This window comes from Macaca nemestrina, chromosome X, assembly GCF_043159975.1.
Source record: "Macaca nemestrina isolate mMacNem1 chromosome X, mMacNem.hap1, whole genome shotgun sequence".
Lineage (NCBI taxonomy): Eukaryota > Metazoa > Chordata > Mammalia > Primates > Cercopithecidae > Macaca > Macaca nemestrina.
In genome coordinates, this window is record NC_092145.1 from 48,332,121 (window position 1) to 48,460,905 (window position 128,785).

General features: G+C 41.4%; 3 protein-coding genes across 8 annotated transcripts; 2 read left to right on the forward strand and 1 right to left on the reverse strand.

Moving 5' to 3' along the window:
- The first annotated feature begins 3,829 nt into the window (after window positions 1–3,829).
- Window positions 3,830–64,674, forward strand: LOC105490435 (MORC family CW-type zinc finger 4). 5 transcript variants are annotated; one of them, XM_011756037.3, is made up of 17 exons: window positions 3,830–4,178; window positions 4,297–4,369; window positions 11,627–11,759; window positions 18,796–19,013; window positions 19,752–19,899; window positions 23,800–23,992; window positions 24,314–24,442; window positions 27,161–27,280; window positions 28,674–28,774; window positions 43,055–43,153; window positions 48,320–48,448; window positions 49,783–49,851; window positions 50,262–50,316; window positions 51,699–51,874; window positions 62,229–62,919; window positions 63,211–63,494; window positions 63,800–64,674. In XM_011756037.3, exons 1-17 carry the CDS (start codon window positions 4,077–4,079, stop codon window positions 63,951–63,953), a joined length of 2,874 nt encoding a protein of 957 aa, XP_011754339.1. In that variant the 5' UTR covers window positions 3,830–4,076; the 3' UTR covers window positions 63,954–64,674. The 5 variants fall into 5 exon arrangements, with proteins under 5 accessions (XP_011754339.1, XP_011754341.1, XP_011754340.1 ...); XM_011756039.3 differs by having other exon boundaries at window positions 63,211–63,456; XM_011756038.3 differs by having other exon boundaries at window positions 3,831–4,178; window positions 23,860–23,992.
- Window positions 64,675–71,062: 6,388 nt separating this feature from the next.
- On the reverse strand, window positions 71,063–77,479 carry LOC105490437 (claudin 2). Of its 2 annotated transcripts, none has more exons than XM_011756043.3 (2): window positions 76,620–77,479; window positions 71,063–71,630 (listed from the first exon to the last, which is right to left on the reverse strand). In XM_011756043.3, exons 1-2 carry the CDS (start codon window positions 77,300–77,302, stop codon window positions 71,576–71,578), a joined length of 738 nt encoding a protein of 245 aa, XP_011754345.1. In that variant the 5' UTR covers window positions 77,303–77,479; the 3' UTR covers window positions 71,063–71,575. The 2 variants fall into 2 exon arrangements, with proteins under 2 accessions (XP_011754345.1, XP_011754346.1); XM_011756044.2 differs by lacking the exon at window positions 71,063–71,630 and adding an exon at window positions 74,618–74,958 and having other exon boundaries at window positions 76,620–77,477.
- A 20,743-nt stretch (window positions 77,480–98,222) lies between these two features.
- LOC105490438 (ripply transcriptional repressor 1) lies at window positions 98,223–105,826 on the forward strand. The gene is made up of 4 exons (XM_011756047.2): window positions 98,223–102,768; window positions 103,689–103,764; window positions 104,362–104,426; window positions 105,001–105,826. The coding sequence occupies exons 1-4, from the start codon at window positions 102,614–102,616 to the stop codon at window positions 105,158–105,160; spliced, it is 456 nt and encodes a 151-aa protein (XP_011754349.1). The 5' UTR covers window positions 98,223–102,613; the 3' UTR covers window positions 105,161–105,826.
- Window positions 105,827–128,785: the final 22,959 nt, after the last annotated feature.

Sequence of the window (128,785 nt, forward strand, 5' to 3'; positions counted from 1 at the left end):
CTCAAACACTTGAAACATCACAAAAGATTATACGTTCCCTTTAACCATTCCAATTCACCACCTGGTGGAAGTTTTAACAATAATAGGACTGCTGCCTTGTGGCAGGGGGCTATCTGTACTCCATCCACTCTGTGATATGGTCCTTATTGCCAACAGGGCAGTAAGTGATTTAGCTCCCAAATATCATCCAAATGCTCTGGTTTCTCTTCAGATCATATAAATCTTTCACCTTTTACCAAATATCATCATAGTCCCAAATTTCTTGGATCACTCCCAATTTCAAGTGTTACAGTTTGAGTTCCCCAGGAGGCAGATTCCAAGAAAGAGCTTTCTGTGCAGGGTGCTTATTAAGAGGTATTCTTAGATTAGGATCTGTGCAATGAAGTAGGTGTAGGCAGAGGGGAACACTGAGCTACAATGCAGGTTCAACAGCAGAGAGCCAACCCCACAGAGAGATTTGGAGTTAGAATGACCCTTCCCAGTTGTCCCAAATTGGGTTGAGACAGTCAGGTCTTTATACCCCCTCTTTGATCAGTTACTGCAGGCTGCCCCAGAAAAGTTTGTGACCTTGGGTAAACAGAGATTACCTGAAGCAATCCCTGAAGGGCTAACAGCTGAAGGCAGTCTGTCAACATTTCTCCTAGCAGCTCAGTCAACAAGTCTTTTATTGAAATGAGAGGTGGGCTGACACATCACAGTATCCATCACAGACGTCATCTCTTTACATTAAAAATTGCCAATTAAATGTAAAGAGTTAAGCATTTATCATGTCCTTCCTATATAAATTGTATTTCAGATGAACCAAATAGCCATGGTTGATGAGGGTAAGTTCTATACAGAATGATCCAGTTAATAAATTAGAAGAAATTATGAGATTGACTATCATAATTTTACAGTCCTAATAACATATGTTTTTCAGACAATGAAACCATAAAGTAAAAGGTTGGTGGAGAAATTTATAGTGGAAGCTTCAGGCTGCCTCTCCCTGAAGTCAATGATGAATCTGAACATGTCTAAGTGTTGCACAGTATGTATTTCCTGATGTGATGCAATGGGAACTATATAGCACCATCTATGAGCATTCCTATTTAGAAAACATTGTACTAGACTCTAAGACTCTAGAGACAATTTATGGTTTATAGTTAAGTTACACTTTTTCCTGTAACAAGAGGAGCAAGTTAAGTAACATGAAGAAGCAAGACAAATGAAAACGTAGGGCATTCAACAGTCCAACTGTCTCGGTTTGTTTAACAACTCAAGGGGTTGGGCACGATGGCTCACACGTGTAATCCCAGCACTTTGGGAGGCCGAGGTGGGAGGATCATTTGAGCCCAGGAGTCCAAGAGCAGCCTGGGCAACGTGGGGAGAACCCATCTCTACCAAAAAAAAAAAAAAAAAAAAAAAAAAAAAATCAATAGCATGAATAAAAAAAAAAAGAGAGGGGAGACTTTTAGATTAAAATGGATTTAAGACACATAACCATGTGCAATGTGTGCACTTGGAGTCTAGATTTCAACAAACCAACTGTAAGTAGACATTTCTGAGACAATTGGGGGAAATCAGAATATGGACTGCGCCAAGCAAAGTGGCTTGCGCCTGTAATCCCAGCATGTTGGGAGGCCAAATCAGGTGGATTGCATGAGCCCAGGAGCTTGAGACCAGCCTGGGCAACGTGGCAAAACCCCATCTCTAGAAAATATAAAAAGTAAAAAAATGACCTGGGTGTGATGGTGTATGCCTGTAGTCCCAGCTACTAAGGAGGCTGAGTTGGGAGAATTGCTTGATCCCAGGAGGTCAAGGCTGCAGTGAGCCAAGATCGTACCACTGCACTAAAGCCTGGGTGACAGAGCGAGACCCTGTCTCAAAAATAAGACTGGGTATTAGAAGATAACAAAGAATTAGTATAAATTTTGTTTGGTATAAAAGTGGCATGGTGGTTATGTTTGTTAGAAAATGTACATGTTTTTAAAGAACACTGAAGTATATAAAATAAAATGGCATGATGTTTGAGATTTGCCCTGAAATGCTCACAGCTTACAGAAATGAAAAAGAAGAAGAAAAGGGATATAGAAAACAAGTGCCTTAGTCAGATCTGGCTGCTGTTAACAAAGTACCATAGACTAGGTTGCGTATTAACAGCAGATGGTCAGGTTCTGGTAGGGTCCCTCTTCTGGGTTGCAGAATTCAGACCCTTTCTTGAGTCCTCGTGGAAGAGGGTGAGAGAGCTCTCTGGGGTCCTTTTTATGAGGCACTAATCCCATCATGAGGGTTCCACCCTCATGACCTAATTACTTGGCAAAGGCCCCAACTCCTAATCCTAATACCTAATACCATCATATTGGGAGTTAGGATTTCAACATACGAATTTTGGGGAGCACAAATGTTCAGTCCATTGCAGCAGGTGTGGCAGTCTTGATAATTACTGCATCTGAGTAATAAATACATGGGATTCATTATATTGTTTTCTGTACTTTTGTGTATTTTAAAAATTTGAAGAAAAGATAACTAAAAAATAGACAGATGTAAAGCACCCAGTGGGGGTAAAAAATGATGCTCCAAGGCATAAACAGGCATTTATAGAAGAGGAGATGCAAATGTATACTAAACATTTGAAAAGATATTCAACCTTACTGGTAGTCAGGAAAATGCAAATTAAAACAATGAGGAGATACTATTTTTTATTGAAAAGACTGTCAAAAAGTTAAAAGATTGGGACCATCTAGTGCTATGAACATGGCAAAATAGCGCCAATTGTTGCTGGGAGGGCAAATTGCCTATCTTACAGCATTTATTAAGATTAAACCATGCACATGCTATTAGATGCAGCAATCTCATCTTTTGGAATTCATTCTGTGGAGATAACAGTATCAGAAATTAATGACCTGTACATGAGTGTGTGAAGGAGCATTTTTTGTATTGTCAAAATTAAAAAAAGAGGACAACCTAAATTACCATAAAGGAATAGTCAAATAAATTATAGTTCATTCATGCCATAGAATGTTACATATATTTTTAACGAATCTATTTTTCTATTATCAGGGTATATTTATAGTACATTAGAAAATACAGGTAAGAAAAAAGGAAAAAGTGTCTAGTTCAAGACCCAGAGATATCATCTTGCTGTATATCAAGTGGTTTTTGTTGTGTGTATGTGTGTATATGTGTGTATGTATGCATTTATATGTATATATGCATACACATATACTTGTTTTTGCAATAGAAAAGGCATCATGCATTCCACAATATGTTGTAACTCCTTGTTTTCTTCATTCCTTCATGAATATTTTTCTACATAAACACATACTTATCTACAAACATGGCCTTTAAGAACTGCACGGCATTTCATTTTATGCATACTTCATAACTCGACCAATCCCCTACTTGGCGGTATTTAAGTGAATCAAATTTCTCCTTTTAGAAACACCGTCCCTGCATTCTAGCAAGACTTTGGAGATAATTTGCTAAGTGCCTTCCAGAAAGTTCTGGGTGCTTCTGGAGGCATTTGAGGCAGAGTAGGTAGAATGTTTTCCCATCAGGCGAGCTTGCTATCTTCCCAGATAGCAACACTGTAGTCTTTAGAACTTGAAAGACTTGTCTTATCTTGTCTGTTAGTCATGCAGCTTAAGCGGGACTAGGTTCCAGAAATCCCATACATGCTCTCCCTCCTCTTGCTTCATTCACGCCCCTCCCCACGCGCCCTCCCCTCGGCCCCCGCGCTTTCCCGCTCGGCGGCCTGGCCTATGGCAAACGCCAAGAATTAATTAGGGGCGGGGATCAAGGAGCGGCTGTCAGGAGGTCGCCATATTTCTGTACGGCCCAGAGGCAGCCCGAGCAGTCGCCGGGTCGGTAGAGGTGCTGACAGGGCGGAGCCGCCGCTTGGCTCAGCCGGCCTCACCCCTCCCGCCCGGGACAGGTGGCTGGAGCGCGCCCCGCCTCCGCCAGCTGCGAGTGGGAGCCAGGGAGGGCCGGTCCCGGACGGTCGCCGCCAGCTGCGAGTGGGAGTGAGCAAGGGCTAGTCCCGGACCGCCGGGCCAGGGGTCCGGCGGCAGCAGACGGGTACCCTGGCGGCCAAAAAAATGCTCCTGTACCGAGGGGCCCCCGCCGGTCCTGGCGCGCCGGGCTGCGGGCTGGCCCGGCCCGGCGGCGGCCCGCAGGCCTTCGGGATCCGCCTGAGCACGGTAGGTCCGGGGCCCGAGGGGGCGGACGCGCGCGCGGGCCCCTGGGCTGCGGGGGGCGCGCGGGGAGGGCCCGGCGGGCCGAGGCCTCACGCGGGACGGGACCTTCTCTCGCCCCCAGATGAGCCCCCGCTACCTCCAGAGCAACTCCAGCAGCCACACGCGACCCTTCAGTGCCATCGCGGAGCTGCTAGGTGAGTGGCGAGGGCGGGCTCGGCAGTGTTCGCCCGAGGCAGTGGTGCCAGCGTGGTGCCGCGGACGCGAGAGGAATGCGCAGAGCCGCGCGGGGCGGGCCGGGGCTGGGGTGGGGGCCTCGGAACCGGCCCCGGCTCGGCAGGCAGAGGAGGGGGATGTCTCTCTCGCCAGGAACTGGGTTCCGCTCATAAAACGGAGGAAACGAGGTGTGTCCGAAGCGTTAAAGATACCAGTATGTTTTTTCTCTCGCGCTCGTGATGTTCGGGCACTTTAGGATAGCTTAGTTAGGAATCAAAAGGAGATGCATAAAAACCTCAGGCCCCGAGGCAGCTGGGCTCAGCAGGGGCTGGCGACCGACGGAAGATGCCCAGCTAGCAAAGGGGCGTTGTAGAGGACCGAGGCGGGTCCTGGGGAAAGGTCTGGAAAGGGGAGTTCCTTAACTTTTGAGACAAGAAAGTTAGGAATGATGGGACATCTCTTAAGAGATGACACGAGTGCATTTGGCTCCCTGCTACTGCGGAGGGCTGGGTCCGTGGTCCACGAGCGCCCTCACACCGCTGGAATGAATATTGAGTACTTAACCTCTCGCTCCACCGGTGTTTGCTTTTCAAGTGTTTTCAGTTGATCCCTTCAAGCTAAGTACACCAATTTTTGCAGTAGTGTGCTACTGTGTGGAAAGCAAAGAAGAACTACAGTCTTGTACAAAATGCAGCAGCATACAGGGCGCATTATACATGCTTTGAAAATCGAAAGAAGGAAGAAGTATTTATGGACAAGGTTGCACAGAACAAACTCTTGAAAATGTTTTCAAAGCTCCCCAAATGAACCCCAGTCTCTACTTAAGCAATCCCTGTGGCCTTGTCATGAGAGTTATCTTGGGTAAGAAGTCAATGGGTAGCAGGAGACTTAGTTGGAAGGTTGATAAGAATGATAGAGACCTTTGATGATTAACCTTAACACGGAATGCTTTACAATATGTATAATTTAATTAGAAGGTGAAAGGCAAAAAGTGGAATTGATACGTTTGGAACCCTAGAGCAGAGGGACTGTATCTTTGAGGTTTGGTACTGTGCCTTGGGGCTGTGCACTGAACCTCTGCAGAATGGAATACAATCCAAGTTAAGTATGTAATTTGCAAGAAAGACTACAAGGGAGCAAAAAATAATGATTTACATAGTGGGGAGTTCTATGTAAACTCCCCATATGTTTACATAGGGAACCGAATGTAAACGGTTACATAGGGAACCGAATGGGAAACCAAAATGTATTGTTCTCTCATGGTTGGCACCGTGTAGAATGTGATATACCTGTGCTATGCTTACTGTACTTTCCAGGTGATTTAATGAGTTTTAAATTTGTAATTTTGAATATTTGTGATTTTGGCCATAAGCATTACCTTAAAGAACCTAAGTCAGATCTAAGATGTCCAGTATGAGAACAAATATGTGTATGTATTATGCACACACATGCATGCATACATGTATACAAACACAGATTTTAAGACCAAATAACAACTATTTGTGAAAATATTAATAATACGGAAAAGAGAGAGCAAAGTGTTAACTGGCAATCCAAAGCTTTCATTTTGGGTTTTCCTTCAATCATTTTATCCACTTAGGCATTAATTTTCTAGTGAATCATTCATTTGGTAAATATTTATTGAGCACCCACTGTGTGCAAGGCCACTGTGGTAGGCACAAAAATGAATATAACACAGATTCACTCTTCTAGTAGGGGAGATAAAACATGTACAGAAGGTTTATGCTTTGTATAACAACAAAATAGAAATCGATATATAAACAAAGATAAAAACAAGTGCTGTGGGAGTTCAGAGGAAGGAGGAATGGCTTCCAGTTTATCAGGAAGAGGAAGGTTAGGAAATGCTTTGTAGAGGAGGTGACATTTAAACTGAGATTTGAAAGATTGGGACATGTGGATATGGGTGGGGAGGAATTCCAGGCAAAAGGAACAACTGCTTGAACAAAGGCATGAAGAATATTGAGTGGAGTTTAATTAGAGCATGGGGTTCACAAATAGTAAAAATGATAGGTACTTAAAAAGTTTACAAACAGCTTTCACAAATAACTTTTTAACATTACCCTTTGAGGTAAACATTTACTTTCATCCTGCAGATGAAGAAAAAGAGGTTCAGAAAATTTAATTGACTTTTCCAAGGTTACGTGTATACTAAATAGCAGATCCAGGACTCAAACACAGGCCTTTTTACTCCAGATACTAAGTAAGGATGAGGTTATAAAGGTCATCTGGAATCAGGATGTGACTGGGAGGCTTCAGTATTTTGCTTTTTAGCCTGAAGTTTTCTGAGCAGGGGAATGTCATGATCAGAGCTGTGTATCAGGAAAGTCAATCTTGCAGCAGTGTATAAAATTGAAGGAGAGAGAGATACAGATTTATATGACTAGTTAGGAGGTTATTGCAATAATCCAGATGAGGGGAAATAAACTTTGTAAGAGACTGACAATGGAAATAGAGTAAATAGGATATGAGAGAGTCTAGGGATGTATAGGGTAAAGGAGAGGGAGGGATAAGAAAAGTACTTAAATTTCAAATTTGTGGTCACTTCAGTGCTAACCTTGTGTGTGTTTGTAACAAAGGAAGAATAGGCTTGTGACAAAAGGTGATGACTTTACCTTTAGGCAGGAATACTTTTAGATACCTGCAGGATTTCTGTAGGACAGTAGCTCCACCCTTGGTAATCTTTCATATAGCCACCTATAGGCCATTCTTCTGGAACAGGGGAGGATGGGAGCCTTGTGATGCTATGAAACAGAAAAGGATGAGAGGCTTGTGAAGCACTACCTCAAAGCCATCTCCCACTTGCCATCTTATCTCTCCTGGGAGGCCGTCATGGAATAGTTTCTCATTGCCTCCTAGATTCTGATGAGATAGAGAGCAAGGGGAAGGTAGAGATGGGGTCCTCCCACCAAGGGATAGCATGAGCTAAGTTAGCAGAGAGAAAACTCCTTGTGATTTGGTAGCACATGGGATTGTGTGGCCAGGTTAGGGAATGAAGACACTCCAGCATCTGATAGCACAATTCTCACCTAACTGGTGGGCAGGGAGAGAGGAGTAAGGGTTCTTTCATTGCGCTACCTGTTCATTGGCTGGATGGGCCGGGTTAGGAGAGAAGATAGATTTTCTGGGATCCAATAGCATTTGCCATGTATTAGTAAATGTTTGGAGGGTTAAGCAGCAAGAAGTAGGATTGAAACCAGCCTCCAGATCGGTGCCTTGTTATCATAAGTTCATTTATTGAGGCCAGCCTTGTTATTATTGTAATTTCATTTGCTGAGACCGAATGAAAGGCCATGTAAAACTGAAAGTAAGTACAAAACCGTGCTTGCTGGTGCCTCTTTACTGATCTCTCTTTCCCTACTGCTCCAGCTGACCCTGGCCTCTTGCATGCCCCCTCCCCCTTGTATTCCATGAGCTTCCAGCCAAGGAGATAAAATGTTGAGCTGCTCCTGGCAGCTACCTTGTAACTCCTGAAGTGCCTGTGTTAAAACTATTTGGTGTGTTCCTGTAAAAAAAAAAAAAAAAAAAAAAAAAAGTACCTAGTAAAGTTTGGGCAAAATTGCAGTAAAGAGGAAAAGAATTGAGGTGATATTGTGAGAGGCCTTTGAGCTGATTCGTTGAATGCACCATTGGGTAAACATGTAGTTGCAGTAGATAGGTGTTATGTGTTTGAATCGTGAATGTTCACAAATTGTTAGAAAAAAATTCCTCTATGTCCAGAGTTTTCAGTGTATAAATGATGTCCAGTTGATTGGCAAGTTATATCATCAGTCACAGTGCCTTTGGTTGTCTGCCAGCAGGAGTGTCTGATCAGTCCCAACACAATTCATGGCCTGATTGCCGAGTAAAGGTTCTTGAAACAGTGTAGGCAGCTAAGTAATGCTGAATCCTTTAGTCAGTTAAAGAAAAATACTGCTGCCTCTTACAAAGTAAAGAACTACATTTCTGGCCGGGCGCGGTGGCTCAAGCCTGTAATCCCAGCACTTTGGGAGGCTGAGACGGGTGGATCACGAGGTCAGGAGATCGAGACCATCCTGGTGAACACAGTGAAACCCCGTCTCTACTAAAACTACAAAAAAACTAGCCGGGCGAGGTGGCGGGCGCCTGTAGTCCCAGCTACTCGGGAGGCTGAGGCAGGAGAATGGCGTGAACCCGGGAGGCGGAGCTTGCAGTGAGCTGAGATCCGGCCACTGCACGCCAGCCTGGGCGACAGAGCGAGACTCCGTCTCAAAAAAAAAAGAACTACATTTCTGATAAAGCCGCCATTACATGACAGACTTGTAACTCCTGCCAAAACTTAGCCCACCTGTCTTGCCACATTATATGGGCCCTAGGCCCCCCACCTGGTCCTTAAAGCTTGACTATATCATCCATCAACAGAAGAATGGATAAAGAAAATGTGGTATATAGACACAATGGAATACTGCTTAGCCATAAAAAGAAGGAAATATTGTCATTTGCAGCAACATGGATAAACTTGAAGGACATTATGTTAAATGAAATAAGCCAGGCACAGAAGGCAAACTATGTGGAATGTTCTAACTTCTATGTGGAAACTAAAAAAGTACTAAGTAGCAGATCCAGGATGCAAACACAGGTCTTTTTACTGGAAATACCCAGTAGGGAATGAGGTTAAAAAGGTCATCTGGGATCAGGTTTTGACTGGAAGGCTCCGGTGTTTGGCTTTTTAGCCTGAAGTTTTCTGAGCAGAGGAATGTCATGATCAGAGCTGTGCTTCAGGAAAGTTAATCTTCAGCAGTGTATAAAATTGAAAGGGAGATATATGGATTTATAATAGTAGTTAGGGCTGGGCGCGGTGGCTCACGTCTGTAATCCCAGCACTTTGGGAGGCCGAGGCAGGCGGATCACGGAGTCAGGAGATCAAGACCATCCTGGCTAACATGGTGAAACTCCATCTCTACTGAAAATACAAAATATTAGCCAGGCTGAGGCAGGAGAATGGCAGGAACCCGGGACGTGGAGCTTGCAGTGAGCCGAGATTGCACCACTGCACTCCAGCCTGGGCGACAGAGCCAGATTCCACCTCAAAAAAAAAAAAAAAAAAAAAGTAGTTAGGAGGTTATTGCAATAAGCTTAGAAGTAGAGAGTGGAATAGTAGTTAATAAAGGCTGGGAAGGGTGGGAGGGGTTATAGCTAGAGGTTGGTTAATGACTACAGAATTACAACTAAGATAAAATAAATAAGTTCTAGTGTTTTATAGCACTGTAGAATGGCTATAATTAATAATAATTAACTGTATATTTTCAAATAGCTAGAAGAATAGATTTTGAATATTCCCAACAAAAGAAGTGATAAATGTTTGAGGTAATGAATATGCTAATTATCCTGATTTGATCATTACACATTGTATTCTATAAATATGTACAACTATTATGTGAATTAAAAAAATAAAAACAAAAAAAGTGGCTGCTACTCATATGAAATAAACTTTCCCTTAGGGCCTTGTGAATAAAAAAAAAAAAAAAAAAGATTGACTATACCAGGCCTCTTAATCCCCTTCTGGGACTATTGGTGATGCCCTACTGCTATTAAGACTTTTTCCACTTACAGTCAGTGACAGTTTTATCAGTGACTCTGGCAATACCATTGTGGCCCTTGAAATTAATCTGTATTTTGTTTTATTTAATGAACATTCCACATATCCAAGTGGCTGTAACTGATATTGTTAATTGTATTATTTAAAAAATGGGTGTTTTGCATATTTGTAATACTTCTCTTGATTGTAAGGGGTGTTCCCGGGAAAAAAATGACATGATTTGATCAGTGGTAATGGAACAAGTATATGGCCAGGACTTGACCTGGCTGTCTCAGCTTAGCTTTTTGGTATCACTAAAGCAGTATAGGATACCAGGGAAAGGGAAGAGAGTGGAAGGCAAGGACTCTGTCTTGCTCAAAGAGCTTAGTAGAGACGGGGAACGATTAAGGAACCTATCCAACAGATTGTATAAACTGCCCCTCAGTTGTGGCCAGTGAGCCACATTTGTCGGTGATTGACAATTATGTAAACTGGTACCTGTGGTAAAAACATGTGGCAACTAGACAGTGGCACCCCTGGGGTTGTGAATGTGACACAATTGTTAGACTATGGCAATTTTTGATGTCTTTGGAGTCTTTTTTTTTGTTGTTTGTTTGTTTGTTTGAGATGAAGTCTCGCTCTGTTGCCCAGGTTAGAGTGCCGTGGCGCGATCTCGGCTCACTGCCAGCTCCACCTCCCAGGTTCACGCCGTTCTCCTGCCTCAGCCTCCCGAGTAGCTGGGACTACAGGTTCCTGCCACCATGCCTGGCTAAATTTTTGTATTTTTAGTAGAGACGGGGTTTCACCATGTTAGCCAGGATGGTCTTGATCTCTTGACCTTGTGATCCGCCCGCCTTGGCCTCCCAAAGTGCTGGGATTACAGGCGTGAGCCACCACGCCTGGCCTGGAGTCTTAAATAATTAACTCATTGTGAAGACATAAATCAGGAGGAATCGTGAACCTATGTATTTTTTCTACTTTGATTCTATGTTCTCCATTTCCTGAGAGGATGGACAGCCTTGCCTTTAAAACTATTACAAAATACCTAAGCAAAAATCACTCCTTTTAAGTATGCTTGCTACCATCACTGAGATCTAGGCAGGCAATTAAGGCTTTTGGTTTTAAACTCTAACCCTTTCAGTGCCTCTTAGGCTATAAACAGGAATGGCAGTACTATCTGTGTTCTTTAACAGAGGAGGTGATGTAAGAAAGAAGAAAATAAAATGATCACAAATAAACTGTAATGTGTGTAATATGCATCATCTTTTACCAAAATTGCTCATTCAGCTTTTCTCCGTAACCACTCTTTACTGTATGTGTATATAAACAGTAAAGGGGCTAAAAGGCAAGAAGAAGTAATAAGACAAAAATGGAGCAAAATGCTTTTTATATGGGAGTAGTTATTAATACTTTTTTCCAAAGACCCTGCAGTTTGAAGTGGAAAGGCAGATTGCAGATCGCTCATGTGAAATCTGGAAATCAGCTTTAGAACTCAATCTGCCATCATCTCTTTTGTTCTCTGTAATTTAGTGAGTGCACTACCATTAATGCTCCCTGATACCTTCTCGAACATCCAAATGAGGGAAAGAAAGGACATTTTCTATGTCTTGGAGTCACTGAACTAGAGATTTTGATACAATATTGGAAAAGGGGATCTAATATCACAGATTTTTACCTTTTGCAGATAATGCTGTAGATCCAGATGTATCTGCCAGGACGGTCTTTATAGATGTTGAGGAGGTCAAGAATAAATCTTGTTTGACCTTTACCGATGATGGATGTGGGATGACACCTCATAAACTACACCGAATGCTCAGGTAAAAATGTCTTCATTGGCTTTTTCTTGTCTTAAGCTCATGAACCCTATTTAAGGCTTCATAATTTTCATTAATATTTTGCTTTCCTTTTGTTTATTCAACAAATATTTATTAAGCATCTCTTATGTGCCAGGACACTGATTATGAAACAAATACTGTCCTGTCCTCACAGAGCTTTCAGCCTAGCTGGCAATTTAGACAATTAAGTAATAAACAGCTATAAGCATAATGATAAGAAGGTACAGAATGCTTGAGATGAGTCATCAGGGGAACCCAATCTGATCCCAGAGGTTAGGAAAAGTATCCTAGACAAAATGATATTTAAGCTGAGATCTAAGGGTGAGTACAGTTTAACCAGGTAAAGGGGCAGGGAGCAAGGGATGACAGTTCATGCAAAGAGAACAGCAAATAAAAAGACCCAGAGGCCTTCAATGGTCCGAGACCTCCAATTTATATTAGCCTAAACTCACTCTTAAATCAGAAGTATTGGAGTTGGAATGATTTATTGATTGGAACCATGAAGGTGCCTGGGTATAATCAAACCCCATGCAAGATAAATAGAAGGCATTCAGACACATATTCTTTAAAGGTTTTGCAGTAGAATCACAAACTTAGGAAATTCTCCTTTCTAACTGTTGAAGCTGGTGCTAGATTTCTGTTGCCACTCTCAGTTCATTTAATCACTTTAAAACATTTGTAGTTGAGAACGTAAATTTATACTATATCATCTTCGCGTATCACTCAGTGGAAGATGAGTGTTCCTTCAACTCCTTCCTTCTCTTTTCCTTTTTAGCAGATGAGGTTGATTACTCTCCCTGTGGCTTCCTGAACTAGAGTGTGTGAAGCACGAGTAACAATGGAGGAGTGCTGTGGAGGAGGGAAAGGGCTCCAAACTATAAAAATGGAAAATAAATTCATGTGGTTGTAGTTACCCTTGTAGGTATTCTAAATGAATTACTCTGTTTGTAGGGAAATCCCTTTGATCCATCAAAGAAACAGACATGAAATTTGGGCAAAGTAAGTGGTTGCGTTTTACCACTCAGCAGTCTGTATACCTTGTGTCTCAGACCCTCCTAATTAGAAGACTATTTGAGGAAAACCTCTAAAAGTGAAACAAGAATTGTGACCAGTATGTTAGTGAAGGTAGAGAGTTGGCTCAATCCTTCAACTTATAATACCAGTTTTATATCCTGAAGCTAATATTATATATTAAGAATATATATATTTTCTTATTATTATTAACATATATATATTTTCTTATTATATATTAAGGAAAATACAATTTTAGATGGGATGGAACCAAAGCATTTATATATTCAGTTCTGTATGTACTAGTTGTTTTTTTCCCCCCTAAAATTACTTGTCTTCTTATTTTTTGAGACAGTCTCACTCCATCACCCAGGCTGGAGTGCTGTGGCGTGATCTCAGCTCACTGCAACCCCAGCCTCCTGGGTTCAAATGATTCTCATACGTCAGCCTCCCGAGTAGCTGGGATTATAGGTGTGTGCCACCATGCCCGGCTAATAATTTTGTATTTTTAGTAGAGACAGGGTTTTGCCATGTTGTCCAGGCTGGTCTTGAGCTCCTGACCTCAAGTGATTCACCCGCCTCAGCCTCCCAAAGTGCTGGGATCACAGGCGTGAACCACCGCACCCATCCAAAATTGCTTATCTTATTAATGATTCCGTCCCATCATACCTTATCCCATTGACATGGGTGTTGAGTAGTGGGCCCAGCAAATCTGATCTTCTTCCATTTTGTCTGTGGGACTACATCTGTGAAACTTGGTTAGAGTTATAAGGTAGAAAGGAGGAGAAGAATGGTTTCAAAATAATTGCCACAATTTTTGTTCCAGATTCATTCATTTATTCATTCAACAAATTTTTATTGAGCACCTGTGTGCAAGGCACTGGAGATAAAGTGGTGAACCAGACAGACATGATTCTTGGCTGACAGCTTAGTGAGAAAGAACAACATTGACTAGTAATATAACTAAATAGGCTATTCCACCCAGTGGTAAGTGCTATGAAGGTAGAGCACAGTTTCTTTGAGAGCATATAACAGGGATCTAATCTAGTCTAGAGAGTTAAAAAAGGCTCCCCTGAAGAAATGACATTTGAATTGATATATGAAGGATGAGTATCACCCATTCAAATTTTTTGTTCCCTCCCCAAGGAGCAAAATAGGCAGAAACTTTCTTAGCTGTAGAATTTTCCCTATCATACCAAATATGTTTCCCACCAATTTGAGCTGGGCAATTGTTCCTCCTATTTAAAAAATAATCTCAGGTATCTTCTAGCTGATTCAAGTTTGTTTATTTGTGATTGTATCTTGAAACAAACTTGAATCAGCTAGAAGATACCTTTTTTTTAATTAAAAAAAATTTTTTTTGAGACGGAGTTTCACTCTTGTCCCCCAGTCTGGAGTGCAATGGCATGATCTTAGCTCACTGCAACCTCCACCTCCTGGGTTCACACACCTCTCCTGCCTCAGCCTCCCGAGTAGCTGGGATTATAGGCAGGTACAACCACGCCCAGCTAATTTTTGCATTTTTAGTAGAGACAGTGTTTCACCATGTTGGCCAGGCTGGTCTCGAACTCCTGACCCGAAGTGATCAGCCCGCCTTGGCCTCCCAAAGGGCTGAGATTACAGGCATGAGCCTCCACGCCTGGTGAAGATACCATTTATTTAAAAGAGATCATTTAAGTCCAAGCATGGTGGATCATGTCTATAATTCTAGCACTTCCAAAGGCCAAGGCAGGCAGATCGCCTGAGTCCAGGAGTTTGATACCTGCCTGGGCAACACAGGGGGACCCCCATCTTACAAAAAAAATACAAAAATTAGCTGAACATTTTGGCATGCATCTGCAGTCCCTGCTACTCAGAAGGCTGAGGTGGGAAGATCACTTGAACCCAGGATGCGGAGGTTGCAGTGAGCTGAGACTGTGCCATTGTAATCCAGCTTGGGCAACAGAGGGAGACCTTGTCTCAAAAATAAATAAATAAATAAAAAATAAAAGATTATTTAGTCCAATCCTAACTTCTAGCGAAGGATTCTACATTTTTTTTTTTGGATGGAGTTTTGCTCTGTCGCCAGGCTGGAGTACAGTGGCGTGATCTCGGCTCACTGCAACCTCCACCTCCTGGGTTCAAGCAATTCTGCCTCAGCCTCCCGAGTAGCTGGGATTACAGGTGCGTGCCACCACGCCCAGCTAATTTTTGCATTTTTAGTAGAGACGGGGTTTTACCATGTTGGCAGCTAGAATGGTCCCACCTCGGCCTCCCAAAATGCTGGGATTACAGACATGAGCCACCATGCCTAGCCAGAAGGATTCTGTTTTTTGTTTGTTTGTTTGTTTTTAAAGGAGTTTCATTCTTGTTGCCCAGGCTGAAGTGCAATGGTGCGATCTTGGCTCACTGCAACCTCTGCCTCCCGGATTCAAGTGATTCTCCTGCTTCAGCCTCCCAAGTAGCTGGGATTATAGGCATGCGCCACCATGCCCGGCTAATTTTGTATATTTAGTAGAGACAGGGTTTCACCATGTTGGTCAGCTGGTCTCAAACTCCTGACCTGAAGTGTTCCACCTGCCTCGGCCTCCCAAAGTGCTGGGATTACAGGTGTGAGCCACCGCGCCTGGCGCTGTTTTTTATTTGAAGACATATTACTTTTGTATTAGGAAAAAATAATAGAAGTAATTATGCAAATTTATTAAGCCTGCAGAAGTTCTATTTGACCTCTAACATTTGTTGTTACCCTGTCCACACTTTCCAACTCTTTATGCAATTCTGTTTTCAGACTGATAAAATAGTTGTGTAACTGTAGCAACAGTTTCTTCCATAAACATAGAATTTCATGAAAATCAAATTAAAAAGGAAAAACCTATTATTAAATTCCTTTAAGGTCCACAACTAATTATCTTTACCTTCTGGGGCTAGTGTGTGGATCAGTTAGTCTGTATATTCAGCTGCCTTTTTCAAGCAAGGTGAGAAACCGCTTTCAAAGTTCAAAGACTAAAAACAGCCACAGAACCACAGAGGGTATTTGCTACCTGTGCTCAGAAGTGCACTTCCTAGCAGGTGTATTCTTCTAAAACAATAGCTGGAGAATAACAGTCTGCTTAGCACGCTTTCATTCTTTTATGTTACATATTAAATCACAAAAATACCTAGGAAATAGCAGTGCCTGCCTTTGTGCGCCCATGGATTTTGCCAAGGTTTGTTTCATTGGTCAGAGTCCTTATTTATTTATTTATTTATCTATTATTTTTCTTAACTTTTGTATTTGGTTTGGAGGTACACGTGAGGATTCATTACATAGGTAAACACGTGTCACTGCAGAGTCCCAATTTAAATTTACCTCTCTGGATTCTGGATTCTTGACATTTTAAGATACTCCAGAGCAAGCTACTGTAGTTTTGAATTCCACTAAAAGTGCTGGTATCCAAGCCACCTTGATGTGTAAACAGTGTTGTCTCTTACATGAGAGGATACAGCAGGACTGACTTAGCAAATAGAAACCACCTGAGCCAAGTTAGCTCTGTGGAAAATATTACTGAGCTATAGCAAACTATCATATTCATTCCTACAATTCTATTATGTGTGGTGAGGGCTTTTGTATTAGGTAGTTATTTGATTGGTACCTGGCATTCATTCTGCCAGTTTGCATTTAAATGGAATGCCTAACATGAGAACTTAGGTGGAATAAAAGAGCACACAGGAAGAGTTAAGTGAAACACAGTAACAACAACAAAAATCCAGAGTTTACAGCTCCTCTCTTCTCATTTTTCTTATCCTTTTCCATTCTGGTTCTAGCCTCACGCTACTGGTTATCTTCTCAACCTTGTATCATCATTTGGTCTCCCCAAATGAACACAGTGAGGGTTTATACTTTCAAAGGGAAAAAGAGGTGATAGATGGTGGAAGAGGCTAAAAAATTAAGGGAGTTGTAATCTCCCTACTTTCACCACTTCCCCTTGATCACCTAATTGAAGCTTTTGTGGTATAAGAGAAAGTTAAAGTCCGGTTAACCATACAAATTCATTTGAAGTGGTGTGTAAGATTACTATTTATGGAGAGCCCTGAGTTTTAGATGTGATCTTAGGTCTGAAGTAGGAGTAGGGGATAGCACATGACAACTATCAGAATGACTTCTAGAGTTAGTTTAAAATTAATGTTTGAATACTACTTTATACTTAATGTATTTTGCATACAGTATATAATTTAATCCTCATAACAAACTCTTTTTTTTTTTTTAAAAAGCCAATTCTTCCACAAGAAGAATGGGAATGCCTGAATCTTACTATTACAAGTCTATATCCTGGAATACTAAGGCCCATAGGCAACACAGACTGAATATTCTTTTTTTTTCCAACAGACTGCTGCCGTGGAAATTACCTTTTTCTGTCACTAGATTTATTTGTGCGATACACACAGCTCCTATAAAGTGTTTACTCTAGGAGGACATATGGTATTACTGTATAATGCTTTGAAATAGCAAATTAAAAGGTGGTTCCCTTTCCTAGTGAGTAAACACAAAACCATAGCCTTCAGGAAGTAGAAATCAGATACCTCAGCTCTCCATGCTCAAAAGAGTAAAATTGTTAAAGATCAGCCTGCTCAGTCATGGTCTGCTCAGAGTATCTATTTTATTGATGTTGAGAAGCACCTAATCTGTAATATATGAAGTCCTTCCTTAGATTATAAACTCTGAGGGCAAAAATCATGTCTCTTTTATTAACAATTGTCTCTAGTGCTTAGCCCAATGCATGGCACATCGTAGGTGCTTAGTTTAAATATTTATTGAATGAATGGTAGTGCACAACATTGTAAAATTAGTCAGTCTGGAGAGAAACAATCCTTTTTAGTATGATTTTTTTTTCTTTCATTGATACCTAATATTTTACATATTTATGGGGTACATGTGAATACTTTATACATGCATAGAATGTGCAGTGATCAAGTGAGGGTGTTTGGGGTTTCCATCACCTTGAGAATTTATATGTTGGTGACATTGGAAGTCCTCTTTTCTAGCTACTTTGAAATATATGATGTATTATTGCTAATTATAGTCACCCTGGGCTATGGAACATTAGAACTTTTTTATTCTATCTAACTATAAGTTTTGTACTCATTCACCAAACTCTATTCATTTCTCCTTCTCATCCTGAGAAACAATCCTTACAATTAGTTTTATTGATGATGAGGGAAGATATGTAATCATTTAATTTTTAGTTTTTAAAGTTCTGTTATTTTGGTGTGTACCTGAATGAAAAATACAAGAAAAGAGAAAGGTTCTGGCTTCCAGATTAAGCTGATCAAAATGGACTACAGAGATTGTTGAGGTGCCTAAGTGAAAGGTCCTTAATAGAGCAAGAGAGACTTTATACTGCAGCTGTTTGCTGATATTCAGAGGCAGAACTACCTATTTTTATCCTTTGGCCACATTCCAATGAACTGTCCCAGCAGATGGAACAGAGACTAAGAATTGGAAGGATTATCCTTTGAGTGGAGAGTTGAAATTGTCAAGATATATGATCCCTGACTTTCAGATTTCTAGAGGATGATATAAACAGGTTAGGAGATGCCTAATCTAGTACCTCTGACCAATGACAATATCTGAAACTTTTGTTACCCTCTCTAGATAACTACCCTTTTCACCTTACCCTAACTTTGCTTCTACAGCAATCAGAGCTGTTTTATCTAGACAGGAAAGGCAGCTTCCCAAGCCTTTTCCAGCTATGTTAGCTGGTGGAAAGGGGCCCTTTTTTACTTTTATAAAGTGTGACTCTAACGTAATGGAACTATTTATGTACACACAAACCACACAGAAAAATTAATCCCATTACCCCATAGTAATTTCCTGTGTTTTTAACCTAATAGTTTTGCCCATAAATACCAAAAGGAATAAAAAAGGAGGGACTTTTTACAAGTGTTATTTATTTGTAGGCCAAATATTCTGCCTGTCACCTATCTTAGGATGCTTTTTACCATTCTGATTTCTTTTTTTTCTGATTTGTTTTTTCTTCTGTAATTGCAGCTTTGGCTTTACAGATAAAGTAATAAAGAAGAGCCAGTGTCCCATTGGGGTCTTTGGTAATGGTTTCAAGTCAGGCTCCATGCGGCTAGGAAAGGACGCCCTTGTCTTCACCAAGAATGGGGGTACTCTCACTGTTGGACTTCTATCACAGACCTATCTGGAATGTGTCCAGGCCCAGGCAGTTATTGTACCAATTGTTCCATTCAACCAGCAAAACAATATCCTTTCTGGAAATGGAGAATGTTGGTTAAAAATTAGTCTAATCTGAGTGTTTTGATAGGAACCTCTTCAGGTCAAATCCAACTATCAGAAGTTTTAAAAGAGGTATTCAAATGTCTTAAATTTAACTGGGATTTTTCTGTATTAAATATTTAAAAAATAAGACCATTGACAGAAGCTTAGAAATGTTTTTGCTGTATTGAAATTTTCATTGTTACACAGTTTGATCTATATAGTATGTGTCTGCTCTACCACCACCCCATGGTAAAGCTCCCGGGGCCTGCCTTTTTTCCCCCCTCCAAAGGATAGCTACATTTGTATTGATACGCCTAGAAATATACTGTTTATCAGCTTATATAATAGCAGAATAGTCATTTCCCTATATCTGCACAGCTGTTACTTCTGTTAGACACCTGGTTGTCTTGACTGGAACAGTATAGCAATAAGGTTTTAACTTATTGCTTCCAAAGAAGTTAAAAATTTAAGCCTTTGATCTTTGCTTTTAAATATAAGACTTTGTTTACATTATATCTTTGAAGCTATATTCTGCATGGGCAACTGATTTTGGAGCTTGTCTCTATAACTTTTCTCCATTTTTCACCTTTCTTCTTTCTATAGCAGTAATATGCATGCTTTATGTCTATAGTTTTGTCTAAATATGCAACCCAAAGGGCAGATCTTCCTTCTCAATAGCATCCTAAGATATTATTTTTTTCTTTGACTATATTTGATTTTACAAAAAATGATTATTACCGAGGATTCATTGCCCAGCCTAGAAGCCATCTTGAACTATTCCATTTTCAACAGTGAAAATGACCTGCTGGCCCAGTTTGATGCCATCCCAGGCAAAAAAGGCACTCGTGTTCTCATTTGGAACATCCGCAGGTATAGTATTACGAAGGTGATAGCTTCTAATAAACAAAGGTAGTATGATGAAACACATTTTTATTTAATTTTAACTTTCAAAATTTTTATAGAAAGACAGGGTCTCATTTATGTTGCCCAGGCTAGTCTCGAACACCTGGCTTCAAGCGATATTCCCTCCTTAGCCTCCCAAATTATTGGGATTACAAGTGTGAGCCACTGCACTTGGCCTAGCATATTTTAATAACTCTTTTTAGAGAAGCAAAATAGATAAATTTTGATACATATTTATATCTCATTGCATACTTTTATGTAACTTCGTCTTAGAAAAACAAGAGTTCTGGCTGGGTGCAGTGGCTCATGCTTGTAATCCCAGCACTTTGGGAGGCTGAGGTGGGCAGATCACGAGGTTGAGAGACTGAGACCATCCTGGCCAACATGGTGATACCCCGTCTCTATTAAAAAAAGAAAAAAGTACAAAAATTACCTGGGCGTGGTGGTGCACCCCTGTAGTCCCAGCTACTTGGGAGGTTGAGGCAGGAGAATCACTTGAACCCAGGAGTTGGAAGTTGCAGTGAGCCGAGATCACGCCACTGCACTCCAGCTTGGCAACAGAGTGAGACTCCGTCTCAAAAAAAAAAAAAAAAGGAAAAGGAAAACAGTTCTGTTTGAGATAGTGGTTCTTGTTGGTAGAATGTGGTATGTTTAAGGTGGAAACACACATATCCTGAGGCTATTGCCACAGATAATTAGGACAGTTTAGCATATTCTAAGCTCCTCAGAATCCTTTATAAATATCTATTTCATATTCATGGGCACTTTTTTTTTTTTTTTTTTTTTTTTAATGAGACAGAGTCTCTCTTGCCCAGGCTGGAGTGCAGTGGTGGAAACTTGGTTCACTGTAACCTTCACCTTCTGGGTTCAAGTGATTCTTGTGCCTCAGCCTCTCGAGTAGCTGGGATTACAGGTGTGTGCCACCACGTCTGGCTAATTTTTATATTTTTTGTAGAGACGGGGTTTTGCCATGTTGTCCAGGCTGATCTTGTACTCCTGACCTCAAGTGATCCACCCACCCCAGCCTCTATTACTGGAGTGAGACACCATGCCTGGCCAATAGGCATTTTTTTATGTTTGGTAATTGATAGTTATTTTACTTATTAGACAATGACAATGAAGCATGAGAAAGAAAAATTAGAGCAAACAAAATACAGTAAGATCTTTAAAAAAATAACAACTTCTATATTAGTGCTTTCACAGTAGCTGGATTAGAAGTAGAAAAATCTGGCCAGGCATGGTGGCTCACACCTGTAATTCCAGTACTTTGGGAGGCCAAGGCAGGAGGATCACTTGAGGCCAGGAATTTGAAACCAGCCTGGGCAACAAAGTGAGACCCTGTCTCTTAAAAAAAAAAAAAAAAAAAAAAGAGAGAAGTAGAAAAAAATCTTTGAAGCAGATAAATATGAACTATAATGAGACTAGGTTAAGATCATGTCTTCAAAACTAATAAAACAATCTAGAAATACTTTATGGTATTTCATTTTTTTAATCTTAGCATGTCTAATGGAATACATTTAAGAATGGATTATGGCTCAAGCCTGTAATCCCAGCACTTTGGGAGGCTGAGATGGGCAGATCACAAGGTCAGGAGATCGAGACCATCCTGGCTAACATGGTGAAACACCATCTCTACTAAAAAAATACAAAGAACTAGCCGGGCGTGGTGGCGGGCGCCTGTAGTCCCAGCTACTCGGGAGGCTGAGGCAGGAGAATGGCATAAACCCGGGAGGCAGAGCTTGCAGTGAGTGGAGATGGCGCCACTGCACTCCAGCCTGGGCAACAGAGCAAGACTCCATCTCAAAAAAAAAAAGAAAAAAGAAAAAAGAATGGATTAACACCTAAACACTAAAAAATAACCCTAAAAACCTTTAATATAAAATAGAGGTATTACTGATATGCCTAATAGAAAAGATTATCAGATACATTTCTTCATCCTTTTCTCCTTAGGTGAAGTATTTTGTCTCATTTACCTGGGTAAAACAAATAAAAACAATGCTGGTTTATATAGAGAGTACTGTACTTAACAATTAAAAGAAGTGTGACTCACACATTGGTAATTTAGATCCTCACTGTGTCCTACTGAGAAAACCTCAAGTAATATAGTTGGTATTACAAAGAATTTTTTGAGGTATTACAGTGATTTACATATCTTAAACAGAACTTTTTCTTTTTATGTCATTTCCCAGTTATGTATATGGTACTAGGTGCTATACAGGTTGACTTTCCCTAATCCAAAAATCTAAAATCTGAAATGCTGCAAAATCTAAAACATTTTGAGCACAGACATGACAACTCAAAGGAAATGATCATTGGAACATTTCGGATTTTGGATTTTTAGATTAGGAGTGCTCAACCAGTAAGTATAATGCAAATATTTCAAAATCCAAAAGGATCCAAAACACTTCTGGTCCCAAACATTTCAGTTAAGGGATACTCAACCTGTATAAATAAAGGATTACATGGTCAAATAAATTTGGGAAAAGCTGACTTAAGGTTTACTGTGTTGCTTTATTGTAGGACTTCTGAGAGTCCTGGAGTACTTTAATATACTAATGTATGTTGAAAATATGTAAAAGAGCTATACACTATGCAGCGTTTCCCAATCAATTTTGAAAAAGTGTTTCTTTAGGTTGGGTGGTGGCTCACACCTCTAAACCCAGACCTTTGGGAGAACAACATGGGAGAATTGCTTGAACCCAGAAGTTGGAGGCCATGGTGAGCTATGATCATGCCACTGCACTCCAGCCTGGGCAACAGAGCAAGACCCTGTCTCTAACGAAAATGTTTCTACAGACCTTTTTTCCTTAGATGGGGAAGGTGAGGGACAAGGAAGACAGAGCATCTCCTCAGGGCATATGCCTTGGGGTCGGGTGGAGTAGTGAGAATCAGAATTATCCTGGAAAATCCATAATATGCTATCATACATTGACATGGACATGATGCAGACAGACCATAATGGCTCTGGTGCAGCCCTATAAAAGGAGCTACAATTTCAACACAGCAGCTCTGAGCTTACAGAGCCTGAAGTATGAAGCAGAGTTATCACTAGAGCTCAAGGTGACTCTGAGGGCTAAGAATTATTTCTCAATTTTATTTGATCTTAGAACTTTTATGTATTTTATGTATTTTATTTTATGTACTTTTTAAGAGTATCTTATGAGATTACTGTTGCACAGAATAAATTTTGGGAACTACTGTTCTGATATATATGTTTTCTCTAAAACCTGTCATTTGAGTTTTTTTCAAGGATTAAGATGGGTCTTAACCTTTTTTCCCTGGCAGTGGTTAGTCATATAGCTCAGGGTCTTGGAATGGATCAAAACCAAGTGGCCCAAAAAGATTATGGGAAGAAGAAAGTTCCTTATGAAAGGAATGTTAGTACCATTATGTTTAAATGATAATTCTATAAATGGTATCCTAGAGGACTAGTAAATATATGCTGGTTTTATAACAATCTTTTTTCCTTTTAAGAAATAGGATTAGATCTGGGGAGATGTTAGTATCTTTTTTGTTTGAAGTTGGTAGAAGTGGGTTTTGATTCATCTGTTCATTCAGTTGGGGAAAATGATGTTGAGTGACTTACTAACAATACCTAGAAAGCTTGTGTCTATTTTAAGATCCCACTTTGAAGATAGCTGACATCCATTTGATTTATCAGATCATAGACATTCCACGTTCTTTTTTTCTTAGGAATGTGGCATCATCACCTCTATGAAAAAGTAGATTTGTTTAGAATGGGAATACCCTTAAGTATCATATGATCCTCCACCCAAGTGGTTTGTAGTTCCTTTGCACTGGTAGTCAGGGAAAGAAGCAGATACCTGAGTTTTGGCTCATATTGTTTTTTTTCTTTTGGGTTCCTAGTGCATTTTTTGTCCTTTGGAGCCAGTTTTTGTTAGATTGGTACTTGTCTGTTTTCCCCAGAAATAAAAATGGAAAATCTGAGTTGGACTTTGATACAGATCAATATGACATCCTGGTATCAGACTTTGACACAGAAGAAAAAATGACTGGCAGTGTTACCTCTGAGCTGCCAGAAACAGAATATTCTTTAAGGGTAAGTAAGAATGGTTTTTCAACAATGAGAGGTAAGATTTCCTATAACCTGAAAATATTATAGAACAAGATCTTCTTTTAGTTATTCAAAGATGACAACCCTCCAGCCATGTGCTAGTATTCCTTTTTATTGTCTCAGGTGAGACAGTTTAGATAATATAGTCAACAGTACTTTAGTGTGGTAGTTTACATAGTGTAAGAAGGTATAGAAATGGAGCCAAATCTTTGCCCAGCATAGAATCAGGTGATAGCAGTGTTTTATGGGGATGTCAGCAGAATTGGCAATATCACATAACTTTCCCTTCACCATTCTATTCCACAGGCATTTTGTGGTATTCTATACATGAAGCCACGGATGAAAATTTTTCTGCGTCAAAAGAAGGTGACTACCCAGATGATTGCCAAGAGCCTGGCCAATGTAGAATATGATACATATAAACCTACCTTCACAGTATCCTTACAACTATACCACTACATGAAGTTGACCTCTTTATTTCAGAATTAAGTTTTCAGGTTGACACAGAAAAACAAAAACTTTTCCTTTCCAATTCAAAAACATATGTCATAGTACACATTCTATTATAGTGTACTCTGAGGAAGTCTTTCTTAAATTCTATTATAGTGTACTCTGAGGAAGTCTTTCTTAAATGCCAATCTATGTACCATTTTTATCAGAAATCACCTGGAAACTGTTGAAATAATAGAATCTTGAGACTGGAGATTCTGGTTCAGTAGTGTCTGAAACCTTTTTTTAAAAAAATAAGAAATATTTATTATTTTAAAATCCTCAGCTGATTCTATTGAGCAGCCAGGTTTGAGAATCTCTACTGTAAGGAATAATACACATCATTTGGTTTGTACTGGGATTTTGATATATATTAAATTTACTGAAATAAGCAAAATACTGACTAGAACTTCTTAATCTTGTAGATACACTGCAATTTTTTATTGTAACAGGTCCAGACTTACATTGATTGAAGTTAGGAAAGTGGAAATTAAAAGTTGATTTTCTAGAGTGAAATAAATCTTCTTAGGGTTTGACATAAATTCCTGGTACTTCTCATAATGGTAGCCACTCAGAGGAGCCATTGCTTTTTACTTCTACCTCTCCCCCGCATTGCATCGAGAATGGATTTCAGAGACTAGAAAAAAATCTTCAGATGAACTGTGGATATTAGGTACAACTTCGTTGATGGCTTTTGGGGCAGAAAATGTTTTTGAAAGGCTGAAAACTTGCAAGGTTATGAAAAATTGTCCTTTTAATTTATTTTCTAGTAACTAAGCACAACTCTTGGCCTGAGAAACATGCTCACACTCTATTTGCTTTATCAAAGGCATTATGTAGCATGCTTTGTCCTTCCCTGACCAAAAATGAGAAATTGTTGGTCTCTTTTTTCTCCTTTTTGGAAACACATATCTTGGCTACTAGGAATGTTTTCTTAAAGCACTAAACAAATCAATTTAATAAAGCCAGAGCTAGCATTGTTTGCTTCTATAGGTGAATTAGTTATAATCTCACCATATGTAGACTAGGATATTGGTACCATAGGTTTAACAGAGCCAGTCTAAAGAAGTGCTTTCCAACTACTGTTTTAGGATATAACACATACCTGTCTCTAGCTTTTTTCTTTTGTGGGTTTCTATCCGGGAAACTTTTATGCATGCATTCTATATGTTACCTCAGCTCTTCTCAGACTCCCTTCTCATTAAACCAAATTACCTTCCAATATTATAGTTTGGACTAAACAGATTTACTTTAGGCATGGGTAAAATGAAAGTCCTAATAAAATTTCCCCCAAGGTCACTGAGGAACAAGATCATTGATACTAACTTACTTACTTCTCAATTATCAAAGTCCACTTCTTTCATCTTTGTTCTGTCTCCTTGCACTAATTTGGCAAGTCTCCTACCCCAGTGTACCCTCACTCCATAATTTGGAATTTTAAAAGTGCACAACAGAAAGAAAAATTTGACAATCTTTATCTTTACAAAGTTAATTTTATGGCATAGGATTTTGGTTTGTTTGCTTGCAGGAGTTTTGTCTTGTTTTGTTTTTGCATTAGAATAGGTCTTATTTGAGGTTTTATGTGAACTGCTAGAGTCCAGAACATTATATATTCTGAGCCAAACATTACTGTGTTATGCACCCACTTGAGTCATGTCTTTGTGTCATATGTGACCCATTTGTTATAGGGTTTTGATGCAAGTAGCTTGTCTTTTAAAGGGGGCATGGAGATCATTTTTTGAATAAGTGACAAAAATAAATTTTCATTTGACTCATTTAGACATGAAGGTTTCTTAGAATTTGTTTTAATGAAAATCTCAGTTTCTCTGTCTCCCCTTTATCTTTCTCACTTACTTACCTCGGTTTTTAAATTAAGTAGGACCTGTTAAAAACTCATCATTATTCATATTTTACTTGTAATAATCAGTTGTCTTCATTTCATTTATCCAAGCTTGTTAACTTCTTCCCATGAGATGTATCACTACAGGACTATTCATTGTTCTTTACCTTTGCTTTTGCTTTCATTGTGTTTGGTATGGTAAGAAGATTTACTTTATTGGATATAATTTTACAGATTCGTATTGGCCCATTTACAGCTCTTATCAGAACCTATGAGCCCTAGCAGCAAATTGAGCAACTAGCAAGGGCTAAAAAATGTTTTGTGATTATTTGTCAATTTTATAATCACTGATGGTATTTAGGTATCTTTTCTTACAGTCTTTCTATGCATGTGTGTGGTGTGTGTGCGTGTGTGTGTAATGTTTTTATAATCTGAGCATTTCCTGATATTCTCACATATTTCAAGGGCATAATTTTAAAAGAGCTGCATGTAGCTGTATCAACATTTATCTAATCATTTCTTTATTGTTGAACATTTAAATTATTTCTGTTTTTCTGCTTTTATAACAAATTGAAAAATCTCTGTAATTCCTAAACCTTTGTGGGCCTCCCTGACTGTTTCTGTGGGATAAATTCTTTAAAAGATAATTACTTGGTCGAATATTAAGAATATTCTCAAAGCAATTGCAACAGGTGTTTAAATGCCCTCTCAAAAGGTTGTACCAATTTATGTCCCTTGGTATTTGATGTTTTTTCTATAATATGGTGCAAAATTTATCGTTGAAGTCCCTGGTATGTTTGTCTCCTTAACAATGTTCTTCTCAGAATAAGCAGGTGAGAATCACCTTTGGGTTCTCTTGCAAGAATAGTAACCAGTTTGGAATAATGATGTATCATAACAACCGACTCATAAAATCCTTTGAGAAGGTGGGGTGCCAGGTGAAGGTGAGTGGTTAATATTTCTTTGTCATAGGAGGCTGAAAAGAGTAGGAAGAGAATTTAAAATTTGCAAAGGGGATAGGCTCATTAATGGCTTTTACTCCCATCTTATGATGCTTTTTGAATTCTGATCCTGGAATTGTGTTACCAGTGAGCTGTCTTGTGTTGAAAAACTCTTTCTACCTCTCATTCTTCAGATGTTAATCAACCCAACAACTTTACTGAATACATTTTCTAAGTAGCTGTTACTAAGAGGCAGAATGAGAATACCAGCAAGTTTACCATGTGTCTCAGCTTATTTGTGTTTTAGGTAACTCTTTCCATTTTCTTGGGAAGACAATAAGGCGTAGTGAAAGGCATATAAAATATGGTGGTTGAAGACCAGGATTTGGGTCCTGAATTTTCCATTTACAGGCTGTGTAACATTGAATAAATTGTTTAATTTATCTGAGGATCAATTTCCTGACCTATAAAGTGGAAACAACAATAATAAACATACCTGCTTTGCCTACCTCGCAGCTTACAGGGTTGAGAGATGTAAATGGGATGAATTATGTGAAAATATTTTTAAAACCACTTTATACAAATTTTACCATCATCTTTAATGTCTTAATGATTATTTAAAGTAGCAATGTCTACAAGTATCCCTTTTATTCCTGTTTTACAGATAAGATTGCTAAAGCACAAAAATGATGAACTGCTTCATCATAGTAAGACAGTTATATAAAGCCCAGGATAACTCATTTTCAGCCTATTTTGTTTTTCCTTGTTATAGCACCTTTAGACAACTCATGTTTGTGTGCCAGTCTAATTACACCTTTACTCGGTTTCTTCCGTTAAAGAATTAGAATATGATTTAAATCTATGAAACTCTTGCATCAACTTGTAATTAATAATTGCTGTGTGACTCTCTTTAGTAGTTGTTTGGTGGCCTATGTATGTGGGAAAATTGTTTATTTTAATATAGGATCACATAGCACCCCTAAAATTGTTTTCAGATGAATATTTGTTTCAGTTCCTTAGAACAGTAGTATATAACCTTGGTTTTTTAGCACGGTAATTCTTTATTCAAATGCAGTCTTATGGTAGTCCTGGAATATAAAGCAGATAAAAGTTGAGGTAGTGTGGGTGAAGTAGAGATGGCTACTAATTGCAGAAGACTCCTAGTGATCTATGGATCATATTTTGAAAATCTCTGCCCTAGAATTTGTCAGAATTTCTAGTTCAGTTTAATGCTTGCAGTCTGTTGATGTTCATTCTAAGTGTTTCTCTAGATCTTGATGGTCTTTTCTTGCTCATGAACGTTATGTAACCTTTCTATTATTGTTTGGAATCAAAAGGAAATGCCTGCAGGCAGCCAACAGTAATGTAAGTGTTGAAATTAATATTTTCTTCTAAGCCAACTCGTGGAGAAGGTGTAGGAGTAATTGGAGTCATTGAGTGCAATTTCCTAAAACCTGCCTACAACAAACAAGACTTTGAGTATACCAAGGAGTACCGGTGAGTCACTCCCAACCTGAGGTGCTTCCGTTAGTTTGTTCAGATGTGATTCTATTCTCCAAAGCCTCTAAAACCATCTCTAAAAACCTGCTAAATAAGTTAACTGAGAATTACTTCAAATTTGTTTTCCAAGATTAGAGATAAAATGATTTCATTTTAAATTAAAGTTTGCTGAATGATATATGGACTCTTGTTGAGATAAACCTTACCTTTAGAAATTATGCAAAGAGCATAGGAGTAATTTGGTAAAAGATTTCTGGGGAAATGAAAAGCTTTGGAATTGATCTTAATGGAAACAGATGAATGGATCTGAAGTTATGGAATACATTGGGTAAAAAAAAGCAGATTGAAATTTGTTCCAAAAATTTTTCTTGAAGCCAGTAAACAGATTTAGAGCAAAGTGGTGGAACAGCAGGAAAGATGTGCTTTCTTTAAAGCATCTAGATTTAATAGGGCAAGCAAACAGGTAAGATTCTGAAAGGAACTCGACATTATGGCTGGACCAGTAGGGATATTTTTAGAAGAGAAAGAAAGGAGTTTTTAAAGCCAGGTTAGAATAGTTTGTTTTAAAAATGTCGAGAGGGAATGAGTTTTATTCGTTAAGTATTATGAGACAGCTTCTATGTGCCAGGTACTAAGGATGAAAAATAAGACTCTTCGACACCTATAAACAAATATGTATGCAAATAAGAAACTTAAATACTTATAATTGTTTAATAGGGGATATGGGCAAAGCAGGGAGAACTTTAAATATGCTTAAGGGTGTCAGGGAAGGCTTCACAAAGCAGATTATATTTGAGATTAAACATGAAGGAAAAGTTTTCTAGGTATACAGTAGAGGAAGGACATTCTAAGCAGAGGGAAGTATCTGTAAGCACAAAAAAGGATAAGGGGTATTCTGGGAGTCTGGAGAAAGAAGGCATGAGGACATTTGCTGTCATTTTCCTTGAAGTCTCAGTAGCAAATATTTTTTCTTAGAGTGGGAGAAAAGAAATTTCCGAAATCTATTTTGTTTTGTGCCCATACTGTAATGAAGTCAAGTCTTGTATCTTAATTTGTCTGGAACCGCAAGAATTTTAGGTTTATTGTTTGAGAGAGATAACTATTTGAATGGCAACTCAAAATTAATTTCAGGGTAATTGGTTCATGGTCACTTGGGCTACTCAGTGGTTATGACAACTACCTGCCCTCAGTCTAAGTAAAATGGTCATTTAAATATAAATCTGGCCCATAATGGAAATCTTTGGCCAGGACTTGACTCTTAGGAGTGAAAGCTTAGGAATGACATTAGTTTGACAAAAGTATCCGAGTCAAGTTTTTATGTTTCAGTTCAATGAAAAGAATAGTGAATTGCTGATGACTACCTAAATAATTAAGATTTGTGAAATTCAAATGTTAGATATTAAAAATTATTTAACATCTTTCTATATCATCTTTGCCACCAACCCCCCAAATCTACCTTTAAAATTTTACAGGCATTAGACCTTTGGCTTTTGATGTCTAGTTTTGGTATAATGAGGTGATTGCAGTGGATCAGATAGAGATAGTCTGTAGACAGTAGATGTATTCAGTTGAACACACAGGATTTCTGACTTAGCATAACATCTGCTACACACTTTATTAAAAACAGAGAACTAGTATACTATTCTGCGTATAGTCTTTTGAGAATAACAAATTTGCATAACTCTTGTGCCAATTCTGGCACCTTTGCCCTTTTTTATTCAATTTATTTTATATAAAATGAAAAGGTATTTAAATTAAAAAAACAGGAATTTAAGAGAGGGATTAGAGAAGGTTGTCTGCTATAACAAACTTATCCTATGAGTATTATAGATATCAAAACCTGCAAATGATAAAAGAGATACCAGCCATTATACTGCTGGAATGTCTACAAATAAATCATCTGTAATATCACTTTTAACAGTTGTGGAGCTTACAGACATTTGTATAAACAGATTGTAACATATATGAAGTAATTTGGTGAGCAATAAAAAAGCTCTTTAATCAATCAAAGCCTAAGTAGCATGTTATGGGGAAAATGCCTTGATAGAGGAGATGGGGAAGGTTTTGGGTAGAAAGTATGACTTGAGATGTGCCTCACATGTTACAAGACATGGAAGAGAGGAAAGGGAATTCTAAGATGGAATTGTAGCATGAGCTAAGGTACTGACAGGAACTCAGAATTGGTAAGAATATGGGGAGGAGAGATAATGGGATATAACTAGAGTGAAGGCAAATCAAGTTAAATGGGTAGAGTAGAGCCATACCCTAGAGGAGCAGTTGGCAAACTTTTTCTGAAAAGGGCTGGAAGGGGTCACAACTACTCAATTTTGCTGTAGTATGAAAGCAGCCATAGACAATAAGTAAAGGAATCGGCATGGCTATGTCTAATATAATTTTGTTTACAAAAACAGGCAGTGGGCTGGATTTGGCTCCAGTTTGCTGACCCCTGTCCTAGAACCATCATTCCTAAATTACATGCTAAGCTACACATAATGAATTCATAGGAGAGCCATGAGGTATTTTACATCTTTGAGGGAAATATAGTGATACTCAACTTCTGTCTATAAACCACAGAAATTGTCTTCTATTGCTGTCATAACAAATTACCACATAACTTAGTGGCTGATAACAATACTAATTTACTGTAGTAGCATGCTGTAGGTTAGATGTCCTACACAGATCTTACTGGGCTATAATCGAGGTATTGGCAGGGCCGCATTCCTTTCTGGAGGCTCTAGGGAAGAATCCAGTTTCCTGTCTTTTCCAGCTTATAGAGGCTGCCAGCATTTCTTGCCCCTGGCCTTCTTCCTTCACCTTCAAAGCTAGCAGTGACAGGTTGAGTCCTCATATTTGCATCACTCTGATGACCTTACTTTTGTCATCACATCTTCTCTGATACTGACTCTTCTGCTGCACTCTTCTACTTCTAAGGTCCCTTGTGATTACATTGGATAATTCAGGATATTCTTTCTGTCTTAAGGTCAACTTGATGAGTAACCTAAATTTCCACTTGCTGTGTAAACATTAAGTTTATCACAGTCTTCCCTTTGTTCTCTCAGATTCCACTTACATCTCATATGCAAAATATGTTCACCCCATCCCAACGTTTCCAAAAGTCTCCACCCATTACAGCATCAATGCAGGGTCAAAAATTTCATGTAAATGTCATCAACTAAAAAGTCTCAAATCTCATTATCTAAATCACATAAGGGCGATACTCTGAGTATGGTACATCTTCGGGCAAAACTCCTCTACATCTGAGGATATGTATTTTCTTTTTTTGTATTTTGCTGTTAAAATACAGTGGTGGGACAAGCATAGGATACTAATTATATATATTCTTTTTCAAATGGGGGAGAAACTAAAAGGAAAAAAGGGGTCACAGGTCCCAGGCATTTTCAAAAATCTAGCCATGCACATTCCATTAAATTTCAAGGCCTTCATCCTCTAGTCTTGAGGCTTTGCTCTCTGGGCTTAGGATTCCACCCTCAAAGTTGACTTTCCTTTTTCCTGAAGGGTAGCATGTGTTTGCAGCTGAGTAGTTTCATCAGCCTGTTTCCTGACTGTAGAATTTTGAGGGTCCAACAGGCTTCTCTCCATCCCTTTCAATTCAAGCTAGCTTTTTGTTTTGTTTTGTTTGTTTATTTGTTTTTGAGATGGAGTTTTTCTCTTGTTGCCCAGGCTGGAGTGCAGTGGCACTCCACTGCAACCTCCCCGTACTGGGTTCAAGCGATTGTCCTGCCTCAGCCTCCAGAGTAGCCGGGATTACAGGCATGCACCACCACGCCCAGTTGATTTTGTATTTTTAGTAGAGACGGGGTTTCTCCATGTTGGTCAGTCTGGTCTTGAACTCCTGCCTCAGCCTCCCAAAGTGCTGGGATTTCAGGTGCGAGCTACCGCGCCCAGCCTCAAGCTAGCTGTCATGCTAGTATGCCACTCTTAAGAATCTTGTGAGTCTCCCATGTATGTCATGTATATTCATGTCATCCAACAAGAGGCTCTGGGCAGGTCTTTCCTGGGGAATCCTATACCTGTTTTTTGGCTTCAGCTGAGATGGCTGTGGAGATCTGTGAGTCACATGCTTTATCTTTCTTCTTATTATTATACTTTAAATTCTGGGTTACATGTGCAGAATGTGCAGTTTTGCTACATAGGTATACATGTGCCATGGTGGTTTGCTGCACCCATCAACCCATCACCTACATTAGGTATTTCTCCTAATATTATCCCTGCCCTAACCCCACACCCCCTACAGGCCCCAGTTTGTGATGTTCCCCTCCCTGTGTCCGTGTGTTCTTGTTGTTCAACTCCCACCTGAACATGTGGTGTTTGGTTTTCTGATCTTGTTATAGTTTGCTGAGAATGATGGTTTCCAGCTTCATCCATGTCCCTGCAAAGGACATGAACTCATCCTTTTTTATGACTCCTTAGTATTCCATGGTGTATATGTGCCACATTTTCTGAATCCAGTCTATCATTGGTGGACATTTGAGTTGGTTCTAAGTCTTTGCTATTGTGAATAGTGCCGCAATAAACATAATGTGTGCAAGTGTCTATAGCAGCATGATTTATAATCTTTTGGGTATATACCCAGTAATGGGATGGCTGGGTCAAATGGTATTTCTAGTTCTAGATCCTTGAGGAATTGTCACACTGTCTTCTACAATGGTTGAACTAGTTTACACTCCCACCAACAGTGTCAAAGGGTTCCTATTTTCCACAACCTCTCCAGCATCTGTTATTTCCTGACTTTTTAATGATTGCCATTCTAACTGGTGTGAGATGGTACCTCATTGTGGTTTTGATTTGCATTTCTCTAATGACCAGTGATAATGAGCATTTTTTTCATATGTCTGTTGGTTGCATAAATGTCTTCTTTTGCGAAGTGTCTGTTCATATCCTTTGCCCATTTTTTGATGGGGTTGTTGGTTTTTTTCCTTGTAAATTTGTTCAAGTTCTTTGTAGATTCTGGATATTAGCCCTTTGTCAGATGGATAGCTTACAAAATTTTCTCCCATTCTGTAGGTTACCTGTTCACTTTGATGGTAGTTTCTTTTGCTGTGCAGAAGCTCTTTAGTTTAATTAGATCCCATTTGTCAATGTTAGCTTTTGTTACCACTACTTTTGGTGTTTTAGACATGAAGTCTTTGCCCATGCCTGTGTCCTGAATGGTATTGCCCAGGTTTGCTTTTAGGATTTTTATGGTCCTAGGTTTTACATTTAAGTTTTTGATCCATCTTGAGTTGATTTTTCTATAAGGTGTAAGGAAGGGGTCCAGTTTCAGTTTTCTGTAGATGGCTAGCCAGTTTTCCTAACACCATTTATTAAATATGGAATATTTTCCCCATTGCTTGTGTGTATCAGGTGTGTTAAATATCAGATGGTGGTAGATGTGTGGCATTATTTCTGAGGCCTCCGTTCTGTTCCATTAGTCTATATATCTGTTTTGGTACCAGTACCATGCTGTTTTGGTTACTGTAGCCTTGTAGTAAAGTTTGAAGTCAGGTAGCGTGATGCCTCCAGCTTTGTTCTTCTTACCCAGGATTGTCTTGGCTATGTGGGCTCCTTTTTGGTTCCATATGAAGTTTAAAGTAGGTTTTTCCAATTCTGTGACGAAAGTCAGTGGTAACTTGATGGAGATAGCATTGAATCTATAAATTACTTTGGGCACTAAGGCCATTTTCACGATATTGATTCTTCCTATCCATGAGCATGGAATGTTTTTCCATTTGTTTGTGTCCTCTCTTATTTCCTTGAGCAGTGGTTTGTAGTTCTCCTTGAAGAGCTCCTTCACATCCATTGTAAGTTATATTCCTAGGTATTTTATTCTCTTAGTAGCAATTGTGAAGGGGAGTTCACTCATGATTTGGCTGTTTGTCTGTTATTAGTGTATAGGAATGCTTGTGATTTTTGCACATTGATTTCGTATCCTGAGACTGCTGAAGTTGCTTATCAGCTTAAGGAGATTTTGGGCTGAGACGATGGGGTTTTCTAAATATACAGTCATGTCTTCTGCAAACAGAGACAATTTGACTTTCTCTCTTCCTATTTGAATACGGTTTATTGCTTTCTCTTGCCTGATTGCCCTGGCCAGAACTTCTAGTACTGTGTTGAATAAGAGTGGAGAGAGAGGACATCCTTGTCTTGTGCCGGTTTTCAAAGGGAATACTTCCAGTGTTTGCCCATTCAGTATGATACTGGCTGTGGGCTTGTCATAAATAGCTCTTATAATGTTGAGATACGTTCCATCGATACCTAGTTTATTGAGAGTTTTTAGCGTGAAAGGCTATTGAATTTCATTGAAGGCTTTTTCTGCATCTATTGAGATAATCATGTGGTTTTTGTCATTGGTTCTGTTTATGTGATGGATTACGTTTATTGATTTGTATATGTTGAACCAGCCTTGCATCCCAGGGATGAAGCCAACTTGATCGCAGAGGATAAGCTTTTTGATGTGCTGCTGGATTCGGTTTGCCAGTGTTATTGAGGATTTTCGCATTGATGTTCATCAGGGATATTGGCCTAAAATTTTCTTTTTTTGTTGTGTCTCTGCCAGACTTTGGTATCAGGATGATGCTGGCCTCATAAAATGAGTTAGGGAGGATTCCCTCGTTTTCTATCGATTGGAATAGTTTCAGAAGGAATGGTGCCATCTCCTCTTTGTAGCTCTGGTAGAATTCATCTGTGAATCCATCTGGTCCTGGACTTTTTTTGGTTGGTAGGCTATTAATTATTGCCTCAATTTCAGAGCCTGTTATGGGTCTATTCAGATATTCAATTTCTTCCTGCTTTACACTTAGGAGGGTGTATGTGTCCAGGAATTTATCCATTTCTTTTAGATTTTATAGTTTATTTGCTTAGAAGTGTTTATAGTATTCTCTGATGGTAGTTTGTATTTCTGTGGGATTGGTGGTGATATCCCCTTTATCATTTTTCATTGTGTCTATTTGATTCTTCTCTCTTTTCTTCTTTATTAATCTTGCTAGCAGTCTGTCTATTTGGTTGATCTTTTCAAAAAATCAGCTCCTGGATTCATTGAATTTTTGAAGGGTTTTTTGTGTCTCTATCTCCTTCAGTTCTGCTCTGATCTTAGTTATTTCTTGTCTTCTGCTAGCTTTTGAATGTGTTTGCTCTTGCTTCTCTAGTTTTTTTAATTGTAATGTTAGGATGTTGATTTTAGATCTCTCCTGCTTTTGCTTGTGGGCATTTAGTGCTATAAATTTCCCTGTACACACAGCTTTAAACGTGTCCCAGAGATTCTGGTATGTTGTGTCTTTGTTCTCATTAGTTTCAAAGACCATCTTTATTTCTGCCTTCATTTCGTTATTTACCCAGTAGTCATTCAGGAGCAGGTTGTTCAGTTTCCATGTAGTTGTGTGATTTTGAGTGAGATTATTAATCCTGAGTTATAATTTGATTGCACTGTGGTCTGAGAGACAGTTTTTTGTGATTTCTGTTCTTTTACATTTGATGAGTGTTTTACTTCCAATTATGTGGTCAGTTTTAGAATAAGTGCTATGTGGTACTGAGAAGAATGTATATTCTGTTGATTTGGGGTGGAGAGTTCTGTAGATGTCTATTAGGTCTAATTGGTCCAGAGCTGAGTTCAAGTCCTGTATATCCTTGTTAATTTTCTGTCTCATTGATCTGTCTAATGTTGACAGTGGGGTGTTAAAGTCTCCCTTTATTATTGTGTGGGAGTCTAAGTCTCTTTGTAGGTTTCCAAGAACTTGCTTTATGAATCTGGGTGTTCTTATATTGGGTACATATATATTTAGGATAGTTAGCTCTTCTTGTTGAATTGATCCCTTTACCGTTATGTAATGGCCTTTTTTGTCTCTCTTGATCTTGTTGGTTTAAAGTCTGTTTTATCAGAGAGTAGAATTGCAACCCCTGCTTTTTTTTGCTTTCCATTTCTGCGGTAGATCTTCCTCCATGCCTTTATTTTGAGCCTATGTGTGTCTTTGCGTGTGATATGGGTCTCCTGAATACAACACACCGATGGGTCTTGACTGTTTATCCAGTTTGCCAGTCTGTATCTTTTAATTGGGGCATTTAGCCCATTTATATTTAAGGGTAATATTGTTATGTGTGAATTCGATCCTGTCATTATGATGCTAGCTGATTATTTCGCCTATTAATTCGTGCAGTTTCTTCATAGTGTCGATGGTCTGTACAATTTGGCATGTTTTTGCAGTGACTGGTACCAGTTGTTCCTATCTATGTTTAGTGCTATCTTCAGGAGCTCTTGTAAGGCAGGCCTGGTGGTGACGTAATCTCTCAGCATTTACTTGTCTGTTAAGGATTTTATTTCTCCTTCACGTATGAAGCTTAGTTTGACTGTATATGAAATTCTTATTTGAAAATTCTTTTCTTTAAGAATGTTGAATATTGGCCCCTACTCTATTCTGGCTTGTAGGGTTTCTGCAGAGAGATCCACTGTTAGTCTGATGGGCTTCCATTTGTGGGTAACCCGCCCTTTCTCTCTGGCTGCCCTTAACAGTTTTTTCTTCATTTAATCCTTGGTGAAACTGACAATTATGTGTCTTGGGATTGCTCTTCTCGAGGAGTATCTTTGTGGTGTTCTCTGTATTTCCTGAATTTGAATGTTGGCCTGTCTTTCTAGGTTGAGGAAGTTCTCCTGGATAATATCCTGAAGAGTGTTTTCCAACTTGGTTCCATTTTCCTGTCACTTTCAGGATCACCAGTCAAATGTGGATTTGGTCTTTTCACATAGTCCCATATTTTTTAGAGGCTTTGTTCATTTCTTTTCACTCTTTTTTCTCTAATCTTGTCTTCTTGCTTTATTTCATTAATTTAATCTTCAGTCATTGATTCCTTTCTCCCGCTTCATCGAATTGGCTATTGAAGCTTGTGTATGCTTCACGAAGTTCTCATACTGTGGTTTTCAGCTCTATCAGGTCATTAAAGCTCTTCTCTACACTGGTTATTCTAATTAGCCATTCGTCTAACCTTTTTTCTAGATTTTTAGCTTCCTTGGGATGGGTTAGAACATTTTCCTTTAGCTCAGAGTAGTTTGTTATTACCCACCTTCTGAAGCCTACTTCTGTCAAGTCGTCAAACTCATTCTCCATCCAGTTGTGTTCCCTTGCTGGCGAGGAGTTGTGTTCCTTTGGAGGAGAAGAGGTGTTCTGGTTTTTGGAATTTTCAGCCTTTCTGCTCTGGTTTCTCCCCATCATTGTGGTTTTATCTACCTTTGGTCTTTGATGTTGGGGACCTATGGATGGGGTTTTGGTTTGGATGTCCTTTTTGCTGATGTTGATGCTATTCCTTTCTGTTTGTTAGTTTTCCTTCTAACAGACAGGCCTCTCAGCTGCAGGTCTGTTGGAGTTTGCTGGAGGTCCACTCCAGATGCTGTTTGCCTGGGTATCACAAGCGGAAGCTGCAGAACAACAATGCCTGATCCTTCCTCTGGAAGCTTTGTCCCAGAGGGGCACCCGCCTGTTTGAGGTGTCTGTTGGCCCTTACTGGAAGGTGTCTCCCAGTCAGGCTACACGGGGGTCAGGGACTCACTTGAGGAGGCAGTCTGTCCGTTATCGGAGCTTGAACACTGTGCTGAAAGAACCACTGCTCTCTTCAGAGCTGGCAGGCAGGGACTTTTAAGTCTGCAGAAGCTGTCTGCTGCCTTTTGTTCAGATATGCCCTGCCCCCAGAGGTGGAATCTAGAGAGGCAGTAGGCCTTGCTGAGCTGTGGTGGGCTCCGCCCAGTTCGAGCTTCCCTGCCGCTTTGTGTACACTGTGAACATAGAACCACCTTCTCAAGCCTCAGCAATGGCAATGCCTGCCTGCCAAGGTCCCATGTTCCAGGTCGATTTCAGACTGCTGCACTAGCAGCGAGCAAGGCGCTGTGGGTGTGGCACCCACCAAGCCAGTCACAGGGGGGTTTCTCCTGGTCTGCCGGTTGCAGAGACCATGGGAAAAGTGCAGTATTTGGGCACCAGTGTACTGCTCCTCCAGGTACAGTCACTCACAGCTTCCCTTGGCTGGGAAGGGAAAATCCCCCGACCTCTTGTGTTTCGCGGTGAGGCAATGCACCACCCTGCTTTGGCTCTCCCTCCATGGGCTGCACCCACTCTCCAACCAGTCCCAATGAGATGAACCAGTTACCTCAGTTGGAAATGCAGAAATCACCCGTCTGCTGCGTCAATCTCGCTGGGAGCTGTAGACTGGGGCTGTTACTGTTCAGCCATCTTGGAAACACTCACTTTATCTTTTCAAAGAGTATTTTGTGTGACTGAATGCTCTGACCTTTTGATTTTCTGAGATATTAACAAAAGATTGTCCAGGCCCAGCCTCAACTTTTTCTCTAGAGCATATTTTCCTGACAGTGAATCTCTAAATTTTAGCATATTTTGCAATGTGAATGGGCTGAGAATTTCCCAAGTCATCAAGTCCTGGTTTCTTTTTGTTTAACAGTTCATTCTTCAATTTGTCTCTTTCCTCTTGCATTTTACATAAGCAGCAAGAAGACATCAGGCCATACCTTTAACACTTTTCCTGAAGATCTCCTCAGCTAAATTTCCAGTTTCATCATTTATAAGTTGTGTTTTCCGCATAACTGTAGGACAGTTCTGCTAAACTTTCTGCCACTGTGTAACAAGGATCATCTTCTCTCAAGTTTTCCAATAACATGTTCGTCACTTCCTTCTGAGCCTTCACTAGCAATGCCTTTAACATCCATATTTCTACCAATAGTCTGTTTACAATGATTTGGGTATTTTCTAAGGTAATTTGTGTTTTCTCTGCCATACTTTTCACTTCTTTCTGAGCCCTCACTAGTGAAAGCATGTATTAACATCTATATTTCTACTACATTGAAGGCAATGTAGGTTTTTTCTGTCAAACTTCTCAAAATTGTTGTAGCCTCTGCCAATTACGAATTCTAAAGCCACTTCCATGTTTTTAGGTATTTGTTATAGTAGTACCCCACTTCCAGATACCATCTGCTATATTCTTTTTCATTATATCATATCTTTGTGAATCTGGATTTAATCCATTTACATTTAAAATAATTACTGATGAGGAGAGACTTACTTCTGTCATTTTGTTGTTTGTTTTCTGTGTCCGTTGTAGCTTTCTTTGCCCCTCATTTCCTACATTGCCATCTTTTGTGTTTAGGTGATTTTTTTTATATATAGTGAAACATTTAAATTCCTTTCTCATTTCCTTTTGTGTATATTCTATAGCTGTTTTCTTTGTGGTTATCATGGGAATTACATTTAATATCTTTAAGTTATGACACTCTAATTTGGATTTATACCACCTTAACTTCAATTCCTTACAAAAGTTCTGCTCCTTTAACAGCTGCATCACCATTCCTTTCAGTTGTTGATATCACAGAATTACATCTTTGTACATTGTGTGTCCAAAATCATAAACAAATAATTTGTAATGTATTAGCCTTTTAAATTATGTAGAAAACAAAATGTGGAGTTACAAACCAAAGTTACAATAATACTGGCTTGCAGACTTGTAACTTTTATCTTTTCTTTTCTTTTTTTTTTTTTTGAGATGTAGTTTTGCTCTTGTTGCCTGGGCTGGAGTGCAGTGGTGCCATCTTGGCTCACTACAACCTCCCCTTCCTGGTTCACGCTATTCTCCTGCCTCAGCCTCCCACATAGCTGGGATTACAGGCATGAGCCACTGCACCTGGCCCATTTTTTTCTTTTAAATGTATTCTCTTACATTATATAGAAAATAAAAAGTGGAGTTACAAACTTTAAGGATTCCTTGAATGTAATATGTTGTTTCTCTCTTGGTGTTTTTAAGATTCTCTGTCTTTGACTTTCATGGTTTGATTACAATGTGTTTGGTTCTGAGTCTCTCCGAGTTCATCCTACTTGCAGTTAAGGTTGGATGTTTATATTCGTGTCTTTCATCAAATTTGGGAAGTTTTTGGCAATTATTTATTCAAATATTCTTTCTGTTCCTTTCTCTCTTCTCTTTCTGGGACTCTGCTAATGCATATGTTGGACCAGTTATGATGTCCTATGGGTCCCTTAGTTTTTGTTCACTTTTCTTCAATCTTTGTTCTTTCTGCTCTTAATACTTGATAATTTCCAATTTTTATCTTCAAGTTCACTGATTCTTTTTTCTGTCTGATCAGATCTGCCTTTGAATTCCTGCAGTGGATTTTTTATTTCAGTTTTTAGACTTTTCAGCTTCAGACTTTCTTTTGGATTTCTTTTTAGGTTTGTTACCTCTTTGTTGATTTTCTATTTTGCTTATGCATTGTTTTCTTGACTTTCTGCTCATCTTCATATAGTTTTTGAGTATCTTTAAGACCATTTTAAAATCTTTGTCGAGTTGATCTATCAGTTCTTTTTCAGGGGTGATTTCTTTTTTTTCCTTTGAATGGGCCACCCTGTCTTGTTTGTTTGTATGCCTTGTAACTTTTTGTTGCAAACTGAACATTTGAATCTAATAATGTGGTAACTCTGGAAATAAAATTCTCCTTTCCTATGGTTTGCTGTTTGTTGTTATTGTTGTTGTTGTTGTTGTTATTGTTGTAGGCTTTCTCCGTGCCAAGGAATAACCTGAGAAGTAAGTTTAAGGTCTTTTCACTTCTTTTTTCAGCTTGCATTTTTTTCTGGGCATTCACAGTGGCTTTCTAATTTTCCCCATATGTGGAATTGCTTTTGAATGTCCTTGTCTTTATGTCTGGCTCACGAAAGGGGAAAATAGAGAAATAGAGGAGGAAAAAAAGATGCCAGGACTTTGAATCCTCTGGATGTCACTTCAACTGGAAGAGGAGAGGGTTGAAACAATGGGGGAGGTTCAACAACAATGGTCTCTTGCTTTTTGTTTTCACATCTGTGATCAAAAGCAGCGAGCAGTGATCAGGGGATAGATTTGCAATATTTGGAGGACAGTGTCCTTTTTGCCCACACTGGCTCCTACAAGTTGCTCTTAGAACACATGCAGGGTTGCTTCTATAGGGCTGGGAGTGGGGAATGGGTAGCTATTACTGAGCCTAAGAACTGAAATTGACCAAAATTAACCACAATTTACCATCCAAGCTTTCCCCTGGAAGTTGCAAACTTTCCAATAGACTCCAGAGTTTCAAAATAGTTACATCATGCAGCTTTTGCTACTGCAGTTGTTGTATATGTATGGAGACAGCTTCCACATGCTTCTTATTCTGCCATCTTCCCATAAGCCCATCTAATCTACTTCTTTTTAAAGTAGATTTTAAGTAGATTTTTAAGAGGAAATGAGGAATAGTTCTTCATCTGTGACTTGAGGGAAGGATACAGACATAGAGTAGGAACATTAATAGGTTGAAGGGGAGTAAGAGTTTATAGGGGAGGTCATATATGATTACGTTAATCTTTTCTGTGTAGTGAGAATCTAATTTAATATGAGTAAGGTTGGAGATAAGAGTTTCTCTTAACAAGAGAAGAGCTCTGCAAAAACCTTGGGGAATGATCCAGGGGGCCAAGATATTTAAAATAATTCTGAATTCTAAGTGTACAGTTTTCCAGTTGTGTATAGCTCTACATTAAGTTGTAATCTCAGGTTATGGAATTAAATAGGAATTAGCAATTCGAAAGTTGGAAGTTTTTAAAAGTAAAATTCAGGTTTTGATTTTTACAAATTACATTTTTTGTTGACCCTGAGTCTTCTGTTGTTCCTTTGGGGAGAAAAATAAAAGAGAAAGACCAAGGGCTGGAACTCAGATATAGCCTCCAGTAACGGCTGTGTAGTAGAATGTTGGAGTGCTTGTTCATGGGCACCATAATGCTACTATGATCAGCATTTGGATGAAGAGGGACTATATAGACATACTAGAGTTAATATTTGATTGATTTATAATAGATAGGGTACAGTATTTGATCCTCTGATTTTTACCTTGTTCTGAATTATCTACCTGTAGTCATCTGACAATCAAATAACTCCCCATCAACTTATTAATATTTAGCTCTATTCTGTCTCTGCAGTCATAGTCTCTAATGTCAGGTTACCCACACACTCCATGATTCAACAAGCCCTGAAAATTTGTAGAACTCTACTTTTTAGCACTTGTGACCATTTCACCTTTTCAACCAAAGTGACTGTTCAGTGTTATGACTTTGTCATCTTGACACATAGCTTGCAAAGGCAATGGATTCCCATCTTGGTTTCTTAAAGTGTAGATGTTCAAAAGTATGCCAGATACTCTAAATTATTGACGTCTGTTAAATGGGAACTTTTCAAAGATCAAAGAATTGTTCAACAAGTGCTAAACTTTGACATACTTCTTGCATTTTCTTTCAGGTTAACAATAAACGCCCTTGCCCAGAAGCTCAATTCTTACTGGAAGGAAAAAACATCTCAATATAATTTTGAGACCTCAGCTGTAGCCAGGCCAATACCGTAAGTAATAGATATAGAATATGAATGTATTAGGGATAATATCCATAGATCAAATGGAAGGAACAAGGGTAATGTGTCCGGAGTTGGTTTCTGCCAGTGGATTCGTGGTCTCACTCACTTCAAGAATAAAGCTGCAAACCTTCCTGGTGAGTGTTACAGCTCTTAAAGATGGCACGGACCCAAAGAGTGAGTGGTAGCAAGGTTTATTGTGAACAGCGAAAGGACAAAGCTGCCACAGCTTGTAAGGGGACCCGGGTGGGTTGCCGCTGCTTGCTGGGGTGGCCAGCTTTTATTCCTTTATTGTTCCCTCCCATGTTCTGTTTCTGTCCTATCAGAGTGCCCTTTTTTCAATCCTCCCCACGATTGGCTACTTTTAGAATCCTGCTGATTGGTGCGTTTTACAGAGCGCTGATTGGTACGTTTTACAATCCTCTTGTAAGACAGGAAAGTTCCCTAAGTCCCCACTTGACCCAGGAAGTCCAGCTGGCCTCACCTCTCAGTAAGATGGTGCTTTTCACATCAGGAAGTTTAATTGATTAAAAATAGGAAGTCACAGGTACTAATTGCTTCATTCTCTAAACCTCTTCATTCTGCTTTAACACATTTACGGTCTGGATCATAAATGTGAAGAGTTGAGTACTGTCAATTTAAAACTGGTAGTGTGATATAGTAGAAGATTATGGCTATTTAAATCAAACATTCCTGGGTTGAAAATCTGGATCTGCTTTTTAATAGTTGAGTGAGCTTGGGTAAGTAAGTTACTTCACCTGTCTGAATATATTAACTTAGGTGACATACATTTTTAGCACAGTGACTGGCATATAGTAGGTGTTCAGACATGTTAGCAAACTTCCCTTTTTTTTTAAATTCCTAGTGAATATTGCTGGGACTGTACCAGTACATGAGAGTAGAAATAGAGAACCCAGTATGTTAAAGAAAAGGTAGAATTTGGGCCGGGCGCGGTGGCTCAAGCCTGTAATCCCAGCACTTTGGGAGGCCGAGACGGGCGGATCACGAGGTCAGGAGATCGAGACCATCCTGGCTAACACGGTGAAACCCCGTCTCTACTAAAAAAATACAAAAAAAAATTAGCCGGGCGAGGTGGCGGGCGCCTGTACTCCCAGCTACTTGGGAGGCTGAGGCAGGAGAATGGCGTGAACCCGGGAGGCGGGGCTTGCAGTGAGCTGAGATCCAGCCACTGCACTCCAGCCTGGGCAACAGAGCCAGACTCCGTCTCAAAAAAAAAAAAAAAAAAGAAAAGGTAGAATTTATTGACTCTAAGACAAGTCAGGTAAGGAGCATAATACAGAGGATCGAATGTGTAGCAACACATACACAGTCAGTTACACTACCATCAAGACAAACATTAGAGTGGTAGAAGTTCTTTTTGGAGTAGGTACCTGTTATTTTAATTATTAGGTAAATGTATGATATAAAATTTTATTTCAAATGCAACCTAATGGCTGTATTACCCTCTTCTGTTTTTTAATTTTATTTTAAAATTTTATTTATTTTTAAATTATACTTTAAGTTCTAGGGTACATGTGCACAATGTGCAGGTTCGTTACATATGTGTACATGTGCTGTGTTGGTGTGCTGCACCCGTTAATTCATCATTTACATTAGGTATATCTCCTAATGCTATCCCTCCCCTCTCCCCCCACTCCACAGCAGGCCCTGGTGTGATGTTCCCCTTCCTGTGTCCAAGTGTTCTCATTGTTCAATTCCTACCTATGAGTGAGAACATGCGGTATTTGGCTTTTTGTCCTTGTGATAGTTTGCTGAGAATGATGGTTTCCAGCTTCATCCCTGTCCCTACAAAGGACATGAACTCATCCTTTTTTATGGCTGCATGGTATTCCATGGTGTATATGTGTCACATTTTCTTAATCCAGTCTATCATTGATGGACATTTGAGTTGGTTCCGAGTCTTTGCTATTGTGAATAGTGCCACAGTAAACATACGTGTGCATGTGTCTTTATAGCAGCATGATTTATAATCCTTTGGGTATATACCCAGTAATGGGATGGCTGGGTCAAATGGTATTTCTAGTTCTAGATCCTTGAGGAATTGTCACACTGTCTTCCACAATGGTTGAACTAGTTTACAGTCCCACCAACAGTGTAAAAGTGTTCCCATTTCTCCACATCCTCTCCAGCACCTGTTGTTTCCTGACTTTTTAATGATCGCCATTCTAACTCGTGTGAGATGGTATCTCATTGTGGTTTTGATTTGCATTTCTCTGATGGCCAGTGATGATGAGCATTTTTTCATGTGTCTGTTAGCTGCATAAATGTCTTCTTTTGCGAAGTGTCTGTTCATATCCTTTGCCCATTTTTTGATGGGGTTGTTTTTGTCTTGTAAATTTGTTTGAGTTCTTTGTAGATTCTGGATATTAGCCCTTTGTCAGATGAGTAGATTACAAAAATTTTCTCCCATTCTGTAGGTTGCCTGTTCACTCTGATGGTAGTTTCTTTTGCTGTGCAGAAGCTCTTTAGTTTAATTAGATCCCATTTGTCAATTTTGACTTTTGTTGCAATTGCTTTTGGTATTTTAGACATGAAATCCTTGCCCATGCCTATGTCCTGAATGGTATCGCCTAGGTTTTCTTCTAAGGTTTTTATGGTTTTAGGTCTAACATTTAAGTCTTTAATCCATCTTGAATTGATTTTTGTGTAAGATGTAAGGAAGGGATCCAGTTTCAGCTTTCTACATAGGGCTAGCCAGTTTTCCCAGCACCATTTATTAAATAGGGAATCCTTTCTCCGTTTCTTGTTTTTGTCAGGTTTGTCAAAGATCAGATGGTTGTCAGCTCATGGCCATTCTCCATAGTTTTCAAAGAAGTACAAACTAAGATGAGATGCCATTTTTTGTCTTTCAAATTAGCAGTGATTAATGCAGTGAAACCGATGTTAACATACTGCTAGAGAGTGTGTGTGCTGGAAGCAGAACTGTAATAATGGTAATTATTGAACACTTACTTATATGTCAGGCACTGTTCTAAGTTCTTTACATGCAGTGATTTATTTAATCATCACAACAACCCTATCTGTTAGATATTATTGTTACTTCTTTATAGATGCAGAGACTGATACACCAAGAACTTTAGTAACTTGCTTTAGGTGAGGCAAGCAGCAAGTGGTAGACCTAAGGTTTGAATATAGGTTTGAAATCAGGTCCCCCAAACCTAAGTTCTTAACTGCTGCTTTCTTCTGGAGGGATGCAATGAGGGGAATGTAGTACAGCCGCCTCAGCTACCTATTTCCTGTAAGCATGGGCTAAAAGCCTTTCCTATCTGCCTGGATTGAAGGATCTACCATGATCTGCATGGAACCTGAAACAGACGGTTGCTACCTCTAAGCGTGCCTATCCCCGAGAGAGTAATACTGGCACCCTGCAAGAGACTCTCCTGTGCATATGCATGTAGAACCAAAGCTAATATCAGCTTTCTTCTCCCCTCCTACTACTGCTGAAGATGCTTTTTACTGACTCTGGCTCTAAGACAGTGGCTGTCTAGAAATACATAGACACCAGAGGTCAGGCCTGAGCGTACAGCTTAGAGGTTGCAAGGCTGGAACAGCCTGGAGCTAGAAAATAGGAAGCTGTAGATCCAAAAATGTGCACAAACTTTCTTTGTTCAAACAGGGTTTTTTAAAAAAAGAGGGCATTGTATTTCAATGGTAGAATTATGAGTGCCTTTTATTTTCTGTATATATTTCTCTATTTTCTAGCTTTTAATATTGAGCTTATATTACTTTTATATTTAGAAAAAAGCACATTTTAAAGCCGGGCACGGTGGCTCACACTTGTAATCCCAGCACTTTGGGAGGCTGAGGCAGGTGGATTGCTTGATCTCAGGAGTTCAAGACCAGCCTGGGCAACATGTTGAAACCCCATCTCTACCAAAAGTACAAACATTAGCTGGGTGTGGTGGCGCATGCCTGTAGTCCCACAGCTACCTGGGAGGCTGAGGTGGGAGGATTGCTTGAGCCCAGGAGGCAGAGGTTGTAGTGAACTGAAATTGTGCCACAGCACTCTAGCCTGGGAGACAGAGTGAGACCCTGTCTAAAAGGAAACAACAACAACAACAAGAAAAGTAAAAAGCACAATTTAAGATGTTAAGAAAATTATTGAACTAAGACGTAAAAGAACCGCACCAGTCTGTTGAAATATCTAGTATGAGAGCAGTGTAAATATAACATGCATAAATTTCATCCTGGGCTAAATTACATGTTAGTGAAATTGGCTGAGGTGTCCCTCTTCTTGCTTTGTGTGTCTTTTCTCCAGCCTTCTTTGTTCTCACTCTAGCCTGTCTTTTATACCTTAGGTACTGAGTACTTCTGTCATTATAAGGGCCACTTTCTTTCTCAGAGAAACAAATTCACTCTAAAGTGTAGGTAACTGAGGGGAATGGGAGTGGGTATGCATTTTAAGAGTTGAACTCTGGAAGAGTTTTATCTTAGTTTAGCCCCATTGTTGTCTGGAGCCACCATTTCTAGTTATGAAATTTAATCAAATTTATATTACTTTTTAACATTAACTTTGGGAATATCAACCTTGTAAAATTTTGATTGAAGTATTATAAGCAAAGGGTTTTTCTTGAGAGGGAAACAAAAAGGAATAAGGAGTCTCTGTAGGGAAATGGGGGAGATGTTTTAATGGCAATGCTTCCATGACTCCCATAAATGCATTTTAAGCCTGTTACGTGATTGGACAAAAGCAAACAAAATGATTCTATGTGTTTTATTTCTTGGTAATATAGTAATAAACAGAATTTTTCCAAGTTAATAAATTTTAGAGTTAAAATTATCCTATTGTTTGCTTGGAACAAGTGCTACCAGGATAAAAATTATTTAAAAAATTTTGTTGCAATAGCTTTTGGGGTACAAGTGGTTTTTGGTTACGGGATAAATATTATTGACGTCCATAAAAGTAGCTCACCATGTTAATACTTGTTACTATTTTTCATATCCATATTTGCTATAGTTCTATCATTTTATCTGTGAAGTTAAAAATATATACATTTGGGCACTGAGATGATAACATTCCCAACACATTTCATATATGAAATTAGGTTCTTTCTCTTTTAGACTGCACCTTTCTAATTTAAGACAAAGCACAGAGCTAAGATATACACAGTCACCTTTCCATTTTCCTTCATTCAGGAGGGTTCCTGACCAGACATGGGTTCAGTGTGATGAGTGTCTTAAATGGAGGAAGCTTCCTGGCAAGATTGATCCATCCATGTTACCTGCAAGATGGTTTTGTTATTATAATTCCCATCCAAAGTACAGGTAAGGTTCCAGGACTCAATCTTATGCTCGAGGTAACTACTGATTTATCTCTATAGTCTAAAACATTTTTCATCTCAGGTTCACACCCTTCAGCCTGGCATTCAAGGCCCTGTTCTAACTGACCCCACCTTACCTATCTAGCCTTACATTTTGTGGTATCTTAACACAAACTTTGTACTTGAGCCAGACCTGTGGCTTCACTATTCCCTACACATGCCATGCTTACTCTCATGTCCGTGACTTTGATAGTGTCATTCCTCTTGCTTGCAATGACTTTCCGCATTCCATTTGTCTATCCTAATCACATCCATCTGGGGAGGAAGTGTTTTGTGTGATGCTTTTCCTGTTGACCATAGTTTACAGTTATTTTACTATGCTTTCCTCTGGTATTTGATTCTTGACGTTTGTTCACATATTGTTTTGTACTTTTTGGATGTTTTTCACATATGTATCTTTGAAGAGCTTTGGCTCTTCAAGAGGTTGTAAACTCTTTGAGACCAAGGACTTTACATTCCAGGTCAAGTCGATGATGTTCTTTATATGCTTCGTATTTGGAATCAGTGTTCTACAGTAGTACCTGTACCTGTTGTATATTCAGTGTTGTTTGTGTGTTTGGCTTCCTAATATACCATATGTTCCTTGCAACATCCAACATCTAAATAGCGTCTGGCATGTCTGTGGGCATTAACTTTAATTTAAAAGTTTTTAAAAATTTGACTCAGTAGTCATATAGGTTCATAATAATAAGTCAGTGTGCTTCAATTCAGCTGTGACTTTCTTAAAATTCTTCTTGAAGGATAAATACTGATAGAAAGGTTCTAAAATAGGTATGCGTTTTAGGGGAAAATGTCTAAAATTGAAGAAGTTGAATGAACAAAGATTAGGTCTATAAATACAAACATTTCCTCATAGTCTCTAGATATGCATAAGTATCTTTCCATGAGAGTAAATGAGATTATGTAATTATTATATGGAACTGAGTACTTAGAAGTCTCATTTGTGAATACTTTATCTTTTAGTACGGGAGACATAACCTTGCAGGCCACTTTGCCCTTTTATAAACTGGGTATAATATAGCTGCCAATTATTGTTAAATTTTGTTTGTTTCTAGGATTACTTTTGACCACTGAATGTATTTTCTAGTACTCCTTTCAGTTTTTACTCCTAAAATTCTCTTTCTCATGCTTTACATATAACAAGGTTTTACAATTTGAATGGGATCTGAACTCTATAATGTTAGAGAGTTGTTAACCTGCATAGTTGTAAGGAAATTAAAAGGTAAAAGTGAAGGACCCAGTTTTTTTCCAAAGCATGATTTCTTCTCTATACTGCAGGAGATGCTCTGTTCCAGAGGAACACGAACTCATTGACGAAGACCTGTGCTTGAGCAAAGCTAAGAAACAGTTGAGTATACATGAGATGGTGTTCTCTATCATAGGGTAGAGTAGCCTGACACTTCCTTATAGGACAGGGGAGTTTTGAGAAGAGAGAATTTTTTTTGGTTCTTAAATAATTTCCCTCTTCACCTCTCGGCTCTCCCAGTTCTTTATTCCTTCTAATCATCTCTTGAATGTCTCAACTAGTGATTGTATTTAGTCTTTCTCCTCTCTTTCTCTCTCTCTCTCTCTCTCTGGTGGGGTACTTAAAATCTCACTTCGGTAACCTAGTTCAGAAAGGCACCCTCAGTTACTCAATGAGGCTCACAGTATTTGTTATTTGGAAGGAATATTATAACCTAAATCTACAATTGGCAGTCCATTTCAAACTGAGAAGTTTCATGAGTGAATTAAATAGCATTTTTGTCTTCTCCTAGAGAACAAACTGTTGAGGAGAAGAAGAAGATGCCTATGGAAAATGAGAACCACCAGGTGAGAGGCAATGTACACCCTTATCGTTCTCACACAACATTTTCCCCAGCAGAGAATATAAGTTGAAGGAAGCAGCAATCTTGAAAGCTGCATAGAAATAACAAACCATTTCTTTTGGTGGTCTTTTTTCATTGAATCTTTTGGTTTTGCTTTGCTCTGCTGTCACTGATGTTTAGATCACCAAAAATAGAAGAGTCAAATCGTTTATCTTCCAGATTTGGATTCAGTACTGAATCTGGACAGTATGAATGTCACATTCAATGTCACAGAATATTCAGGGTTGTGTTCCATCCTCATACAGGCTTCTCCTGTTAAGTGTCTGCTTTTCCTGTCTCTTTTCTTCTAGGATTCAGGGGTGATCCCTTCCTCCTTCCTCTTGGGAAGAAGGGGTGGTTCTTTGTACTCCTCCCCGATCCCTGCTTTCAGGCTGGCTGGCTTTATAAAAACTCTGCTGTTTTGAATTTTCAGGAGCACTGTCTCTCGGACATGGTTGCCCAGCTCCGGACGCTGAAGGGTGCAATAAGGTTGGCCGTCCTTTCAGGGACACTCCTTTCCTGACAGCCACCATAGCACCCATATATCTTCCCCTCCCAACCGTGCCTTTCTGCATGATTTCCCTCTTGACCCTCTTTCCCAGAGAGATCTGCTAGTCGCATGTTAGATTCACCTTCCACCCACTCAATCAGGGTAGGTCAGACTGGTGAGGATAGAGGCAATTTAATACTAACTCTTCTTCTGATATCCTGCCAAGACCCAGGCATATGAATAATCAGGTTTCATACCCTAATGCCTTGGTTTAATTGTCTGATGTAGAGATTGGGAGATTTCCTAGGACTGCCCTGTTCTCATTCAGTTTACCTCCCGTATATTTTCCCTCACCTTAATCATTCATAGTATTTTCATGAGCTGGCTCTCCCACAAGATCCAGATGCATGTCTGTGTGTGTGTGTATACTATGAATATATGTTAGTCTGTCGCATGTATTTCTCCCAAACTGGCACAGACACTTGCTGCAGTGCATTTTCCCACCATCCCTACCCTCATCACACATCTCAGAGGAGTGAAAACTCAGCCTTAAACTGGGTCACAAGAGAGAATTAGACAGTGATTGGGGGCCTGGGTTTATATTGGGGATGGGATAATTCTAGGAGCCAGTAAGTAAGTTGGGGGAGGTCTGTTTGGTGTCCAGCTGATAAGGTTGATAACTGAGTATGCCTGGGTTCAGTGTTCTAGTGTACATTACTGTGCACTGTTTGCTTTGTGTAGGAAATGATTTCTTTTTATTTGGCCAAGCATTCTTTCCTAGCATCAAAAGGATTGACTCATCCTTTGACATTTGGTTTGAATTTGAGACTTTTACAAATCATTTCTGTCTTTTCTAGGTATTCAGTAATCCACCAAAGATCCTTACTATTCAAGAAATGGCTGGATTGAATAACAAGACAATTGGATATGAGGGAATTCATAGCCCTAGTGTGCTTCCATCTGGTGGAGAAGAAAGCAGATCACCTTCTCTTCAACTTAAGCCTCTGGATTCCAGTGTTTTTCAGTTTTCCAGGTGACTAAAAAGCATGATCTCTTGTCAATAGTAAGCTTTAGGGTCTGTTTTCCTGTAGAGTAAGTTGGTATGTTTTACCTTGTTTCTATTTTTTCTAAGGCCTAGCATGGAATTCAGAAGTAGAAACACAATTTTAAGTTGATAGAATTGTGTGTTGCATGTACCTCCAGTTTTTCAGTATTATAACTGCTGTATCAGGTCTGTAATTTTGAGGTGATCATTTGCTGATGCTCTTTTTATGTATCATGTATTCACATTATATTGGGAATTGTGCAAGTGAAATAATAGGCAAAATTTGAAAAGTGTAAAATACTACACAAATAAGGTAATGTTATTTCGATAAGCATTGTTCCTTTTCTTCAATGTATGGATATTGAAGTTCTCTGGGGCCTCATAGGCCTAGCACATGTTGGCCACATATAAAAATAACTATTATATATTTGTGCCATTAGGTAAGCTTTATCATTTGTTGTTTCCTATAACAAATTATTAATATAAGTTTAGCATTGGACTTTACTTGTTCACCTTCTAGCACCTCATCAGTGTTATTTTGTGTCTTCATAACAAGAAGGAGCATAACTGTTCTTTTTCTTACATATCAGGAGTATTTAAAGCATTGAAGGATGTGACTGCCCGTTTACTGCCATGGGACTGAACTTAGTACTCCTAATTATGACTCTTTGCTTTCTCCTCTCTATTCTGCTTCTCACTCTTATAGGGCCAAGCCATATAGGGCAGGGACAGGGTTGCTCTCTAATAGTAGAAATGTCTATGTTCATCAGTAATGTGACTATTATATAGTGGGATGTTAATTTTTTTTTTTTTTTTTTTTTGAGACGGAGTTTCACTCTTGTTGCCCAGGCTGGAGTGCAATGGCACAATATTGGCTCACCACAACCTCCCCCTCCCAGGTTCAAGCGATTCTCCTGCTTCAGCCTCCCGAGTAGCTAGGATTACAGGCATGCGCCACCATGCCTGGCTAATTTTGTATTTTTAGTAGAGACGGGGTTTCTCCATGTTGGTCAGGCTGGTCTTGAACTCCCGACCTCAGGTGATCCACCCACCTCAGCCTCCCAAAGTGCCAGGATTACAGGAGTGAGCCACCATGCCCAGTTGGGATGTGAACTTTTTAGTGACTATTTTCAGTTTGGATATCTTCTTAACATATTGTAGAATAGTCAGTGGAATACATAATAGGATAAAGTGACTCCTGGTTGGTGGTTTCTTTTTCTCTGTGTTTCTGAGTTCGAGACAAGCCTGGACAACACAGCGAAATCTCATCTCTTAAAAAAAAAAAAGCACAATAGAACAGTGCCTTGGAATATAGTAGGTACTCAATAAGTAATGGTTGAATCTGAGTCATATTTAAGAAGCAGTTTCTAAGATTGAATTTTGTAGCAATGGGATAAGAAATAGAATCCAACCTTAGTCTCAGGAGCTTGAGCCTAATTATACCGTTTCCATGCATACTTTTCCAACTCCCATTTTAGGTTGGGAGGGGTGTACTGTAAATACTAAGTGTTTTTGAAGCACATTGTTACCTTTTTACCCTGGGCTCCTGGAGATGCTCATATATCACCATTGCTGCTGGAGTGTCAGGTGTCTTTGCTTTTGAAGACTATCCTTTCCCTACTGTGACCACTTTTCCTTTTTTTCCAGTGTTTCTTTTGTAACTGTAGTGGTTTTTGGTAACCTCAAGGGGATTACAAATGCTAATTTATATACTTATTTTATGAATGCAGTACAATAGAACTTCCATTGGGTGGCATACTTCATCAGTCTCTGTTGGAATTTTTATATGAGTCCTTATAGATTGCTATATCGAGAGTGAGGTTTTGGCTGTAGAGGACAGGTAAAGTACATTGACCATTCATGTGTAATTTTTATTTATTGAGAATAAAATTATTTTAAGAGAAAGAGATACATAAGAGGTATGTGATAGTTGCTGTTGCTAATGTCAAATATGTTACATAAGATCAGTAAATGATGATTGTGTCATTTCAAGTTACCCTTTTTGAGGGAATCACATTGATTGGGCTGAGACTACCTTTTTATGGGAGAAAATGGAGTTAAGAGTCTAGTAAAATATATAGGATTTCTGATAAATCATTAAGGTTTAATCAAGAGTTACAAAGGTCTTCTGTTATTATCAGCATAGGAAGCTGATAAGGGTCCTTGGGTCATGTAGTTCAGCTTACTAACTCTAGATAAAATAAAGCCTACAGTATCCAAGAAAACACATTTAAGTTCTAGTGGGGTAGTTTAGCAGGAGCTCCACAGGTGTCACTGGAAACAGCTTTGTGAGTCCCACAAATCTAGCAAGGGAAGGAGAGGACCTGCAATAAAGAATAGGTTCCACCAGGCCGGGCGCGGTGGCTCAAGCCTGTAATCCTAGCACTTTGGGAGGTCGAGACGGGCGGATCACGAGGTCAGGAGATTGAGACCATTCTGGCTAACACGGTGAAACCCCGTCTTTACTAAAACAATACAAAAAACTAGCTGGGCGAGGTGGCGGACGCCTGTAGTCCCAGCTACTCGGGAGGCTGAGGCAGGAGAATGGCGTAAACCCGGGAGGCGGAGCTTGCAGTGAGCTGAGATCCGGCCACTGCACTCCAGCCTGGGTGACAGAGCGAGACTCCGTCTCAAAAAAAAAAAAAAAAAAAAAAAAGAATAGGTTCCACCAGTATGTAAGCAGGTATAACCTTTTAGGGGAAGACAGCTTATTTCTGTTAAAGGAAATAATCCCTTTCTATTCGTTCATTCTACGTGTATAATCATGCCACATAATGACATCTTGTTCAATAACAAGATGTCACATACACAACAGTTATCCCATAAACTTTCAATACTGTATTTTTACTGTACCTTTTGTATATTTAGATATATTTGATATGCAAATACCATTTTGTTACATTGCCTATAGTATTCACTACAGTCACAGGTTTATAGCCTAGGAGCAATAGGCGATTGCCTAGGTGTGTAGTAGGCTATGCCATCTGGGTTTGTGTAAGGACTATGATGTTTGCACAATGAGGAAATTGTCTAACAATGGATTTCTCAGAGCGTATGCCCATCAATAAGTAATGCACGACTGTATTTGAGTGCCTACTTTATGAAAGGCCCTGTTCTAGGGTAGTAATAAGGTCAAAGTTTGATATGTAAGGTATCCCCAATATTTACATATAAAATGCATAAGTTTTCTTTCTTTTTTTTTTTTTTTTTTGACAGTCTCGCTCTGTCGCCCAGGCTGGAGTGCAGTGGTGCAATCTTGGCTCACTGCAACATCCGCCTCCTGGGTTCGAGCAATTCTCCTGCCTAAGCCTCCTGAGTAGCTGGGATTACAGGTGCGTGCCACCACGCCTGGCTAATTTTTGTATTTTTAGAAGAGACGGAGTTTCACCATGTTGGTCAGGCCGGTCTCAAACTCCTGACCTTGTGATGTGCCCGCCTTGGCCTCCCAAAGTGCTGGGATTACAGGCATGAGCCACTGCGCCCGGCCAAATACATATAGTTCTCTTATGGGTGATACAAAATAAGATTTAAAGTGGCCGGGTGCAGTAGCTCACACCTCTTATACCAGCACTTGGGAGGCCAAGACAGGAGGGTTGCTTGAGCCTAGGAGTTTGAGACCAGCCTGGGCAACACAGTGAGATCTCTTCTCTACAAATAATAAAAAACATAGCTGGGTGTGGTGACGTGTGCCTGTGGTCCCAGCTACTCTGGAGGCTGAGGTGGGAGAATCACTTGAGCGTAGGCTGCAGTGAGCCAGCTGTGATTGTGCCATTGCACTCCAGTCTGGGCAACAGAGCAAGACCCTGTCTCAAAAAAAAAAAAAAAAAAAAAATCTAAAGTAACCGTAAGCATTTGAATGAAGGGAAGAATTAGTGACTGTAATTTATTTAGATATTTAGATTTGAGTAAGCTATATGTCCAAGGCTAATTAGTTCATATTTTTAAAGGTTAACAAGAAATTCTGAATTGCACTGTAATGGTGGAGGGAGAGAAGTAGAGACATTCTAATGTGTCTAAAGGAATACTTGAAATAACAAACAATGGGTAGAAATAGAAGAACAATTTTGCAAATGAATAAGATTGATTCAGGGGCCAGTATTAACATTTAAAAATATGATCTGGGGAAACAACTTCCAGAATGGAGAAATGAGCATAGTGGACTCTCTCACCAACAAATAACTGTTTAACTTGTAAAAAGAATCAAATGGAAATTCTGAAGGTGCAAAGTATAATAACTGATATGAAAAAAAGGGACTAAACAGCACATTACAGTTGGAAGGATAAAGAGTAAAAAAAAACTTGAAGATAGATCCGTTATAGATTATGAAATTTGAAGAACAGTGGAAAAGAAAAATGAACAGAGCTTCAGAGAAATGTGGAACGCCATGAAATGCACTAACATATGCATAATAGGAGTGCAAGAAGAATAGAAAATAAAGTAGAAAAAATATTTCAAGAAATCATGCCTAAAAACTTCCCAAAGTTGATGAAAAACATTAATGTATACATCTAAGAAGCTCAGCAAACTCAAAATAGGATAAATACAGAGATTCATAGCCAGACACATCATAGTGCAAATATTGAAAGCCAAAAGCAAAGAGAAAATGATTCGTCATGTAGAAGAGAACCCCAAGAAGATTAAAGTTGATGACTTCTCGTGAGAAAAAAATGGGAACAAGAAGGCAGCGTGATGACATATTCAAAGTACTGAATGAAAGACTGTCAACCAAGTATCTTAAATACAATAAAATTATCTTTAGGAAATAAAGGTGAACTAAATACATTGCTAGATAAACAAAAGCCGAAGGAATTTGTTGCCAGCAGACCTGCCTTACAAGAAATACTAGAGAGAGTTTTTTAGGATGAAAGCAAGCAATATCAGACAGTAATCTGAATTCACATGAAAAAGCAAAGAGTGCTTGTAAAAGTAATTGTGTAGTTAATTATAAAGCACAATATAATAGCATATTTCTTCCTCTTTCTATTCTTAACTGATTTAAATAATAGCAAAGCAATATATATGTATATAATTGCATATATATATTGATTTATCATTGTGCTTATAACATATACACATGTAAAATATTTGACAAGAACAGCATAAAGGAGGTGGATGGGAATAAAGTTACATTGGAGTAAGGAAATGATGCCAGATAGTAAAAAATTGAAAATAAAAAGGTTAATGAAACAAACTCTAAATATGTACTTGCTCCACTTTCTTCTCTTGGTTTCCTGGGAAGATGTAACATTGCATAAAGTAATAATTATAACAATGTATTATTAGATTCGTGAATGTTATACTAGAAGATATATGACGTAAAAAGAGGAACAGTAAAGGTGGGACAAAGGAACAAAGAAGGCATGACACCTGTAGAAAATTTAAAAACTAAATAGCAGATGTAAATTCTGCCTTATCAGTAACATAAAATGTGACTGGATTAAGCAATCCAATCAAAAGACAGATATCAGATTATATATATATATGTGTGTGTGTGTGTGTGTGTGTGTGTGTGTGTGTGTATATTTTTTTTTTTTTTTTTTTTTTTTTTTGAGACAGAGTCTTGCTCTGTCACCCAGGCTGGAGTGCAGTGGCATGATCTCGGCTCACTGCAAGCTCCGCCTCCCAGGTTCACACCATTCTCCTGCCTCAGCCTCCTGAGTAGCTGGGACTACAGGCGCCTGCCACCATGCCTGGCTAATTTTTTGTATTTTTAGTAGAGATGGGGTTTCACCGTGGTCTCGATCTCCTGACCCTGTGATCCGCCTGCCTCGGCCTCCCAAAGTCCTGGGATTACAGACATGAGCCACCACGCCCAGCCTCAGATTATATATTTTTAAAAATGCAAATATACTATTTACAGGAAACACACTTTAGATGCAAAGATACAGATAGGTTGAAAGTAAAAGGATAGAAAAGATTCAACATGCAAACCTGGTTATACTAATATCAGACAAAATAGACTTTTGAATAAAAAATGTTAATGGGTATAAAGAGGGACATTTCGTTGATGATAAAGTCCATCAGGAAGATGTAGTAACTACACTCACATATGGACCTAACTACACAGCCCCAGAAATACACAAAGCAAAAATGTAGAGAGAAATAGACAATTTAACAATAATAGTTGGAGACTTTAATGCCCTACTTTCGATAATGGATACAACAACTTGGAAGAAGATCAACAAGAAAATAGAAGACTTGAAGAACATTCTGAACCAACCAGACCTGACATATATACAGAAAACTTCACCCAACAACAACATAGTATGTATTCTTCTCAAATGCACATGAAATATTCTCCAGGATAGACAGACTGTATGTTAGGTTGTAAAACAAACCTCAGTGAATCTTTTAAAAGGATTGATAATCATACAAAGGATGTTCTCCAATCACAATATAATTAAATTAGAAATCAACAACCTAAGGAAATTTGGAAAATGCACAAATATATGGAAATTAAATGACACATGTCTTAATTTCCAAAATGACAAATGGGTAAAAGAAAAAAATCACATTGAAAATGTAAAAATATATTGGAAAGATGAAAATTAAAACAAAATATATGAAAAGAATGGGTTGAAGCTAAAGACATACTCAGAGGGAAAATTATATTTTTAGATGCTTATATTGCAGTTGAAGAAAGAGACTGGGCATGGTGGCTCATGCCTGTAATCCCAGCACTTTGGGAGGCCGAGGTGGGAGAATCATTTGAGCCTAGCAGCTCAAGAGCAGCCTGGGCAACATAGGAAGACCATGTCTCTACAGAAAATACAAAAATTAGCTGGGCGTGTATGTCTGTACTTCCAGCTACTTGGAAGGCTGAGATGGGAGGATCACTTGCTGGTATAAATGCAAAATGTTGCAGCTGCTTTGGAAGACATTCCAGTAGTTTCACAAAATGTTAAACAGAATGCTGTATGACTCAGTAATGCCACCCTTAAGTTTTTACCCAAGAAAACTGAAAACATGTATCTTTACAAAAACTTGTATATTAATGTTTTAATAGCAGCATCATTCATGGTAGCCAAAAAGTGGATGCAATTTAAATAACCATCAAGTGATGAATGTATATAAAATGTGGCCTATTCATACAATGGACTATTATTTAGCTAGGAAAAGGAATGAAATACTGATTATGTGCTGCAACATGGATGAAACTTGAAATCATTATGTTAAATGAAAGAAGCAAGTTAAAAAAGACCATATGTTTTATTCCATTTAGGTGAAAGAAGCAAGTTTTAAAAAGACCATATGTTGTATTATTCCATTTATATTAAATGCCTAGAATAGGCAAATCTACAGAGACAGAAAGTAGAGTAGTGGCCCAGTGGGGGTATGGGGAGTAACTGCTGATGTGTAGGAGGTTTCTTGCGGGGTGGTGCATATTTTCACAACTTAGATTGTGGTGATGGTTACACAACTCTGTGAGAGTACTAAAATTGTTGAATTGTACACCTTAAATGAATTTATATATTTCTGTCCCAGTAAAGATGTTGAAAAATACATCATCTGGAAGGAGTATATATACACTATTACGGGCTGTGATTTTTGGTCCTTATTCTTGCCTATTCCTTAAACATAGTAGGAAACATTTATGAAATGAGTGAGTAAAAAATGAAATATATTAATTTGAATATATCATTCTCTGTCTTGGTTAATGAAAGAATACAAAAACTGATAGTGGTTAATTATAGAAGCCTCTCAGAAAGCATTTTGAAGGAGCAGAAACATGGTGTATGTCAGAAAATGTAAAATACTTAAAGGAGAAAACCAAAAATACACCATAAATTGACAGACAATGGAGGAATATGACAAAGAGCAGAAAGGAAATAAGAGGGAACTGTGTAGTTGGAGAATTTCTAGTATATAAAACCCATAATTAATTTCTACTCAATGAGTGAATACAAGTCTGGTATGAGAATTGATTCCTAAAAGGACTTGCCAGACTTTCTGGAGAAGTATAGCACCAATAAGTAAAATCTAGTTATTTTCCCTCATTCACATAATAGTTCTTTTTTTGGTTGCCTCTTATGTGAAAGTTTTGTTCCCTCCTCCCCATCTAGCATGGTTAATTAAGCTCCCTTCTGTGTAGGAACTTATACTAGGAGACACACACACACACACAGTAGTAAGTGATGCATTTTAATAAGAGTGTTTGAAGTGCTATAGGAATTCGGAAGTAGCATTTGAGATGGATTTACACATGCAGTGTTGGGTAGAAGAAGGGCACTCCAGTCAAAAGGAGCAGCATGAGGAATTACAGGGCATCCAGTTTGACTGATGTTTGTGAAGGGAGTAATGAGAGATAAAGCTAGGGCCAAATTATGTCCTAGCTCTGATACTTACTAGCCATCTTGGGAAAGTTACTTTACTTCTTCCTGAGCATCCCCTTAAAACAATGGAGATAATAATCCCTATGTTTATTGGAAGAATTAGATGAGGCAATACATGTTAAGCACTTCTTACATGATCTGGTACAGAGTAAGTGCTCAATGTTTACTATGTTTGGGCATGGAAAAGCTTCAATACTGAGCTAAGACATTTAAGCTTTTATGTTGTGGGGAGCAATAAATAAAGATTTTGAATAGAGGAGTAGCATGATCAGAGCAATGCTTTAGGAAGATTAGCTTGGGACAGTGATCTGGAGGTAAGAGAAGGGGAGACTGGAGATAGGAGGAAGCCATTGCAGTAGTCCAGGAAAGGTAGAGGGAGCTTGAACTTGAGTATTGATAATATATAAAACTACTGTATAAATATTACTGACAGTTTGGTGCTGTTGTAACACAAATAGGAAACAGGGAAAAGGAGCAGGTTTGAAGGTGAAAAATGAAAGGTTGGTTTTATACATACTGAGTTTGAGATATCAGTGGGACTCCAGGAAGAAATATGTGACAGGCAGTTGGAAATTCAGTACTGGGGGTCAGGGTTTGGGAGAATATGGGAGTTGTTGCCCAGAGGTTATAGCCAAGAGGTTGTATAAGATTATGAAGGAGAAGAAACACAGGGTCAGAAGAGAAGATAGTTAAGGACAGAACCCTTAGAGGTGGGAAAACGAAGAGAAGGCAAATAATATGACTGTAATTGCTTTTCACAAGGCTTGGTTGTTGCTATTTAGTATTATATATTTTTCCTTTATACCTGCCAACCGATTGTTTGCTGTCTTCTTCAGTAACACAGCTGAATGGGCCATCACTAGTAGTCCTTATACATCTTCAAAGATGGATACAGTTGTTCTTACATAGGTCCTAAGTCCTTTTGCTTTTACCTAAGGCTAACACGACAAGATCTGTTAAGATGGCAGATCAGTTGTATTTCTGAAGAACATATGGGCATTATAAGAAGCTACAGTTTGGTTTGTCTTACAGGTGTTCTCAGAAAATACAGAGAAATATGGGCAGCCTTGAGGTAGTATGAGGTGGCAAATCATATGTCTGATGCTTTCTCATTGAAAATTTGAAAGTTGATTTTATCTTGAAATGTCTTGGTTATCCAGAGAGAGGGCAGAATAGTGTAAGGATAAAAATGGGGTTCCCACCCTGCTGCACGATTAAAAATTGCCAATGGATTTCTCTGGTGCCAGTTGTTTCATTAGTTCTTCAACCCCTAGTGCATACAGCAGCCAGAAATGGAAGGTGACTTAAGGCCATCATCATGGGCTTTCCTGCAGAACTCAGGGAGTGTCTGCTTGTGCTTGAGCACGGGAATTCTTTGTTATAAGGGGGAAATGACTTGAATTGGCTGATTCACTTTCTTTGTTTCTGAATAGGCCCCTGTGATTCAATTAACTTTTACAAGTGAACTGGGGGCATTAGCCACAATCCAGTGGGCTGGTGAAAGAATTGTGTGGTTCTGCTGCAATATAAAAAAAAAATGTACATAAGTATTTGATACTGGAAGGCATTTGTGACGCTGTAAAATTAATGAGTTGGCACTGTTCTCTGCATACTCCTCTAGGCTTTTTATGGCCTTTTTATTCCATTCTTGTGTTAGGGGATTTGGGGTATGTGTTTTTTGTCTTCCTTCTAGACTTGCATCTTTAGGATACTTCTAAGTCAGGCTGGTCGCAATCTTATTTTTAGAACTCTTACCAAGGTCAACCTAGTCCTATTATACCCAGATGCTGCCCATTCACATCTTTCAACTTCACCTCTCCCTTAATACCAATTGCACTGGTGAAAGGGTTGAGGCTTGTGGGTAAAGTTGTATCCCTAACCTGAACTTGTCTGTGGGTAACATCTAGAGCCGGTCTGAATATGGGAAGTTTGAGTTGGGGCTCCATAGGATCAGAAAATACTTAACTTGTACTGTGACAGCTTACAATTTAATTTCCTCTCCTTGCAGTAAGTACAAATGGATCCTAGGTGAAGAACCAGTAGAGAAACGAAGAAGGCTCCAGAATGAGATGACAACACCTTCTCTAGATTATTCCATGCCTGCTCCTTACAGGAGGGTGGAGGCACCTGTTGCCTACCCAGAAGGGGAGAACAGCCATGATAAATCGAGTTCTGAGAGAAGTACACCACCATACCTTTTCCCAGAATATCCAGAAGCAAGCAAGAATACAGGTCAGAATAGGGAGGTTTCAATTCTGTATCCAGGGACCAAAGACCAACGCCAGGGGTCCCTGCTTCCTGAAGAATTAGAAGATCAGATGCCAAGATTGGTGGCAGAAGAATCTAACAGAAGTAGCACAAGCATAAACAAAGAGGAAGTGAACAAGGGACCTTTTGTAGCTGTTGTTGGTGTTGCCAAAGGTGTTAGAGATTCAGGAGCTCCCATTCAGCTGATCCCTTTTAACAGAGAGGAGCTTGCTGAGAGACGAAAAGCAGTTGAATCCTGGAACCCAGTGCCTTATTCTGTGGCCTCTGCTGCAATCCCTGCTGCAGCCATTGGGGAGAAAGGAAGAGGCTATGAGGAGAATGAAGGTCGTAATACACCAAAGATGAAGAACCAGAGAGAGCTGGAAGAATTGAAGAGAACCACAGAAAAATTGGAACGTGTTTTGGCTGAAAGGAATTTGTTCCAGCAAAAGGTTAGGGTAATACCTCACCACTAGGAATAAGAGACCATTGTAACCAAGAGACTGGGATGTTGGTGCCCTGATTATTTAATGTTCTGAGGCCTTTAAACAAAATACGCCCTTGAACTATTCTGTGGTGTTTCAGATAGAGTAACTGTAGTAGGCTTCCTGCCCATTTTAGGGTATTGAAAAGGTCCCTAAGTAGAGGAATATGTATAGTGGAATCACAGGATGACCATATGAGGAATGGTTTTGGGCATGTTTTTTTGTGGGGTCATTGAATTTCTGTTTCTTGGACTGCAGGTGGAGGAGCTGGAACAGGAGAGGAATCACTGGCAGTCTGAATTCAAGAAAGTCCAACATGAATTGGTGATCTACAGTACCCAGGAGGCGGAAGGCTTGTACTGGAGCAAGAAACACATGGGTTATCGCCAAGCTGAATTCCAGATTCTGAAAGCTGAGCTGGAAAGAACCAAAGAGGAAAAGGAAGAGTTAAAAGAGAAATTGAAGGAAGCAGAGACACACCTGGAAATGCTGCAGAAGGCTCAGGTCTCCTACCGGACCCCAGAGGGAGATGACCTAGAAAGGTTAATTACTAGGGTTTAGTTATCAGCTTGTGAGTGCTAATGGGAAGCATCCCTCAGGACCCCCTGTTATTGGCCATAGACAAAGGAGGAAGCCTTAATTCACAGGCCACCAAGAATTGAGTAATTACTTCTTAGAAAGCTGCAGCCAGTCTCCCTGTGCTTGGTGGTGTTGTGCTTTCTTCTTTCTAGCTAATGAAAACATAACTGTTGAGAAATGTGGTTCCATTTTGAAGGGGCTTCATTTTTTTCTGTTGGTTAATGACTCCATGTCATCTCTTCTCCTGCCCCCTCACTCCTTCATACAGGGCTTTGGCAAAGCTTACGCGGCTACGTATCCACGTCAGCTATCTCCTTACTTCTGTCCTCCCTCACTTGGAGCTTCGTGAGATCGGGTATGACTCAGAACAAGTGGATGGGATCCTGTACACGGTGCTGGAGGCAAATCACATACTGGATTGAGCACCAGACTGTATACCCTTCTCTTCTCTTCTGTCTCTTCTCTTTTCTCTCCCTCCCCCACATCTGTGTCTTTCTTTCTCTCTCTCTCTCACCCTCACCTTTATGCCTTATATAGAGAATCTCTGTGTAAATTCTGGCTCATAATCAGTCTCCTTCTTATCAGTTTTGGTGTGGAGAAAGAGGCCGGTTTAAATAGACTTTAAAGAGTCTAGGAATAGAAAAGCAATAGTCACCAAGCTAGGTGACCTGAAAGCTTTAATTTTCATGACCTGGATATGTGGTCTATTTTATATCTTTTTCTGAAATGGTTTGTATTCATTTAGGTTAAATCAATCAGCAGATATTGGGTCCGGTATACCAGGTGTTTTGGGGGTAAGCTAATAAGTATAACTCATGTTTGCAGCCTTCGAAGATGTAACAATCTCGTTGGAAACATAAGACATACATCACATTATACACAAAAGTGTATGATATGTACAACTGAGTGGTACAGATATGACATGGAAGATCTAGGGGAGGAAGTTCAAGGAAGGCACCACACCAGAAATGGGACCTAAATTAAGGCTTAAAGAATGAGCATGGCCACTCTGTCAATGAGTGTTCTTTAGGTGGTAGGACTATGGTTGATAGTTTTCTTCTTCCTATCTTCCTGCCTTTTTCAGATTTTCAGTATTAAACTTGTTATTCTTACATTGGAAAAAATAAATTGTTTTTAAAAAGATCAAGTAGGCTTGGATTTGAATATCAAATGAGAGATTATGTGAAAATATAAGGTAATGTTATATTTCTAATTTATATTAAATTTAGCATTACCTCTGGAAGAAGAAAAGCATAAACAAAGGCGTGGAAAAATTTGGAATGTGAAAAATGTGTTTGATAGAAGTGGTGGGTTAATGTAAAGGGAACTAAGGTTACATCATGATCTGTTCACCTGCTTTGGTATTTGCATTTTAATAAGGGATTCTTGAAAAACCTATAAGGCTCAAATTAAAAAATATATTTATCATCAAATTAATGGGAGGATTTCGGGTAGTTAGGGAAGTATTTTAGAGTGGAATCTATCTGATGTCCCCCAGAATACACCTACTCACTCTTCAGGCTAGTGCTGAGTGAGGGGTAAACCTCATACTATCAGAAATAGTAAAACTTATTATCTTGTAAAAGGAGACATTGTATTCATTTCTTTATTGTGTTTACATAGCACATACTCTCCAAAGAGTTCAGGATACTTTTCAAAAGACATTGAACAATGAACACATAAAAATATACCAACAGTAAAAAGTAGGAAGTAGAGGAGAAACAATCAAAGGAAGGTGAGATCAAGCAGTGGCAAAAGGATTAGCTAGTCCAGAGGAAATGTTTTGGATATTCATTCTGTTTCTCTCCCACAGAGTTACTTCAGAACACTTTTCCAAATTAATTTTACCTCCTTTGAAAGGGGGTTCATAGTAGATATCCCAGTGAGACTGCAGGGAATGAGGGGAGGCCAGATCCAGGCTTCATCATTAGAATGAGTACTGAAAGATATCCCCTGCCCCGTTACCTTCCACCTCACCCCAGCTCTTGCTTGCCATGTGATTAATTTTCATGTTAGACATTTGGATTATGATAGTCAAGGCCACAGTTGTCTAAATGTAAATAGTACTGAGGGAAGAGTAGCACATTCTGACATTCTCTCAGTGAGACTTATTCATCAGATGGGGGCTGTGAGCGGGTGGGATTTCACACAGATGAATGGGAGTCTGCTGGAGGAAAAAATTCAGAGCGTTGAAGGTTCTGCCTATGTGAGTGTTTGTTGGCTGAATGAAGGGACGGAGTAGGAAGGAGGGCAGGCAATGAGGCTTTAAAGGGAAGAAGGTAGGAAATTTGAACTCTTCTTTCCTAGTGCTTACTCTCAGCCCATTCCTTGGTTTGTGGTCCTGACCCCACACTGCTTTTTCCAGTACCACTATCTGTGTGAGTCCATTCACTTCAATACCAAAGCTACCTCTTTGTTTCCTATTTACTACGAAGCCATACTAGCATGAGATCTCGTTGATAGTGTTAAATCCCACTGTGGAAAGATTGAAAAATAACTCCCAGCCTTACCAGAGGTTATGATCTAGTGTGGAGGCAAAAGATACTGAGAAGAAAAAAGCAGGTGCCTCCTCCTGGATTTCCTGTTAGGTTAACATAATCATAATTCCCCTTTAAAATGTCTCCCACATTTGCATTTAACTTTCCATTGCCATGATCAACATTTAGGTTATTACCTAAATAACATTACCTCATGCCTTGATTATCTAAATAAATTCTTAGATGGCCTCCCTTGCCTCCTGTTCTTCTTCCTCAATCCACCCTACTCAGTGTCACCAAATTTTGTTTTTTAACAACTTTGTCAGGTCATGCCTCTGCTCAAAGACTTGCTAGTGCGTTCCCAATTGCCCACCTTGTATAGTACAAATTACCTAGGATGGTGCTCAAAGCCCTTTGTGATCTGGCTTCAGTCACCCTTTCTAGAGTCATCTAGTAACATTCCAGATACAAGCCACATTCCGTCTAAACTGAGCAATTTTCCAATTTCTGAGCATGCTTTAAGATTTCTCCCGTCTCCACCTTTGCAATTTCATTCCCTTTACCTGGAATGCTTTCCCTCATCATCTTTCCTTTGGCTCAAATGCCAACTTTTTCCTGCAAACTTCTCTGATTAACCCAGCTAGACAAAAAATTTCTCTGTGAACATTTAACTTTTCAAGGCTTGTATCACAAACATCCGTGTCCTGTCTTCCCTATTAGAAAGCTTTAGATTCTCAAATATTCAGCTGCCTACTTGACATGAACACTTAACATTGCCTCATTAAAAATAAGCAGTGATACACCCTGGGGCTGTTCTCTTTCTCCCAGTTTTCCTCATCTTAGAAAATGGTACCTCCACCCATCCAGTTGCTTAAGCTAGAAACCTGGAAGTTATCCCTAATTTTCCTCTTCTCTTACTCCCTACATCCAGCCTGTCAACAAGTCTGTCAGTTCTACCTCCAAAGTGTGTCTTGACTCTCCTCACTTTTACTATAGCTACCTTAGTCCAAACTGCCATGATCTCCCATGGGTTGTTATAACTCCTAGCTGGAGTCCTTCTACTCTTGTTCCTACAGTTGTCTATAGACAGTGATTTTTTTAAAAGTAATAAATTAGATCACGTGATCCCCTGCTTGAAGCCCTTAAATGACTTCTCATGGACACTTAGAATAAAATCCAAACTACTTACAGTATCCTGCAAGGCCCCTGCCTACTTGTACTTTGTCTCTTGTGACCCCTCTTCATATACCACTTTCCCCCTGGCTCACTGTAGTCTTCCTATGGACACATGCCGAGCTCTTACCTCAGAGACTTCCCCTGCTATTCCCTCTCCCCAAACATACTTTACCCATACTGCTCCCTCCACTAGAATGCTCCCATCTCCAGTATTAGCATATAGCTGGCTAGTCCCCATCCTTCAGGTCTTGGTGTGTCACTTCCTCAGACAGGCATTCTCTGGCAGCCTTTTGTCTCTATCTTCCCTATTATGCTATCACTGTTTCCTGTTTTCCTCAATTCATAGCACCTCACAATTTATCATGATATATTTGGTCATTTGCTTTCACTCAATAAATATTGGGTACCGACTATGTGCCTTGTGATACACAGTAGTAAATACAACATACATGCTCCCTGTCTGCCTCTCTCACTAGTAAGTTCCATGAGGGGAAGGGCCATGCCTGTTTTTGCCAACCACTGTATCTTAGAGCTTATCATAGTACCCGGGATCTAGGAGGTAATTAGTTAATGATGGGAACTGTGTTTTGTTCATATCTTCATCTCCCTCAGGGTCCTAAAACAGTACCTTGTTCATAGAAGGGGTTGGATAAATGCAGTATGAGTGAGGTAGATGACAATCCTGGACATTCAACTTGGAAAATGAAAGATATTAAGTGCTATAGGTTAGAAGGGGTGATCAGCACGAGCTGCAGTGGCCTAGTGTTTCTCTTTAGCTGATCTTTGGTATGGGTAGGTAGAAAGGCTACCAAAGGAGAACAGGAATGTGGGTATTCTTTACTACAAACATTCTGAATCTTTTTAGAGGCTCCCTGGCATGCAATTTTTAAATACTGAGAACTATAAAACATAACCAGGAGATGTCTGTAGAGACCAGATCTTGAGAATGAGAACTAAAAGGAGAAAAAAACATTCTGAGGAGGCGTCTGTTCACTTTTTCCGAGAGTGGTGATAGTTTGTATCAAGAGAAGAAAGGAGCTATCCTCAAGCAAAGAACAGAACAAGTCTCTAGGAAACAAGTTCTGGGCACTAGGAGGTCGATGCGTGCTTGTTGGATGAACTAATGGGCACCTGGTAGAGGGTTAGACCAGGTACCTTGTGGCCCCAGGGAACAGGAGAATTTGCTTGCCCAGGTTTAGTGATTGCAAATTATCTGGGCTAACAATTCAGAGGCAGAGGCTTAATTACAAGCTCTTCATTCCCAGAGGCAGTCTCCATATAGAATGTCTTTCAGAATTCTGTATATGAATTCAAACCCTTTTCTATAGTACTGTATTAAGAGTGAAGCACAGGGGTCTACTGAGGAATGCCAGGTGTGAGCTCAGGCTAAGTCAAGTGTAATTTCCTTCAAAGAATGACTTATGCTTTGTGAAATGGACATCTGTAACTCATGACTTCTATTAGGCAAAGGGGGCATTAAGGAACTATACTTTCTGAATCAAAACTTAGAGAACATGTTTGGATAATAAATTAGATAATTGAAAGAAGAGCTGATTTAGTCTTATGTATGTGAAGGCTTTAGTTACCAAAGATACATAAATGGCATTCATTTTCTAATAGAAAATAAAATCTTCCAGAAGAAATTTTTTTTGTTTCTTGCCCCCAACCCTAAGCCCAAAGTTTTGATGTGATTCACCAGAAATTCGCAACCCAATTTTAGATAAAACCGTGTAAATGTTTTGGGTGCTTTCAACATACCAAACACCTTCCATATATCTGTCCATTGTGCCCTCAGGCAGGCAAGATAACTTTAGACAGAGGCTCAGGAAAGTGTTGCAGAAGGTCTGGTCTTCCAGATAGGCCCTGGAAACCTGGAAGGATTGGAAAGCTGAAGATGTGTGGGGAGCGTTTTACAGGTATGGGGAAGAGTAAGCAAAGTCACAAGACTGGGTGGAGAGTGAATACAGAAATACCCAAGAGGGTTTGAGAGAGTGGATTATCTAGTGTGAAGCATAAGGAACAGAATCAACCATGGGCTGGGAAATGCCAGCAAGAGGGGCTATGCTAGACCTGCTTAATGAATTAGGATGAAGTAGCTGTTGAAATCTCTCCAATTGTCCCTAAATTTGGGATGTTAACCGCAGTGTGTAGTTACCTTGGACTGACCTTTTCTCTAGCAGTGAGACCTGGTTAATCATGGTTCTGTTCCAATCCACATGGTCACAGATCTGGATGAGAGCCACCATTATCCCTTCCCTCTGTAACTTCTCAGGTCTGCCTTTCCCCTGGCTTCCCACGTTTTATGAGTGGAAACCCATCCAAAGTCTTCAAGATATTTGAACTTCGGGAAGAATCTTGAGAAGTTTTGGCCTGGGAAAGACCATTCCCTTGATAACATGGATTCAGATCTGTGGCAGAAAATACACTTTGTTGTCTGCCTCCGTGCCCTAAAGACACACATTTTGGTGTGGCTTTGGCCCTACCTTTAGGTCGCCAGTCTACTTATTTATTACCCATTTGTTAGTACCCACTGTATGCCATGACCACACTGAGAGGCAGCTCTCATCCACATTGTATAGATGAGGAAACTGGATTGTAGAGAATTGAAGTGGCTTTCCCAAGGCCATCCAGCTAGAGTGCAGAGGCAAAATCCAAACCCAGATTCATCTGACTCCAGAGCCCAAACTCACTGCCTATTACACCATCCTGCCTATCTTGAAAATGATTACTCTTGTCGTCTTCCTTTTAATAGGAAAATGCTAAAACCAGCCCACACTAACAGCAATTTCCAAGGAAGACAGTTTCACAATCCCACACAATGTTTAACGGCCCTCATGATCAGGAAATTGTTCACTTATATAACGAATATCCCTCCAAACAACGTGGAAATTCATTTCCCCTTGACTGGGTTTTTCACTCACAGCTGTCACTTGGCAGCTTTCCTGATATCCACACAGCCATCGAGATCCTATTCTTACACTCCGGGAGGTCTTGGACTTGCTGGCCTCTGCCCATGGGTGTTCTCACTGGCTGCTTTGAATCCCCCTCTCCAGACAGTGCTGAGTTGGACAAGTCTCTTGGGGAGTGAGAAAGTGACACTTAAGAATATATTGGTTTATTATTACACACAGAGAAGTAAAATTAACCATACAAGGTACCTCTGGAATTGCCAACGGGAGGATGGCACCACCTTTCTCATCCTGTCTGCCTTTTCCTTGATTTGTATCTTGCTTCCATTTTTAAGCTATTGAATCATTTTGGTAAAGGGTGTGTTACTCAGAGAAGTCCCCTTCTCCCCCAAATTCCAGTGTCCATTGTTTCTGAATTTTGGTTCTATTTTTTAAACCCACTGAACTCATCTTTTCTGGCTCCTTTTAGGCTAAACTGAGAAACTAGTGCAAATGCTGGTGTTAATACCTGATCTGTGGCTGAACGTGTTTCTTTTCCCAGCCAATATATTTGCTTTTTTAACCAAAGTGTTCAGTGCCTTTAAACCAAGGGAGTAGGGTCTTCACAGTATCATCAGATATATCCCTCTGTGGGGGATGCTGATCCATCCTCTTGTGTTCCATTGGGCATTTCCAGACATAAATATAGGTGAAGAGGCTGCAAAGAGCATCTTCTTTTTGTAGGTGTTTGTTTGTTTGTTTGTTTGTTTTGAAACAGTCTCGCTCTGTCACCCAGGCTGGAGTGCAGTGGCATGATCTCGGCTCACTGCAAGCTCCACCTCCTGGGTTCATGCCATTCTCCTGCCTCAGCCTCCTGAGTAGCTGGGAGTACAGGTGCCCACCACCATTCCTGGCTCTTTTTTTTTTTTTTTTTGTATTTTTAGTAGAGACAGGGTTTCACATGTTAGCCAGGATGGTCTCAATCTCCTGACCTCGTGTCATGATCCCAAAGTGCTGGGATTACAGGCGTGAGCCACTGCGCCCAGCCTCTTCTTTGTAGTTTTTGTTTAACTGGCCTTTCTCCTGAGCAGCCCACGCAGAACTTGGTCAAATATCACAGACTCCGAAAGCACTGGTGGAGAATAGGAGCTACCACTCAAATGCTGGCTTGTCCGCCACACTATTCGTACTCGTTTGGCATCTCATTTCACATCCCATTAACCTCTTCAGTATCTTTTTTAAAGCATGTGAGTGTTCTCAGTGTTATCTCCACAAGGTCATGAGAATTTTCAAACAGAAACTTCTTCAAAACTCCCGAGGAGGTGACCCGTAAAGTGGCGAGGCTGCCATTCTGGAGGAATAGGACTTCAGAGAGGACAGGAAAGCAGCAGCTCTCTCCTAAAATGGACCTGATGATGTGCCCTTGCATGGTGGCTTCCTGCTTTATCAAGCTCAAAGGCTGCTGCTTGTCTCGGGGGATGATGAAGCCCAGAGCAGGGAATTTTAGGTGAGAGTTAACAGGAAATTCCTGAGCTGCAGTTCCCAGGAAAGTGGTGGGCTGTGGGTGGGAGGAAGTGGTCAGAATATAGCCGCTGCATTACTGTGTCTGTTAACAGCCTGTTAATATTTTATCAATGATCACATCACAGCATATAGTGAGCCACCACTTAGGGCAGAAGAGAGAGATAACCTGCTAGACTTCCTGTTTGAGGTTCTTTTCCCTCTTGAGATAACAGAATTTCTCATCAAAGCTGGGAGCCGCTTGAGCAGGGAGACCAGTCTGGGTGAAGGCCAGGCTTCAGCCAGCTGAGGAGAAGCACATGCACTTCCCAGCCTGGGCCTCTGTGTCCCAGAGTGGGCTGCTGCAGGCACGAAAGAATCCCCTGTCCGTGGGCCCAGGGCTGAGTGGGAGGGAACAGAGTTGGCCCTGCCAGGCCTCATCACCTTCCTTTAGCACGAGGCTCTTCTCTTGCCTGTCTCCCTTCTCCCACACCTGCATTTCTCCTCTGGTCCATAGACAGAAGGCCCCTGGCTACCTGAATGGGCACTGCTTGTGCTTCCCCCAGCAAGTTCCAAAGTCTTGTGCAAGGGAAGGAGATGAGGGAGGAGAGGTTGAACCCCAGGGTCACTCCTTTTAAAGTCACATAAGGGTCTTGTGAGGCAAACTCAGAAGGATTCCGGATTAGCTGCACAGCATATCCCTGCTACCTCCTTAGCACTGCCTCTCCACCCGATTGCTCAATTTCCCAGAGTCCTTCCATTGCAAGAAGCAGTTTTCATCATGCTTTCCCCAAAAGCTCATGTAGTGGCAGGCCCTCATTTCATATGGATTGTAATTTAAGGGGACTTACAAGACTATTTTTATCAGCCCTTGACACCCCTATTTTATGTCACTTTTGTCATGTCTTTCACAGGACAGCCCATATGCTGCCTTGTACCACAGTTAGGTGTCCATGTCTTATCTCCTGTAGATGAGCTGTCAGTTTCTACAGGGTACAAACTTTACCTTGTTCACTCTCATCACCCTCAAAGCCCTTTGCACATTTCCTGACACAGAGTAAGAGTTCAGTGAGTGTGGGCTGGCCAGCAGATGGCTGTTTGAATAGCTGGACAAAGGTCTTTCCGAAAGTTGGAGCTTGCCTTTCCACTAAGAAGCCAGTTTCAGTCCTTCCCCCATTAATGATCACATAGCAGTGGGTCACTAGGGCTCCAAGGGGGAGAAAATATGAGTCACATTATTATCAGAGGAATGAGAGAGGGCAGAACATCTCTCCTTGTGCAAGGGTCAGAGCCATGAGGCTGGAGCATTAAACATAGTGGCCTTCACTATCCCCTAGGTCTGTGGCTAATCTAAATTACTTTATGAGGGAAGGCAATGGGGTGAACTGAAAAGTGTTTGCCCTGGACCCAGGAGTCGGGAATATTTCTAGGAAACTACTTAGAGCAAATCCTTTCTTGCTTAACCAGCTGGAGGGAACAGTTGCTCTTTGTTAGGTCTTCCCTGGCTTTTCTGGTTGAGGATGAACTTCTAACTCCTTCCACTGAAACTTCCCAGATTAACAAATGTAGGAGGATCCCTCAGGCCAGCCTCCTTCTAAGATGAAGGGAAGCTCTGTGCTCTATATCCAGCAAAGGCCCTTATATTCCAGTGACTGACAGGGACGCGAAGCCTGCAAGAGTTTGAAGAGCAATATGTCCTCATACACCTTCTGAGACCAGAATGCTGGGCCTATGTTGCTGTGAGAACTTTCTAAGCTTACGTTCAAACTCTGACACTGACCTGAGTGATATTACTCACATATCTGGGCCTCCATTTTGTCTCTTGTAAAAGACCCACTTCACTGGATTATGTAGAGAATGCAGTAAAATCAGTGGATCTGCAAGTGCTTTAGCAGCCAGATGGTAGGTCATCAGAGCCCATACCAGATTGCTGCCTACTCAGCATAGCAGAGCCAGCAAGGTGGTTTTATCTTCCAACCTCCAGTGGCCCCCAATCAAGAGCTCTGGGGTTCCTGGTGCCAGACCAGAGACATGACTTCTTGTTAAGCTTTTACCCAGGGAGCCTTCTCTCTCTACCCTTATTCCTGCCTGCTGCCATTCCCTCTAAATGGATTTGGTTGCTGACATTCTAGTCTCTGCACCAAAGAAGGCTCACTTCAGAAGTGCAAGGGTAGTGTCTGATACAACAGGCTATGTGCTGAGGCCCTCTAGATCCAGGGGCTGGTTAAGCTGAATCAGGTAGGGCCCCATTATTGTCAGTGTTGCCACAGTGAACACCCTTATGAATGGGGCTTTGTTAATTCCTAGTGAGGGTAGAACAGGGCCAAATCATTGGTCTCCCGAACTGCCACACCTTCAGAGTTAGGGGAATTGGAAGTGAGGTATTGTGTCTTACTCAATGTAAGCCTGGCATGCTCCTGGTAGAGCAGCTAGCGGGGCCCAGGCTGGCCAGCATAGCAGGAGAGGGCAGTTCCAGATGGTACACTTGATGATTTGCCAGATTGTCCTCATGGGCGACCAGGATTGCCTGTGTGCCCTCCTTGTTACCTGGCTGGCTGTGAGTTATTTTCCTCAGGCAGCTTAGGGACCTCTAGAAGGCTCTTCTATTGGCTGTGAATAGTGTGGGATCAGCAGGGTCCTATTTTGGCAGTCAGGAGACTGAGGGAACTAACACTATCTTTGTGGCCCTGGGAAAATCTATTTACTTGTGTGGGCCTTAGTTTCCCCATCTGCCAAATGCAGATGATTAGATCCATTTCACCTTCCTCATGATAGTGGTTCAGAGAATGAAAGGAATAAATACATCATCATTTAGCAAACAACTGAAAACAATTGTTATGAAAAGGAAAGAGCCCTGGGGAAGTTGAAGAGGTTGGAGTTGCCTTGGGGAGGAGATTGTCATGCTTTCTAATTATTTCTAGTAAGGTCTAGAATTGTCTATCCACCCTGTGTAAAGAAATGCCAGTTTCCACCCTCCCCTCCCCTTAGGCGAAATCCCTCGAGTTTCACTTGCCCATTCTGGGCCCCTTTTAATCAGTAAGACAGTTACTCAATCAACAAGTGTTTATTGATCACCTAGTGTGTGCCCGGCACTGTTACAGATACTCTGGGGGAAACAGAGAGGTCTAGGATATGGCCCCCACCCACCGAAGGGTTTACAATGTACTTGTGAGATTGGACACACACACACACAAATAATGATCAATCAAAAATTGTGAATACTAAGCATCAAGAATCAATTTATACATTGAGGGTTGGGGGAGGGAGGGGTAGGAGAGGGATGGAGTGATCAGAGAAGGCTCAATGAAGTAGGTGATGCCGAGGAAGTTCTCCAAGCCTGAGGAGGACTTGGCTAAGGGAGAGGGCCTTCCAGGTTGGGAGAGCAGCTGGAACATGGACAAGAAGGTGGACATGTGAAAGGCATGTTACAGACAACAGATGGGCCCTCTCTGCTGACACTGAGGTTCGAGGAGGTGTGCTGAAATTTTTCAGAAGCCAGTCATGCCTAGACTGGTGAGGGAAAATACTTTGGTGTATGACCCCTCACTCCCACTCCAGGGTAAAGGGAACATTTTCAGACCTTAGAGGTGGAACTGTCTTCCTGGGAACCATTCTCCACTCCCACCTCAGCTACAATCCCAGGCAGCAGTGCAGCTGTCACTCAGATCATGGACACAGCACCGTGGGCATGGATATGCCATGTTGGAGCCCTTAGATGCCCTCTAGCCACTCTGGAACATCTTCTGATGGACAGTGGGGGAATCTGAAGGGACTTGCTTGGTGCTGTGGTCTTTCAGAGGCTCTGTAGTGCTCTGTGGGTGGACCCTGCGGGGGCCTGATCTCAGTTGAGCTGATTTTCCATTACGCCTGCAGACTTTCTAGGGGGCTGCCTGTCGCTGTCAGAGTAGAAACACCCACTGGAGCCACTGCACACATCCACCTGGCTTCTTAGATAGCAAGGTTCTTATTCTTTCTTGGCCACCACCAAGGAATGGTATCTTCCTCAGTACCCCACAGCTCCCACACTGTCATCCCCCAGCCAAGGGCCATCCCTAGAAAAACTGGTTTACTGTTCCTAAGGAAACCATTGTCTATAGCCCTTAGCCTTGTGGTTTAGGCAAGAGGCCAGGTCAGGTGCCCCAGAGTGAGGCAGGGGCTTCAGCAAAAGTTGTGATCGCAGCTTCTGAGGCAGTTCCTCAGTGGAGTCAGAGTCTGCTGCCACCTGAGCTTTCCACCAGATCTTCTTTCCTTTCCTTGTGCTTTCCTCAAGCCGCAGGCTTGATCCCCAGCCCACAAATATGAGAGAATTCTGGAAAGTGCTCTGGGAAATGGGTTCTGTTTTTTTTTTTTTTTTTTTTTTTCATTTTTAGTTTTTTAAATGTCCTGGGCTGCCTTCCTGTCCTCCCATCCTGCATCCTGCATCCTGCTTTCTATTCCCTGGATACCGTAGGATGGTTTTATTTCAGTTCATGTACAAATTAGTCTGGACACTGTGGAGTCATAACGAGAGTGGGATGGAGGTTCCAGGGCCAATCAGTTTCTTTGGAGGGAGGCTTGAGAAGTAGGTTAGAGCAATGCCCACAAAAGCCACTGCTTCTCCTTCCCATCCCCAGCAATGAGCTAAGAGCCAACCTCAGCCAGAGAGAGGGTCTTTGATCACAGAGGGTCAGTCAGTGGGATGTGATTAGTGGGTTTGGGGATGGAGTCCCAGGTAAACCAGAAGGCAAAGGGATCCTCTGAGGCCTGGCTTAAGGTAAGGGGATAGGGTTTCAAGTTGAGGGTTGGGGACTCAGGGCAGGGGAGCGGCAAGGTGAGGAAAACAGAAAGGCTGGCATGGCGAGCATCCTTGGCAATTCAACCTGCATGCTGTTACACTAGCCCCCATTTCTGCCTTTGCTCAATCCAATGGCCAAAGTCAGTCTATCAGCAGCACCTTCTGACATGATCCAGTGGTAATGTCCCTCACCTGTGGCCCTTGGGGTGCTGTCCACTGTTTTTCATGGACCCAGCCACCCCCCAGCTCTGGCCCCTGGTTCTTCACACATACCCTGTCAGGCTGTAGGAATTGAACTCACTCTTGACTTTGGGAAGTTGACCAGGCCTTGGAGAGCTCCTTGTGGCAAGAGGTTGGGCTTGGTAGGCATCATAGTAGTTGGAGCGATTTCTCTGGGATGAGCAGGAAAAGCAGAGGATGATTCCAGCTATCAGGGAGAACAGGGAAGAAATAATGCCCAAGTAAAGAGCCTCTCCAATCTCAAATTTCATGCTGTCAGGCACCAGTGGTGAGTAGAAGTCCCGCAGGATCCCATGAAGATTCCAGGCAACAGGAATGAAGCCCAGGAGGCCTCCAAGGATGAAAAACACTCCACCTGCTACCGCCACTCTGTCTTTGGCTCGGGATTCCTGGCAGAAGACTGTACATTTCATGCCCACCACAGAGATAATGCAGGCCAGGGAGGAGATTGCACTGGATGTCACCATCATGGCCTGGGCAGCCTGGATGTCAGCGGGCAGGCCCAGAAGGGTGCTATAGATGTCACACTGGGTGATGCCTGTGCTGTGTGTGGCACACTCCATCCAGAGGCCCTTGGAGAAGCCGACTGCTGTCACAATGCTGGCACCGACGTAAGAACTTGTTTTCCAGCTGGGAAGCAGCATGGCAACCAGTGTTCCCAAAAGCCCCAGAAGGCCTAGGATGTAGCCCACAAGTTGGAGGCCAAGAGAGGCCATGGCAGACCTCTCAGTAGAAGCGTCTTCAGGGACTGCTCCCTTGTCTTCAGGCTGAAGCTCTTGCTCCTTGGACACCTCTAATCCCTCATTTCAGAGTCTCTCTGCCAGGCTGACTTCTTTCCTCCTTACAAGTGTCTGTGGGTGGCCACAGGCAGGCTCAAGAAGGCATCTAGAAGACCTAAAAAAATCCATAAACCAGATTAAATATTGACCAGAAGCTTATGAGAAACCAGAAAACGCTGGATGCCTTTTGACCTTTGTTATCTTTAGAAATAACACATGAGAAAGGAAAAAAAAAAAAAAAAAAAAAACTTTGAACGTGGAGCCAAAATGTCATCGCCTCCTGCGTAGGCACATGCCTTAGGTTGGCAGCTGGACAAAGCCAGGAGCCAGACAGGTGGCTGCCTTCCGGGAAGGTGATGATGGCTGTGGCGGTTGTGGTGGCTGTGTTAACTCAAGTACTAGTCTCTAAGGCCTGCTGTTTAATACATTGCCAAGCAACAGTGCCATAGGGCCCCTCAATTGCAGACTGAGGTCAAACTGCAGACTGCATCCGGAGGAACAGATCCTAGAATGTAGCCTTGGACTCCAGCTTATTAGAGCCCTCTTGAATCTCCAGGGGCCTAGAGAATAGTGGCCTAGCCCTGAATCATTCTGCCCATGTTGAAAATCTACTCCAGGGCAGATGGGGGTAGGCAGCAAAGCCTTCTGTCCATACTCTGAGAGTTCAGATCCTCCCAGCCATGCCCAAATCCCCCTCTGCAGCCTAGTCTAAGGCCTCCTGCATGTATAACATGCCCAGACATTTCCTGTCCAGTCTCCTAAGAGATGCTCCCATCATCAGCCTCTTGGATGATGAGGGAGCACTCTGGAACAAGGGTTCCAGGACTGAGAGGGAGCCTTGAAATTCCCTGGGACATGTGTTAGGGGAACAAGAGTCTGCCACGGAGGAAAGGGAAACTGCTCTAGAATATAGGGCTTTGCATGAGGTGGGTATCTGAGTCAATGCTTTGGAATCTCAGAGCCATATAACATTTTGCAGTGTTCAAGGAGCCCCCAGTGTTGCCAAGATTCAGGACACTAAGGGTCAAGGGTACACTTCCCCATTCTCTATAAGACCCTCTGACCCATTGATTTTTCTTTCTTTCTTTTTGAGACAGGTTCTCACTTTGTCACCCAGGCTGGAGTATAGTGGCATGATCTCGGCTCATTGCAGCCTCGACCTTCTGGGCTCAAGCGATCCTCCTGCCTCAGCACCCCAAGTAGCTGGGACTGCAGGAGCATAGCACCACACCTGGCTAATTGTGTGTGTGTGTGTGTATGTGTATTTTTTGTAGAGACCGGGTTTTGCTGTGTTGCCCACACTGGTCTTGAACTCTTGAGCTCAAGAAATCTGCCTGCCTCAGCCTCCCAAAGTGCTGGGATTACAGGCATGAGCCACCGTCTGACCTAACCCACTACTTTTTCAACCCACCACAATCTGGCTATTCCATTTTAGCCTTCTTCAAGATTTCTCTTTCCCTACTCATCTCTTAAATGTGAGTATTCCTCAGAAGTCCATCCTTTTCTCAATTAACACTCTGTCCCTGAGCAAAATCATCTTGCCCCCATAACTTAATCTACTACCCATCCACTGACCCTCCAACTCTGAATTGCCAGGATAGACCCTTCTGAGCTTCAAGACTGGCAGAGCAATCACCTAGTCAGAATCTCCACAGGGAAATCTCATAGACATCTCGAATTTGACATGTCCAAAAGAGAACTCATCACCTCCCCCATGCAGCTTTCCCCAAACAGTTCTTCCCTGGGTTCCCTGTGTTCACTGAATGATACTTCTATCCGTCCCCTTGTGCCAGACCAAAATCTGGAAAGTGATCTTTGGCATCTTTCTTGTACTTACCTCCTGCATCCTATAGTCCCTATGTCCCACCAGTTCTACCTTATGAATATACCTCAAATCTATGGTTCCTTTGTCTCCATTTCCACTGCTACTTCCCTAGTTCAGAGTTTCACCATTCTTTTTTTTTTTTTTTTTTTTTTTGAGACAGAATTTTGCTTTTGTTGCCCAGGCTGGAGTGGGGTGGTGTGATCTTAGCTTACTGCAACCTCCACCTCCTGGATTCAAGCTATTCTTGTGCCTCAGCTTCCTGAGTAGCTGGGACTACAGGTGCATGCCACCACACCCAGCTAATTTTGTATTTTTAGTAGAGACAGGGTTTCACCATGCTGGCCAGGCTGATCTCGAACTCCTGACCACAAATGATCTGCCCATCTCGGCCTCCCAAAGTGCTAGGATTACAGGCGTGAGCCACCATACACGACCTCCTCATTCTCTTTCACCTGGATTATAACTGGTCTTTCTCCCAATTCATTCTCTACATCATTGCCAAGGTGATCTTTCAACACATTAATCTGATCAAGTCACTACTCTACATAAAGCATTCCAATGGCTCCCCATTTGCTAAAAGTAAAAGTCCAAACTTGCTTGTACTCCATGACCTCTCAAGCTTCATCTCTTGCCCTTTCCCTCCTCATAGTCTATACCATTGTGGAACTAAATTACTTCCAGTCTTCAATCATGCCATGTGGTCTTTTGCTCCCAAATAGAAATAGAACAGAATGTTCTATGCAGAGTGTTAATGTATTCTTCTTCCTCTGTTTAGTGCCTTCTCGTCTTTTAGGATTCAGTGCAGATGTCTCTTACTCTAGCCTGGGTCAAGTACCCCTCCTGTCTATTCTTACAGTATCTTGTGTTTACTTCCATAATAATAATAATAATAGTAATAGTAGCACTTATGTAGTGTTTTTTATGGGACCATTATAAGCACTTTTTATGTGCTAACTTATTTAATCATCACAAGTTTTTTTGTGGTAGGCACTAATAATCCCTATTGTATAGATGAAGAAACTGAGGCAGAGATAGTACATTTTGCATTATGTTGCAATTTCCTGTTTAAACCCTTATTCTTCCCTATTAGCCTGTGAGCTCCTTGAGGGCAAGACTGTATCTTATTTATCTCTGTATCTCATGTGCCTTACACACTGCTTTACCCAGAGCAGCAATTCAAAAACTATCTTCTTAATGAATGAATGAAGTTGGCAAAGAGGTTTGAGGGGCTCCATATGACTAAAATATAGGGACTTCCCAAATGAGTCAATAACGCTTCGGTGTAAGGGTCATTGAAGTGCTGCCCAATGTTGGGAAAGAAGAAGGAGAGAGAGATGGGGGATCAGAGGAAGAAATAGGTAAAGGGGGAGAGAGAGGGCAGAGCTTCGCCATATATATAATGTATATTATATATATATATTTATAATATATATATATTTGTGGAATATTTCATCTCTTCAACCAAATCCTAACAATTTGAGGGTGAAAAAATATATATTAAATGTCTATCACGCTTCCACAGCATTGGGCACATGATTGATAGTCAATACGATTCATCAGCATTGGAAACACCAATGCCAGTGTTGATGCAAAGCACTGCAGAGCAGGAGCTGATAAACATTTGATGAATGGAGAGAGACATAGTTTGAATCTCACCTCCGTCACTCATTAACAAGTCTTTCTTGACATTGGTTTCTTATTGCTAACCTTGGCACAATTGTACCTGTCCTGATCATGACTGTGCATCTCATTGAGGCCTTCAGTGCTGCTTGGAAATCCTTTTACTTCTCCCTGGTAAGCACCCTTCTGATGACTACTTCAAATATTTACTACTACTTTTTGAGCTCCCTACCCTACCTCCTCCCTGTGCAGCTGTTACTTCTATCTTGATCATTCTTTTTGCAGTCAAGATCCTTAAGCCAAATTCATTATTGATGTCTCCACTTCTTCACCCTCCCACTCACTGCTCAGCCCTCTGCAGTCTGGCTGCCACCATTAGCCCTCCACTGAAAATATTCTCACCAAAGTTATCAACTCTTTTCTTGTTCCAAAATTCAATGATCATATCTCTGTCATCTCACCTTGTCTCTCTCCTTCATAAAACTATCTTCTCCCTTGTTTTCTGTAGCACCATTCCATTTTACCTACTTCTCAAAATGATTCTTCTAGTTTTCCTTTATAAGTTCCTCTTCTGCTGCTCACTCTTTAAGTCTAACTATCTATCTCTGCCCCTGTAGCCTCCTCAGGGTTTCATCTTGACTTCTAGACGGCTCTTCTTATCCTTCACATTCTTCATGGGTTATCTCATCCACTCTGTCTCCATGCCAGTGACTCCTGAATTCATACCTCTGCCACAGATTTCTCTCCTGAGCTCAAGATTTGTGTAGTTAACTGTTACTTGGAATGGCCCTACCTGAATGTTTTAATGGCCTCAAATTCAACATTTGCAAAGCTGGAATCATCTGCCCTTTCTCTCCCCATGCCCAAACTGCTCCTCATGCAGTGTTCCTTACCTCAGTGGGGCCATCATCCAGTTAATAACCCAAGCCAGTTATCCTTGCTTTTTCACTCTTGTTGACATATAATTAATTGTAACGTACCATCAGGTCTGCCTTCAGAAATAGACCGTGAATCCATCTACTTCTTTCTGTTGCCACTGCCCAAACCATAGTTCAGACTATGCAACCATTGTTGCTTGACCATTTGGAAATCTCATAGACACCTCAAATTGATCTCTCTAATTTCACTTCTGCCCCAATCCTGCATTAATGAATTACCCACCCAGTAGTCAAAGATCTTTGTAAAGTTGAAATCAAATTGTGACTCTCACCTCACCTTTTGCCATGCTTAAAAATCTTCAGGAGCTCAGCGGGCGCGGTGGCTCACGCCTGTAATCTCAGCACTTTGGGAGGCCGAGGTGGGCAGATCATGCGGTCAGGAGTTTGAGACCATCCTGGCCAATGTAGTGAAACCCCGTCTCTACTAAAACTACAAAAATTAGCTGGGCGTGGTGGCGTGTGCCTGTAATCCCAGCTACTTGGGAGGCTGAGGCAGGAGAATCACTTGAACCGGGAGGTGGAGGTTGCAGTGAGCTGAGATTGTGCCACTGCACTCCAGCCTGGGCGACAGAGCAAGACTTTGTCTCAAAAAACAAAACAACAACAACAACAACAACAACAACAAAAATCTTCAGGAGCTCTTAAGTATTTCAGGATGAAGTTCAAACTTGCTAGCCCAGGAAACCAGGAAAGCCCTCCATTATTTCACCCCTGCTTTTCTTCACAGCCTCATCTCACACCATTAACCTCCAACCTCATGCTTTATGCATACACATACATACACATATGATCCAGCCAAACTTAAGCACTTGAATTTCTCTGACTTTGCCTTTCTCTGTGTGTCCAAGCCCTTACGCATGCTATTCTACCATCCACCATTTGCTTGGATAATTGCAAATCATCTTTCAGGACGCATCCTTGCCTTGAAACCATCCTTGGGCCCTCCCTGCTGCTCACCCAGGCTGGGCTTAGTACTTTTCTCTTCCTCCTCCTATTTGTATCTGAGCTTTCAGTGAGAATTAGTGAGATACCTTGAGGTTTTCAGGGGGAAGACCTACTTACTGCTTCCCAGAGGAGCAGCTCCTGCTTCAGCCTTCCTGGGATGGCAGCAGAAGAGCCAAGCTTGAGTTTCTCAAGGGAATCAACAGTGTCCCCAAGAGGAAAGCCTCTCCCCAGAGCCTGTCCTAAGTAGTAGTAAGTAGGCAAGTATTTTGGGGTGAGGGAGAGGACAGAGTCAAGAAAATGCCATTACTGAGGCTTAGAATCTCTAGAGTCTGACTTGACATAGCAGCATGCCCAGGCAGGAGGAAGAACAAGTTATTGAAGCTTATTCGAGTGGCAAAAATGGCCCCATGCAGGGGCGGGGGGCGTGGAGTGATGGGTTCAGCTTTCCACCAGGGTTAGGAAGACCAGTTAAATGGCAAATGGTTGGGTGGTGAGCCAGGCTGGATTCAGCCAGGGTTTTGTTTGTCTGATGAGCAGTAGAGGTGAGGGCAGACGGGGTCCTGGTGTTAGAATCACAAGATCTAGCTTCTTGTTGTGTCAGTTCTGCCTGGAACCTGTTGAGGAAGTCCTATAGCTTCTCTAGGCCCTAGTTTGTCATCTCCAAGATTTTGAGTCTCAAATAAAGGCATGGGGACAGGAAGCCACTTTGACAAATATAGAAGACTGAAGAGCTGTTATTAGAAGCAGCCAGCTTTAATAGAAACCTCTCTTTGAGGGATCCTCCTAGAAGTCAAGTACTGGCTGTTCTGGAGGTACAGAAGACTCTAGGCCTTGCCAGCTGAATTTGTCTTCTGGGCATGGGGCCAACATACTCCATGGCCCAAGGACTGGGCAAGAAAGTTTAACTTAGGATCCTTACTTAATCTTCCCTAGTGGGGGGATTGGAGCTGCAGGAGAGGATTAGGAGGGTCAAGATTGACTGCAGCTCCTGACTTAACCCGTTCTCACCTGGGCACTTTCCCTGCTATTCTCCCCATCTCTTGCTCCAAGAGTCTTATGCGTGGTACTCTTTATTTGGCAGTACCCTCCTAAGAGTACATGGGACAGGCACTTGGGGTTCCCAGGCTCAAGGAAGGAACTGATGTGGCCTTCTGGGGCTGATGGTGGCCACCACAGCCCTCTTCTGTCAGTCAGCCTCATTTCTCCATCTCTTGATCTCCCTGCCCCTCATAAGAATCTGAGACACTTGCCCCCTTCTCTGAACCTCACTTCCAGCTGCCAAGGGCACTAGTATGTGGCAAAGCCATTCCCTCGAGGCTCTACTTTCTCAAAAGTTTGTCCTTAGTGCAGTTCATCTTTCCTTCTGCATCAATTGATTGATGGCAGTTCAGAGAATTGCAGCTGGATTGAGAGATTTTCTAATTGTTTGAAAAGGAAGTTGATTTTTGTCCTGATTATCAAAGTAAAGCATTCTCACTTTAGAACACTGGAAAACACAAAAAGGCAGAATTTAGAAAACAAAAATCGCCTACAATCTCCTCAGGCAGAAGTGCTGTGAATGTTTTGGTTCCAACTTCATTTTCAGAGAGGGCACTTGAAGAGAGTAATGCCTCAGTCCAAAGAAGGAATTTCTAATGACAGACTTGCAGACCAGTGGGGGAGAGTTATTGAAGGGCTTCATGGGGAAACTTTATGACTTCACTTAGGAACTCACCTTCTGTTACCTCCCTGAGCCTTCATGCCAAGGAGGGCACTGGAACTGGCTGTGAGGGAGTGCCCCTTCTGCCCCTCCTCAGCCCCCTACACTTAGGCAGAGTGTGGCTCCCTTCCTCCAATTTTTATCCCAGTCCTTTTAACCCCCCCAAACCAGAAAATATCTGATTTGGAGAGTGCTTTCTCTGGTCCTGAAGTTTTAAAGACTAGAATCTTTGTGATAGCTTTGAGGAAACAAATACCACCAACCCAACCCTCCCATACCCTTCACTCAGAAACCCAAACTGGCCCAGCCTGGTTCCACCATGGGGTGAATGGATAGTGACTAGGAAGGAAGAGTGCCCACCTCGGTGAATTTAAAAGGCAGCAACTATATCAGGATGGAGATACTTACAGGGCAGTTCTTTGCAGATCCTTGGAGGGGGAGATGCCCCTGGAGAGGGAGAAAGGGATCCTGAGGGAGGGGAGTGAAGTACAAGGGGCCACGGGCTGAGGTGATAAAGGATTTCTAATCGTTAACCACAGCTTTGCAAAATCCATCTGCAAATCTGAGCCGTGGGTCAGAGACTTATTACAGATCAGAATTAAACCCCTGGAGGCTGGGAAAGATTGAGGTACTTTAGGAAAAAAAAAAAAAAAAAAAAGTTTGGTGGGTTTTGTGTGTGTGTGTGTTTTTTTCTGTCAAAAACTCCACTCCAGCTGGGCTTTTGTGTGGTGACCTCTGTGAACCCAGGAGAGGTCTTGTGGGGAGGGGATTTGGCCCAAGAAGGAATTCAGAACATTCCTGCTTTGAGGGTGGTGAGAGGAGGGGGCTCTGTCCCACCAATTAGATGTCCCTGGCTAGCAGCCCTGAAGCCCAGTGGGGAGTAAGCTGCATAAACACAGTCCTGGTGAGCCAGTGCCCAAGCAGCCCTGCATGGCCTGCAGCCGCACAGACTTTTCTACTCAGCATGATTCTCTGGCAGGCCCTCAGCCCTACCCCACCCCTAAGGTTGGTCCCAAGGCTCAAGGGCAAACATGGGTACTGTAACTTCAGACTCTGAGTTCAAAGAGCAGGTCCTACAAGGTGGAACTGAGTAGGCCAGCATAAGGACAGGGCTCTCCTTTTTACCACACACGGCAGTGCCATGCACTATGTCATTTAAACCTCTCAAAAATGCTGTGAAGGCCAGGTGCAGTGGCTCACACCTGTAATCCCAGCACTTTGGGAGGCCGAGGCGGGTGGATCACCTGAGGTCAGGAGTTCGAAAACAGCCTGGCCAACATGGTGAAACCTCGTCTCTACTAAAAATACAAAAATTAGCTGGGCGTGGTGGCACACACCTGTAGTCCCAGCTACTGGGGAGGCTGAGGCAGGAGAATCACTTGAACCCGGGAGGCAGAGGTTGCAATGAGCCGAGATCACACCACTGCACTCCAGCCTGGGTGACAGAGTGAGACTCCGTCTCAAAAAAGCAAAGCAAACAAACAAAAATCCAAACAACAACAATAACAACAAAAACGTGCTGTGGAGTAGTAGAGTGCAGTGACTGGCTTTACTCTCCCAATGCAAAAAAGCTTTCTTGTTTTTTCTAAGTAGAAAAATACTAGGTGCTATTGAAAAGAATTCAGAAAATGAACTATAAAGAAGAAAATAGAGGTCCTCATAATGCCACCAGCCAGAGATAATCATTGCTAACATTTTGATGTAGAAGATATCGATGGGATTTGTTGTATAAAATTGAATCACACTATACCTACAATTTGTGTAACCTTCCATCATTTGTAAATAACATATCATGGACCTATTTCCATGTCCATTAAAACACAGAACTACATCATTCTGTCATGGCTGCACTGCATTCTATATATAAAATATGATTTATTTGTTAACTACTAGACATTTTGTTATTTTCATTTTCACTATAACCTAGCATCTTTGCACATAATACTGACAAAGTCTTAAGAATAGAATTGCTAGGTGAAAGAGTGCATGTTTTAAAGGCCAATACAACATATTACAAAAATAGGGCAGCCGTTACTATTTCCAGATGAGGAAACCTAGGCCCAATGAGATGAAAAGAGTTGCCCAACATCCCTAGTTGAGCAGTAATAGACCTGGAATCTAGGTCTGTAGATGTCTAACTTGGCAAACTTTGCGATGTACAACACCAACTCCCTCCCAAGGATTCCCATGTACGAATGATAAGGTCACTGTTCATTGAACACTTGCTAGGTGCCAGGCACTGTCCTGAAGTGTTTCCTATCCATAGTCTCTCTGTGCTAGTGCAGAGCAGAGTGAGGCGTGGGTACCAAACCTGGCCACCTCTAGAGCTTGCCTCATAATCATTATGCTTGACTCTCTTTTTCAAGTCATATCAAAGCAAACAGTCAGATTTGTTGCCTACAGTGAACTCAGTGAAGCAAACCAGAAATCATCCTCCTTCCCAAGGCAGCCCATCCCTACCTTGCAGGTACAAATGGAGCCCTGACCCCCTGGCAGTGCTCCTGAGCAAGGGTCTCTCCAGGTCACTCCCTCTTGGCAGGCTGGGACACGCTAAAAGGGCAGCCATGCCCGAGCTCAGGCCTGGGGAGTCTTTGGGCATGAAGGCAAGCAAGGCTGAAGGGGTGGGAGGAATACCAGGCTAATCCTCTAACCAACTATGTGACCTCAGGCAAGTCTCTCCATTTTCTTTCTTCAGGCTTCACCCAGCCGAATTCCCAAGGCTGGGTGAATGAATGTGAATGCATTTTGACAAGTAGAAAATGCTGATTTAACACAGACTATTAGAATTTGTAGTAGAAGGGCACCTTATCAGTTCGTAATGACTGTGCAGTTGAGGATAGGAAAAGGCAGAATCTTAGGGGCAGGTGCCAGGGCGGATGAGGAGACTGTGTTGGCAGGATGTGGTTTCCAGATTGGCAATCATTCAAGGAATGGGTTCTAACACTGTGTTTCCTTCAGGTCGGCATTGTCAGATCCTGGTGGAATCATGCCAAATATTATGACTCCTTAGTGTTGAGCCTGGGAGGTTCTTTAGTAATCCTTCTGCCAAGACCCCTGCTGAGATCCAAAGAGCTTAGATGGGTGCGGGAATGGAGAGGGGGCTAAAAGAACAGGAACAAATAGCAGTCTGAGAAAAGCAGCATTTAGTTCAGGAGAAAAGTGAGTGGGGAGATAATAAAGGGAGGGAAATAAGGGTATGGAGAAGCGGTGGGTTGGGGAAGAGAAAAGGAGAAGAGAGAAAAAGGGTCTTTGAGGAAGAAAATCGAAGAGCGCTCTGTAGAAAGCAAGGTCCCGAAGGAGAGGGAGGAAATGATGCTATGAAAAGAGGAGTCTAGAAGGAGAAATAAGAGATTCTAAGGAAAAGGGTGCAGGGATGGACTCTGGGAGAAGAAGTTAGGGTCTAGGGCAGAGAGAGGCTTAGAGATATTTCACCCTCACTATTCCACCAAAAGAAGTTCTTGTCACAGTTACCAATGACCACATGTCACCAAATCCAATGGCCACTTTTTAGTCCTTAATTTCCATGACCTCTCTGCAACATTCAATGCCCTTGATAACCTTGTCTTTCTTGAAATGCTTTCTCCTCTTGGCCTCTGTGATAACAACACTCCTCTGGTTTTCCTCTTATCTTTCTGGGTACTTCTTCATTGGTACCTCTGCCTCTGCCAGACCCTTAAATATGGGCGCTTCTCAGGAGCCTGACCTAAGTCCTCGTTTCTCACTCTGCATTCCCACTCTGGGAAGTCTCATTTATCCTCTGTGGTTTCAATTATCCTCTATCATCTGATGACTTCCAAATCATCATTTTCAGCCCAGACTTCTCTGGGCTTCAGACCTTTATATACTGGCATCTCCATTTGGATAGCTGAAAGTTGTCTCAAATGCAACATATCCAGGGCCTTGCTCTGTTGCCTGGGCTGGAATGCAGTGGCATGATCACAGCTCACAGTAACCTTGAGCTCCTGGACTGAAGCGATCCTCCTGCCTCAGCCTTCCAAGTAACTGAGACTACAAGCATGTGCCACCACGCCCAGCTAATTTTTACAATTTTTTTTTGTAGAGATGGGGTCTCACCATATTGCACAGGTTAGTCTCAAACTCCTAGGCTCAAGCCATCCTCCTGCTTCAGCCCCCCAAAGCGCTGGGATTACAGGTGTGAGTCACCATGCTCAGCCTCAAAATTGTATCCTTGATTTCCCTTTGAACTGAAACCAGTCCTCCCTCAGTCTTCTCCCTTTGAGAAAGCCAGTTGTTTAAGCCAGAAATCTCGGAGTTAGCCTTAATTCCACTGTTTTCTCTTTCTCTGACCCTCATTGTATCAGACCTGTAAGTCTTTCCCATTCTACTTCCAAAATTTAGCTCTTTCGTCCATCTGCTGGTTTCCACTTCCACTCCCCTTAGCATCATCTCTCACTGGGATGTTGCAATACCCTTCTGATTTTCCTACTTTTCCTTTTGACTTTCTACAGTCCATTCTCCACATAGTAGTATGATTTGGCCCCCACCTAGCTCTCCAAACTGGTTTCATACTACTCTCCTCACTCCCCACTCTCCCAACTGGCTTCCTTTCAGTTTCTCAAGCCTACAATGCTCTCCCTCCCCTCTAGGCCTTTACAAGTCCTGTTCCTTCTGCCTGGAACTCTTTCTGGACCCTGACCCTACTCCACCTTCAGCTGGTTTTGTTTGGAAAACTCCTTATCCTTTAGGGCTCAGCTTAAGCATTGCTTCCCTGATTCCTGGGGTCTGTTGGTTGGATGTTTCTCCTCTGTGCTCCCAAAGCATCTTGTTATCCCCCCGGCAATTGTCTCGGATTGCATTTGTTGTTGCTCCTGCATAGGACTGTGAATGCCTGAAGGGTTTGGCTTTCTTTTTTAAAATTTTCTTAATTTAACTTTTTTAGGTTCAGGGGTATATGTGCAGGTTTGTTATGTAGGTAAACATGTGTCATGGGGATTTGTTGTGCAAATTGGGTTTGGCTTTCAATTGTTATTTTCATCACTATTCTAGTCTAATACATAGTAGGTGCACCATTGAATTGATGGGATCAGACTGAGAAGAGATTGTGGTAAGAAGGGAAACAGTAGATGGGTCTGGGAAGAAAGGGGTCTGGGAGAAGAGGAAGGAGAGAGAAAATGATTATGTAAGGGAAAGGTGGGTGAAGAAGGTAAGTTCTGGGAAGGGAGGCAGGAGAAGGGCTCATGAAGACATGTCTGGGAGGAAAGAGAGAATAAAGGTTTGAGAGGCGATGGATAAGCAGATCTAGGAGGAGAAATGTTGAGCAAGTGCTTCCTAAGCACTAATGCACAGACTTAAGATGAAAGGAAGGGAGTGGTAGAGGATCACCAATAGGAGGAAACAAAGGCCAATGTAGCAAGATTTGTAAATTATTTAAAGCTTATTCAATTTAAAAGGCTACTTGTCATTCCGGACTTATTCTTTGAAAAGTTGGTATTAAGGTTTCTTTTGTAAAATAAGAGGTGGTAGTATTTTTCAATGCCCTTAATTACAAAATTAAAAAGTTTGACAACCATATGCTGATTCCCCCTCATTTAAAAAAATTTTGTAATTGCACTGATCCACAAAAATCCCAAATTGAGGAGACCTCTGGGAAGAGCACATTCTGTCAATGGGTCTCAACATTTTGGTCTCAGGATCACTTTACACTCTTATTTAGGAAATGATCTAAATGTCTTTCAACTAGTGAATGAATAAACTGGTACATCTGTGTAATAGAATACTACTCCACAATCAAAAGGAATGTACTATTGATACACACAGCTACATGGGTGAAACTCAAATGTGTTATGCTGAATGGAAGAAGCCAGACTCAAAAAGCTGCTTACTGTTACGTTCTATTTATATAACATTCTTGAAATGACACTACTGTAGGGATGGATAATAGATTAGTGGTTGCCAGGGGCTGGGGTGGTAGAAGGGGTTTACTACAATGGTGTAGCATAAGGAAATTATTTGGGGTGTTGAAACTCTTAATTGTTGTTACATAACTCTATGCATTTGTCAGAATTCATGGAGCTGCACACCCAAAAGAGTGAATTTTATACATCCCTCCACATTTTGTCATTCAGAACCTTAATATCTATGCAAATTTAAAAATAAACAAATAAAAGATATTAGTTAACAAATTATTGAGGACTCCAAAGGGCTTTTATTTGCCTAACCTCCAAAGAGTTATAGCTATTGACATTGAATATATTTGAAATTAAAACTTACATTTTAACTATTTATATATTACTTTAAAATAAAAATTATGAACCTATTACATTATAACATAAATAATATATATTTATGACAATTATAGTTTTCAAAACAAAAAAATGGCAAGAAAGTGGCATTATATTCAATTTTTGCAAATCTACTGTCTGGCTGAGCACAAGGCAGCTGGATTCTCATATCTGCTCTTGCATTCCAGCTGTTGCAATATGTGGTTTTTGGTTGAAGTGTGTGAAGAAAATCCAGCCCCACAAAGATAGGGAGGTAGAGAAGGCGGGTATTTAATAGCCTTTATAGGCAGAATTCTAAGAATGACCCCCAAATGACCCTCACCTGCTTATACATTCCCTCTCTTTTGGGAGTGTTTCTGATGAGATATCACTCCCATGTTTGTGTTAGTTATATGGCAAAGGGAAATTATCAAGGTTGTACTCACCTAATCACGGGAGTCCTTTGAAAGAGGGTTCGTGGCCGGGTGCAGTGGCTCACGCCTGTAATCCTAGCACTTTGGGAGGCTGAGGTAGGCAAATCACCTGAGCTTAGGAGTTCGAGACTCCCCTGGGCAACATGGCAAAACCCACCTCTATCAAAAATGCAAAAATTAGCTAGGCATGGTGGTGCATACCTGTAATCCCAGCTACTCGGGAGCCTGAGGCAGGAGAAGCACTTGAGCCCAGGAGATGGAGGTTGCAGTGGGCCGAGATTGCACTGCTGCACTCCAACCTGGGCCACAGAGCGAGACCCTGTCTCAAAAAAAAAAAAAAAAAAAAAAAAAAAAAAAAAAGGTTTTCTAGTGGCAGAAAAGGAAGTCGGAAGTCAGAGAGATGCAAACTTGACTATGCTGTTGATGGTTTCCAAATGAAGAGAGCTGCGTAAGAAGGAGTGTAGGTAGCCTCTAGGAGCCACGGGCAGCCTCTGGATGATAGCTAACAAGTCAAGGGGGCCTCAGACCCACATCCTGAAGGACCTGGATTCTGCTAACAACCTGAGTAAGCTTGTAAGGGGCCTTTTCCCCAGAGCCTCCAGATAAGAGCCCAGCTCAGCTGACCACTTCACCTCAGCCTTGTGAGATCCTAAGCAGGGAACTCAGGTGAACACACCTGGATTTCTAACCTATATAACTGCGAGATGATAAATGGGTATCATACTAAGTTGTTAAGTTTGTGGTAATTTGTTATGGCAGCAATAGAGAACTAATAAATGGTGTGGGGATTCTTGATAACTACACCTAAACTTCACAAGTGGTTTTTTCTTAATGTTTCTTTGCAATGCTGAATCTGAAACTAAACTGTATCAGTGAACCTTTTGTACTCTGTTACATTAAAATCTACTGGTCCGCCAGGTGCCATGGCTCACACCTGTAATCCCAGCACTTTGGGAGGCTGAGGTGGGTGGATTGTTTGAGGTAAGGAGTTCAAAACCAGCCTGGCCAATATGGCAAAACCCTGTCTGTACAAAAAATACAAAAATTAGCCAGGCATGGTGGTGTACGCCTATAGTCTCAGCTACTTGGGAAGTTGAGGCACGGAAATTGCTTGAACCTGGGAGGCGGAGGTTGCAGTGAGCCAAGATTGTGCCATTGTGCTCCAGCCTGGGCGACAGAGTGAGATTCTGTCTCAAAAAAAAAAAAAAAAAATCAGTTGCACTTTGAATGGATCTGTTATCCATGCATGATTTTGTAACATCATGCATTAGTCATCTGGAAAATATCTGTCTACCCAGTTATGCAGATCTTCCCATTGTTGACTCGCTTTTTGATTGTACAATATTAAAAAATCACATTCATTAATATCCCTACTAATCTTATTAGAAAGCTCTTTAGGATATTGAGAAGCTCTCAAGTTCACAGTGGCTGATACAGGTTTTCCAAAATTTTGCTTTTTCCTTGAAAGCTTAACTTTTATCATTGACAACAAATAGTAACAGTTTGTTTTCCTTGAGGTGACAGGATCATTTTGTCCATTTTTAACAAAATACTTGCCAAGCACCCAAGTTCGAATAACCACAATTTATCTGTCAATCATTCAAGTAAAAAAATAAAGTGCTCCCCAGCACTTTGGGAAGCTGAGGCAGGTGGAATGCTTGAGCCCAGGAGCTTGAGACCAGCCTGGGCAACATAGCGACACTATGTCTCTACTAAAAAAATAAAACAATTAGCTTGGCATGGTGGCACAAGCCTATAGTCCCAGCTACTTGGGAGGCTGAAGTGGGAAGATTGCTTGAGGCTGGGAGATCGAGGCTGCAGTGAGCCATGATGGCACCACTGCACTTTAGCCTGCATGACAGAGCCAGACCCCGTCTGAAAAAAAAAAAAAAAAAAGAGTTCCATAAAAAATTTGCTAGTTTAGCTTGCAAGTCAATTGTGCAAGTGCTTTTCCTCATGACAATTGCACTTCAGTATGCAAAAGTGCTTTATATATCCATATGTACTTCCTATTTTGTCACACAGATGATTACAAAGACATACTCAAAAGTTTGATATTGAATAAAAATTAATAACTTTTGCTGTTTCATTGAGACATTCTTAAATGAACCTGACATTTCTTCTACCAGGAATACATTGGTGACAAAGAAGAACATGAATACAATGTAGTGTCACTACCTTGATCCATGCTAAGTCGCCAGCACTTTCACCCACCATAGCTTTTTCATCCTCAGTGCAAATGTCAACACAGCAAAAAAAGGCAAATAACGTCTTAGTACTATATGAAACGAGATCTTTTTTGTTTGTTTGTTTGTTTGTTTTTAGAGACAGGGTCTCACTCTATCGCCCAGGCTGGAGAGCAGTGGTGCAATCGTAGTTCACTACAGCCTTGAAGTTCTAGGCTCAAGTGATCCTCCCACCTCAGCCTCCTGGGTAGCTGGGATGACAGTTGTGCACCACCATGCCCAGCTAGTTTTTATTACTTTTTTTGTAGAGACAGGGTCTCATATGTTGCCCAGGCTGGTTTGGAACTCCTGGCTTCAAAAGATCCTACTGCCTTGGACTCCCAAAGTGCTGGGATTACAGGTGTGAGGCACCATGCCTGGCCCCATGAAAGCAGTTTTGACTGAACCTCCTGAATCTTAGGGGCTCCCTGGATCTTTGGACCACATTTTTAGGGCTGCTGGTCTAGGCTGAGGCTGGAAGGGGAGGGAAGAGGCCTGGGAAAGAGTGGAGATGAAATTTTAATAATGCTTAGAAATGTCCTGTCAGTAGAGGAGACAGCTGGGCATGAAGAGGAGGAGAGGATTCCTAGGTTCCTTCCCAAAGGACCTCTGCTGTTGTTGTGCCCTTTCCTACTCCTGACCTGCCTTGTTCATGATCTGTCCCAGCCAAGTCAACAGCGACCCTCTATAACTACTCGTATCCTGGGATCTTGAGTGCTCTGTCTTACAAGGCCCCAATGTGAACAGAGAATCCCACCCTGGCCCATGCACCTGTCATAGCTGTCTGCCACCCTACCGTGGAGCCCCAAGGCTACTTGCTAGACTAAATCTATTAGTCTTCTCAGACCAATTACCTGTGTCAACACCATTCCATTTGCATGAAATGAATGCCTGCCATGTCCCCAGTCCTGAGCCAGGTGCTGATGGGAGGGAGGAGACGAGACTAAGCCACAGCACCTCAATACAAAGGCTTGCTTCCTATCCAAAACAGTGACTGAAAAGAGGGCTGACACCCCTACATGGGGGAAAGCTCAAATGAGAGGCCTGCAGAAGGAGGCAGATGTTAGCGTGGCTTGGAGGCTTCCTGCAGTCAGTGTGAATTCAAGGAGGACCTGGAAGGGAGGGCAGAATTTGTGTCATGGGGAAGAGAGGTGTTCTAGACTTGGAAGAGGTTAGGGGTGTGGAGATGGTCATGTGCAGGGATACTGTAGTAACAAGCCTGCTGGAAGTAAGGGGGAGAACAGGGTGGAGTCAGAGGTGAGGCTTGAAAGAATAGGGAAAATGTGTAAATGCCTTTTATTCCCATCACTCATGAGCTGCCATTGCGGGTGTCTGAGCAGGATGGAAGCTATGTTCTGGGAAGCCAAATCTGGCCCAGTATGCAAAACACCTGAAAGTATGTGGGACAGAAAAGGAACACTAGCTTCCATACAGTATTTTATTTCATCCTCACTCTAGTCCTGGGAGATGGGTACTATTGTTTTCATCCCTAGGAAATTGAGGCTCAGAAATTGGTTCACTTACCCAACATTACCTGCATGGTAAAGGATCGAGGAAGGCTTCCAACCTAGGCCTGCTTCTAAACCCTGTGCTCTATATAGCCACAATGTATGCAATGATGGAGGGGCAAAAGGAATAATCATAATAGTCACCATTTACTGAGTGCTAACTACATGTCAGGTTTTAAGCAAAATTCATGCACTATTTCTTTTGGTCTTCACTGCAACTCTGTGAAGTAGGAACCATTTTTTTTTCCCCACACCCAAGTCTAGCTGTAGGGCCCAAGCTTTTTCCACTTTAAGTTTGACTGCAAAAGTACAGGCATTAGACAAGAAGGCCCTGAGTTAGAGTAGCAGACAAACCTCTCAATAGCTCCTTGAGCCTGGGTAAATTACTTAATCTCTCCATGCCTCAGTTTTGTGCTCACCTTTATTTTTATGGCTTTTTTTGTTTTGTTTTTAGATGGAGTTTCGCTCTATCCGCCCAGGCTGGAGTGTAGTGGTGCGATCTCATTTTACTTCAACCTCCACCTCCCGGGGTTCAAGTGATTCTCCTGTTTCAGCCTCCCGAGTAGCCGGGATTACAGGTGCCCCAAGCCACCATGCCCAACTAATTTTTGTATTTTTAGTAGAGACAGGGTTTTGCCATGTTGGCCAGGAGGGTCTTGAACTCCTGACCTCAGGTGATCCGTCCATCTCGGGCAGATCACCCAAAGTGCTGGGATTACAGGCATGAGCCACTGCGCCCGGCCTCTGCTCACCTTTAAATGGCAGTAATAATAGTAGCTACCTCATAAGATTTTTGTGAGGAGTCAATAATAAAACAATAAAGCACTTAGCATGGTGCCTGGCACACAGTAAGCAGTCAATAGATGTGAGCTATTTTTTCTTGTCATTGTTTTTGTTAGTTTCTCAGGATCCACATCCCAGGAAAATAGCTGCCACTAGTTACTAGTATCTTTTGCTTACTTAGCCAGGATCATCAGGACACCAAGACTAAAAGGACAAGAGGAAAGACCGCGCTACTGAGAATTCAGCATCGCTTCATCTTCCCAAGGTCTCAGGCCAGGCTGGGAAAAGGGGCTGTCTCAGAGAAGAAAGGATGAAGAGGCTGGCCCAAGGAGCCAGGGGAGGAGCTGGATGGAAGGACAGGACGGAGAAGGGATGGAGCCCAGCTGGGAGTGACGTTTCCAAACACCTCCCTCCTGCCCACCTTCTTCCTCAGAGCTTTGTTTTTCTAGGCTTCTGCAGTCCAAATGAGGAGCAAATGGGGAGCTGCGAGAGGTTCTGCCAAGAGAATCTGCACCACATGGGCCACAGCCCTGGCTCAAATGGTGGACCAAGCGGCGGAGGGTGTAGGAAGAGAGCTGACCCAGGAACAAACTGTTCTCCAGAGGCGACCCCCCGTCCCAGGAACCCAAGGGACTGCATATAAGAGTTGGCACATTTGGGACATTTGGACTGGAGTGCAGAGGCCCCAGGCACCATTTGCTATTTATGATTTGGAGGCGGGCCCAGGTTGGGGAGAGAAACTTCTCCTTTGCTCCTCTTTCAGAGCAGGCCCTGTGTTACTTCGGGCCTCCACCAGGCACCCTCACTGGATGTTTAGGCCTCCTGCCTTCAACCTCAGGAGCCCCAGCTTGCAAGGCAGAGGCCAGAGGGAAAGAGGAAGAGCTCCTTTCTGGAGAGGAGTTCAGAACCTGTTGCTGGAACTTTCAACCTGGCATTCAACGTTCTCCTCCCTCTATTGCCCGCTGGCCTAGGCTCTCGCTTCCCAAGACAGCCCACTCTCCCCACTGTTCCCCAGTGGCAGGGTAGGACTGGGCAGTGGTTAGGAGCACAGAGACTCCCCGAGTTTCAAATCCCAATCTTGTCACTTTTAGTTCTGTGACCCTGGGTAAGTTCCCCAGTCTCATCTTTAAAATGCAGCTTTTAATAGTATCTTCCTCACTGGGTTGTTTGTGAGACTTGAATTAATTCACGCAGAGTGCTTAGAACAATGCCTGGCATATAAATGTTTAACAAATGTTCTCTACTTATTATCCACCTCTGTGTCACTTTTCTCTGCCAGAATTGCATTTCCACCTGCTCTCTGCCTCCTTAAACCCAGTCCAGCTCAATCTCCCCCTCCTCCATGAAATCTTTGGGCAGTATCCAGTCTCCTGACCTCTGTTACACCCGGCAATGAGACCAGAACCATTTTGAGAGCAAAGGACAATGACGTGAGCAGCACTAACTAAATTAATCACAGAATAACATCTGTGCTATTCTCCTTAGTGCTATCAAACTTTTTGACTGTGACCCACAGTAAGAAATATATTTTATAGCATGGCCCAGTCCATGCATTTGGTATCAGTGTATTCATTTGATATACAATGCATTTGTATATAAACATTGCTATAGAATGTGAAAAAAAATAGCCGTGGGTGTTGGGACATACCTGTGGTCCCAGCTACTTGGGAAGCTGAGGTGGAAGGATCGTTTGAGCCCAGGAAGTCAAGGCTGCAGTGAGCTGTGATTGTGCCACTGCATTCCAGCCTGGGTGACAGGGTGAGACCCTGTCTAAAAAAAAAAAAAAGAAAGAAAGAAAGAAAAAAAAAATACACTGTCCCAAGAATGATCCTGAGCCTTCCCTCCAGAGGCCCTAAACCCTGAAAAGTTTACAAGTGAATGGCATGTTTGCGGGATGGAGATAGAGTCGAGGGAGGCTGCAGTGGACGGCATGTGGAAGGCCTTCTGAGGCAGAAGACCAGAGAGCAGGCTGAGCTCAGATGTCAAAGGGCTTTAACTGCCACATGAAGGAGTTTGGACATTTTCTATAGGCACTGGAAGTTTTTAAGGAGAAGAAGACCATACTTGGCTATGTATTTTAGAAAGACCTCTGGGGCAGCTGTGAGGAGAATGGATTGGAAAGGCTAACTCACAGACAGGGAAAACTATGAGGAAGCTCTGGTTGAGCATCCAGGTGAGAGAGGACAGATGAGGCCATAATTTAAGAAACAATTGGGAGAGTGGAGGAGTGCAGAATATGGAGGAGACAAAAGTCAGAAATGGTGAAGACTGAAATCAGCAGCCAAAGTTTTGAGCTTGAGTAACTGGGTCAATATGATGCTGGTTTCCAAGGTAGGTACAGAGGAGATTTGTCCCGAGAGAAAACAGTTCAGTTTTGGAATAAGTTTGAGATACCCATTGGGAAAATGTCAGTGGGAAACATAACTCTCATTCTTTCATTCATTCAATAAACATTTATGAGACTGACATAGATAAACTAACATTTTGTTTTGCCAAAGTAGAAACATTAAAGAAATAAAGTAACTTCCATCATTGCCATCATTTCAAAGAACATTTTACTACCAAAAACTAGGAAGAGCATAATCTCAGAACGAAGGAGAGTCCTTTATAAATTTTTTTTTTTTTTTTTTTTGAGAGGGAGTCTCGCTTTGTTGACCAGGCTGGAGTACAGTGGCACAATCTCGGCTCACTGCAACCTCCACCTCCTGGGTTCAAACAATTCTCCTGCCTTAGCCTCCTGAGTAGCTGGGATTACAGGTGTGTGCCACCATGCCTGGCTAACGTTTGTACTTTTAGTAGAGACGGGGTTTTGCCATGTTGGCCAGGCTGGTCTTGAACTCCTGACCTCAAGAGATCTGACCGCCTCAGCCTCCCAAAGTGCTGGGATTACAGGTGTGAGTCACAGTGCCCGGCCTAATCCTTTATAATTGAAAAGATTTATTTATTGAAAAACTTTCCTAGTAAAGTTTTTTTCATTTTGCCATGAAAACATCGCTGTATAATATCAGCCTGTTTTGTGGACTGTAATTGGAGAACCACTGATTCGAGGAATGGGCAAAGGAAGAGAGGCCAGCAAAAGAGACCATGAGGAATGGTTCCAGAGGCAGGAGGAAAACCAAGAAAGCGTGATCATGCAGGCCAAAAGAGGGGACAGTTTCAGAAATGAGGACTTGGCCAACAGTGTCTTTTGCCACCCAGAGTTCAAAGAAGTAATCAAATTTGGCAATTAGGAGGTCATTGGTGACAGAGCCCTTTCACTGAGATAATGTGGCTGGAGCCAAACTCCTTTTGGTTGAGGTGTGAGTGGGAAGCCAGGAAAAGCGGAAGTCTAGCATGTAGAGTACTTTCAATAAATTTGAGACTGAGGGAAAGAAAATAGAGAGAGGAAAGGAGGGAGGGAGGGAGAGAAAGAGATCAAGAGAGAAAGAGCAAGTTAAAGGAGCAAGAGAACACACAGTGGAGAGGGAGTTCTTGTTTTTTGGGATAACAGAGACAAGCATTTTATAATTAGGAGAGAAAGAGCTGGTATAGAGAAGCTGAACTTTCCCAAAGACAAGAAGCATAACAAATGGCTGGAGGAAGGGCCCAGGAAGGAGGTGGATGAGGCCAAGGCCCAGGCGAAGGGATTAGCCTTTAACCAGAGGGGCACCTTGTCCCCTGAGAAGAGAGGGCTGGAGGGGAAGGAAGTTGGAAAGGCAGGCCAAGTTTGAGGGGGGAGTGGGGCAGGGCACTGAGGTAATTCACGCTTGAAGGCCTCTGTTTTCTCAGGGAAGTAGAAGGAGAGGTTATTCCACGCAGAGAGGGGAGGGGCAGGAACATGGTAAGGAGGGTGAAGGAAGCTTGGAATGTGGCCAAAGCGAAATGTGGAGGCTGGAGCTGGGGCCTTGACAAGGGAACATGCTCAAGGATGACTGAGGTGAGCTGAGATTGGTCAAGTCTGTCTTCCCTCTGGTCTTGTCTCCCTCGCTAAGCTTGAGGCAGAGTCCACGGCACTTTCCTTTCCTGTCTGTCCCTTCGTTAGGCAATGCTAACCCCAGTACTCTCAGAAAGGTCTGGAAAAGCAATCACTGGCAAAACCCAGAAGCACTATAGGGCTGTTACGGGGAACAGAGGTAAGATCTTAATTGCTCTGATAGGCAGATCTCCATCTTGGTTGATGCAGACCTTTTCTGCTGCCTTGCTGACCAGTTTACTCCTGTTTTGTGTTAAGTGAAAAGGAGAACAGCCAACTTTTACCCAGCAACACTTGCAGGCCTTAAATCTTACAGGCCAGGGAAAAGCCAACAAGAGGAGCCAGCGGCTTCATGTCCCACAAGCTAAATGAGGCTGAGGCAATTCCTAGGAGGTAGCAAGACACAGCCATTGTGTAGGGAGGACAAAGACCCATGGAAACAGGACTGAAGGCTCCCTGGGCTCCAGGAGAGCATGCTGGGAGCTGAGTGTAAGTGGAACCCTGAGGCCTGCTAGTCAGAGGAGTGAAGGGACTGGACAGCTCCTAATGTGAAGGGAGTGACTGAAGGAACACAAGTTGAAGATGGGAGGTGGCATGATGGGTGGCATGGTTGAGTCTGGTCAGGCATAAGCCCCGAGCTCAGGAGGAATATCTGCCTCTTAGCCCTCTCCCTCCTTCCTTCTGCTGATTCTCGGAGGCCACTTACAAGTGGAAAAGATCCTAGAGTGTGACAACAGGTATTGTGCTTCTTTCTCCTTTGCACGCCATCTCCTTCCAGCCCAGTCTTTTCAGCCTGACTCCTTCTCTGAGCCACAATCCTCCTTTCAGCCAATGATGCAGTCAGTACAAGCAAATGCTCAGCTCATGAAGGTAAATTTAGCAAGAACTCTCAGAGATTGATAGATGCTCCGGCTCCCCAGCAACCCTCTCTTTCCCCACAAGATTTCCCTCTTCAGGACCTGGGATCTAGCTTGCACTTAGAAAATTCAGGGACAGAGAGCTCTCTCCAGTCCAAGGCAGCACATTCCACTGAACTCATTTCATCTCATATAATAAACCTCTGTTTATTGAGGGCTGGGACTGTGCCAGGTCCTTGGGTTAGGTGGTGACTGAGCCATTAGAAAGTTTTCCTTTGATTGAGCCAAAATGTGTCTCCCTGTAGCTTCTAGCCATGGGCCTCAGCCCTGCCCTTTGAAGTCACCCAGAACAAGTGTAATCTCATTGCAGTCTAATCTTCAGATATTTGAAAATATCTGTCATTTCACCCAGCTTTCTCTCCTCCAGGGATAAACATTTCTTTCTTGGTTTATGTTTATTTTTAGTGCCTTTCCTTTTCACTACTCAAATAATATCAGTTCATTGTGGAACTTTTTAGAAAATTCAGAAAAACATAAAGTAAAAATCCACTCCACTGTTACTCCCAGAAATGACAACCCTAGCATTCTTTCTTCTCACCAGTCTTATTTTTTCTCTGCACGCTGTCCATTCTACATCTTTTTTCTTACCAAAATGGGATCATCCTTTAAGTAATATTTTAGACACTTATTTTGTTTTCACTCTTTCAATATGTTAACTTTTCCCTCATTCTTCTACCATGCCAGTTTTAATATGAAATTGTGTAACTGCCCAATGATTTATCTAACCAGCTTTTAAAAGTGAGACATTTAGGTTGTTTTCAATTTTCCTTTGCTGAAAAGAACATAGTGAGACTAGAATTGGAAGTGAGGTGAAGATGAGGGATAGGTGAACAGAGAAATGAGGAGCCCTTAAATTAGTCATGCTATCTTACCATCTGATTTTTTTCCATTGTCTGTGTTGAAAAATTACACTTCCCAGAACATGATCATGAGCACCTGCTTGGTATTCAGTTGCAAGTATTTGCCCTAATTAATGTAACTGGTTTCCTATTATTGGACATTGAGGTTGTTTCTAATTTTCGACCATTACAAACCGGACTGTGATGAACACCCAAGAAGCTAAATCTGTGCTGGGGCTAGACACTGAGGTCAGGAGGAATATTTTTGAGACCTCTGAAGCATAAGGTCCCTGCCAGTAGTTGTAACTAGAAGCTTTCTGGCAAAGGCCCAGAAGGCTGGCTAAGGCCGAGGACTGTGCTCAAGCCTCTGGGCTTGCCTAGGTTCAGTACCCATTTATGTAGCCCCCGTCAGAGAGTGTTCAGGCTGGCATGGTCCTATGGGACCACTGGGTCAGCACCCTCATCTTTCATGTGAGGGAACTGAGGCCTAGGGCTGGGGCTGGTCCTTCAGCGGCTCTGTAGTCGGGCAGAACTTTGCCTCTCCCCAGCACCCTGGCTCCTGAACTGGAAGCTGAGCTCTGAGGTTTGGAATCTCACCCAGAGGCCCTGTGAAATCCCGCCTGCTCTCCTTCACTGGGCCACTTACTGCTGAGGCTGGAGGGGGCACTTTGGCAAATGAACTGATCAGTAAGGGGCTGAGGGGCATTGAAAGAAGACTTAAGGTTTACTGTACAGGCAACTGGGCCTGCTCTGCCCAGAATGCCCCCTTTTTTCCCTAACCCAGATGATATGCTTAATGGCAGTCACCCTATATTCAGGTCCACCTGGCAAATCTATTTGAGGTTGAGCTGAAATAACAAGTGAGTCCCTCACTCTCCTTAAAGAAGTCAGTTGTCTCTTCTTGCCAGGAATTGGCTTTGTTAAAGGCCTGTCTATTCAGCCCTCTGTCCCTGACAGCTCTATGGTTTCAGAGTGCTAATGAGCTCCTCTCCTTCCCCTCTCAGGCCTTGCTACTGCCTGGGGAATTCACACAAATGGTGTGCGATTTGCCCCTTCTGTGTTTTCCTTTCTGACTTGGAGGCAAAGCAAATCCCTCACCTCCCACTGACACCATGTTTATTCAACTGGGAGAGATTTCACACCCAGGAACCCAGCTCTCCCTCCTTGAGCCCCTTCCCTAAATCTTTGTCCCCCTCCCGAATCATCCCACCCCTGTCCTCCCTGAATAATTTATAAGACCAGGCAGGGCTTATAAAAGGGTGTCCCAGGAAAGGCCAAAAGAGTGCAGAAGGTTCTGGGAAGTAGGGGACCCCACAGTCCGCCTGGCTCTGGTCCCCTAAGAATGGACTCTGCTGCCTGTGTTGCTGCTGCCACCCCTGTTCCAGCCCTGGCCCTGGCCCTAGCTCCAGACCTAGCACAAGCCCCACTGGCACTCCCTGGCCTGCTAAGCCCATCTCCTCTTCTCTCCTCTGGAAAAGAAGTAGATGGGAGTGAAAGGTAAGTTGAGCGTGGCCTTTGGCAACCTGAACTTAGGCTTGAGGGCTTCCTGAGAGAGGAAGGAAAATGAGATGTCCAGGGCACCCTGTTCTCTGTGAAGGGGAAAAGCAATGGCCTCATAGCCCTCCCTCCTCATCTCTAGCTGGAATATCTCATCTGGCTTTTCACCTCACTAATCCCGCTGGGTGGCAAGAGGGGACTTGGGGACAGTGGCTGTTGCCAAAGCTGAAGGTGAAGCAGCCAGGTCTTCATAGGCCAGGTGGCTTAGTCCCCTGAGGGGGATGGGGAACTGCTATGAAACCTGGGCTTAACACAATCTAGACTGTGGCGGTGCGGAGTATGGGGAAAGAGGACCAAAGTCTAAAGAGGTCCTTGACTGGGACATTGTCTTTTTCCTGACCATGACATAAGATTTCCATTGGCTTTTTTCCTACCTCTGCAAGTACAGTGGGGAAGCAGTGGGCCCAGGGACATTTCTGGCCCTCTTCCTCAGCCCAGGAAGATGGTAGAGCTCTGAGTTCTACTTCTTGGAGCAGGAAGTAGGAGGCAAGATATTTTCCATCTAACCCCTATTCATTACTCCAAACATTTAGCCTTCAACAAACATTTACTGAAACAGCTGCTGTGTACCAGACATTGTGCTAGGTGTTGAGGATTCAGATACGATTGAACATATCTTTGAGCTTAAGAAGCCCAAAGACAAGTAAATAGACAATTACAAAACAGGATGATAAAAGCAATAACAACATTGCTGAAGCTGAGAGAAGGGGTATCTGTCCTGGAAGGGGCTCAGGAGACTTAGGAAAGGCTTCCTGGAGCAGATGGCACCTGAGCCAAGCTTTTGGGAGGCCTGTTGTTATCTCAGGGAGTCCACCTTTCAGTCTCTTCCTCTACCGATTAATCTCTTCTCTTTGTCCCAGAGGAACTTGTCTCTGGAGGCCCTGGCTGTCTTCCACAAATGATTCCCCAAGGCAGATGAGGAAGCTGGTGGATTTGGTGAGTTCGAGCCCTTGTGACGCATGACATGCAGCCACATGCATTAACACTGACCAGGTCACTTCCCAGAGAACCCCTGACCTCAGTCCAAGGGTGCAGATCTGAGATAGCATCCTCACAGTTTTGCCAACATTTGATTCCAACAGAGAGCAGATCCAAGTTTTCTGTGGCAATTGGAAAGATGAGGAGACCAAGGCTCAGAGTGGACAAGAGATCTGGGCAAGCCCCACATCCAGTGTGGGGCAGTGCTGGTGCTTGAGGCCTGGTCTCCTGGCACCTTGCCCCAGTGCTTTCCCACCCACCCCATCTCCTTGAATCTTTGCTGCTCCAGTAGAACTCTGTCCCCTGGAGAGCCTCCAAACAGGTGCTGGAACAGAAGAGGGAAGCAAACAACCCACAGGACTCTGTCTGCTTGTTTTTTAACCAGAAACAAGAGAGACCCCTTGTTGAGGGGCAGGTACTGGGGGTTGCTGGGTCCCAGAGATGTCTAAGGTCTCTTCAAGATCATTTTACCTGCAGCTTTCTGACCTCTGGTACAGACGAGGAAGTTATCTAGCCATGTACTTTGAACCACATGCTAGCTTTTGCTTTGGACAGGCTGCTGGTGGAGCAACAGCTGCTGAGGTCACCAAGGCTGAATCCAAGTTCCATCACCCTGTCAGGTAAGCTTCTGGCATCAAGCTCCAAACTTGACATAGATCCATTAGTTCTTTGAATCTTCACAAAGGTCTTGTAAAGCAGGAGAAGGGAGGGATTGCTATCTATGATCGCTGTTTCATAGAAGAGAAAGTTGGAGCCCAGAGAGGTTAAGGGACTTGGCCAAGGCTGTCTTCCATGGAGGCATTGTTACTGATGCCCAAGAATGATCCCCCATGGATGGGTCAGTGAAATAATCCTCAGTGGAAGGAGATGGGGGCCACAGGGCTGGAGAATTCTTGGCTAGAAGCCTTCTGGGGTAGGTAGCAGATGGGGTCAGAGCCATAGTTGATAGATGCTGGGGCTGGGCCCCCGCCCCCACCACTATAGGTCCATAAGGGGTTACCTTCCTGCGTGGGGCCATTTTGTAACAATTGCAGAAGGTTCTGTTACAAAACTTTCTTTCTTCCTTTCCCTCTGACCTCATTGTTGCAGCCAAGAGAAGGGGTTTAGGGGCCAGCTTCTTTCTTGGCCCTACTGGCCCCTCTGCACATATGAGACCTGTCTAAGTTAGGGGCCATGTTTCTTCTCTGTCCACAGGCTCTTCTGGCCTAAATCCCACTCCTTCGACTATCTGTACAGTGCTGGGGAGATTTTACTGCAGAACTTTCCTGTCCAGGCAACCATCAACCTATATGAGGACTCAGACAACGAAGAAGAAGAGGAAGATGAAGAAGAGGAGGATGAAGAAGAGAAGTAGGAGGCTGATGAAAAGAGGCCAGAAGGGTGTGTGAGGGTACCAGGGTCCATATCCTACAGCGCCACAGCTCATCCCCCTTCCCTACCCCTAACCTATCCAAATGGAGGCAGCCAGAGCTGATTGGGATTCAATTTGTCTGGCAAGTTTCCACAGACATCAATTAGATAGAGCTTTCTGGACTGAAAATTGGGTCCTCTAACTGCCCAGCTCACCCTGGCTCACCTGACTGGCCTATAAGCCCAGGCCTCTGGCATCTCATTGTCTGGGCTGCTGTTGTGTTGACCATGGGAGGGTTCTAGGAGCTCTAGAAGAAGGAAGGCTTGCTGAAGCCTCCAGGAAGCAGAACAGGGCAGAGCATGCCCTTGCGGAGGGAAGTAGTCACTCCTCAGGCCCTTTGACTCCCCAGCCTTCCCAGGTGGACATGTAGTCCCGTCTCTCTGTGGAAAGCCTGACTTCTGGCTTCACCCCCAGGAATACCAACAGCAGATCCATGTAAGGTTGGGGTGCCTTTTTGATGAGTCTTACAGTAAGGGAAGGGGGCGTGTAGAGAATCGGCTTCCTCTGGGGATGACCCCCATTTTGCCTGCTGTCCATTGAAGTCTGTGTGTTGGCATGAGATGAATCAGGAGAAAAATAAACTGGAGGGTGTTTTCCTTTTTCTTGGAACTGTGCTGATTTCTTAACTGAACTCTGCCCATGCTGTGAAGCCATGGGCAGAGGGTCAGAGACCAGCTCAAGGCCAATTCATTGCTTTTCCTACCTGAGGTCAGTTGACAAGTTTTTCTTCATGGGGTTGTAGGGCTGGGGACCCAGCATGGGGCCAGGCCCCCTCCATCAACTTGTGAAATCAGACTTGATTAAACTTCAAGGACAGCTTGGAAAGGAAACAAAAAGGCCCCCAAAAGGCAGCTTGAAAGTTGGGAGTAGGGATGGAGGTGAGAGGGGAAAAGTGACAGGTGCAGCCTCATCTGAGCCTCAGAGATGGCTGTGTGCATGTGGGGAGGAGGGCTACTAGGTCCTAGCATTTTTTCCCTTCAATTCCCTTTGTATTTACTGCAGCTCAGACCCTCATGCTTACCCTTGCTCCAATTACTCTTCGACTATTTTTTTTTTTTTTTGGCCTCCAGTTGTCCCTTTGTGATTCATCTTCCACACTGACCACCATATTAGACCATATCATGCCTTTGCCAACACTTTTGGGCTTTTTTTTTTTTTTTTTTTTTTTGGGTCACAGATCCCCTTGAGAACCTGTGGCTTCTCTACTCAGAAAAATATATGTGTTCACACCACACACACATACACACACACACACTCATACACAGTGCTATATCTTCACAAATCAAGTACTTAACTTGATATTCTAGGCCTTTCAATTGTGTGGGTTTTGCCTGTCTCTTCAGACTCATCTCTCAACTCTTGAAGTTTACACTGCCTCTCCTTGAATGTGGCATGCTCTCTAACACCTCTGTGTCCTTAACCCTGTCTGGAATGCCTTTCCACTTTCGCATGCCTGGTAAACTCTCATTCATCCAACAGAACCAGCTCAGACACCCCTGCTGTAGGAAGCCTCCCCAGACCCCTCAGGCACCAGGTTGGGTGCCCCCACACATTCAGAGCCTCCTCTAACATAGCATTTGCCTCCTTTCCTATGTAGTAATCTGGGGCTGTATTCGATATTCCCATATGACTTCATTGCACAGAACACTGCCTGGCACAAAGGAGGTGCTCAGAAAATGCTGAAAGAGAAAAGATTCTCAAGTCTTCTGAAAGCAGCTCTTGGTGGAACCACCATTGTTCCTCAACTTGCCAGCTTCCTGGTTTAGCTACAAAGGGGAGAGGGTAATGTCATCTCTCTCAGGAGCAAAACGATGACCATCTTTCTTTTCCTCCTCCCTCAACATGAGACAGGCTGCTTCGGTTCTGAACCCTAGCTGGGACTTGCCTGCATTGGACAAAACCTTGAGTAGGCCACCATACTCACACACTGGTGCCATCTATTGGTCAAAATTTAACCTTGTTCTTTAATTAAGGCTTCCAGGCAGTTGACCTTTGACTACATTAATTCTTTTAGTCCATTCTGTTTCTGTTTGCAAGTAAAGTGGAATCTACCATGTGCTAGCAGTATGACCTTGGGCCAGTTACTTATCCACTCTGAGTCTCAGTCTCTTCATCTGTAAAATGGGGCCAATAATACTTCCTTTCAGAGTTATTGTGGGGATTAAATGAGATAATATATGTAAAGTACTTAGCATGCCCCCTGTCGTATAGTACAAACCCTCAATAAATGGTAGTAGTCATAATAATAGTAGTCTTAGTAGCTGCTATTACTGATTTTATAAAGGAAATGATCTTATAGGCCAGAGTCAGCTAATGACGATTTACTCAACTAATAACTGATTTGTCAGTTATCACCACTTGATCTTCCTGGCACCATTTGATGGTTTACCAGTAAAAGCATCTTTTCAGTGTTTATTCCAAAATAAAAAAAAAAGAAAGAAACCCCAAACAATAATAATAATAAAAAAACAACAACAAAAAGCAGAGGCGAAGTGTGGCTCCCTGGACCACTGTCTACATTCAAATGGTAGCCCACAGGTTTCAGTTCCCTTTTTCCAAGGCCAGAGGTTTGTAAACATATTTTTTGTGCTTTAGCAGGAAAACTTTTCTTTTGAATTGAATGCAGAATCCCAATATATAAATCAAATAAAAATGGAGCTACCCAGGTGGAAGCCATAATGCGGGGGAGGGCAGAATTCTTATGCTGGTGTCTTCTCTGGTAAAGTAGCTGTCTCCACCCCTTTCTGTGAGGCACTTTCAGGGATCCCTAGACTGTGGGAAACACAATTTGGAAACCACTGTTCCAAGGGTTAAACCAGGATTGATTTGAAGTAGAAGGGAGATTAATTAGTACTTCAAAATGTCCAGTGTTCTGTTTAAAATCCTTGTTTTGGGTCCTAAGCACCCAGCATTTCATAGCTCAAAAATTGCTCGAATCCTTATACCATAGGTTATAGGGATTTAAAATCCTTGGAATCCCAATATCCTTGGTTTTAAGGTATTATATAGCATAGAATTACAAATCCCTAAATCCTCAGGGATTTAAAGACCCTAAAATCCTTGGAGTAGTAATTCTTAACTCAGAATGGACTCTTCTCATTTCCCAACCCCACCTCCCTTACTGCACACATGCTGTTGTTTACTGGGCAGACATTTTGTCTCACTGTCCTCTCCGTCCCCTGTCTTGAAATGGCTTCCAATCCTCCTCCCCATACGTGGTTGCTAAGTAATTGGAATTCACTGTTCTGACTAATCAGAGCTCAGTATGAGTTACTTTGTTATGGGCGTTTCCAATGTTTGTACCAACTTCAACTCCAGTGCACAAACTCAGGAGAAAAATCTCTGTGCAAAACTCAAGAGTCCTTCCTCCAGCTCCACCCAGCTGGCCCATTCTAGTGTTCCAGTACTTCCCCCATCCTAGCACTGATTTCCTCCTGTTTCTCCCACCTTGTAGCAGCAGTGAGAGGACATATCTGTTGGGGTGAGGCTGCATTTGAACTGGGCTTTGAAGGATGGGCATGAGTAGTAATGGAGGGAGAAAACTTTTCAGAAAGAGGCAGCACTATGAATTCCTTCATTAAACAATACTTATTGAGCACTTACTATGTGCCAGCCCTTAATGTTGTAATGATTAAGAGCATGGGCTTTGGAAGCAGATGTACCTGGGTTCAAATGCCTTATCTGCTGCATGCTGGCTCAATTCATAGGCCCACTCCCCTCAAGTGTCAAGGTCAACTCTCTGCTCTTAACGCTTTCACTACAACCTCTGTAGTTTTTTTTCTTTTTCTTTTTCTTTTTTTCTTTTTTTTTTGAGACAAGGTCTCACTCTGTTGCCCAGACTCGAGTGCAGTGGTGCGATCTTGGCCCACTGCAACCTTCACCTCCCAGGCTCAAGCAATTCTCCTGCCTCAGCCTCCCGAGCAGCTGGAATTACAGGTGTGCACCACCATGCCCGGTTAATTTTTGCATTTTTAGTAGAGAGAGGGTTTTACTATGTTGGCCAGGCTGGTCTTGAACTCTTGACTGTAGTTCTTTATTGTATCACACCTCTTCCCCACACAGAACATGCTCATTAAAATAGTTGCCTATTCTCCTTTGCCTGGTCATGGAAAGCCGTCTGCCTACCCAGTGGGTGTTACAAAACCTCACCTCTCAGCCCCTCCTTGAAACTGTGCCTGTGTGACCCATCTAGTGGGTAGATACATTGTCTCCTTTACTCCCCACTTCCTTTTTGCCAAATGGTGGCCAATCCCCGTCCCAAACAAGGTTGTTAGCGGACCTGAATCCACTGTTTTGGCCTATCAGGAACATGGTGTTGGTTCCTGTGTTTTTCGTTTATCCCCTGGCTGGCAAGGCTCGTGACAACCTCCATGGAAACCCAGAAACCCAGATACAGAAAGCCAACAAGGAATGAGTGCTCTGAAAGCGGGTGCCACAGCACTTGCTACTGACATTACACCCATCGTCTCGTGTGGTACTTGTAATCACAAGAGTCCTAGAGATAGGTCTTATTATTATCCCCACTTATTAATGAGAAAACTAAGAGTTAGTTGGGTTTCTATGCCTGGGTTTGTGTGCCTGCATGGAAGATGCTACAAACCTTGTCAGCGGTAATTAAGTAAAAAAATACAGGAACCAACACCAGGCCATGACAGGTAAAACAGTGAAGTCAGGTAGTTTATGACAGGAGACTGGAGAGGAGAGGAGATGAACTGTCTCTCCGCTAGAGAGCCATACAGGCACAGTGGGGTGGGGGTGGGTAGGAGGTGGTGACACCCACAAGTGTGGGAGTGGGGCTTTCCCTGTCCAGAGAAGACTAGACAACAGGATACCTAGGAGGATAAGAGAACAGCTGATAATTCTGGAATTCTTGTTACGAACCTTACATGGATTAACTCCTTTAATACAACAACTTTGAAGGATCGGTATAGTTGGGAAAACTGAGGCTTAGACTGGTTTTTAAAATTTGCCCCAAATCACACAGTTGGTAAACTGTGGCACCTTCTAAGTGTCAGGCTCTTTACACATTTTACCTCATTTAATCCTTATGGCAACCCTAAAACTCAAGCACTATTATTTTCCTTGTTTTATGGATGAGGAAACTGAGGTTCAGAGAGGTTAAGGAATCTTAAGGTCACGCAATTAATAAATGACCGACCCAAGATTTGAGAGATGACAGCAATTGCTCCAGGTTACATTAATGGTAAGTGGCAGAACCAGGATTCAGGGCCGCCTGACTCCAGAGCCCTGAGCTTTCAGGAGGTGGAATCAACAGGGTTTGCTGAAGGATTAAATCTGTGGGAGGGCAAGGGAGAAAAGGTTTAAGTTCTGGCTGCGGGGAAGTGAGTCATAGGATATGAAGAACTCTGGGCCAGGTGCCAGGAAAAACTGAGGGCCTCTGAAAGGTGTCACTGAGGGAGGAATGTTTGGGGACCTCCTGCCTGGCAGTGGCAGACTCTCATAGCACCTGAGCTTCGGGCACAGTGCTACCAGAGGTGAGAGGGGGATGAGGGAATTCTGTTCCTGCCCCTCAGTGCTGTGCTGCCTCAGAGTGGAATGGGCCCTGGCTGGGCACGTCTCATTCTGGCTGAAAAGTGGGAGGAACTACCAATTGCTGAGCTCTCCCGTGCTATCCCAGGCACTGTACTTGGCACCACACACGCTTTATCCTGAACTGGGTGGTGGTGGTGGTGGGGCATCCTAATGTTTACAGATAAGAAACCGGGACTCAGATAAGTGAAGTGACCTGTTAGTGGCACAGGGAGTGAGTGGGAAGCTGGGGTAGAACAGGACAGTGCGACTACAGAGTCCTGGCTGTTAACTACTAGTCTCCTCCTTCCCTTCTCCTTATTCCCCCAGAGAAGCCCTGAAAGTCCCTTAGGGCAGGCAGCTCACCTTGGCCTCCTGCAGCCTATGGGGAAAGAAGTGTGTAAACTGTCACACAAAGGCATTGCTATCCCCATCACTGGGGACACCTTGAGGCCTGGGACCAACTATGAATTAAAAGAGGTTGAGGGAGAGACCAGGAACCAGCTGGAGTAAGGCTCTGGGTTCTTCTAGAAGTCTTCCAGCCAAGGGAGAGAACGGTGGCCTCCAAGTCCCTAGCGATTCAACTTGTGTTCGCTAACAGCAAGACAGGCAACCCCCTCTAGTGGCTGAACTCTAAACCTACAGCACAAGGCCCGGGATGAGGGGGCTCATCCACCCAGAGGATTCTACGGCCAGCACTGTTTTGTGCCTGGTGGCTAAGGAGACAGACTCTGGACTTAAAACTAAACCTGGGTTCAAATACTGGCTCGACTCCTTGTTAGCTAAGTGACCATGAGAAAATGTCTCTAAGCCTTAGTTTCTTCATCTATAAAATAGGAATGATAATAATACCATTTTAACAGGGTTAATGTAAGAATTAAATGAGACAGCATATGTAAGGGACTAGCAGGGTACTTGGCACATTACAGATGTGATAGAGACATACATATATATTTATATATACATGTTCACACACTACTATATATAGTGCATAGGTGTATATATGAATGTATACACATCTAATAATTGTTCTTTTTGACACATGGTATCATAATACTCGTCATCATTTTGACTTCTCTTGCCTTTCCCATCTGATATGGTTTGGCTGTGCCCCTGCCCCCCAATCTCAAATTGAATTGTAGTTCCCATAATCCCCACATGTCATGGGAGGGACATGGTGGGAGGTAACTGAATCATGGCGGTGGTTACCTCATGCTGTTGTTCTCGTGACAGTGAGTTCTCAGAAGAGTTAATGGTTTTACAAGGGGCTTTTCCCCAATTTGCTTGGCACTTCTCCTTGCTGCTCCATGTGAACAAAGACTTGTTTGCTTCTCCTTCCACCATGATCCTAAGTTTCCTGAGGCCTCCCCATCCCTGGGGAACTGTGAGTCAATTCCTTTATAAATTACCCAGTCTTGGGTATGTCTCTATTAGCAGCATGAGAACAGACTAATACACTATCTAGCTCTACTAAGCCCTGGTGCCCCAAGTACTGTCAACACACTCCCTTGAAGCTTATGGGAAAGACATGGGCTAAGATACTGGCTTTTCTCCATGTACACTTTCAAGCATCTTGGACTGCACATCTTTGTCCTTCAGTATTCTGGGAATGTTAATAAGCTTGCTTTACACAGGTTCTAGGCTCTTTCTGTGTTTCAAAGCAGCTTTACCTCCGTGATCTCACTTGAATCTCTTAATACTCCCAGTACTCTCATTTTTTTTCATTTTGTTTTAGAGATGGGGTCTCACTGTCACCCAGGCTGGAGTGTAGTGGCTCAATCATAGCTCACTGCAGCCTCAAACTCCTGGGCTCAAACAATACTTCCAATTCAGCCTACTGAGCAACTAGGACTACAGGCGTGTGGCATCATGCCCTGCTGATTTATTTATTTATTTTTGTAGAGACAGTGGTCTCATTTTGTTGTCCAAGCTGGTCTTGAACTCCTGGGCTCAAGCAATCCTTCTACTTCAACCTTCCAAATTGAATTACAGGTATGAGCCACTGTGCCTGGTAACAATTTTTTTAATGAGGATATTAAAGATGATGACAAGGGAAATGACTTGCTCAAGGTTGCACAGCAAGTCAGTGCAGGAGTCAGGACTAACCTCCAGAATCTCGATGTTGAGTCCAGTGCTTTCTACCAACCCTTGCAATCATCCAGGGCCTTGAGCTCTGACTAAATATGAAGCACTTGTAATCCAGGACGGAGCTTACTTTTGAAGGCCACACCACTACACTTTGACACCAATTTCCCGCTTCTACTGAGGCCAAGGTTGTATTTCCAGGAAACTATCAAACTATGATTCTTCACCTAAAAGAAGTGGTACCATGTTGCCAGGACTGGTGACCCAAGACAGCCACATCTCCAAAACATGCCAAGAATACAATTAAATGTTAGATGATGGGTTTTCAGAGAGGTGAACATTATCTTCTCAGCCAAGCTGCTTGCACTGCTAAAGAATTAGCTGCTGTCCCGTACTCACAGCCAACTTGACTTAGCCACTCTTTTCGTGTTGGATATAACCATCAGGGCAGGGTCTCAAAAGGGCAGCCTTGTCCCTAGTCAGCACAAAGATTGGGAGGTGTTGATGCATGTCATCAGCATGGGTCCTGATGGCAGCATCTGTTTGTAGGCACTGAGAGAAGCAGTACGATAATAACTCAAAGCTCTCGGTGTCATTTGATATGACTTTGGGGGCAGAGGATGCAGGCTTGACTGTCAATAACAGTGGCCATGTTTTCTCATTCTAACACACTGGTGACAAAATGAGCACTGCTGAGATAACAAATCATAGAGCCCAAACACCCTCTTCCTAGCCCCCATGCGACACTGGCAAGCTTGGTTCTGCTCAGAGGGAAATCTTGTTACTTCCTTCTGGAGTGCTGGATCTCTGGGTGGCACTGAATTTCTCTTTCTGCTATCATTTGTTTTTCACTTGCTCATCACCATGGCAACTCGAGAGCGGGAACCAACATTGAAATCAATCTCTCCCCAATAGACACATGTGAAACAGCAAGTGTACTCCCTCTCTAATACTAGGGAAGCAAAACATTTTTAACCCTCTCTCTGTGCTTCAGCCTTAGTCCATGGTGAGAGAAAATACTTTCACCTGCAAATTCAGGCACCTTTGCTCTTCCTGCATGGGAGTTTCTAATCTCACTGGTCTGAGGCCAATCATTGGGCCACAGCTCACTGGTGAGCTAGGTCATCACGGTGAAAAGAATTATACACATCTGTGACTAAATAGCCAGTTCCACTTGCTGCTGGATGATTAGGTCAGGCCAAATTTGTTCTGAAGACTTTAGCTTCTCAGTTTCAGAGTGAAGGGAGTAGCTTAAGCTGCATTTTCCAATCCATTTTTTTTTTAAACCAAAGAACCCTGCAAAGGAAAGAGGAGAACAAGGTTACCAAGCCTATGCTGAATTCTCAGATCAAGCGTTTATTAATAGACACTTTGCTTACTATTGCTTACTATTGCTCCTTGCACATATAGTTTTCTTGGTGGGAAGGGTTAAGGAGAAGGGTGAGATTCAGGAATTCAGGAATAAAAACTCCAACTTGAACCCACAACATCTAGGAAGGTTTGCCCAAGGTCAGAGTCTTGTCCCAGCCTGTGTCTACACTGGGCAGAAAGGATGCACATGTTCAATTTCCTCACCTTCTGCTGGGGATTTTGGGAGCACATTCAATTGAAAATCAAATTTTATATTGAGCTTTCAGTAGTGTGTAACTCTTTCACAGATACCGAGAAGTGACCTGCCCATGTAGTGAAATTGTTAGCCTGGGAGTAGGAGCTTTGCCTTGGACTAACAGTGGAATTTCCCTCTGCTCAAACACAACCATAGAAACTTGAGTACCAAAATATTCTTAGAAAACTGATGACAATTTCCACGTGTAAGAAAGGCCTGAAATAAAAAGCCATTCTTTGCAAACTTAGCAGATTTTTTGAATGGATATTTAATATCTTCTGAGATGGGGGCAGTGTGGTGGGAAGGAAAGGGCACCAAGCATCAGAAGACTGACTCAGGTACTTGTTTAGTTCTGTCATTTATTACTTGTTCGGTTCTCTAATACGTTGGACAAGTGATTTAATTTTCTTATCTCTAAAATGGGGACAACCTTTAGCCTATCAACCGCACAGGTTTTTGGCAATGAGGTTCCAGTGTACAGTTACATTATATGAGGTTCCAGTATATAGTTACATTATTAAACCACTCAGAAAACTGTAAAATGTTATATAAAGTTGTACTTTAATAAGCACTGTGGAAAGAACTTCAGGATAATAGTCTGCCTTTCAAAATGCAGACACAAGTCCTATAAATTTCTGGGAGAAACCCTTGGCGATCTTGCATAGAAGTCATTCATGTAAATTCCTAGAGAAGCTAAACCTCATGGCTTCACTTAAAAAGGTAGTAGAAATAGTCTTTGTCTGCCCACTTTTCCTGGATACCCCATTTCCTAATAAACTTGGGGAAGTTTTCCAAGAGGTCCTGTATGTGAAACTGTAAATGTGGCAACAGTAACTTTGCCTGAATTACTGGGAGTGGTGACATTTGGTGGTTGCCATTGGCAATGGCTTACAAAATCTGAAGTTCACCTTATTTCTCCGAAGCTAGGCTACTTGTGCATTTGAGTAACATGAACATATTATTTCATTCTTTTTTTTTTTTGAGACAGTCTCACTCTGTCGCCTAGGCTGGAGTGCAGTGGTGCGATCTCAGCTCACTGCAACCTCCATCTCCAGGGTGCAAGCAATTCTTACGTCTCAGCCTCCCGAGTAGCTGAGACTATAGGCGAGAGCCACCATGCCCAGCTAATTTTTGTATTTTTAGTAAAGACGGAGTTTCATGTTGGCCAGGCTGGTCTTGAACTCCTGACCTCAAGTGATCTGCCTGCCTCGGCCTCCCAAAGTGCTGGGATTACAGGCGTGAGGCACCGCACCCAGCTACATATTATTTCACTCTGAAGACACTCAGCATGTTGGGAAAATGGACTTTTCTTTCTACAAACAACTTGAAGGATTCATACTATTTAAACTCCAAAAAGGTAGAGGGAAATTTTCAGGGTGTTTTTTTCTCCAATATAGTGGAAAAACTTACAAATAATCCATAAGAGAATCATTCCAGGTATAAGAACACCACCAAAAATGGTAGGCAAAATTCCAACTGACCAAAATGTTTGCTGAAACATAAAAAGTAAAATGAAGATAGAGGAATACAAATAAAATGATCAAAGGTAGGAGAGTTTCTTTTTACTTTTAAGAAAAGGAAGGGTGAAGATACTAGTTTTTATGTAACATATTATACACTTTTTGTGGACTCTTCCCCTATTAGATGTATAGAAAACCATACATAGGCTCATGAGGAGTTAGTAGAAATGAAAACTTTGCTCTTCCTATCTGAATAGAAGGTAAGAATCATAAATGTAGACGTTTGCAATGCTTCCTTATATCTATTTTTATGAGTCCAATAAAATTGCATGCAGCTGGAGACTCCACAACTTTAACCAAATAGAAGGCAGTAGGATTAGACTGGGCATGGTGACTTATGCCTGTAATCCCAGCACTTTGGGAGGCCATGGATAACTTGAGGTCAGGAGTTCAAGATCAGCCTGGTCAACGTGACAAAACCCCCTCTCTACTAAAAATACAAAAATTAGCCAGGCATGGCGGCAGGAGCCTGTAATCCCAGCTACTTGGGAGGCTGAGGCAGAAGAATCGCTTGAACCCAGGAGGCGGAGGTTGCAGTGAGCCGAGATTGCACCACTGCACTCCAGCCTGGGCGACAGAGTGAGATCTCATCTCAAAAGGGGGGAAAAAAACGACAGTAGGATTAAAAAGAAAGAAATAGGCAGGGGATTGAATAATGAACCCTCTTTAAAATGTTTAGTATCCAGAAGCGCAAATCTGTGGTTGTGCTAGGCTGATGACATTAGATGTGATTTTACTTCATTTCCTCTTTTTTTCCAAATGTTCCTTAAAGGGCTTACATTGTTTTTAGACTTTTAAGTTAAGGGTTAAGACAGTTGGAGGGAAAAAAGAAGACATATTAACCTCAAAAGTACAACAATAAAACCGAAAGCTTAAGAGAACCAATAAAAGTCAAAGACAATAGAATGAGCTTATCAAAGTGCTGGAAAATTAAAAAAATAAAATAAAAACAAAAAAGTAATCTAGAACTTGATATCCAGCAAAAATATCTTTGTAAAATTAAGGTGAATATCCTCACACAAATATGCGAAATTGATTTTTACCAAGACGCAAAAGCAGCCATTTCAAAAAATGGTACTGGAACAATTGGACAGGCAGAGGCAAAAATAGAAAATGAACCTTGATCTAAACCTCACATCTTCACAAAAATTAACTAAAAATGGATTATAAACAAATGTAAAATGTGAAATTATGAAACTTTTAGAGAAAACTATAGCAGAAAATCTGTGGTATCTACAACTAGGCAAAGATTTCTAGACTTGATGCCAATATCATGATACTATATGGGAAAAATTGATAAATTAGACCTCATTAAAATTAAAAACCTGTGCTCTGTGAAATGTCCTGTGAATTAGATGGAAAGACAAGTTAGAGACTAGGGGAAAATATTTGCAAACCATATAACTGACAAAGGACTCACCTCTAGAATAGAAAAATAACTTTTAAAACTCAACAATAAAGAACTCAAACAATTCAATTAGAAAATTGGCAAAAGACATGAACAAATGTTTTTCCAGAGAGGATATATCCATAGTGAATAAGCATGTGAAAAGATGTTCAACATCATTAGCTGTATTCATTTGCTAGGGCTGCCATAACAAAATACCACAGACTGTGTGGCTTAAACAACAGAAATTAATTTGCGTACAGTTCTGGAGACTAGAAGTCCAAGATCAAGGTGTCAGTAGTGTTGGTTTCATTATGAGGCCTCTCTTGTTGATGGCTTGTAGATGGCCATTCTTGCTGCCCTTTCATATGATTGTCTTTCTGTACATATGTGCCCCTGTATATCCGTCTCTTCTTATAAGGACACCACTTATATTGGATTAATGCCCTAATCAAATGGTCTCATTTTAACTTAATAACAATTTTAAAGACCCTATCTCAAATATGGTTGCATTCTGAGTTACTGGGGGTTGGGACTTCAACATATAAATTTGGAGGGGACACAGTTCATCCAATAATATGTAATAAGAACATAAAAAGATGCTCACATTAGGGAAATACAAAATAAAACTGCAATGAGATACCACTAGATACCTACTAGGATGGTTACATAAAAAGACAGACAATAACAAGTGTTGACAAGGATGTGGAGAAAATGGAAACCTCATACACTGCTGGTAATGTAAAATGGTTCATTCACTTTGGGAAACAATTTGGCAGGTCTTTAAAATGTTAGACATAGAGCTACCATATGATGCAGCAATCTCATTCCTAGGTATATACCCAAGAGAAATTAAATCATGTCCACACAAAAACATACCATGAATGTTCATAGCAGCATTATTGATAATAGAAAAAAGGTGAAAATAATCCAAATGTTCATCAATTGTTGAATGAATATATAGATAGCAATATATCCATACAATGGATAACAACTCAGCAATTAAAAGGAACTAACTACTGATACTTGGCTACAACACGAATAGCCTCAAAAACATTATATGTAAATGTAGCCACATGCAAAGACTAAATGTTGTATGATTTCATTTGTATTCACTGTACAGAAAAGGCAAATTACAAAAGGTAGACAATAGATTAGTGGTTACCTGGGCCAGGAATGGGAATGAGGATTGGGAGCTCTCTTTGGAGTGATGGAAATGTTCTAAATTTGGATTTTGGTGATGGTTGTAAAACTGTAAATTTACTTAAAAATCATTGAATCTTACATTTAAAAATGGGTGGATTTGCATTGGGCACAGTGGCTAACATCTGTAATCTCAGCACTTTGGGATCTGACACGGGAGGAGCATATGAAGTCAGGAGTTTGAGACCAGCCAGGGCAACAGAACAAGACCCCATCTCTACAAAAGATTTAAAAATTAGCTGGGCATGGTGGCATGTACCTATAGTCCCAGCTACTTGGGAGGCTGAGGCAGGAGGGTCGCTTAAGCCTAGGAGTTTAAGGCTGCAGTAAGCCATCAACATGCCACTGCACTCCAGCCTGGGTGACAGAGTGAGACACTGTCTCAGAAATAAAAATTAAAACAAAAAACACAAAAGGATGAAATTTGCGGTACATAAATTGTATCTCACAGAAGCTATTTTTAGAAGTATATAAACAATAAAAATCACATCTTATGAAATAAAACAATGCTACATACTGTATGATTCTATTTATATGAAAGTCTAGAAAAACCAAAACTACAGTGATAGGAAGCTGTTCAATGTTGCCAAGGGCGAGGGGTGGAAGGAGGAGATTGCCTCAAAGGGGCCGGAGGGAACTTTTTAAACTGATGGAAATGTTCTATATCTTGATTGGAGTGGTGGTTGTATGAGTGTATACTTTCTTTCAAACTCCTCAAACTGTTTAAAATTGGTAAAATTTCATTATCTATGCATTATATCTCAATAAAATTGATTTAAATATTTTTAATCAGTGAAAGATTTTACCAAGCTTCACAAAAGATGATAAAAGAAACGTCCATAAGTACATTAAGTGACATTGGACTCCATTACATCAGTGAAATGCAAATTAACACAATATGAAATACTCTACACACCCTCTAGAATGGCCAAATTTAAAAAGACAAAATTTTTAAAATGCCAAGTGCTAGTGAGAATGTGGAACAACTGGAGCTCACATATACTGCTGGTGGGAATGCAAAATGGTTCATTAATCTGAAAAACAGTTTGGAAGTTCCCTAGGAAGTTAAAAAATATGTCCCATCATTTTCATTCCTGAATAATTACCCTAGAGAAATGAAAATATGTTTACACAAAGACTTGTAAGCAACTGTTCGTAATAACATTATTCATAATTGCCCGAACCTGGGTACAACCCAAATGACAATCAAAGGGTGAATGGATATACAAATTGTGGTATATTTATACTAATGGAACACTAAAAGGAATAAACTTCTGATATGGGCATGGATGATTCTCACAAACATTATTCCAGAAATGGCAGACAGAAAAACTTAGTGTATGACTCAGTTTTTATAAAACTCTAGAAAAGAAAAATCTATGATGACAGAAAGCAGATTAGAGGTTACCTGGAACGGAGGGTGGGGCAGGTTGACCTGGTTGAGGAACAAGGGAACTTTCAGGGTGATGGAAATATTCTGTATCTTGATTGCGGTGTGGTTAGTTACATGGGTGTATACATTTTGTGAAATTCATACATTATACATTTTGTCAAAATGTATACTTTAAATGAGTGCCTTAACTCTGTGTAAATTATACTTCAGTAAAGTTTACTTTAAAAAATAATTAGGAAAACGCAAATTAAAACTGCAATGAGATACTATTATACAGCCACCAGAATGGCTAAGATGTAAAAAGGTAGACGGTATCAAGTGTTGGTGAGGATATAGAGAGATCAGAATTCTTATTTATGACTGATTGGAGTATTAATTGGCACAACTACTTGGAACATTGTTTAGCAGTATCTATCAAAGCTGAACATATACATACTCTATTGACGTAGCAATTTCACTTCCGGATATTTAAATATATACCCAAAAGAAATGCATAAATATAGGCATCAAAAGACAAATATAAGAAAGCTTACAGCCTTGGCCGGGCGCGGTGGCTCACGCCTGTAATCCCAGCACTTTGGGAGGCCGAGGCGGGCGGATCACAAGGTCAGGAGATCGAGACCACGGTGAAACCCCGTCTCTACTAAAAATACAAAAAATTAGCCGGGCGCGGTAGTGGGCGCCTGTAGTCCCAGCTACTCAGGAGGCTGAGGCAGGAGAATGGCGTGAACCTGGGAGGCGGAGTTTGCAGTGAGCCGAGGTCGCGCCACTGCACTCCAGCCTAGGGGACACAGTGAGACTCCGTCTCCAAAAAAAAAAAAAAAAAAAAAAAAAAAGAAAGCTTACAGCCACATTATTTTTATATTCCCAAACCGGAAACAATCCAAATTTCCATCAACGGTAGAATGGATTTTAAAAACCATAATATAGCCATACAATGAATTATCACACACAATAAAAGGGAATGAACTGTTGATACGTAACATAGATGAATTACCAAAACAATGTTGAGTGAAAGAAGCCAACTAAAAAGATGCATGTTGTATTATAGCCATAAGATTCAATTTATATAATTTTTCATGGTATTTTTAATGGACACGTAATAATTGCACATATTTATGGAATACAGTGTGATATTTTGATACATGTATACAATGTGTAATGATTAAATCAAAGTATTAATGTATTCTTCACTTCAAACATTTATTTTTTCTCATGTGCTGAGAACATTAAAAATTATCTCCTCTAGTTATTTGAAAATATACAGTAAATTATTAAATATCATCAGTCTATGGTGATATAGAACACTAGAACTTATTCTCCTATCTAGCTATAATTTTAAATCTGTTAATCAATCTCTTTCTATCTTCCCCTCCCCCTACACTTTCCAGCCTCTAGAAACCACTGTTCTCTATTTCTGTCTCAACATTTTTAGCTTCTACATGAGTGAGAACATACAATATTTCACTTTCTGTGCCTGGCTTATTTCACTTAACATAATATCCTTTAGGCCCATCCATGTTGCCACAAATGACAGGATTTCATTATTTTTATGCTGAATAGTATTCCACTGGGTATATGTACCACATTTTCTTTATCCATTTGTTTGTTGATGGACAATTAGGTGGATTCCACATTTTCACTATTGTGGATAGTGCTGAAATAAATATGGTAGTGCAGATATCTCTTGGACATACTGATTTCCTTTCCTTTGAATATATACCCCGTAGTGGTATTGCTGGATCATATGGTTTTCTATTTTTAGGTTTTTTTTGAGGAATCTAAATACTGATTTCCATATTGGCTAATTTTTAAATTTACATTCCCACCAACAGTATATAAGAGTTCCGTTTTCAGCCGGGCACAGTGGCTGACACCTGTAATCCCAGCACTTTGGGAAGCTGAGGTGAGCTGATCGCTTGAGCCCAGGAGTTTAAGATCAGCCTGGGCAACATGACGAAGCCCCGTCTCTACTAAAAATACAAAATTAGCTGGGCGTGGTGGCGGCGTACACCTATAGTCCCAGCTATTTGGGAGGCTGAGGTGAAAGGATCACTTGAGCCCGGCAGATGGAGGTTGCAGTGAGTGATCATGTCACTGCACTCCAGCCTGGGCAACAGATGGAAACCCTGTTTCAAAACAATAAAAGAGGTCCCCTTGTCTCCACACCCTTGCCAGCAATTTGTTATTTTTTGTCTTTTTAATAATAGCTATTTGGACTGGGGTAAGATGATACCTCATTGTGGTTTTGATTGGCATTTCCCTGATTAGTGATGTTGAGCATATTTCCATGTACCTGTTGGCCATTTTGTATGTCTTGTTTTGAGAAATGTCTATTCACCTTATTTGCCCATTTTTTCGCATCATTTGAGGTTTTTTTTTTTTTTTTTTTTTAAATGTGCTTAAGTTCCTTGTGTATTCCGGATATCGATGCCTTGCTGGATGAATAGTTTGCAAATATTTTCTCCCACTCTGCAGGCTATCTTTTCACTTTGCTGATTATTTCCTTTGCCGTGCAGAAGATTTTTAGTTTGGTATAGTCTCATTGGGTCTATTTTTGATTTTGTTGCTTGTGCTTTTGAGGTCTTATCCATAAAATCACTGGCCAAAGTCCTGAAGTGTTTTCCCTATGTTTTCTTATAGTAGTTTCATATTTTTTGTGTCTGACATTTAAGCCTCTAATCCATTTGAGTTAATTTTTGTATATGGTTGGAGGTGTCCAGTTTCATTCTTCTGCATATAGATATCCAGTTTTCCCAGCACCATTAATTGAAGAGACTATCCTTTCCCCAATATGTTCTTGGTACCTTTGTTGAAAACGAACTCTGCTGTAGGTGTGTGGATTTATTTCTGTGTTCTCTATTTTGTTCCATTGGTCCATGTCTGTTTTTGTGCCAGTACTATGCTGCTTTGTCCACTATAGCTTTGTAGTGTATACTTTGAAGTCAGGTAATGTGATGTCTCCAGCTTTATTCTTTTTGCTCAGGATTACTTTGGCTATTCAAGGTCTTTATTGGTCCCATACAAATTTTGGGATTATTTTTTATATTTTTGTGAAGACTGTCATTGGTATTTTGATGGGGATTGCATTGAATCTGTAGATCACTTTGTGTAAAATATGGTCCTTTTAGCAGTATTAATTCTTCTAATCCATGAGCATGAGACGTCTTTCCATTTTTTATGTTCTCTTCAATTTCTTTCATCTGTCTTTTATAGTTTTCATTATAGAGATCTTTCCCTTACTTTCTTACATTTATTCCTAGGTATTATATTTTTAATAGCTATTGTTAATGAGATTGATTTCTTGATTTTTTTTCAGCTAGTTCATTATTGGTGTATGAAAATGCTATTGATATTTGTATGTTGATTTTGTATACTGCAAATTTATCGAATTTATCAGTTCTAAGAATTTTTGGGTGGAGTCTTTAGGTTTTTTCTGTATATAAGATCATGTCATTTGAAAACAGGGACAATTTGACTTCCTCCTTTTCTATTTGAATGCCCTTTATTTCTTTCTATTGCCTATTGTTCTGGCTAGAACTTCTGGTACTATGTTGAATAAGAATAGTGAAAGTGGGCATCTTTGTCCTGTTCCAGTTTTTAGAGGAAGTTTTCAACTTTTCCTTGCTCAGTATGATGTTGGCTGTGGGTTTGTCATACATGTTTTTGTGTTGAGACACATTCCTTCTATACCTAATTTGTTGAGAGTTTTTATCATGAAAAGATGTTGAAATTTATGAAATGCTTTTTCTGCATCTATTGAGATGATAAATAAAGAATGTAGTACCTGGAGTGCTTGCAGGTGATAACATTTCAAGGAAATAGGAAACTGGAGATTAAATTATCTGGTTGAGTTTGAAAGCAGTGATAATTCTTTTAGTATTATAATATGGGACGTTGGTAGTCCATGTGCCTATTGAAGGCAAGGCTAGATGAACCAGGTAACTGCCACTACAGATTATTTTGGCATTAATAATGAACCCAAGAATTGTGAAGTGGGCTAACTTTTTCTAACTGTGCTCTAGAGTTTAAAGAAACAAAATGGCTACACTGGGATTTACATGGTCAGCACAAGAAACAGACAACTATGAGTTTCTATTCCCTTTTTTCTTGTTGATGTAGAACTGACATAGTTGAAAATTGGCCAGAGTCTGATATAATGGGTCATTAAATTATAGTATACATTGAACTCACAGCCTTACTAGCTCATTTTTGTGAAAGTAAGGATATTTATCAAGATAGAGACCACCCAAGAATAGAAATGGGGACATTTGGTGCCTGTCAATGATAGACTGGATAAAGAAAATGTGGTACATATACACCATGGAATACTATGCAGCCATAAAAATGAATGAGTTCATGTCCTTTGCAGGGACATGGATGAAGCTGGAAACCATCATTCTCAGCAAACTAACACAGGAACAGAAAACCAAACTCCGCATGTTCTCACTCATAAGTGAGAGATGAACAATGAGAACATATGGGCACAGGGAGGGGAACATCACACACCAGGGCCTGTCGGGGGGTTGGGGGGCAAGGGGAGGGATAGCATTAGGAGAAATACCTAATGTAGATGATGCGTTGATGGGTGTAGCAAACCACCACGGCACATGTATACCTATGTAACAAAATTGCACATTCTGCATATGTATCTCAGAATTTAAAGTATAATAATATATTTTTTTTAAAGAAATGGGTACATTTGGGTAGATTCAGATAACTCTAAGTAGTTTACCAACAAGTGTGCTTTGCCAGCAGAAGCAGCCCCGGTTTGATAAGGCTGGTCCTGCCTTCCTTGAACACTCTGAATTTACTTTTAGGGGAATGTAAACTTTCTTCATAAAGCACCCCTACCCCCTCTTATTGCTTCCAGACTTGTAACTAGAGTCAGATAAGCATATGCTCCAAGGGTACAAATATGAAGTCTGACCTGGAAGGAGACAAGAATTGCAAAATTTTGCTAATTTACAATGACAGAAGTCTGAAGAATATGTGTAGAAATGTGTCTTAGAATGGTATACCACGGAAGAAAAAAATAATTTTTGATAGGCCAAATAGACCAACATCTGCATATTTACCAGAGAGTCTAAATTCAATTACTAGCTTACCTAATTGGAAGTGGTTCTGTTTGATCAGTTGATTGACAGAAGCCAAGGCTCAAAACTAGCCCATATTAAATGAAGTTGATATGGCAGATATTCCTTGGCATGCTGAAGAGGAAGTACTCCAAAGACTTAAGGAGACAGAAACATTGGAGTACATTTATATGATTCAGTCACTTACATTTTAACCATGTCCCTCTTCCAACAGGGACCAGAGGATGCTTTATTACTCAAGGCATTGAAAATTACCTTAATGAGAGGAGTCCCAGTATCCTTGAAACATGCTACAGTGGCTGTCTTTTGTAGGCTATGATTTATGGTGAAATTAAGTCTCCTTAACTTCTTTTTTAAAATTAATTTTTGACACATAATAATTGTACATATTTATGGGGTGAAGTGTGATGCTTCAATACATGTATACATTGTGCAATGATCAAATAAGGGTATTTAGCATATCCATCACCTCATATATTTATCATTTCTTCGTGGTGAGGACATTCAAAACCTTCTCTCCCATCTTTCCCAGCTATTTTGAAATATATAATACAATATTATTAATCATAGTCACCCTAATATTCTAACACCAGAACTTATTCTTCCTATCTAACTGTAACTTTGTACTCCCTAATCCATCTCTCTCCATCCCTTCCTCCCCACTACCCTTCCAACCCTCTGGTAACCACGATTTCTACTTTCTTCTATGAGACCAACTTTTTCGAGATTTCACATATTAGTGAGATCATGCAGTATGTGTCTCTCTGTGTCTGGCTTATTTCACTTAACATAATGTCTTCTAGGTTCATCCATGTTGCCATGAATGACAAAATTTCACTTTATTTTATGGCTGAATAGTATTCTATTGTGAAAATATACCACATTAAAAAAATCCATTCATTCATTGATGATTACTTAGGCTGATTCCATATCTTGGTTATGTAAATAGTGCTGCAACAAACATCAGAGTGCAGATATCTATTAGACGTACTGATTTCCTTTCCTTTGGATATATTCCTAGAAGAGGGATTGCTGGATCATATGGTAGTTCTATTTTTTTTTTGCTTATAAATTATATTCTTTATTATTTTTATGTTAAAATAGTGTCAAAATACAGTTAAGACTTTACATGTCAGAGAATTCAAAATGACATTTCTTTTAATTGCCTAGTCATATCTCAGGTACCATGTTTCTCATAACTTTAATACATTTGTGACATTTATTTGAAAATAGTTGCTGTGGAATCCTTTATTTTAAATTTCCTGGGTTTGTGTATATATCTCTAATTCTTATCCACAATGCTGCATTTATTCAGGGGTGGATTTTTAAACTTTTTAATTTATTATTATTATACTTTAAGTTCTAGGGTACATGTGCATAACGTGCAGGTTTGTTACATATGTATACTTGTGCCATGTTGGTGTGCTGCACCCATCAACTCATCAGCACCCATCAACTCGTCATTTACATCAGGTATAACTCCCAATGCAATCCCTCCCCCCTTCCCTCGGTAGTTCTATTTTTAATTGAGGAACCTCCCCACTGTTTTCCATAATGGTTATGCTAATTTACATTCCCACCAACACTGTGTAAGTGTTCTCCTTTCTCCACATTCACACCAGTATTTGTTAATTTTTGTCTTTTTGATAGCAGTCATTCTAACTGGGGTGAGGTGATACCTGATTGTGGTTTTGATTTGCATTTCCCTGATGAAAATGGTGAGCATTTATTCATATATATGTTGGTCATGTCTTCTTCTGAGAAATGTCTATTCAGGTGGTTTGCCCATTTTTCAATTGGGTTGCTTCTTTTTTGCTGTTGTTTGACTTCCTTGTATATTCCGGAATATTAGCTCCATATTAGCTCCATGTCAGATGGATAGTTTGCAAATATTTTCCCCCAGTCTGTAGGTTGTCTCTTTACTCTGTTATTTCCTTTCCCATGCAGAAGCTTTTTCATTTGATGTAATCCCATTTGTCTATTTTTAATTTTGTCATCTGTGTTTTTAATTGTGTCACCTGTGTCTTATTAAAAAAAAAAAAATCCTTGACGAAACCAATGTCATGAAACACTTCCCCTATGTTTTCCTCTAGTCATTTGATCATTTCCGGGCTTATATTTAAGTCTTTAATCCATTTTGACTCCACTTTTGTATATAGCGAGAGACAGAGGTCTAGTTTCAATCTTCTGCATGTGGCTATCTAGTTTTTCCAATACCGTTTATTGAAGACTATCCTTTCCTCAATGTATGTTCTTGGTGTCTTTGTTGAAAATCAGTCAGCTATAAATGCATAAATTTATTTCTGTGTTCTCTATTCTGTTTTATTGGTCTATGTGTCTGTTTTTGTGCCAGTAACATTCTGTTTTGGTTACTATAGCTTTGTAGTATACTTTGAAGTCAGGTAGTATGACACCTCCAGCTTTGTTCCTTTTGCTCAGGATTACTTTGGCTATTCATGGTCTTTTGTGGTCAAACATGAATTTTAATTTTTTTTTACTGTTTCCATGAGGAATGTCATTTTTTCATATAAATTGCATCGAATCTGTAGATCACTTTGGGTAGTATGAGCATTTTAACAATATTATTTGTAGGTCTCCTTAATTTCTTAGTTCATGCTGCCATTGTCAGGAACTTGCTAATTCCTATGAGAATAATGGGAACCTAGAATGGCAGAGACCAAGTGGTAGAACTTAATGACTAGAGATGAGGTGAGCATGGTGAGCATGATAAGAGCATGGCCAAGGAAGTAATCTATATGTTTTGAATTACAGAGATGTTTGGTAGTGGCTAATTTTTCTTCAGGTCTCTTAGATTAAAATAAATGGTAGCCTACTAATTCCTACTTTATTTGTATAGGCAAAATATTTGCAGTCTGGTGAACAAAGATCTAATTTGAGTAATCATTATGGAGATTTAAGGTTTTTCACCCAATTTGCAGACCTGAGTCAGTTTACACACTCAGAGGCTCCTGAAGGAAAACCAGGTAACCTTAAGGAAGGATTTTGCAACACCATGAGCATGTGTTGTAAATCTTCTTTTAGGAAGAGGAGCCATTTACCAGGGTAATTTGCACTGGGCAAATGACTTGGACTTTCAGAGATTATTTGACACTGACTCTGAGTTCACATTCATTCCTGGGAGAGATTAGAAGGGGTTTGAACACAGTGGTTAACTAGTGGTCAGAGGCAGGGCTTATGGAGTCAAGAGATACAGTTTTATCTTGAATCAGTCTACAATGGATCTAGTGTATTTGCAAATATATTATATAGCTATTTCCTGGTTCATGAATGCACAACTTGAAATAGCCACAATCAGCAACTGATAGATATACTACATCTGCTCCCTGATCAGTGTAGTAAGAACTTTTTGTGGTAGAAAGGGCCAAGTAGAATTAGTTGGGTCTGTCTAGGGAAATCACAGAGATGAGTGTGTACCAAAGATTTGAAGAACGTGTGTGTATGGCAGGTGGGGGTGATTTCTATCATACCCTCCTTTAACTTGCCTGTTTGGACTATGCCGAAGGTAGAGAGGTCTTAGAAAATGATATTCAATTATCAAAATTTAATCATTTATCTCAAACAGGATTTTTTTTAAAGCTGGATAAATCATAGGAAACTGTGGAACACTAGAAAGATCAAGACCTTAAAAGTAGTCATAAAGAAATGGTATTACCTGCAAAAGGAAGACAAGTAGAATTAGGAGCTGGGAAATACATTGCTTGATGTTTCTGGGATGGGAGAAATATGTA

Excerpts from the sequence above, each read along its gene's own strand:
- LOC105490437 (XM_011756043.3), bottom strand. The coding sequence starts at position 77,302 with ATGGCCTCTCTTGGCCTCCAACTTGTGGGCTACATCCTAGGCCTTCTG. Across the intron at positions 71,631-76,619 it reads AATTCCTACAGCCTGACAGG|CCCACCACTTTCCTGGGAAC; the intron begins GTATGTGTGAAG and ends TCCCACCCACAG.
- LOC105490435 (XM_011756037.3), top strand. The coding sequence starts at position 4,077 with ATGCTCCTGTACCGAGGGGCCCCCGCCGGTCCTGGCGCGCCGGGCTGC. Across the intron at positions 48,449-49,782 it reads AATTCCCATCCAAAGTACAG|GAGATGCTCTGTTCCAGAGG; the intron begins GTAAGGTTCCAG and ends TCTATACTGCAG. Across the intron at positions 62,920-63,210 it reads GGAATTTGTTCCAGCAAAAG|GTGGAGGAGCTGGAACAGGA; the intron begins GTTAGGGTAATA and ends CTTGGACTGCAG.
- LOC105490438 (XM_011756047.2), top strand. The coding sequence starts at position 102,614 with ATGGACTCTGCTGCCTGTGTTGCTGCTGCCACCCCTGTTCCAGCCCTG. Across the intron at positions 102,769-103,688 it reads GAAGTAGATGGGAGTGAAAG|AGGAACTTGTCTCTGGAGGC; the intron begins GTAAGTTGAGCG and ends TCTTTGTCCCAG. Across the intron at positions 103,765-104,361 it reads TGAGGAAGCTGGTGGATTTG|GCTGCTGGTGGAGCAACAGC; the intron begins GTGAGTTCGAGC and ends TGCTTTGGACAG.